General features: G+C 43.4%; 4 protein-coding genes and 1 pseudogene across 13 annotated transcripts; 4 read left to right on the forward strand and 1 right to left on the reverse strand.

Moving 5' to 3' along the window:
- The first annotated feature begins 2,056 nt into the window (after positions 1–2,056).
- On the forward strand, positions 2,057–30,014 carry LOC148120232 (ral guanine nucleotide dissociation stimulator-like). 3 transcript variants are annotated; one of them, XR_015739454.1, is made up of 12 exons: positions 2,057–2,296; positions 5,144–5,261; positions 5,984–6,157; positions 7,462–7,568; positions 10,770–10,831; positions 14,354–14,387; positions 16,230–16,291; positions 18,612–18,648; positions 20,335–24,393; positions 26,643–26,676; positions 28,444–28,510; positions 29,902–30,014. XR_015739454.1 is itself a non-coding variant. In XM_087912166.1 (9 exons), exons 1-9 carry the CDS (start codon positions 2,064–2,066, stop codon positions 23,732–23,734), a joined length of 4,227 nt encoding a protein of 1,408 aa, XP_087768292.1. In that variant the 5' UTR covers positions 2,057–2,063; the 3' UTR covers positions 23,735–24,439. The 3 variants fall into 3 exon arrangements, 1 of the variants encoding a protein (XP_087768292.1); XR_015739455.1 differs by lacking the exon at positions 29,902–30,014 and adding an exon at positions 29,089–29,121; XM_087912166.1 differs by lacking the exons at positions 26,643–26,676; positions 28,444–28,510; positions 29,902–30,014 and having other exon boundaries at positions 20,335–24,439.
- A 1,672-nt stretch (positions 30,015–31,686) lies between these two features.
- On the forward strand, positions 31,687–35,848 carry LOC148120233 (disks large homolog 5-like). Of its 2 annotated transcripts, none has more exons than XM_087912168.1 (5): positions 31,687–31,853; positions 32,492–32,675; positions 34,148–34,254; positions 34,986–35,079; positions 35,240–35,848. In XM_087912168.1, exons 1-4 carry the CDS (start codon positions 31,687–31,689, stop codon positions 35,068–35,070), a joined length of 543 nt encoding a protein of 180 aa, XP_087768294.1. In that variant the 3' UTR covers positions 35,071–35,079; positions 35,240–35,848. The 2 variants fall into 2 exon arrangements, with proteins under 2 accessions (XP_087768294.1, XP_087768293.1); XM_087912167.1 differs by having other exon boundaries at positions 35,243–35,848.
- Positions 35,849–37,029: 1,181 nt separating this feature from the next.
- Positions 37,030–64,159, reverse strand: LOC148120234 (actin-like protein 6A pseudogene; annotated as a pseudogene).
- Positions 43,790–96,962, forward strand: LOC148120235 (importin subunit alpha-4-like). 7 transcript variants are annotated; one of them, XR_015739459.1, is made up of 10 exons: positions 43,790–44,241; positions 45,499–45,672; positions 54,228–54,397; positions 76,442–76,601; positions 88,103–88,231; positions 90,816–90,919; positions 91,016–91,087; positions 91,239–91,401; positions 95,464–95,558; positions 95,968–96,962. XR_015739459.1 is itself a non-coding variant. In XM_087912169.1 (9 exons), the coding sequence occupies exons 7-9, from the start codon at positions 91,350–91,352 to the stop codon at positions 96,064–96,066; spliced, it is 246 nt and encodes an 81-aa protein (XP_087768295.1). In that variant the 5' UTR covers positions 43,842–44,241; positions 54,228–54,397; positions 76,442–76,601; positions 88,103–88,231; positions 90,816–90,919; positions 91,016–91,087; positions 91,239–91,349; the 3' UTR covers positions 96,067–96,962. The 7 variants fall into 7 exon arrangements, 1 of the variants encoding a protein (XP_087768295.1); XR_015739457.1 differs by lacking the exon at positions 45,499–45,672 and having other exon boundaries at positions 43,795–44,241; positions 76,548–76,601; XM_087912169.1 differs by lacking the exon at positions 45,499–45,672 and having other exon boundaries at positions 43,842–44,241.
- Positions 96,963–115,803: 18,841 nt separating this feature from the next.
- Positions 115,804–117,864, forward strand: Arl11 (ARF like GTPase 11). Its single transcript, XM_087912170.1, has 2 exons — positions 115,804–116,059; positions 116,686–117,864. Exon 2 carries the CDS (start codon positions 116,790–116,792, stop codon positions 117,318–117,320), a length of 531 nt encoding a protein of 176 aa, XP_087768296.1. The 5' UTR covers positions 115,804–116,059; positions 116,686–116,789; the 3' UTR covers positions 117,321–117,864.
- Positions 117,865–136,492: the final 18,628 nt, after the last annotated feature.

The following is a 136,492-nucleotide window of genomic DNA, read 5'->3' on the forward strand; positions in this document are numbered from 1 at the left end:
TTGATGTCATTAAGATGGTGAGAATACAAAAGATAAATCAATCCTGGTGGCACAGCTCTGCAATCCCAGCACTTGATAGAGGAGTGTGTGTGTGTGTGTGTGTGTGTGTGTGTGTGTGTGTGTGTGTGTGTGTGTATCACATATGAGGTTGAAGCTGGACAGCAAAATAGGGTCTAGCAATTGAAAAGTAGATGTTGCATGCTTTGGCTATAAGTCACAGGTAAAGCACTTGTCTAGCATGCACAGGTGCTGGGGCACATGTTGGGAGTGTAAAGATACCAGAGAACAGGAACCTGCTACATTACTGTTGGAATGTAGATTAAAATGATGAAGCCGCTAGCACCTGAGCATTTATACAAGAAAAAAGAGAGAAACCCCTATTACCTACTGCTTGATGTGTAGGTAAACAAAGGGTGGTGTGTTAATACAGTGGTCTAGTTTCTAGTCATGGAAAGAAGTAGAGAATTGATACATCGTATAACATGAATAAATATCACAAACATTAAGCTCAGTTGAAAGTAGCCAAAGGACTGAAGAATAGGACACTTCTTTATCAGATTATTTGATTTCTCTTAAATACTCAGAATGAGACACTTGAAACAGGAAAGTTAGATTGGTAACTAATAGGTGGTGGGGGTCTGGAGAAATGAAGAGTAACTACTAATGAATAAAGGGTTTTTTCTCGAATGTCAAAATTATTTTGCAAGTAAATAGAATTATGATTGCATAATTTTAAGAACATAGTTAAAAAAACTACTGAGTTATATACTTGAAAAGAGTGAACTTACTACATAAATGTATTACTTCTCAATATCTATAGATCACATTTCATGTCTATGTATGTTTTTGTCTGCATATGTGTGTGTACACTCTGTGCATATCTGGTGCCTGCAAAGAGACAAGAGGGTTTTGGATTCTCTAGATATAAATTTACAGGTATCTGTGAGCTTCCTTACATTTGGGTGTGATTGTAGGTTGAAGGGTTTGTGCTGAGAGGTGTTGAGGACTATTTTTCTCCTCCTGGAGCATGCAGAGTACCTTCCAGTACAGTGAACTGTGGTTAGTAGGTAAATAATGTAGTTAGACATCAGCTCAACTTCTCCATATTCAGTGACAGAAGTGTTACCTCCAGAAACAAGACCTTAACAGCAGGTTGTGTGAGCAACCAAGAGCCTTGGCAATAGCCTGTGCTATTTGGTAGTTTCCATGGGTCCCTTTGGTTAATGACTCAAGAGGCTGTAACCTGTTCCTGGCACTGGAGGTTTAATTTGGTGGCACATGATATCTAGTTGAAGTCTTCTCTCCCCTGTTGTTTTTTGTCTCCTTGTGGGTTCCTTTCACATATGTACAGGAAGCTTCTAAGGGTAGTCGCTGTCCATATAGTTTTTCAAAGGACCTTCAGTATTTGTTGTCCCTCTCCATTTCTCCTCCTTTACCTTTCTGTCCCATCTCCCTTTCATTAAATTCTAGTTTTTCTTTCATCCAATTCTAGTTTTTCTCTATAGCTACATAACACTATAGACTTTTTCCTTTCCTTGAGAGATACTCTCCTCCCTTCTGGTCCCTTACTAGGTTCCTTACCACTGTGGGTATTCAGAATTGAGATTCCCATATCAGAACCAAAACATCCTTAAAAGAGAAAACATAACAATATTTGTCTACATGTACTGAGCACTGTATGCTTTTGTCACTGGAGTCTGACAGGGGCAGGCATAGAACACACACATGGTGCTCAGCTGCTGAGTACCATTGTGAGCTCACAGCGCATCACTATGCCCATGGAATTGTGTTGCTAAGAATGAACCAAGCTCACACTGAACCAAGGATCTGCCCAAGCAGGACGCTTATTTGGTTCAGTGGGGAGATTTAACAGATTTAACCATTATTTTGAACATTTGGGTTTGGGAGGGTGTGGGTGGCTAAAGGGGAAGGCAGGGAGGGACAGTAGGGCCAGGAGGGCTGGGAGGGCCGGGAAGGGAGGGAGGGCCAGTTGGGTCGGGAGGGCCAGGAAGGCAGGGAGGGCAGGGAGGGCCGGGAGGGCCTGTGGAGCCTTGAGGCTCAACATGTGGGAGGATTTTGAATATGATGCTCTTACAGTTAGAGCTTCGCCTCGCTGGTACACCCGCCTGTGGCCTGCCTGCTTGGGTCAGAGAAGGCAGAGATTTCCCTTATTTTTAATTGGTTATGATCCAGTGGGGCGATTCCAAAGGGCGGCCAGTGTGGGTGATCTCGCTCTAGTGGAGAGATACATCAATGCCAGTGAACATCATGTCAATGAATGCGACCGCAGGGGCAGGTAATGGGGCCTGGGGAGGGCCGAGGGGCAGGAGGGGCAGAAACTGTTGGGGACAGTCAGGGTCTACCAGGGAGAAACATACCTTCCAGATCTGCAGCCTGAGGGAGGGCAGATGTCATGCTTAAGGCTCTTCTTTCATGGAGACCTCTGGGTTTTGTACCTACTTTAGGCTCCTAGGCACCTGAAACCTGCACACCTTGGAAGGGCAGCTCCTAGGCTTTCTTCAAGAGAAGCAATACAAAGAACTTCAGTTAATTTACAAATCCCTTTACATTGTCTCTTTTAGAGCACTTTATTGGGGGCTTTAAAGGAATTTAGCTTAGAAAACCACCTACATCTTTTTATGTGTACACTTACAATTTTTAGGTTTGAGTGTTTTGCCTGCATGTATTTTCAGTGTACTGCACAAGCATAGGAAGAGGGTGTTGGATCTCCAGGAACTGGAACCATGGACAGTTGTGATCTGCTTTGTGGGTGCTAGGAATCAAACCCAGGTCCTCTACAGGAAAAACTAGCGCTTGTAAATGCCAAGCCATCTCTCCAGCCGTTATGTATATGTTTTTAATGCTGTTATATGCAACACAGAAAATTGTATCATAAGATAAATTTTCACATATAAAGCCAACTCAAAGCCAAAGAAACCCACAAAGAATCACCAAGAAATCTTATGTCTGTTTCATGCTTGCTGAGGAATCTCAGAAGGAAAATTTCAACTTGAACTATAACTTTATTCCCCGGCCCCTTATATACATGTTGTATGTGTTTTGGTACATACGTGAAGGCTAGTGGTTGACATTCTCTTTGAAAATTTCTTTTCATCTCATTAAAAAAATCACATGTGTGTGTTCACTTGTGCCTCACACATGCCCACTACGTGTGTGAAGGTCAGAAGAGAACTGTTGACAGCTGTGTTCTGCCACCTTGTGGATTCTGGGCATTGAATGTAGGCCATTGGTTCTGCCCGTAGGTGGCCTCACCTGATGAACCACCCTGTGGTTCCTCCACCTCAGCTTTTTAGACAGATTCTCTCACCCAAATCCCCACTGTGTTGGACTGGTTGTCTTGGAGTATACTGATTGACCTAGACTTGCTGGCAAGCACGCTTTGGATATCCTCCTGTATCCACATCTCCAGCACCAGTTTCTCAAGGTGTTTGGGTTTCTGAAGTCGAGGTCTCAGGCTTGCAGAGCGAGTGATTTCCCAGCTGCGTTGTAACAATCACTGCAGCCCTCTTTCCTTGTCCTTGTTTCTTATTTCTCAGTAGATTATAGTCAGGAAACAATGACCCTCAACCGTAGATTCTCCATAAGAAGTTATTTAGTCTATCGTTATTCAGTCTTCCAAATTAGAGCTTCATACAAATAATAGAACAGTAAATTATTGTTTCAAAGTATTTTGGCTTACTAACTGTATTCTTTAAAAACACTGAATTTTCCAGCTGTATTTATCCATTCTGCCAGTCCACTTATTCCCTGCATGTAACTTAGATATCTACTGTACATCACACAAATCTACTAGCTCTCAAGACCCTCTCATTCTTAAAATATTACATTTGTCCAGTCAGCTTTCCTGACGTTCTATAAATTTAAATACGGAAAACAATGAACGATGCTCATTTGAATCCCTAGTATTTTTTGTCTTAAAGCTTTTTGAAAATCAAAGCAAGGGAGCTATGATACCATAGGTTATCTCCTTCTGGATAGATTTGCTCAGTTTTGGTGCTAATTCATGAAGGTATAAGGCAAAGCCATTTGCTACCACCTGGTGTCTATATTAACATGGACATTCTGTCTATTGTCTGAAGACTATGCTGTGTCCCTGTTGGCAGCAAATATAGAAACATTAATTCTGGGCATTGAGAAATGAAAAACATTAAAGTATTGATGACTGAAAATTTAGATTTTTGTTTGTTGTTATTGCTATTCTAAATATGTTTACATTTCATAGTCTTAAGAGCTGAAATTTTCATAGATACATGTGACCTTTAGAAGTGTCATGGGCCTGTGGATTGTGTCATAATTTCATTGGATGTAAGGCACAGTGGACTGCATGGTGACCTTTTATTTTGTATGGTAGCAAAGTAAAAAACATTGCCAATCATAGTCATAAAATATCATGAATTCTAAGTGTCAGACATCAGCGATGCTAAAGTGTGAAATAAAGAGTAAGGTGGGTGCAGTGGAACTGCCTGCATTCCTACCTACTGGAAGGATTACCAAGTTCAAGGCCTGCTTAGGGAATATAGTGTTAAAATATTGTAAAGTTATTTGAGTAAAGAATTTCACATCTGCAGTAGGTATAATTCTGTTATTTCTCTTCATTGAAATATTGTGTTTGTTACCATTAGGAAGACCAATCATAATTGTATCCAGCAAACACTGAGCTGTCAGGTGCTGGAAGCATTTGTACGTGCTCTTGAAGATGTGAGTTGAAGCATCACAGCATCACTGTGTAAGAGAGCTGCAGTGTTGAATCCCCATTCTCCAGATGGAGAGATTGATTTGTGGAGATCATAGGAAGTCTTCGTTGTAACTTGTAACACTCAGAGATTAGAGTTGGATTCAAATCCAATCAGAGTTCAATCTATTGGGCATTCTCCTGTTATCCAGAGAGGTTACTCTGAGGAAGGATGAAGCTTGTGATATAGCACTCGCCTTGAATGGTACAGCCATGCACTATATGCCTAGCACAGAAGATGAACACCTGAGTAGAGAAATAAGTAAATAATAAAATTTTAGTTTCTTCTCTTACATCAGAAGGAAATGCACATTGGTGTCTACTATTTACACTTGAGTGTGCCTTTACATAATAATCTGTAATTTCTTAAAATGTCCTCTCAATTTGTAGGAGTCCACTACATTACGCCTCTGCCCATAATCATCCAAACGTGGTAGAGTTGCTATCATCCAACGACTGTACCAATATTAATATGAAGGACGATGAAGGCCGCACTCCATTAATTAAGGTAGCTATCGGGAAACACTTTTGGTATAAAATGGATTAGAAATTATCCTTGTTTGGTTTTTGTTGCTGTGATGAAACACTGGCCCAAACCATCTCAAGACAGGAAAGGTTTATTTGGCTTACAATTCCACATCACAGTCAGTCATGAAGGGAAACCAGGTCAGGAGTTCAATCAGGACCTGAGGCAGGAAATGAAGCAGAGGTCATGGGGGAATGATGCTTTTCCATGGCTTGCTCAGATTTCTTATACTACTCAGGACAACCCTCCCAGTCATGCCACCACCCCTAGGAAGCTGTGCCCGCTCATATCAACCTCAATCAAGAAAATACTATACAGGCTTTCCAGAGTCCAGTCTGGTCAAGGCAGTTCTTCAAGTGAGGTTCCTTCTTTCAAGGTGTCTTCAACCTGTTTCATGGTATCAAAACAAGGAAATGAACAAGCAACCTCCCCCACTACAGCAATGGCCAAACAGTGCTAGTGAAATGCTTTAATATCTAGGTGTGATGGCACACCTCTGAAACTCTACCACTTGGAAAACTTTGGTGGGGAGGTTATGAATTTAGGAACGTCTGGGTAATTGAGGACCCTCTCTCAAAAAGAGAGGGATAATATGCATAACCTAAATAATTGGTCTCATCCAAGGGTAACTATTCAATGGAATTGTTGGAATGCTTATTCAGGTTCTTGATTTCAGTATCTCTTTCTTTATACAATACCCACAGGCCACCGAGAGGGACAACATTGAGTGCATCTGTATCCTACTCAGGCACGGTGCTGATCCCCACATTGTCGATGACAATGGACATGCTGCCCTACACCATGCCATTTGCAGGGGCAAAACCACAGTTGTCCGCAAGCTGTTAGAGTATAATGCAGATATTACAGCAAAAACAGGGGTAAGAATCATTCAACTTCATTCCTAATGTACTTCCAGCAATGACACTCAGATCACTTTCCACATTCTGAAGCTCAAGCAGTCTCACTGAATCTGTTCAGAGTCAAGCATTTTTTCCTAATCTGTTTTTCATAGTTTTGTAGGTAACTTAAAGGAACTCAGCACAGCACTTGGGCTTTACTTTAAAATTGAACAAGTAAAGGACTTGGGCCCATACACAAACAATAGAAAAAAATAATTTTAAGATAAATGTCTGTAGAAAATACAAATCTGTTGCAATTAAGAAGCTACTGATATGACTTGTCCCTCAGAGATTAGGCGAGGCTAGAGTGGGAAGGTCACAGGCACACAGGTAAATGTGGAAATTTGATCATTGAAGAAAACATACTGAGAAGACTTTTTCACTTAACTTTTTCAGATTTTATATGTACATAATGAAGGGGCCAAAATGTGACTCTGTCTTAGACAAGGAGCAACTCCATTGCAATTAATGACCTAAACCTGAATCCAGGAAGTTCCCCAGTCAAGTTTAGCCAATTGGCTAAACAGTTCCAAACCTGGCCTTATAAGGCTGGGAGACCAGAGTTTCAGGATCTGGCTGCTACTGACCATATGTGACACAAAATTTCCACAGTGGATGAAACTGTTACTAGTTCTGTCCAATCAACATGCCCCCCATGTAACTATTCCCTGACTGCCCAATTATTATAAAGATACTTAGAATTCCCCATGTCCTCTTTCAAAGGGCCTGCATGTCTTTGTCCCTGGTCCTCATTAACATTTTATATGGGTGATGGACTGTTGCATGCTGGCTATTGCTGAAGAATAAGCACTCTTTGAGTTTACATACCATTTGAGTCTGAGGTCTTCCTCTAGCATTTTTTGGACCACTACAACAGGAAATGATGTTTGGTTTGGGAGAAAATTTTTAGTTTAGGGAAAATAGTTTTGAAATACAGATTGAAAAACTGCTCCAGAGATGCCACTTGAGTTCACTCATTCAACAGATGCACACCAAATCTACCTCCACGTTTTAGGATTGGGGCAATGGAGGCCCATCTCCATGGAACTAAGAAACTTGGAACCAGCAAGCGTTTGTGGCAAGTTCTGGAAATAGTGGTGTTCATGGGCATTGTTGAACAGGGAAAAATGTTTCAAAGGAAAAGGAAGCCCTGTGTGTGTTAATCTGCAGCAAGGGCTGAAGGAAAATCTATCCTTTTGTGACTCGTTTTCTTTACAAAATCTGTGATACATTTTTCAGTTGATAAGCATGTCAGTTTATAAAATGAAAATTTTCCTTTGCAGTATGGATTAACACCTTACAAGCTTGCATTATTTGAAAATCAGCCTGAAATGGCGGAGTTCCTGATTCAGAATGGTGCGGATGCAGATGAGGAGCTTCCGCCAAATAGGTACCATTTCTTTTTTACAATCTTAGTGCCATTTTTGAGGGTGTCATTGCTTAAGTAATGAACACTAAAATGGTAGAGGGAATATTGCTTCAACTCATAAGCACCTATTGAGAAAGACTAGCTCACAGGGAGTGTGAGCTGGAAAAGAGACTGTTCCAACATAAACAAAGGAACAGTGTGTCCCAGGGCTCAGATTCCCATTTAAAAACAAGTTGTCATTTCTAATCTGATTTGATTGGCAATTTTCTAATTAAGGCAACTTCACATTAGTGTTGTTTACTTTGAAAAGTGTCAACTTTATTTTTAACACTGAAATGTATAATTTTATTACTTCTTATTCTGTTCCTTATATATTTTATTCTTATATATGTTCAATTTAAATATTTTTTCAAATATTTCTTTGATCACTCACTCTGCTTTAAGTGAATTTTGAATAAGCAAATAGATTCGGTTATCCATCAATTAGATGATATTACCAGATGCTATTATTCTTTCCTGTGTCCTGTCTGAAATATCTTGACTCTGTGTTGGTCAGATGTGAATCTGTGCACCCAAACTCTTGAAACAGATAATCTGGATAGGGACATTTGTCCAAAATAAGTACAAAGAACAAAGACTCCATTGAGAAAATACCTCCATACTATCTGGTTGTAAGGCATTTTCTTAATTAGTGATTGATGGATGTGGACCCAACACATCATGGGAAGTGCTGTTCCAGGGCTCATGGTCCTGAGTTGTATAAGAAAGCAGAATGAGCAAGCCGGTAAGCAGCTCCCATCTGTGGCCACTGTAAGCTCCTGCCTCCAGCTTCCTTCCCTGTTTGAGTTCCTGCCCTGACTTCCTTTAATGATGGACTATGATGTGGACATATAAGCCAAATGAATTCTTTGGTCCCAAGTTCATTTTGGTCATGGTGTTTTATCATAGAAATAACAGCTCTAAATAGGACACTTGGTATTTAAGAAGAGTTCAGCATTAAAAATCAAACGATTACCTTTTTTGTTCATACGTGTAAGTTTAAAGTCAGATGAATTAAAAAGTAAAGCCTGTGTGTTGTGTATTTTTTATTGAAAATACACTTTTGCATACCATATATTCTAAACATGTTTTATCATCCTTCATCTTCATGTACTTGTTTTTGTGTCCCATCCAAAATACAGTACAACACTGTGTGATGGATTTGCCTTCCATCTTATTTGAGGCATGTTTTCTATTTTTATTTGGCACTTGGCCACTTACTCCAGGTGAGCAGGCTGGGAAGCCTCTTTGGTATCTTACTACCTCCACCTCCTTTATACTATAAAAGTGCTGGGATTATAGACACATTACACAGTGTCTGACTTTTTGTTGAATTCCAGGTATTCAAATTCTGGGCTACTGTGACAGTTATGTATACCCACTGAGCCATATATCTGACTCTAGAACACTCAATTTTTAAAAGAAGACTTTGAGCCTAAATTAAAGAAGTAGTTATAAGTGTATTGCTATTAATTATGGAACTAAGGCTTCTGAGTGCAGAGCACTTTCAATTAAACCTCTAATCCAGTTAGAGGGCCTGTGTTTTTCTCTAATAAGAACCATTTGAGGTCATTTATTCTTCCTTTAATACAAGATAAACAGAAATTTATAAAGCTGGTACTTTTGAAGCAAATGGAAAAAGTATGCTTGTGACTTTGACATGGAATAGCACAGTTTTAGGAATTCATGACTAGTAACATGTCTCAGGAATAAAGTACTTATCATACAAACCCAAGATTTCAGAGTTCAACTCCTCAGAACACAGAAAGGGCCTCATGTGCTTGTGTGCATCTTTAACCTCAGGGAACCTCGAGGGCCATGGGAGATGAAGACAGGAGGCTGTCTGGAAAGTTATACTTTAGATAGTCTTGCTTTTACAGCTGTTAACAACAAGAAACTCTGCCTCAAAACTGAGTTAGAAGGTAAGGACTGGCAGTCAAAGATGTCCTCTGACCTAAAAAACATGCACTAGGATCAACAAACACAAATGCATACACACATGTGAACAGGAACGCATATCAAATATGAAGATGAAAAAGTTACGTTTAGATTGTTGATCTAATAAGACTGGGGATCATTATCTGCTCAAAAGACATTGAAAATAGTGGTCAAGGTTGAAGGTTTTCCTACAGTTTGCTGGAGATCACTTCAGCAGCGGTGCTATTTTGGACAAGGTTCACATCGCACGTGAAAAGTCCCATGACAAGCTCCAAGACCGTGATGACAGCCAAAGCATGTAAAAGGAACGGCGAAAGCAGAAACTAGGAAAATAAAGCTGCTGGTCCAGAGTATACTGGCAATAGGCCCCGAAGTCCAGCAGTCTTAGCTGTGACCTGGGAAGAATATAGCTGACAAAAGAATGTTGCTTTCCTTGAGTTTTGAAGCTGGTCGTGAGTTACAAAGACTCAGGATTACACAAAAAGTCACTAAATAAAGAAACAGCCAGGCGGTGGTTTCAGCTTTCACACATGAATGAACTGTTAAAACAATTTGAAGGTACCACAACTGTTACAGCTTCTAAGCAGAAGGATGCTTAGAAGCAAAAAAAAAAAAAATACTTTTTCAAATACTGACCATTGAGAGCATAGTACTCAACAGAATGCCTCCAAAGAGTTCTGACAGAGATAGGACTGTGGGGCCATAGGGACATGCAGGCAGATGAATGGAACAGGAGCACTGACACCACGAGCATATAATACAAGGTTACTGGATCATTCAAAGCAAATCGTATGGAAAAAGCACTGCTATCATTCATGTGTGTGTGTGTGTGTGTGTGTGTGTGTGTGTGAGTGTGAGTGTGTGAGTGTGTGTGTGTTTTAATCAAGAGCTAAATTTTCACCGTTTCTTCTCCATGAGGAAAGGTGGAAGGACAGCAGTTATTAATCATCATCAACTATTGAAGAATGAATTTAGAGTTATTAGGCCGGGCCTTGTTGCCTATACTTTTAATCCCAGAACTTGGAAGGCAGTAGGCACAGAGATCTCTTTGATTTCAAGACTAACATGATGCATATAGTGAGTTTAAAGTCAGCTGGACGCTTAATGAGATCCTGTTTCAAAAAATTATTTGTAAGTATCTAATGTAAGCTATATTAGGGACTCAAAAATAAAAAATTTAGAAAACATGCTAAGTGTTTTTATATGAATAGTTAAATGATGATCACTTTTAAACATATGTCACAGTGGAGAAACAGCTGCAGCAGAATCTGAACAAACCAAGAAACAGTGTGCTAACATCAGCAAAGGTAAGAATGACTCCAACTGCTCCCACCTCCCCTAAAGAAAATAAGGAAGAGTAAAGATTTTAGATCCCCTAAAGGAGTTAAGGAAATCAAGTATAAATGCAGTTCTCTGGTTTTCAAATATTCTGAAAAGTCAGAATTAATTAAGAAACTATTTCAAAGAATTTTCAATTGTGAAAATATATTGTCAAAACACTGCTTATTTTACATTAATGCTGATATCTGTACTGCCTTTGAATAAAGGAGAAATCAACTTCACGCGGCACCTGTCCTACATAGTCACATTGCAGCAAATAGGATAATTAGAAATACATATTCTTCTTTACTTTTATGACAAAAGCCTTGTATGTTGTACTGCATACCAATACACAGATAAGTGTCACTTATGTAATGTAATTATGTCTCAAACAAACCTCAGTAATCAATAACTATCATTAAATAATTTGTCTACCTTACAATATAATTAAAATCTTCTGACCTCTTTAATGTCTGTGCAATTTCTCAATTTGGACAGTTTTGTCCTCCTACTGTATAACTGTTTTCTTTAGAAATCTCCCATTTTAGGGTGAAAGCTTTGTTCTGTAGTGAATGTGTTGTTTTTATGAAGATTTATCAATTCTAACATTGTTTTCCTTTTCGCTTCCTTCCATTATCTCTTCTTTCCTTCCTTCTTTCCTTCTTTCCTTCTTTCCTTCCTTCATTCCTTCCTTCCTTCCTTCCTTCTCTTCTTTCCTTTTAAGTTTTTGTTTTATGAAGTGCTAGACATTGAACACAAGGCTTTGGGAGCATTCTACACAAGCACCCTACCCGTTATCTCTGCCTTCAGTACTTTTCTCTTTAGTTTTTCTTAAATAGAACGCGGTAGGTGTGTGTATCATTTCCATGCTTTAAAGCATGATTCAGAAATAAAAATTGGAACAAAAAGCAGAGTGAAGAAAATAACATCATTCTGTATTTCAAAGAATTAGCTGCCTCTCCATTGAGTCTGGAGAACCTTTGTGGCAGTGGAGGGAACACCACATAGTATTTACTTTCAGCAACTGTCATCACAGTGTCTTTTATACCTAACTTGCCAGTGGCAACCACCCTAGGTAGTGAATTCAAAACCCTCTTCCCACAAGAGTACGATGAAGAGAGTCAATATGATTGTAATGGAGACAGCTTTGTGTCACTTTGTTATGAAGTTAGTTGTTCATGGCATTTGTGGTGGTGAGAACTGACTGAGGCCTCCTGCATAATAAGCATAGGCTTTCCTACTGAGCCGCAATCCCAGTCCACTAGTTGGTGGCCCTACTGACCTTCCTGAGTCACCATAGTTGGTGAGTGAAAGCTTTGCGGAGTGTAGTAGTCTGGGCTTGCATCCATGGTTTCTTAGTGTCTGCAGCACATCTATCCGGGACCTTCTGGCTTTCATGGTTTCCATTGAGAAGTCAGGCGTAATTCTGATAGGTTTACCTTTATATGTTACTTGACCATTTTCCTTTGCATGTTTCAATATTCTTTCATTATTCTTATGTTTTTGTTTTGATTATTATAGGGCTAGGAAATGTTATTTCTTTGATCCAGTCTATTTGGTGTTCTGCAATCTTCTTGAACTTCATAGAGATATCCTTCTTTAGGTTGGAAAAGTTTCCTTCTATAATTTTGTTGAATATGTTTTTGTGCCTTTGAGATGAAGTTGTTCTTCTTCTTCTACCCCTATTATTCTTAGTTTTGGCCTTTTCATGGTGGCCCAGATTTCCTGAATGTTTTGTGTTAAGAATTTGTTGGATTTAATGTTTTCTTTGACCAGAGTCTATTTTCTTTATAGTAAGTCCAGTGCCTGAGATTCTTTCTTCTATCTCTTGTATTCTATTGGTTATATTTGTCTCTGTAGTTCCTGTTCATTTATCCAGATTTTCCATATCCAGAATTCCCTTGGTTTGTGTTTTCTTTATTACCTCTATTTCAGTCTTCAAGTCTTAAACTGTTTCTTTCACTTGTTTGCTTTTTTCATGGGTAGTTTTGGGTTTCTTTGTGGGATTTATTAATTTCTTCCAACTTTGTCTTCTCTTCAATTTCTTTAAGGGAGTTTTTCACTTCCTCTGTAAAGATATACATCATTTTCATAAAGTTACATTCAAAGTCATTTTCTTCTACTTCTGGGTTAGGATGATCAAGTCTACCTTTTCTGTGTCCACTGGATTCTGGTGATACCATGTTTTTTAGGATGTTGGAGGAATTCTTGCATAGGCACCTACCCATCTCTTTTATCCCCATCTCTTCCTTCAAATGGGGCCAGCAGTGTCTTGGCATGTTGGTACAATCCTTGCTGTGGCTGTCTCTTAGGTCTCCTCAGTATTGGAGCAAGCTGTGTTTCAGAGTTCCACAGAGCTCGCAGGCTCTTAGGTCCCCTCAGTATTGGAACAAGCTGTGTTTCAGGGTTCCACGGAGCTTGCAGGTGAACAGGCACCACCTTGGATTTTCTTTGTGGTGAAGAGGGTTGATGGAGGTCTCCCACATGCTAAGCCTCATTGCAACCCATTTGTTGGTGGGACCAACACTCTGCTTCAGCCATAGGCAATGCCAAGGAAGTTATATTACAGTTTATATACTGTGCATAAAATAAACAAGAATTTGCTTTATTCCTTTTCAGAGGGCGGGCTTTTAGCATGCAGGGGGAGCTTGATGCCTTGTCTGTGGGAACTCCAATGTTTCCTGGAAGGGACTACTACCATGCAGTTGCTGCTTGGTTCCCACATTTCTTCCATGCTTCTCACCCCAGAGATAGAGTTTAGGGTGCTTAATTACTGCAGGAGGCTTTCCAATAGCTCTTACCACGGTAGGTGATAGGTACTGGTGCTGAACTTCTTTGCACTGCCCATGAGCGAGGGACCAGAAGCTAGAACTGAGGGGCTACTGCAGCTTCCTCAGAAGCACTTGAGGAGAATGCATACCTTGCTCCCTCTCTGGAGCTTTGCCAACCTATCAGTTTGAAATTTTTTGCAGGGGCCTTTGTCCTTGGTCTGCTTGCTGCTTGTTGATTTTCATTTTGCTATGCTGCAAAGGGCAGTCACCGTAGACTTAGCTTCCTTGTGTCTGGAATTTTCATCTTCAATGGAATAACTCAAACCTTAGAGAAACTCCTTTAACTTCCATACAAGACGAGTACGCTCACTTACAATTCTCCTAACACCATTAGTCCAGAGACAAAAGCAGCAGCAGCAACACTGTGCTACCACTTTAACACTTCAGCTTGTGAAATTGATTCTGGTTAAGATGCCTTATTGTGTTCAAGATCTTAGGTGTTTTGTACACCAATTTATTATAAGTAGTAACTTTTCATAAATTTGTCTGTATTTGAAACATACAAAGAAGTCTCAATTAAGAGTTATCCATATATTTGTTGTCTGTAAGTCAATAGTCACTTTAAATTTTATCCACATTTGGGAACAAAGTATATGTATTAAAAAATATTGGGCTTGGCATTTAATGCTCTTATATTTTACAATTGATAATAACATATTTTGTTTTTCTACTTTATAGCTAGTCGAAGACTTAAAAACCAGATCTCACTCAGGTATGAATGTCTGGATTTCACCATAAACTGAATATGTAAAGAATATAAAGTTCAGAAGCTACCACCATGTTTTTCTGAGTAAGACAATTTCAGCTTCTTGATTAGTTGCTAATCAAAGCTGAATATTTATCTGTGGAGCTTATAGTTTTAAATACCTGATGATTCCTCTGATACAGCATGAAATGCTGTTAAGACCCCTGTCTGTGGAGGTGATTCAGCTGTAAAGTGCTGGCTGTGCATATGGGAGAATGGGAGATGGATGCCCAGGGTCCACATGAGGCCTGATGGTCTTGTGTGCTTCTAGAATCCTGGTGAGCTTTCATGAGATTGCAGGTGAAGACAGAGCATGCCCTGACATTTCTGGATTGCTTGCCTGAGGTTTGCATTCATGAATGAAAGACCCAGTCAGAAAACTAATGCTTAAGGTTAGGTTCAACTCCTGAGTCTATATTCCAATCACCACACCTACACACTGGCATGTATGTACCTTCAATCACACATACATAGAAATACACAGCACATAACGTATTTTGCACATGTATGTAAAAGGATCCATTTTCAAGTCATTAATCCTTTTCACTAATTTGTTTGGCTGAGTTATCTGTGGGAAGAGTGTGAGTAATATGGCAAGGTTCAAGACTCTCCAAGGCTTTGCTAAAGATCACCTCAGAATGGCCTTGTAGACATGCTTCTGTCCAGCAGGTTAATAGCTCCCTCAGTGAGCTCCCCAACTGTGGTGAATCCCAAGGTAGGTGAAGCTAGAAAAACAAACTGGTTGGTCCAGAGCTTAGCAACCAGAAGCCCTGAAATTTGGAGCTCTTAGCTGTATGGAGTAGAGCTGAGGGTCTGTATTGCTCTGCAGTGCCCTGTAAATACTCAAGCCTTGTGCAGGAAGGAATGGCCATTGAATATAAAGAGGATCATCATAGATCCTGGTGGTTTGGTGCATGCTTTTAATCCCAGCACTCAGGAAAGCAGAGGCATGTGGATCTGTGAGTTCAAGGCCAGCCTGGTTTACAAGAGCCAGTTCCAGGATAGGCTTCAAAACTACAGAAAAAGTCGGTCTCAAAAAACCAAAAAAAGGAAAAAAAATTTCATCATGTATTTGTGCACAGACTACCAATAAAGCAGCTTCAAATCACCAAAATATGCTGAATTCTGATATGGTTGGCAGCTTAATGTTTAGACATAGAGTTTGTTTCATGTTCTCCCAAAGCAGCTTCTTGGGAAAAAGTGTGTGACTAAATGAAATGCCTAAAAAGTTTCTTGACAGAAAATAGGCGAAGGTGCTTTAGGTTTAGGGATAGAAATGAAATAGGAGCACTAAGTACTTAGAGCACAAAACAATCAGTTCCTGCAACCATCAGAACAAAGTGTGTGGGAAAACTGCCATTCCCCTGTCTTCTGTGCTTGGAAATGTGTGTGTGTGTGTGTGTGTGTGTGTGTGTGTGTGTGTGTGTGTGTGTGTGTGTTGTTTTTATCAAGTGCTAAATTTTGTATGTTCTTCTCCATGAGGAAAGGTGGAAGGAGAGCAATCATTAATCTTCATCAACTGTTGAAGAATGAATTTAGAATTATTTGGCTGAGCCTCTTTGCCCATGCCTTTCATCCCAGAATGTGGGAGGCAGGAGGCTTAGATCTCTTTGATTTCAAGATATACATGAAACATATAGTGTGTTAAAAGTTAGCTGGAATACATAATGAGATCCTGTTTCAAAAAATGTTTTTGTAAATATCTAATGTAAGATGTATTAGGGACTCAAAAAATAAAGAATTTAGAAAACATGCTAAGTGTTTTGGTATGAATAGTTAAATGATGAACACTTTCAACATATATCACAGTGAAGGAACAATGACAAGAGAGCCAGAGCAGAGAAAGAAAAAACGTGTCACCTTCAAAACAGGTAAGAATGACTCCATCTGCTCCTACCTTCTCTGAAGAAAATAAGGAAGAGTAAAGATTTTAGAACCCAAAAAGGAATTAAGGAAAACAAGTATAAATCAAGCACTTTCAAGTGTGAAGTATTTTTATCAAAACATTGCTTATTTAATTTTAATGCTGACATCTGTACTGCCTTTGGATAAATGAGAAAACATCTTTACACAGCACATGTTCTCCATAGTCACATTGCAGTAAATAGGGTTGTCAGAAATACAGATTCTCCTTGAGTTTTATGACAAATGCCTGTGTGTTGTACTGCATATCACTACACATCTCACTGCCACAAAAATGTAATTATGTCTCAAAAAAACCTCAATAATCAATTATTTTCATTAACTAATTTCCTACCTTATGATATAATTAAATCATCAGGGTTCTTAAATGTCTGAGAAAGGTCTCAGTTTGTATAGTTTTGGCATACTGTATAATTGTTTTCTTTAGAAATCTCCTATTTTAGGGTGGAACTGTTTTTTCACAGTGAATATATTGATTTTAGGAAGACTTATCAATCCTTATATGTTTTCCTTTTCTTTATCTTCTTCCTATTTCTCAGTCCCTGCCTCCCCTTGTTCCCTCCACCCATCCCTAAATCCATCCCTTCCTCCCTTCCCTCCCTCCCTCCCTCTGTTCTTTCTCTCTCTCTCTCTCTCTCTTTTCTGAAGTGCTAGAGGTTGGACATAAGGCTTTGGGAGCATTTTAGGCAAGCACCCTACCCATTATCTCTGCCTTCTGTTTTTGTTAAATAGAACAGGGTAACAATTATATCATTTCCATGCTGCAAAACATGATTCAAGAATAAAAATTGAAACAAAAGGCAAAGTGAAGAAAATGACATCATTCTGTATTTCAAAGAATTAGCTGCTTTTCCATTGAGTCTGGAGAGCCTTTGTGGCAGTGGAGGGAACACCACATAGTATTTACTTTCAGCAACTGTCATCACAGTGTCTTTTATACCTAACTTGCCAGTGGCAACCACCCTAGGTAGTGAATTCAAAACCCTCTTCCCACAAGAGTACGATGAAGAGAGTCAATATGATTGTAATGGGGACAGCTTTGTGTCACTTTGTTATGAAGTTAGTTGTTCATGGCATTTGTGGTGGTGAGAACTGACTGAGGCCTCCTGCATGATAAGCATAGGCTTTCCTACTGAGCCGCAATCCCAGTCCACTAGTTGGTGGCTCCAATGGCCGTCCGGAGACACGGGGAATTCTAAAAAGGCACACTAAGTTTCCTTGACTTTAAACAAGACAAAAATGAATGAACATTTCATGTCTTGTTTGGTTTGTTTATGTTTATTTTAGTTTTTTGAGACAGGGTTTTTCTGTGTGTAGATTTGGAGCCTGCCCTTTAATGTATTCTCTACACCAAGCTTGCCTTGAACTCCCATAGAGCGTCCTGCCTCTGTTTCCAAGCACTGGGATTAAAGGTGTGAGCCACCACTGCCTGCCTCCAATGTTTCATTTCTAAAAGCAAACTGCAAGTGTCCAGGGAAGGATTGAGTGCGTTTATTGTTTACATATGTAAACATTGCATTGATTCTATGTCAGAAGGTAGCCCATGGAATTTCTGCCCCAGTCTCACAGCTGCTTCTCTGCTGGTCTCTCATCTGAGGTAGAGCTCGGGGTTATTACTACCAAGGGAGGGATCTTTCCAGTAATTCATTTCAGGGGAAGATGATGCCTGCTACCATGAGCATCCTTTAAGCTGCATATAAGTCTGGTAACACAGATGGAACTAAGGATATTCTTCCCTCAAAGGGGATGAGGAGAGGAAGCCTGTTGTCTGCCCTCCCTTGAGCTGTTATGTAAAGATCTTTGTTCCTCTTCTTTCTTTCTGCGAGGTTTCATCCTGATACAAAAGACAGAAGCCATACATATAGTCCCAGTGGTAGGAATTTTCATGATAAAATGAACAATTTTAACTAAAAGGCACAACAAGGTTCTTCGTTTCCTTGAAGAACAAAAATGTGTATAGGCCCATGAATTTTTTTTCCATTTTGAATCTGTTTTTTGTTTGTGAGACACAGTTTTATTGTTACATAGTTTTGGCTGTCTTCGGAATCACAGGGTGATTGTTTGTTTTTAGGTATTATGCTTGACAAGTTTAAGTCTTGTTTGATTTGAAATAAACAAAATGGATTAATTCTACATGAATAAATTTCCTACAAGAGAGTATTTACTCTAGAATAGTCTAGATTAGTCTCAAAAATGAATACTATGTATCTATTCATTTTATATGTTATATTTCTCTAGCATTGTAATAAATTTATTTTGATTTTTTAGAAGTCCATTATAACACGGATCAGAAGCCTTTTTGCAGGTAAGGTCTAAGAATACAATAATACTAAGGAAATTCAAAGATAACAAGCCAATTATTGGTTGTATTCTCAGATAGATACTGATTTATACACTCAATTTTTGCTTTGTTTTCCAATCCCCATAGTATTATCAATGTTTTTTAGCCTGAAATATTGTTGTTTTTAAATCATGGACATGAGGTGTATACTCAACCATCATTTCCCAAGTACCAATTCTGTGTTTTGGAAAATGAGCTTACTCATGATAACCACACTCACTATGTCCATCTGACACTCCTTGCCTTTTCAAAATTTTTCTGAAATCAGCTAGTGTACTAGACCTTCATCGCACTTATCTTTCTGAGAGCTGACAGAATTTGGGATCTCTCTGTGTTATCACACAGTATTACAAGAAGCCAACAAATTACTTTCTTCCTTTGACACCATCTCCACAGAGGCCCTTTGGTCCTGCGTAGCACCCTTTCATAGGTGGTGGAGGATCCCATGCCTTCCTCCTACCACAGTGCTCCATCCATCACTTGTCCATTTATGTGAGCTGTTTTCTACAGTAATGAAGTCTCTGGATCTCAGTAGATTATCTAAATGTAGAGAGCCAAACCATAGCATGACTATTCTGTCTGTGTCTGTGAAAGTGGGCTATGTCTTCCCCAGCAGTAGGACATGAACATGGAGTAGAAGGCCCTTTCCTTCAGTGATCTGCTCTCTCAGACACTGATTTGGCAGAAAATTAAAGGTGTTATGTCAAGCTAGTCCTGTGCTCATCTTAATTGATTACTTCCATAATAGAGGACAATTGTGTTATCATTTGTGGGGCCATGTACATTGGATGCACATTAATAAATTGCTTATTTACTCCATGTTAAAAGATCCAAAAGGCATCACAGTTAATGTCCAAAGTGCAGTTTCATAATTTACAGTAGTTACAACTGTTCCAAGAAATACCTTGCTAAAACCATGTTCCTTTCTACTTGGAATTCTAAACTGTCTCAAGCTAATAACCTGAAATTATCCACCGAGTTTTATTGCTATTTATGTTTTTATCTCATTAAGTTAATAGCAATGCTCATTTGGCATAGAAATAGGCCGATTGTGGTTTCAAGATTCACTCATGAATGGACTACTAAGGGACAGCTTGAGCGTCTCCTAGGCCATGGTATCTTGTAAGAGTGCTAGCAGAAGCAGGAACCTATTTTATGGTTCACAAACAAACCTTATGGGAGATAACATCACATGCATTGAGAGCCCACAAAGTACCATGACAGAGAGGGGTTCTGTGATGCTTTAAGAGCAAAGGATGATTTGACAAGTGAAGTCAGGGTACTAATTACATTGAGCACAAGAGTGACTATCAGTTATTACAGTATTAAAAAAATGCTGGAGAGAAATTAGTGTCTTTGTTATTCTCTCTCTCTCTCTCTCTCTCTCTCTCTCTCTCTCTCTCTCTATCTCTTTCATGTGTTCCTATGCTTTCGGTGGACTAATTTTTGTGGACTAAATTCTTTCCTTTTTCTCACATGGGAAAAAGTTTAAAAGAAAGTGTCACCAAACTTAATTAACTGATTGAAGGACAAGTTAATGCTTGACTGTAAATCTCTAATGTATGTTAGGAAATCAAACAAATAAAGCATTTGGTAAATGTTTTTATATGAATATTAAAATATTACTTTTTTAAAAATATGCCACAACAGCATACGACCACCTGCTGGAGAGCTGAAATCAATACTTAAGAAGTCTATTCAGGAGCTCCAGCCAAACCGAGCAGCGAGGCCTCAAAGGCCAGGACCCTGGCGAGGAGAGGCGCGGTGCAAACAATGGGAGCAGCATTGGCGAGGACCGCGGAGCCCCGGGCCTGGCGGGGACCGGAGGCCGCGCCATGAGCTCCGCAGCTGGAAGCCCCGCTGCGCTGTGCACAGGCCCAGGCGAGCGGCCTCTGCGAGCCCTGGGCCGCGCCCTGGGGCTGACGATGAGCTGCCGAGGCTGAGGATGATGGTAGATTGCCAGAGCTCTACGCAGGAGATTGGGGAGGAGCTGATCAACGGGGTCATCTACTCCATCTCCCTGCGCAAGGTTCAGCTACACCAGGGAGCCACTAAAGGCCAGCGCTGGCTAGGGTGTAAGAATAAGTGGGCCCTGAACCTCTACGAGACCTGCAAGGTGCGCACGGTGAAGGCTGGCACTCTGGAGAAGCTGGTGGAGCACCTGGTGCCTGCCTTCCAGGGCAGTGACCTTTCCTATGTCAACGTCTTTCTGTGCACCTACAGAGCCTTCACCACCACTCAGCAGGTGCTGGACCTGCTGTTTAAGAGGTACGGTAGATGTGACGCCCTCACGGCCTCCTCTAGATATGGTTGCATCCTCCCGTACTCCAGTGAGGATGGTGGACCGCAGGACCAACTCAAAAATGCCATCTCCGCCATTCTGGGCACCTGGCTGGACCAATACCCAGAGGATTTCTGTCAACCTCCGGACTTTCCCTGCCTCAAGCAGCTGGTGGCTTATGTGCAGCTCAACATGCCGGGCTCAGAGCTGGAGCGCCGTGCTCACCTTCTTCTGGCCCAGCTGGAGGACCTGGAGCCCAGCGAGGCTGAGCCTGAGGCCCTGTCCCCAGCTCCAGTGCTGTCTCTGAAGCCAACTTCACTGCTTGAGCCAGCTCCAACACTGCTTCTGGCATCCAGCCAGGATTTGGCGCCAGAGCCAGCGCCAGAGCCAGAGCCAGTACCAGCTTCTGAGCCAGATCCATCCCTAGGACCAGCACTGGCATCCAGACTGGTGGTGGCACCAGCTTCTGAGCCAGATCCATCCCTAGGACCAGCACTGGCATCCAGACTGGTGGTGGCACCAGCTTCTGAGCCAGATCCATCCCCAGGACCAGCACTGGCATCCAGACTGGTGGTGGCACCAGCTTCTGAGCCAGATCCATCCCCAGGACCAGCACTGGCATCCAGACTGGTGGTGGCACCAGCTTCTGAGCCAGATCCATCCCTAGGACCAGCACTGGCATCCAGACTGGTGGTGGCACCAGCTTCTGAGCCAGATCCATCCCTAGGACCAGCACTGGCATCCAGACTGGTGGTGGCACCAGCTTCTGAGCCAGATCCATCCCTAGGACCAGCACTGGCATCCAGACTGGTGGTGGCACCAGCTTCTGAGCCAGATCCATCCCTAGGACCAGCACTGGCATCCAGACTGGTGGTGGCACCAGCTTCTGAGCCAGATCCATCCCTAGGACCAGCACTGGCATCCAGACTGGTGGTGGCACCAGCTTCTGAGCCAGATCCATCCCTAGGACCAGCACTGGCATCCAGACTGGTGGTGGCACCAGCTTCTGAACTGGAGCCAGCTGTAGTGCCACCGCTAGAGCCTGAGCTGTCCCTCGCACCTGCTCTGGAGCGGCAGCCGGCTCTCTCACAGACCCTGGAGCTGGAGCCAGCTGCGGTGCCTGCTCCTGCACTACAGCCTTCCGGGTCTTTGCCTGGAGCCACAGAGAATGGACTAGATGAGAAGCCGCACCTCCTGCTGTTCCCTCCAGATCTGGTGGCCGAGCAGTTTACACTGATGGACGCTCAACTGTTCAGGAAAGTGGTGCCCTACCACTGCCTGGGCTCCGTCTGGTCACAGCGGGACAAGAAGGGCAAGGAGCACCTCGCACCTACCGTCCGTGCCACTGTCGCCCAATTCAACAACGTGGCCAACTGTGTCATTACTACCTGCCTCGGCGACCAGAGCATGAAGGCCCCAGACAGGGCCCGGGTGGTGGAATACTGGATCGAGGTGGCCAGGGAATGCAGAGTGCTCAAGAACTTCTCCTCCCTCTACGCCATCCTCTCTGCTCTACAGAGCAATGCCATCCACCGCCTAAAGAAGACATGGGAAGAGGTCCCCAGGGACAGTTTTCAAGAGTTCCAGAAGCTGGCAGAGATTTTCTCTGATGAGAACAACTTCGCCCTGAGCAGAGAGCTGCTCACCAAGGAGGGAACCTCCAAGTTTACCACGCTGGAAATGAACCCTAGGAGAGCCATCCGGGGCACTGTCCCCTACCTGGGCACATTCCTCACTGACCTGGTGATGCTGGACACTGCCATGAAGGACTATCTGTATGGGAGACTCATCAACTTTCAAAAGAGAAGGAAGGAGTTCGAAGTGATCGCCCAGATCAAGCTGCTGCAGTCCGCCTGCAACAATTACAGCATTACTCCTGAGGAGCTCTTCGGAGCCTGGTTCCGAGCCATGGAACGGCTCAGTGAGGCTGAGAGCTACAACCTTTCGTGTGAGCTGGAGCCTCCATCCGAGTCAGCCAGCAACACCCTCAGGAACAAGAAAAACACAGCCATTGTCAAGCGCTGGAGCGACCACCAGGCTCCCAGCACCGAGCTTAGTACCAGTAGCAGTGCCCACTCCAAGTCCTGTGACCAGCTCCGGTGCGGCCCCTACCTCGGCAGCAGGGGCATCACTGATGCCCTCAGCGTGCACTCAGCTGGTTCTTCCAGCTCTGACGTGGAGGAAATCAACATGAGCTTTGTCCCAGAGTCTCCTGATGGCCAGGAAAAGAAGTTCTGGAAGTCAGCCTCCCAGTCGTCCCCAGAGACCACTGGCATCACCTCAGCCTCCAGCAGCACTTCCTCTTCATCAGCCCCCACCACACCCGTGTCTACCACACGCACCCACAAGCGCTCCGTCTCAGGGGTCTGCAGCAACAGCTCCTCACTGCCACTCTATAACCAGCAGGTGGGCGACTGCTGCATCATCCGGGTCAGCCTGGATGTGGACAACGGCAACATATACAAGAGCATCCTGGTGACCAACCAGGATAAGGCCCCGACTGTCATCCGAAAAGCCATGGACAAACACAACCTGGATAAGGAAGAGACAGAGGACTATGAGCTAGTACAGATCATCTCAGAAGACCACAAGCTGAAGATTCCAGAAAACGCCAACGTGTTCTATGCCATGAACTCTACTGCCAACTATGACTTTATCCTTAAGAAGCGGACCTTCACCAAGGGGGCTAATAAGGTCAAGCGTGGAGCTAGCTCCACCCTCCCTCGCATGAAGCAGAAAGGACTCAAGATTGCCAAAGGCATCTTCTAAGGACGTCTCCCAGGGGCTGGCTGGCTGAGGACTAAGCACTTATAGACTAGAGTGGCCCAGGCCACACAAGTACCTCTGCCTACCTGCTAGCTCAGGCTACCCCCAGACTCCAATTTCACCCTAAACGTCTCCTGCTGCCGGGATTGACACCTGCCACTGACAGGCTGACCTGGCCTCCGGGGATCACTTGCCGCCTTAGGTGCCTTCTGCTCTCTAGAACCAGAGGACTAGCTGACTTTTGCTAAGGAGTGCTGCCAACTGGGCATGGTACCTTGCCTGCCCTGGACACTACCCTCCACACTTTCCTGACACCTCCCCAGTTGCAAATCACTGCCACCCATGCCCCCGGATGCCCCAAGGCACCCACACACCCAGCAGGACTGACCACTGCGTTCTCTCCTTGTGCCCACAGGCACTGGCCTGGAACCTTCATGGAAGTCCTGGCCTTTCCTCCCACACTTTAGCCTTTCTCAGGCTGCACCAAAGATTACACCTTCAGGGCCTACAAAGCGAGGGGGTCTCGCCCACAAGCCCCAGCCCTCCCTTGGATCAGAGAGAGAAGCCCTGTCATGGACCACCCAGATGGTATCGAATCCCATATCACTGAACGTGCCATGTAGCATCACTACAGCCCGGGTCGTAGGAGACTACTGATTGGGGTGCGGCAATATTTATTTGTTGTAAATAGAAAATGCTAGACTTGAATATTATATTAGAATCCCGTTTCTACTATGGCGTGGTCAAAAAAAAAAAAAAAGAAGTCTATCCAGATCAGTGGAGGTAAGAGTAATCATGAATACTTTGCTGCTACTTCCCTAATTTCAATAGCAACTTAATTCATTCAAAACAGGAACAAAGTAAATAAGATATAAACGTAATTTCATTTTAAAATTTGCCTCCTAATGTTCTTCACGTTCAAAATTATTTAAGAAATGGTTTTCTGAGAAATTTCAATATCAAACTATATTATCTGAACCATGTTTGTTTATTTAACGTGAGCCTCTGATGCACAAAGTATCTTTGTATAAATAAAAGAACCTCTAACTAGTCCACAGTATGGGCCCGCTAGAGTTATGTGACAGCAATTTTGCTTGTTATAAAATGAATTTTTCTTTCATTTTTGTAATAAATACATTGCATTTAGGCTACCTATATATCAGTGTCAATCAAACGTGATCATGTAAAAACAGAAGTACAGTATTCAATTACTTTCATTAAGGATGTTGAGAACTAAATTTAACTACATTTTTATGAGGTTTGTTCCTTTCTATAATTTTTCTATTTAGACATATTAGACAATTCACATACGGTTTTATGTTTATCTTTAATTATCTGCTATTTACTCTGACTATTTCTTGGCATAAAAAATAATAGGCTTGCTCAACTTTTTTAAAAAAATGGACTTTGAGTCCTGTAGGCAGTGCTGTGTATTGAACATTGCCATTATAAGCATTCTAGACAAGCGCTCGCCCTGTTGGCTATGCCGCCAGCACCTTTTTCCTTTGGTTTATTAGTGTAGGGTATACTTGGTTTATATGCTGATAGACATAACTTCCAGAACAATTTGCCACAGTAGGAGGAAGGCTGAGAAAAGAGCATCATTCTGCAGTGGACAGCACTGACTGGTCCATTGAGTCTGGAAAAGATTCTAAGAGTGGGAGGAACACTACAGAGTCTGGGCTTTCAGCAGCTGCCACCACAGTGTCTTTCACACCTACCTTGTCTATTGAGAGCATAGCATCAAGCGAATAGGAGTACATGGAGTGTAGAGGGTCTGAAAGAGTCAGTATTATTGTAATGTGGATGACTGTCCTTTACATTATTTCCACACTGGATTTCCTTTATGGTGAAGAGGGTTGTTTGATGGGGGTCTTCCACGTGCTAAGACTCATTGACAGTTCATTTGTTGATGGGACAAATGCTTTGCCTCAGCCATTGGCAATGCCGAGGAGGTTATACTGCAGTTTCCATACTGTGAATGAAATAAGTAAAAATTTGCTTTTTTCCTTTGTAGTGGGCGGGCTGTTAGCATGCAGTGAAAACTACTCACTTGAAGCTGTGTATGTGTAGACAAATGTTTCCTGTTAGGTACTACTCCCATGGAATTGCTGCCCTGTCCCCACATTTCTTCCATGCTTCTCGCCCTAGAGATACAGTTCAGGGTGCATAACTACTGCAGGGGGCTTTCCAATAGCTCTTACCATGGGAGGTGATAGCAGGTGCTGAACTTCTTTGCACTGCCTGTGGGTGAGGGACCAGAAGCTAGAACTGAGGGGCTTCTGCAGCTTCTTCAGAAGCACTTGAGGAGTGTGCACACAGTGCCCTCTCTCTCTGTAGCCTTACCACCCTGGCATCTGGAAATTCTTTGCCCTTGGTCTACCTCTGTTTTTTAAGTTTTGCTATGCTGCAAAGAGCGGTCCTCATAGACTTAGCTTCCTTGTGTCTGGAATTTTTATTTTCAATGAAATAAGTTCAACTTAATCTTAGAGAGGCTCTTTTCACGTCCATGCAAGGTGAGTGTGCTCACTTACAATTCTCCTAACACCACTATTCCAGAGACAAAAGCAACAGCAGCAACACTGTGCTACCATGTTAACACTTCAGCTTGTGATATTGATTCTGGTTAAGATGTCAGTTTCTCTGTTTGATAATGCTAATGCTCATGATCATAGGTGTTTTGTACACCAATTTATTATTAGTGTTGACTTTTGAGAAAATTGTCTCTGTATTTGAACCTTATATGAGGTGTAAATTAAGAGTTATCCTTGTATTTTTTGTCTGTAAATCAGTATTCACTTTAAAGGCTACGAAGATTCAAAGTATATGTAGTAACGAAGTATTAGCCTCAGCATTCAATGCTCTTTTTTCTACAGTTGCTTATAATATATTTTGTGTTTCTGCTCTGTAGATAATGGAGGAAATAAAGACCAGCTCTCACTCGGGTAAGAATGTCTGGATTTTAAATACAATGAGTATGTAGAGACTATAAAGTTCAGAAGCTGGCACCATGTTTTCCTCTGTGTAAGACAATTTTAGCTTCTTGATTATTTGCTAATCAAAGCTTAATTATGCCTCAGATACAGCATGAAATGCTGTTAAGACTCCTTGTCTGTGGAGGTGATTCAGCGCGTAAAGTGCTGGCTGTGCATATGGGAGAATGGGAGAAGGAAGCCCAAGGTCCACATGAGGCCTGTTGGTCTTGTGCGTTTCTAGAATCCTGGGGAGCTTATGGTGAGATTGCAGGCGGTGACAGAGCATCCCTCACATTTTTCTGGATGCCTTACCTGGATTGCTAGCCTGGGGCTTGCATTCATGAATGAGATTCAGTCATATAACTATGGCCGAGGGTGAGGGTCAACACCCAAGTCTGCACTCCAATCACCACACCTACACACTGGCATGCATGTATCTGAAATCACACATACTTACAAATACACTGCACATAACATACCATGTACATGTATGTAAAAATATTAGTTTTCAGGCAATTAATCCTGTTTACTAGTATGTTTAAGGCAAGTTGCTGGGAAGAGTGTAGGCAAAATGGCAAGGTTCAAAACTCTCCCAGACTTTGCTGAGAGGATCATCTCAGAATGGCCTTATAGACATGCTTCTGTTCAGCAGGTTTATTTCCCTCTTAATGAGTTCTACCTCTGTGGTGAATCCCAAGGTAGGTGTAAGTTAGAAAAACAAGTGTTTGGTCCAGAGTTTGCCAATCAGAAACCCTGAAATCTGGAACTTTTAGCTGTAGTTCAGATGAAGCAGAGCTGAGGGGACAATGTTGTTCTCCAGTGTCCTATAAAATGACTCAGAAATACCCTTGACTATAAAGAGTTTCAACATATGCATGTGGACACACTCTCAAAACATAGCTTCAAGGCACCAAAATATGGTGACATTAGAGATTGGTGGCAACTTAATGCTTAGACATAGAGTACTTTTCATGTTTTCCCAAAGCAAGCAACTCCTTGGGAGAGTGAGATGAAATGAAATGCCTAATTTTTTTTTTATTACAGAAAACAGGTCATGGTGCTTTAGGTTTAGGGGAACAAATGAAAAGGCAGCATTAAGTGCTCATAACAATCAGTTACTGCAACCATCAGAACAAGTGTGTGCAAAACCCGCCATTACCCCCTCTTATGTGTTCGTGTGTGTGTGTGTGTGTGTGTGTGTGTGTGTTGCATGTGTGCGTGTGCCTGTTGCATGCTTTGCATATTTCTCTGTGCAGACATGAAGGAAAAAGGAGGACATTGGTATCTTGTATCATTCTCTAACTTATACACTTGACATAAGATCTCTGACTGACCCTGGAGCTGGTCTGGCAGCCAACAAGCCCAAATGGTAGCCCGTCTCTTCCATCCACAATACTGGGGTTACATGCATGTGTCCATGCCCAGTTTTTTATGTGGATGCTGAGGATTCAAACTCAGGTTGATCTGTGTTGGCACCAAACTTTCTTACTGACTGAGCCATCTCCCAAACCACTGGCTTTTTAAATTTTTATTTTAAAATAGAACTATGAGTGAGTCTTCACTGAATGCTACATAGATTGAGACAAGTTGAAACTGAAAACAAAAACTTTTTAAAACGGGGGTCAATGTTGAATTACATAAATGCAAAAATGTCACTTAGTACACAGATAATAAATCTTTCAACAGAGATGCTCTAAGGACCAAACTCAACCCTCACTGCATGTTTTTATTCTACAGGCTCTCTGGAAAGCCTCAGGTTCCAGAATCTACAACAGAGGACAAGGCCAATACCTCTGATATTAAGGTAAAATTCTTTGTGAAATTTGTTTTCTTATGAATTTTGTTAAAATGCAGCAGTAGTCTACCTATCACAGTTTTATATGGCAATTTGGTCAGAGAAAAGTGTTTGGTATCAGTGAGCCATCCTTTCTATAAATTCCAGTGAGCAGTAAGTCCTTGCAGATAGCAATGACCCAATAAGAGAATGAACTGGAAACACAGAAAGTGGAAAATTGCAAGCAGTTCTCATATAATAGAAGGTGCCTGATGCTTGACCAAGGATGGTTTGCAGAAATAAATACACATTAGACTGATTTTGAAAACAACTGTGGTAATGCATCTGAATACATTTTAAAGGGTTCAGTTATTGAAGTGGTCCAGGCATCACCCAGGTACCTTTTCTCTCAGCATAATTGCAGTAGGTTTTCTCTTCCCTTGGATATTCTTATTTCAGGATCACATAGAAGAGCATCTCCTCTGTTTGTCTCTTTGCTTCTGTATTAACACTAGCAAGAAATTGTGAAAATTAAGCTATTTGTAATCTGTTCAACCAAGTTTACATTATAAAGAGATTACAGTGTGTTTTCTATTTGATTCCACTAGGAGGATATTAAAAACTCTTCCTCCAGGTACACAGTAAGTATTTTTCCCCAATTAGCCAGCAGTTGTAGATGTTAAGATTCAATTACCATATAGTAACACTTTGCTTTCTGGATATTTGCTCTGTATTTGACAATAATATACACTCTGATTCTTTGTATCACGTTCACACATTTAAAATATTTTAGGGTTATAATTAGACGTCAATGTGTTCATAGTAACACATCAGTTCACCTCATCACCGTGAGCTGCTGGAGATTAGGGATCCTGTTTGTAACCTGGAGCCTTAGAGTTGTGTGAATCAGAAGTTGATATTAATGACTTTTGAATGGGACTCAGCAGAAAAAATGGGTTTCTATAAAGCAGTTTCACAGATACTATGGTATGGAGGACACTAGTAAGTGAGAGTTTGTTTATAAGTGGAAAACAATATGCATTTTGCCTCCCAAACATAGAAGAGAAGTACTGATGAAAGGGGGCTATTAAAATTAATAATCATCTTATATAAGATTCACAACTTTTAAAACATAGTGAGTTCAGTTTAGTCTCAGTCACAGGGAAAGGCCAAATTTCTCAGTTCATGATTTTTTCAATCTAGCTTGCAAAAATATTTTTTAATTAAGATGATATCTTAGTAATTTGTAAATAGCTAAGCATAGTAGAAGATATTTCACTTTTAAGTAATATTTTCTACTTTTCATGTTTCAACACCCTGTCCTGATAAGGAACAAAATAGTTTTGAAATTGTGCACCCCAAATCAAGAGTTCATTTCCCAATCAAACCAGGAAAGTTGATCTTCTGTCTTTTTATTGCAGATGATACAGAAACAAATGTTGTATTCCAAGAAGATCGCCGCAAGGAAAAAGAGGGAGCAAGAAGAGCTAAGTATATCAGTGATGGACTTAAGTTCTTCAGGAGAAGCACTGCCTGAGTTCTCTCAAAGAAATTCATGTTTGATGGTAATTCCTGTTGATTTGAAAAGTAACATATTTGCTTGTGAGGAGAATGATGACTTTGTATTTCCAAGTTGCAAATCATGTCAGAGAAGACAAACAAATCCTTGAACATATCTTTCACCTCCTTCAACTCTCATTCCTGGGAATACCCATGCTAGCCTGTCACCTTCTAAGGCAGTAGTTCTCAATATTTCTAATGCTGTGACCATTTGACACAGTTCTTCATGCATTGATCCTGACCATAATACAATTTTTGCTGCTCTTTCATAACTGTAATTTTTCTAATGTGACAAATCGTAATGTCGGTATCTGTGTTTTCAGAAGGCCTTAGATGACCTCTGTAAAAAGGTCCTGTGATCCCCAAATGGGTTCACAGGTTGAGAATCCCTGTTCTAAGGGGTAAGTGATAACAAATTAGACCATGGAAACAAAAATCAGAAAGTGAGTAACTTTTATCACAGTTGTGGAGGACTCATAGAATACAGAGAATAAATAATAAAGACTCCTGGAGCCATAACTGTTAACATGAGTGAACCTAACATACATATGATGTTTTAAACTGATTTATTTTATGTGCATAAATATTTTGCATGCATTCTCTCCGTTCACCTTGTGTGTGTGTGCTGCCCACAGACACCCAAGACAACATTCAATCCCCTGGAATTGGTGTTCCAATGTGTGGGTGCTGTAATCAAGTCCAGGTCTCTGCAAGAGGAACAAGTGTCATAAACTACTGAGCCATCTTTCCTATCCCCAGAATGAATATGTTTATACACAAATAGTTAAGAGTATATCATAAGTGGAAATGAGTGTCAGTCTCAGGATGTTTGCTAACTTCCAGCCCTAGGCCTCATCAGTCTGCCAGTTTGACACATTGAAATCCGGAGAACACAGAGGCAGGACAAACAGCAATAGGAGGCTGGGCATGTTGGTGCACACCTTTAATACCTGCACTCATGAAGCAGAGTCTGACTGTTTTCTGTCAGTTCAGGGACACCCTGGTCTCTCTTTATTTGAAGGATGGGGGTTGGGGGTAGAGGAATATGTGGGGAGTGTGTTCTTCTGGGAGCCTGAGGTCTTTGGCAGAGACTGAGGTTTTGCCATCCTCACAGTTTCTAGGGGATGCCAGTGCTGAAGCCAGGGAGCCACACTTTGAACAGCACAGCTCTTGGCCACTGTGCTCTACTTGGTGCAGCATTGGAACCCCCTGTGGAGTTTATAAAGCCATCCTGAAATTGGGTCTCCTCCCTGGAAGTACTGATCCTGTGCTCTGGCATTCTGTGTAGCAATAAGAACCTAGGAAGGAGAATCCATGTTCTGAACTCAGGAGAAATGCCATTATAGGTTCTGGCAGGCCCAGATATGTGGCACAGATTCATGGAAAATTCTTAGAGAGCTAATCTAAAGCTCCAAGCCTGCTGAGGGTGCTCATGTAGCCCTGGATAATTCCCTTTGGACACCTTCCCTCTTCTGGCCTGGGGACAGGATAGTAAGTTAAATAAGATTGCGTTACAAGAGATCTGCGAGGAGGTGAAGAGGCTCTTGAAGGAGGCCCCAGTGTATAGGTGCCAGGCCATGGCATCCACTGAGCAGGGGTAGTCCAGGGCACAGCCTGATTTCTTACGATTCTTGAGTTCTGTGTTCATGGGGTTCTTTTCTCCCAGGGCCATGCCCTACCACAGGATGAATTCTCTTGAGATGTGGGAAAAGGAGCATAAGCAGGTGATGTTGGACCTGCAGAAATGGCCCATGGAGATCAGCGATGCCTTAAAGAAGTGCAAGCGGCTAAGAAAGGAGAACAAAACCTACAGGTAAGGACCTGATATAGCTTTGGAGAGACTGATTCTGCCCTCTTTGTCTTTGACCCAAAGGGAGGGTTCTGGTTCTAGCCTGACTGCCTCTTACCAAGAAACCTGACTTGGAGCACTTGAACTTGTGCCTCTGGGACTCAGTTTTGCTGAGTGTGAAAGACAGTGAGCCTCTCCCAGTGATGTCCTAGATAGGAGCCCCCCTGGATAGGAAAATGATTTGCACCATGAAGGGGGTGTCATGAAGCCCCGGGTCTCTGGGGTTTTGGAAGTGGTTTCGCAGATCTGGTTTCCATGGGACCTGTAGACAGAATGTTGGGACTTCTGCCCTCCTTCAGAGAGTGTTTGCTCTCTACCTGCTGATGCTTTCCCCATACCATGAAGAGTTAAGAAAAGGTGTGGGCTGCACCCTGCTCTCAGGCACACAGTAACAGTTTTGGTGTTAGGGTTTCCAGAAAGTTTGAATCTTTCTGGAATTTGTTTTTTCTCTGGATTTGGCCTGCCTCTGAGTGATCTTAGGTCCTGTGAGCTCTAGTCTTGGGTTGTCTGGGGTGTGCAACATTTCTGGGCTGGTGGTGCTTGGAGGTTGGGATGGCAAATGGAGGGTGGATGGGGCTCATCATTTTTGGGTGGTGGTTCAGTTGCCTTCACAGTCAGATGGCACAAGAATTGCCTGAGCTGAAGAACAGCACACATGTATTGAGAGCCGAGAAGAGAAAGCTGAGGGAGGAGCAGATTGCATTGCAAGAGACCTGCGAGGAGGTGAAGAGGCTCTTGAAGGAGGTCCGTGAGACGGTCTGTGACCCCTGTGCTGAGCAGCAGCAGGTAGGCTGAGGCAGCGGAGTCACATTGTCCACTAGTCCAACCATAAACAGCCAGCCAGCCATGTAGCCATCCACCCACCCATCCAGACGACCACCTACTACCACCCAATTGTTGATTTCTGTGATCATTCACAAGTCTCTCTGGAGAGTTATTCTCTTGCAAGACACTGGAGATTGGAAGGCAAACCTCCTGCTTTGCTGGATGCTGGAGTCCACTGAGGGAGATGGATCAGTCACATATCACACACCTACATGTCATTATGGTCAGAGGGAGTTACTTGGAATAGAACAGAGCTTTCATTGATGAGTTCAGCAGCCGGTGGCTCATTTCCTTTGCAGGGGTCACATAAGATCACAGGTAGAATACAGCTTGCAAGGACTAGAGCCCAGTGCCAATGCAAGTGGGTGGTTCTCATTGTCATATTTGGGGGGGGCATGAATGTGGTATTCTCTTTTCTTCTGTATCCCAATGTCTTCTCTTCCCTTTGCTCAGCTCTTGGTTCACACAGACAGAAGCCTGAGTAGCAGCTTGTCAACCCTGTTTTCTGTGGGGGGGGAACAGTTCCCTGTGCTGGAGCTTCCAGTCTGGAGCTGACTGGATGCTCATAGATGCAGGAGGACGTTTAGAGGCTGAGGACTGGGGTGACAGAGGGGAGGCTGCAAGAGAACTTTCTCTAACCACCTCAGCACAGTTTAAGCAAGCTGTGTGTGCCCCTAGGGATTTTTAATCCCCAAGGAATGGACAGCAGTGCTGTGGGTCTCAGTAGAGAAGCCTGGTGTGCATGGTCTGAATTCAACTGTTCATTCAGTGTGATATCTTCATTTTTTCCTGTTCACTCATGTTTTATATGGTCCTTGTGTGATGTATACATGCATGTGTAGATGTGTAGAATGGTGGGTGTTGTACATATAATAACATATACATATAACATGTACATATAACAGATCATGACCTCTGTTGTTGTCCTCTGCTGTTCTTTCCCTTATTCCCTTGAGCCCAGACCTCTCAGGGATCATGAAAATTTCTGTTTTACTTACTTAATCTGGCTGGCCAGTACTCTTGGGATCTCTTCTACTCTCCAAGGTGGATCTTCTGTCTTGTTTTGTTTCCTCTAATTGTTACAACATTCCTATACTCCACAGCCTGGGAAACTTTCTAAGCACAGTTGGCTAAGGAGCCAGGACTCCAGAGCTCCACCTGTCTGTGAATTAGATTGACAGGATGGACATTTCAATGACTGAGTTGCCTATCTCTCATGCCCATGTGTTTCTCTCATTCAGCAAAGGTTAACCTTCTTCTCAACAGTATCCCTGGTGATTTTCTTTATATTATCACTAACTGGTAAATCAAACACATTACTGTATTACAGTGTGCTTCTATGTGTACATACATGTATTTGTTTGTGTTCATGAATTCATGTACATACATGAGTGAGCAGCCCTCCTATGAGAATTCAATCTCCTAATGAACAGGAGCAAAAAAGCCTGGATGAAGGACTGAAGAACCTGCTGAAGCAGAAGGAGATGGTGACCCAGCAAAGGGAAAAGCTGCAGCATCAAATCAGTGTCCCCGAGATGAGGTAGGAGCCCAGCTGGGAGGAGCAGTTAGAACCATGTAGGTCTCCTGTACCTAGATCTCTGTCCTTTTGGGGATTCTCACTTTCTGGATGTCTCTCAGCCACAGTCAAGGAAAGAACACCTTAGGGTATTGTGCTGGTCCAGTCAACAAGAACTTCACCAGGAAACACTGTTTTTTAGTTTTTCTGGGCACTGTTTACGCCTTATTCCCTTCCGAGCTCTCTGGTATCTTCTCAGTATCTGTTTGTTTCTCCCCATAATTCTCCCTTTGGTAGTTCTAAACCTAGCAGGAGGAGGGTTAGTGGTGGAGGATAGGGTGTGCTCCTGCCACTTTACTTTCCTTCCAGAACTTAACCTTTAGAGGGTCTACACTGAGTTTACCCGGTTGCTCAACTCACCTGGTATCTAACCAAGGCCATGCATATCTGTCTTGAACCGTTATGCCGACATTTCTACACTGTTATTTTTTTCCAAAATCTATACCACTGGAGAAATGTGCTGTATGTTCTTGCTCAGTGCAGTGTAGTTCTCAGTTCATCTTCTAGAAGATTCTAAAAACTGAGAAAAAATCCAGGCTCAGGTGCACTCTGACCCTTCTCCCTTGGGAAATGCAGGGAATGCCCTCAGCTGAAAAGTCATGTTGGATTGTCCAGCTGAATAGAACGGATTCAGATCACTAGATGACAGAGCAGGTCCTCACCAGGTTTTCCCCCTAACCACCTTCCTCCTCTAGGTCAGAAAATCTCCAGTCTGAGTCGGAACAGGTCACAGTCCAGAATGAGAGCCTGCTGCAATCAGAGCTGCCACAGCAGGTCTAAGTCTTACAGGCAAGTGAGCCACCATTTCATCCCATCCCCAGCAAAGTTGGCATTGGGGGGACTGGGAGTTCTTGACCTTGGCTTCCAGTATGAATGGATCCTGATTGTTTTCTAGCTGGTGGCCCAGCCAGACTGCTTATTGGTCTGATTTCTTTTTCTTCTCACATAGCAGATCTTGAGAAATCTGAGGAGGCCCAAGAAGTCTAAGATGCCTTGAACCTATGACATTCTACACCCATGGATCAAGGCCTCCTCCTCAAAAGACACCCCCTTATATCTGTGAACTTACCAATGAGGCAAATACCAGCTGACCTCCACGTGATCCATTTCCAAGTATATCCATCAAAAACTGCCCAAAAGGGCCACAAAGAATGCTCTTGAAACAGGTCTCAAACTTACTGATGGTGAGGCCTTGACTCACAAATCTTCAAGGAAACCTGGCTATTCTAGCTTTGAAAATGCTTTTTACAATTGGTGACAGCCTTCTTACCATGTTTCCAAACATGTCCAGTGACAATGTAGGTCTGTGTGGCTAAATCTGCAGAAAGAGAAGGCTGCTTGTTTAAATTTTTCTTTCGTTTTTGGTTGAATTTTGTTTGCTTTGCTTTTGTTAATTTTCTTTGTTACGGTTTGAGGTTCTGATATTTGTTTGTTCTTTGGATTTTTTTGTGTTTTGGTATTTTTAAAGGATATTCACTATTTATATTGACTGCTTCATTTAAGTCCTTATTGAATAAAATGATTATTTTTATTAATACAAAAGTGATTTCCAACTCTACTCTCTTCGAACCAATTTCTTTGTTCGGGTGTGGTGTCTCACTCCAGTGGCCCCAGAACCTCCTGCAAGACCATAACTCTTGAGTACCCAACTTGGGCTGCATAGTGAATTCACAGTCAGCCAGGGCTACACCGGGATGTGAATGTGGATGGTGTTGCCAACTTGGATATGCATTGCATGATGGAAAAAGTATTCATGCTGTATCCTTGTAGTCATATACTTAACCATCCCTAAAATATAACATTCTGTTTACACATTTCATGAAATAATCATGTATGCCAAATTAATGAGAAACACAATAGTATTTCTGTAAAGCCTCTCTGGAAATGAAAACATTTACTAAGGAAATATTAAAGAAATTCATGGCCCGCTTGCCACCAGGGACCATGATAATGTTCTTGCTTGGGCTGCTACCAAGGGCCGTATCCAGTCCATGGCCCTGACACAGATGTGGGGGTCTGTTTTGGTATCGGTGATTCCTCTTACCAGCGAGGTCCTTGCAATCACCTGAAGACTGGGCCACCACCTGTGACCATGTTGGTGTTAAAGGGATGTGCTCACATTGGGGGCATGTGTGTCTTAGAGTGTTGTGCTGATATTCAGGCCCAGAGTGACATCTGGGCAGAAACTGATACTGAGGGCCTTGGCTGGTATAAACGGTGGCCGCTCTTTCATTCCTGGCTGTCCAGACCCGAACAATCACACAGAAACTATATTGATTGCAACATTGTTCAGCCAATAGCTCAGGCACATTTCTCTTAGCTCTTTTCTATTGATCTGTATATTGCCATGAGTCTGTGGCTTACCAATGTTCGGTCCACTTCAGCAGCTATATGGTTTCTCCTTGACTCTGCCTACTCTCTCTCTATATCTCTGTTTGGATTTCCAACTTGGCTTTATTCTGCCCTGCCATAGGCCAAAGCAGATTCTTTATTAGTCAATGGTAATAAAACATATTCACAACATACAGAGGGGAATCTCACATCCGTCTGGGTCCATGTCTCTGCTTCAGTCAGAGTCTGCGTTAATGTCTCATGCTCCTGTTGTCATCAAATCAGGGCAGATTTCTGGAATAGGACCACATCCTGGGGACATGGTGCTCCTGGGTCCATACCAATCTGATTGACCTGCACTGTCAACCAGGGCCCTGGTGACATCCAGACCTAGACTGCTGCCAAAAGCTATGTCTGGATCCAGTGTGCTGCCACAGCCTTGGCCGTGTTGATATCAATGTCTCCTGTTACCACTGAAAGAGGAGAAGTTAACAAAGAGTTACCGGGAGCTGCCCCTCACCAACTGTGGCACTCGGGAGAGTGGGTCCTACACCTGAACTGAGTAGCACAATAGAGTATTGTAGAGTGGTGGTGAAGGTGAGCTGGCCCCGAGGGGGTGAGAGCAGAAGAACTGAGTCCACCCTACTTTGTCCACCTTGTGTCAGCAAAGGTGAGGGAAAGATGTCTGCCTGACCTGAGCATATGCACCTGTAGCTGTGGGAGAGTTGGCCTCTGGACCATGGGAAAAGAGATCTCACCCATGGCAGAAATTGGGGTTGTAATTCCAGTACCTCCCCAGGACAAAACATTAGAGCTCTCCCCTTGTGGTCTGAGTGAAGATAAGTGAGATGTGAGGGCATGGGACGAGGAGAATTGACTTTTCTCCACTCTGCCTGCTGCATTGGAAGAACTAGCTGGGGCAGTGCTGGAGAGCTGGCCTGGGTGGTGAGATGAGAAAAGGTGGTGAGCTAGCCAATCTGCTACCACCTAAGCACAGACCAGGGCTATGAGTTATCCCACCTTATCATCCTCTTCATCTAAGAACTGTTGGAGCATGTGAAGGACCCAGATCTGCAGATCTAAAGCTGAGGATATCAATGACACAAGACATGAACAGGATATTCAAGAAGGGTGTAAATGAACGTCCATTATCTATAGTGTAGAGAAACCAGGGGCATAGAAGTCTTATCAGACCACATGTGTGGACTAAATGGTATACTGTGTGATTACTGGGCCACACAACAGCTTCCTTGACAAGAATTTTGTTTGCTTTTAATTTTGTGTAATGGATATTCTACTGAAAACAATCTAAAGATTTAATAATGTCAATATTAAAATCCCAGTACTTTATATAATTTACAAGGATATAAAAGCATTAAAAATATATGAAATTGCAAAATACTCAGAATAGTCAAACCTAAGTAGAAATAGTAAGGTAGGAGATATCACAATTTCTAATATCTATTTATAGGACAGCATCATGGGAGCAAAACAACATTTTACATTAATGAAAGAGACACACAGACCAATGGAATTACTCTTGAGGACGCATAAAGCAATATAACTACAGCAATGCAATGGTGAAAGACACCTTCAGTTGTTGTGATCCAGCTGCCCTCACTCCCCCTGACCGGCAGCGGAACGTCCTTGTGGTTTGTAATTGACAAGGATGTTTGTGTTCTTTCTGGCCGGTGGGGCTCCACAGAAGGGGTAGAGGTGTAAAAAGTTGCTGAGCAAACTAAAGGTCGCTGTTCTTCCACCTGAAAAGAAGCCTCTGTGTCTCAATCCCAACCCCCCCGCCTGTCTCGGCTATCCAGGCTGCGCTGGCTGCAGCATTCAGTAAATGGTGCTGGGAAAAATAAGTAGTAGAATAAGTTATGTCTTTGCTACCCTAAAGAATATTAGTTAAAATTGATCAAATAGCTCAATGAAAGACCTTAAGAACTAATACTGTTGGAGTAGGAAAGGGAAACCAGATTACCAGGACTTCTTATTGTGATTGCATCATATCTACACACTGCTTTTGGTAGAATAGCCATTTTTACAACATTAATTCATGTGACCCATGAATAAAATGTAAAGACTTTTTCACATACATAGAAAGAAAAGCAACCCACTTAAATGATCTCTTTTATAAGTCATCTTGGTCATGATGTCTCTTTACAGCAATAGAAAAATAACTGAGGCCAGAAGTTAGGTTGAGCCATTTGTAACATGGACCAAAGAAAGGAAGAAACTAAATATCTTCTGGACTGAGAATGAAACAGATGTTTAAAGACTGGAGTCTATATTTGTCACGTGGACATAAATTTTCAGAGACATAACAGAAGATTGCTGGGGAATATCAATCACTAAATTTTGTAAGATATCTTGGTAGAGATAAATCCTGTCAGAATTTTCCTGGAGATGTTTTCTGTGAGAGGTCCTCCACTTAGGGAGAGAACAGCATTGTTGTTCTGTTCAAAGCCTGGGTTGTCTCTGGCAATGACTTCCATCCTGTCCTGTCAGAGTATCCACAAATTCCAAGTTTTCTAGGGCTTTGATCTGAAATTTGTTGCTGCATTTTAGGAGGCTGAGTAAACCCCACTTAGGGAAGGCACACAGCTCTCCCTCACAGGGCCACTCCCGTCAGCCCTCCTGCACCCTTGGGTTGTGTGCAGCTTCCCCTGCAGTCTCCCTCCCTGTGTCACTCAGAGCACAGAAGTACAGAGCTGAGTCCCACAGCTGCACTGAGGACCTCTGCCTGGGGAAGGCGCTGTTGCTCTTCTGGAGAGTGGCGTGGAAAACTTGGTGCTCTTTCCTCTTGTTGTCTGTGGAGCTCCTCAGCAGTAGCTGAGGGGCTTTGACATATTGCACATACCAGAAAAGGAAAAGGGCTGAATCAGTACTCTGATAGGTACAGTTCAGCTTCACAGACAGCCCCTCTGTGACAGTAACCAGGCCTTCTTGCTGGAACTCTGTCTGCCCTGATCCTTGCAAGTCTTATCTGTGCGCTCAACCTCTGTGAGTTCATGTGTGCAGCTGCCCTGGTGTGTCCAGAAAACACTATCTCCTTGTAGTCATCCCCATATATGTCTCTGACATTCTTTTCACCCCTCCTTCCTCGGTCACCTCTGTCCTTGGGAGGAAAGTCTGTAATGTAGATGTCCCATCTGTGGGTGAATGTGTTACAATCTGTTTTTCTCTGCAGCACAGTGTATTCTGGTTCTCTGTGACAATCACCATGTGCTGAAACCACAGAAAGGGGATGACAAAATTGTATTTCAATTTCTAAAAACAGAATATGATGGAGGAGGGTTATCTGTCTATTGTGTTATTTTCACTGGTCAATAAAGAGACTGCCTTGGCCCCTTGATAGGACAGAAAATTAGGTAGGCGGAGAAAACAGAACAGAATGCTGGGAAGAGGGCTATGAGCCAGACGCCATGGAGCCAGCTACCAGGTCAGACATGCTGAATCTTTCCCGGTAAGCCAACACCTCGTGGTGCTATACAGATTATTAGAAATGGGTTAATCAAGATGTGAGAGTTAGCCAGTAACTAACTCTCTAGAGATAATGGGCCAGGCAGTATTTAAATGAATACAACTTATGTGTTATTATTTCTGGGGCTAAGCTAGCCAGCCGTGTGGGAGCTGGGCAGGATGAAAAGCAGGCCTGCCCGCAGCCCCTCACTACAAGAATAAATCATCCTAAATTGTATTGAGTGACTTGAAGCTGACTTTATTATTTTGCGTTTTTAATGTCTACACTATAGTTGGCACTAACCAACCAACAACTGACATGTGTTGTACCGGAACATGTGATTCAGGATGTTAATGGGGCTCCAGGCCCTGTGACAGGTTTGAGGAGAGGCTGTAGGTGCCTGGGGAGCAGTGTGCCCTTGCAACATAGAAGTAGAAAATTCTCCAGGCTTGGTGTCTGTGATGTGCATGGCGAAGTGGTTGGCTTTTGTATCCAATAAAATTATCAGTCTTTCATCCTGCTTTATTTCCATATTTGAAAGACCCCAAAAGAATAGATGGAAAGAAGTAAACTGAGGGCTTAAATCACTGAACTAGAAACAACAAAAATAATTACAAAAAAAATCAACAATAAACAGAGATGGTTCTTGAAACCTGAAGAAAATAAGATTGAAGAATTACAAAGCCTTTTCAAAATCATCTAAGACAAAGACAGAAAATTTGGGATAACTCTAACCAAGAAAGTGAAAGACTTGTATAATAAAAACTAGCAATTAAGGGCAAAATTAAAGAGGAAATCAGAAGATGCAATAATCTCCCATGCTCGTTGATCAGTAGGATTAATGTTGCAAAATGGCTACTCTACCAATAGCAATTATTAATAAAAAGAACAAATCAATAATGTATATATTCTGAATTTTTTTGTGTGTTTTCATACAAAGTTGGAGATTTTTATTTCAATTTCGTATTAGAATTTTGATGGCGATTGTGTTGAATATATAGTATACACTGGAGAAAAGACAGCATCTTCAACAAATGGTGCCAGTACAACTGGATGACTGCATAGATCAAGGACATAAATACAAGATCTGATATCCTAAATCTGACAGAAGAGAAAGTGGAGAAATAGTCTTGAACTCATTGGCACAGAGGAAGACTTTCTGAACAGAACACTGATAGCAGAGGCGTTAAGACCAATGATTAATAAATGGAACCTCATGAAGCTGAGAAACTTCTATATGGTAAAGGACATTATCATTTGGGCAAAGCAGCAGCCTATAGAGTGGGGGAAATCTCTCTATCAATTAGTCATCTGATGGATGATTAATATCTAAAATATATACATTAAAATCTGAACATCAAGAAAACAAAAAACTCAACTCAATCTTGGGATAGAGAACTAAGCACAGAACCCTCAAGAAAACGAAACAAAAATGGCTGAGAAGCCTTTAAAGACATGTTCAACATCTTTAGCCACCAGGGAAATGCAAATTAAAAGTACTTTGAGATTTCATCTTATACCAGCCAGAATGGCCAATATCAATAAAATAAAGCAAGGGCTGTCAATGATGTAGAGAAGGGTGACACTTCTTTATTGCTGGTGGGAATAAACCTTCTCTAGGCACTCTAGTTTCCAAGGAAGCTAGAAACCAATCTACTTCAAGACCTAGCTAAGCCATTCTTGTGTATATATCCCAAATATGAAAATACTTGCTGAGTTATGTTCACTGCTGCTCTATTCATCATAGCTAGAAACTGGTAACAGCCTAGATGTCCACCAACTGATGAATGGATAATGAAAAAGTGATACATTTAGACAATGGAATATTATTCAGCTATTAAAAATCATAAAATTCTCAGGTAAATGAATAGAGTTAGAAAGCATCATCTCAACCGAGGTAACATAGATCCTAAAAGATACTGTATGCCTCCTCTCATATGTAGATGTTAGCTTTTAAGCTTTCTATATATGTGTTATTTTCCAAATTACCACAGAAGTTGGATACCCAGTAAGGGAGTGGGGGAAGGAGAGACTCCCCGAAGGAATAAATGATAGAATATGTTGTTGTGGAGAGACAAGGATACTAGGAGAATTAAAATGGTGCTGCAGCCAGTGCAGCCTGAATAGCCAAGACTGGCTGGGGGTGCCTGGATTGAGACACAGAGGCTTCTTTTCAGGTGGAAGAACAGCAACCTTTACTTTGCCCAGCAACCTTTTATACCTCTACCCCTTCTGTGGAGTCCCACCAGCCAGAAAGAACACAAACATCCTTGTCAATTACAGACCACAAGGAAGTTCCCCTGCCGGTCAGGGGGAGTGAGGGCAGCTGGATCACAGCAAAATGGGAGGAGATGAGTGAAGAGGGTAAAGGAGGGCTGTGGGGAGGACAACTGATTCTAAAGGACGTCTGAGAAACCAATGTGGAAACCGACTACTGTAGAAGATTCCTAAAACACACATATGTTTAAAAGGGATCTAAATGGAGTTACCAAATAACAGTGGAGACAACTAGACATTTTATGCCACCAAGTAAAACCTCCAGTGCCAGGAATGGGTGATACCTTACTGAGCTTTTGACCAAGGAGACCCCATGGAAACCCCCAAATGTATTAGGTTATTTCCAATGCCAGTGATTACTTTCCATAAACTGATAGTAAGGCTCTATTGCTGAAAATAACATTCACTTCTATCATTAAATATGAAATAGCTGAGTTAGTGCCTAATTAGAAATTTTGCCTTTATTGAGTAGCCCTCATGGTAGTAGAAGCTATTCTGCTTGATGCCAAAAGATCAAGGTAATCGGCAATATTACCAAACTACAAACCTGTGACTTACAACAGTAAGACATTCTAGTTTAATAGAGGCACAAATGTTATGGGAGCAACCAGCCACTTTGTGATTCCATGAGATAAAGCTCAGACCTACACTGACAAGGTGGCTTAGAACCCCAAACTGATAGATCACGGTCTTTGGGATGCCTACTACTATTACTCTGATAAAGGAACATAGCAATAAAACATCTCTTGATGGCTGCTGGCTATACCCATAGATCAGCGCCTTGCCTAATCCACACCAGAGAAGCTTCTTCTAGTAGATGGGAAACCCCCAAGTGCACAATGTGTAGAAAGTGACAGACATTGGAGCATTCTGTCCTAAATGGGATGTTTTGATTGAACCCCTCCCCACAAGGCTCAGGGAGGTATGAGGAGAGGAGGCAGAAAACCTCTAAGAGCCAGAGGTGATGCATGACTCCAAGGAAACAGTGACTTCCGGGCACGAGAGGACTGATGTATATATGAACTCATGTAGACTGTGGCAGCAAACAGAAGATTTGCACAGGTTCAATCCTGTAGTCCCAGCACTGAGAGGGGGAAGTGTTTATTTAATTCTTTGAAACTTTCATATATGCATATAACATGCATATTCTGGACATATTCACCAACGCCATCCTTCTCAACTTTCTTTTTTTAAAATATATATTATAATTCAGTGGGTTCAATTTGTGTTGCCAGTATAGGGACTGGAGTTGGGCCTCCACTGAGACATGGTTGACCAAAAGGGTTCCAATTCTTAAACTGACTCTCTTTCCCCAGAAGAGATCAACTGTCAACAGCTCCTCAGAAGCCCCGCCCCCAGAAGGGGAGTTTGCTGGCTGGGGGGGGGGGGGCGAAGCTGTCTACTCAAGGTCCACGGGCTGCGCATGCGTGGGTGGGCGAGGTTGCTGCAGGGGGTGAAGTAGGCCCCTGTTAAGCTTCTGAGCTCCACCAGTGATAGAGTCCCCTCTTCTCCCCAGCCGCCGCCAAGGAGCTGCTGCCTATCCTCCTTCGCCACCTAGGCGCGGAGGTGCTCGGACTTGGCCGCGGGTGAGCCCTTGGAGCCGACCGGTGAGGGCTCAACTTAGTTGAGGGAAGTCTGAGCATGAGGAGCGGTTGCGCGCGTCGGCCTCTCAGCCTCGGTTGCCCTCGGCCATGCGCGAGATCCTAGACCCGGGTAAGGCGAGAGCATCCGTAGCCAGGGTTTGGCGTGGCCACCTATCCCAGCCTCCGTGGATCCGCGGTCTCCTGCCTCAGTGACTCCTGCTGGGACTTTCCTCTGAAGGACAGGTTCTCGGCGGGGACATCGCAGGAAAGAGCACTCTGGTACAGTGGATCAGTCAGGTAAGCACTGCATGCCCTGGCAGTCTTAGGGCATTTTCCCACGCTTTCTCTGGGGATGTGGTGTGGCCAATGCTCAGAAAACTGCATTCAGATCCTCAGCTGGGGCCCTAGTGCATACCCAACTCGAGGGATGTACGAGACAATGTAGAAAACCCTGTTTTCTTCTAGTTGAGAAACTGTCTACCCCCATTCCCACCCCATCTTGCCTCTGAAAGATTGGGTCACATTAAGTTTCTAGACTCTACTGTGAATTCAGGAATTCCCAATGAAAATTGGATTTTAGTGTTCGGTCTTTGCTTTTCTACTCCGTAATGAAGCTATTTTGAGAGTTCATTGCCAAAGTGATGTATCTTTTTTTTTTGCTTACTACCGTCACTCCCTTATCACCCCCATTTATTTCCAGAAGTCGCTCATTCATGTTTTTAAACCATTCCGTTTTCCAGGTCTGGAGAAGTGCTCCAGCTTTTGAAAGTGCATTGTCTGTAGAGGCGTTCCCATGAGCTGAGATGACCTGAGATAAATCGGTGTCATTTTGTACACTTTCATTTCTTGGGGATTTACAGACTGCATTAAACACGTGCCTTCTAAAGTTTTGAGTGCATTCAATTCCCCTGCATTTCGTAGACTGGAGTTATGATGTGATGATGATTCTGTTTTAATTCCCGAAGTGGATCTAGCTTAAGTATCCTTTCATTCATATTGAAACACAATGGTCATGTCATTTCATGTTAATTTCAGATGCATCTCTTTGGCATCTGTTAAAGTTTTCTTTGAAAAATACTGCAAATGATATTTTGATTTCTTTTTTTATTTTTCCATTCAAAAATTTCCACTTCCTCCCCTCTTCCTATTTCCCTCCCACTCCCCCACTCATCCTCCTCCCTCCCCATCCAGTCTTAAGAGAGGGCAGGGAACCCTGCCCTGTGGGAAGTCCAAGACCCTCCCCCCTCCATCCAGGCCCAGGAAAGTGTGCATGCAGTAGAAACAAGTCCCAGTGCCATTATCAATGGCTTCTCAGTCAGCCCCCACTGTCAGCCTCATTCATAGAGTCGGGTTTGATCACATGCTCATTCAGACCCGGTCCAGCTGGATTTGGTGAGCTCCCATTAGATCAGGTACACTGCCTCAGTTGGTGGGTCAACCCCTCGCAGTCCTGACTTCCTTGCTTGTCTTCTCCCTCCTGCCTTTCAACTGGACCTTGGGAGCTCAGTCCGTTGCTCTGATGAAGGTCTCTGTCTGTACCTCCCTCCGTGGCAGGACGAAGATTCTATGGTGATATTCGAAATAATCATCAGTGTGATAGTAGGGCAAGGCCAGTTCAGGTAACCCTCTCTTCTGCCGTCCAAGGACCTAGCTGGGGACATCCCCGTGGACACCTAGGATCTCCTCTAGAGCCAAGTCTCTTGCCAACCCTAAAATGGATCCCTTAATGTAGGTATCTTCTTCCCTGCTCCTATATCCACCCTTCCTCCATCTCCTCCCTCCCACTCCCCCAAGCTCTTGCCAGTCCTTCCCTTCTCCTTTCCCTCTCCCCCTCTCCCCTTCCCCCAACCTCAACCCTATCCCTTCCCCCACCACTATGCTTAAATCTTTTGCCCTGCAATCTTGTTTGCTTCCAATTTCCAGGGGAATCTATATATGTTTTTCGTTGGGTTCACCTTGTTATTTGGCTTCTCTGGGCTTGTGAACTAGAGGTTTAATGACCTTGGTTTATGGCTAGAGTCCACAAATGAGTGAGTACATACCATATTGATCTTTTTGGGTCTTGGTTATCTTACTCAGAATAGTGTTTTCTATTTCCACCCATTAGCATGCAAAATTCAAGATGTCATTGTTTTTTTTTTACTGCTGAGTAGTACTCTAATACGTATACTTAATATATACATATTTTCATATATATATATATATATATTCTTTCTTTATCCATTCTTCCATTGAGGGGCATTGTTTCCAGGTTCTGGCTATTACAAATAATGCTGCTATGAACATAGTTGAACAAGTGCTTTTGTAGTATGATTGGGTATCTCTTGGGTATATTCCCAAGAGTGGTATTGCTGGATCCTGAGGTAGGATGATTCCGAACTCCCTGAGAAGCCGTCACACTGATTTCCAAAGTGGTTGCACAAGTATACATTCCCACCAACAATGGATGAGTGTCCTCCTAACTCCACATCCTCTCCAGCATAGGCTATCATTAGTGTTTTTGATTTTAGACATTCTGACGGGTGTAAGATGGTATCTCAAAATTGTTTTGATTTGCATTTTCTGATAGATAAGGAAGTTGAACATGACCTTAAGTGTCTCTTGGCCATTTGAACTTCTGTAGAGAATTCTCTGTTCAGTTCAGTACTCGATTTTTTAATTGGGTTAATTAGAAATTTAAAGTTAATCAAATTTTATTGATTTTTTTCCATTTATTTATTTTTTATTTATTAAAAATTTCTACCTCCTCCCCACCTCCCATTTTCCTACCTCTCCCCCCACTGCCCATCCCCCTCCCTCTCCAGTCCTAAGAGAGGGCAGGGTTCCCTACCCTGTGGGAAGTCCAAGGTTCTCCCCCATCCAAACAGGTCTAGGAAGGTGAGATTCCAAACAAACCAGGCTACCACAAAACCAGTCCATGCAGTAGAATCAAAACCCAGTGCTATTGTCCTTGGCTTCTCAGTCAGCACTCATTGACAGCCACATTCAGAGGGTCCAGTTTGATCACATGCTCCATCACTCCCAGTCCAGCTAGCCTTGGTGAGCTCCCATTAGATCAGTCCCACCGTCTCAGTGGGTGGACGCACCCCTCACGGTCCTGATTTCCTTGCTCATGTTCTCTCTCCTCCTGCTCATCATTTGGACCTTGGGAACTAAGTCCAGTGCTCCAACGTGGGTCTCTGTCTCTAGCTCCATCCATTGCCAGATGAAAAGGTTCTGTGGTGATATGCAAGATATTCATCAGTGTGGATATAAGACAAGGCCAGTTCAGGCACCCTCTCATCTGCTGCCCAAGGAACAAGCTGGGGACATGTCCTTGGACACCTTGGAACCCCTCTAGAGTCAAGTCTCTTGCCCACCCTAAAATGGCTCCCTTAATTAAGGTATCTACTTCTCTGCTCCCATATGCATTCTTCTTCCATCCTAACCATCCCTTTCCCCCAAGCTCTCCCAAATCCTCCCCTTCTCCCTCCAATCTCCTCTTACACCCACCGCACCCCCGTGCACCCAACTTTTACCTGGTATCTTGTCTACTTCCAATATCCAGGAGGATAACTATATGATTTTCTTTGGGTTCACCTTCTTATTTAGCTTCTCTAGGATCACGAATTACAGGTTCAATGTCCTTTAATTATGGCTGGAATCCACTTATGAGTGAGTACATACCATATTCCTCTTTTGGGGTCTGGGTTATCTCACTCAGTAAAGCGTTTTCTATTTCCATCCATTTGCATGCAAAATTCAAGATGTCATTGTTTTTTACCACTGAGTAAAACTCCAATATGTATATGTTCCACACCTTCTTTAACCATTTTTCTATTGAGGGGCACCTAGGTTGTTTCCAGGTTCTGGCTATTACAGATAGTGCTGCCTTGAACATAGTTGAACAAATGCTTTTGTAGTATGATAGGGTATCTCTTGGGTTTATTCCCAAGAATGGAATTGCTGGGTCCTGAGGTAGGTTGACTCCCAGTTTCCCGAGAAACTGCCACACTGATTTCCAAAGTGGTTGCACAAGTTTGCATTCCCACCAACAGTGGATGAGTGTTCCCCTCTCTCCACATCCTCTCCAGCATAGGCTATCATTGGTGTTTTTGATTTTAGCTATTCTGACAGGTGTAAGATGGTATCTCAAAGTTGTTTTGATTTGCATTTCCCTGATTGCTAAGGAGGTTGAGCATGACCTCAAGTGTCTTTTGGCCATTTGAAGTTCTGTTGAGAATTCTCTGTTCAGTTCAGTACCCTATGTTTTAATTGGGTTAATTAGAGTTTTAATGTCTAGTTTCTTGAGTTCTTTGTATGTTTTGGAGATCAGATCTTTGTCTGATGAGGGGTTGTTGAAGATCTTCTTCCAATCAGTAGGGTGCCTTTTTGTCTTAATGACAGTGTCCTTTGCTTTACAGAAACTTCTCAGTTTCAGTAGGTCCCATTTATTCATTGTTGCTCTTATTGCCTGTGCTAATAGGCTTCTACCTAGGAAGTGGTCTCCTGTGCCCATGTCTTGTAGACTACTTCCCACTTTCTCTTCTATCAGGTTCAATGTGGTCAGATTAATATTGAGGTCTTTAATCCATTTGGACTTGAGTTTTGTGCATGGTGATAGATATGGATCTATTTTCATTCTTCTACAGGTTGACATCCAGTTATGCCAGCACCATTTGTTAAAGATTCTTTATTTCTTCCATTTTATACTTTTAGAACCCTTGTTGAAAATCAGGTGTTCATAAGTTTGTGGGTTAATATCTGGGTCTTCTATTCGATTCCATAGGTCGACTTCTCTGTTTTTATGCCAATACCAAGCTGTTTTCAATATGTAGCTCTGTAATAGAGTTTGAAGTCAGGGATGGTAATGCCTCCAGAAGTTCCTTTATTGTATAAGATTGTTTTGGCTATCCTGGGTGGGGTTTTTTTTTGCCATATAAACTTGATTATTGTTCCCCGAAGGTCTGTGAAGAATTTTGATGGTATTTTGATGGGGATTACATTGAATCTATAGATTGCTTTGGGTAGAATTGCCATTTTTACCATGTTGATCCTCCCGATCCAAGAGCAAGGGAGATCCTTCCATTTTCTGGTATCCTCTTCAATTTCTTTCTTCAAAGACTTAAAGTTCTTGTCAAATAGGTCTTTCACTTTCTAGGTTATAGTTACCCCAAGATATTTTATGCTATTTGTGGCCATCGTGAAAGGTGATGCTTCTCTGATTTCCCTCTCTGCTTCTTTATCCTTTGTCTATAGGAGGGCAACTGATTTTTTGGAGTTGATCTTGTATCCTGCCACAGTACTAAAGGTGTTTATCAGCTTTAGGAATTCTCTGGTAGAGTTTTTGGGGACGTTTATGTACACTATCATATCATCTGCAAATAATGAAAGTTTAAATTCTTCCTTTCCAATTTGAATCTCCTTGATCCCCTTATGTTGTCTTATTGCTATTGCTAGAACTTCAAGTACTATATTAAAGAGGCATGGAGAGAGTGGACAGCCTTGTCGTGTTCCTGATTTTAGAGGAATGGCTTTGATTTTCTCCCCATTTAATTTGATGTTAACTGTCGGCTTGCTGTTAATAGCTTTTATTATATTTAGGAATGAACCTTGTATCCCAAATCTCTCCAACACCTTTATCATAAAGGGGTGTTGAATTTTGTCAAATGTTTTTTCAGCATCTAATGAAATAATCATATGTTTTTTTTCTTTCAGTTTATTTATATGATGGATTACATTGAAAGATTTTCGTATGTTGAACCAGCCCTGCATCTCTGGGATGAAGCCTACTTGATCATAATGGATAATTTTTCTAATGTGTTCTTGGATTCGGTTTGCAAGTATTTTATTGAGAATTTTTGCATCGATATTCATGAGTGAGATTGGCCTGTAATTCTCCTTCTTGGTTGTGTCTTTGTGTGGTTTTGGTATCAGGGTAACTGTAGCTTCATAAAAAGAATTTGACAATGACTCTTCTGTTTCTATATTGTGAAATACTTTAAGGAGTATAGGTATTAGCTCTTCTTGGAAGTTGTGATAGAATTCTGCATTGAAACCATCTGGCCCTGGGCTTTTTTTGATAGGGAGGTTTTTGATAACACCGTCTAATTCTTCGTGTCTAACAGGTCTATTTAAAGTGTTCACCTGATCTTGGTTCAACTTTGGTATATGGTACTTATCTAAATATATGTCCATTTATTTTACATTTTCCAATTTTGTGTCATACAGGCTTTTGAGTAAGATCTAATGATTCTCTGAATTTCCTCTGTGTCTGTGGTTATGTCCCCCTTTTCATTTCTGATCTTATTAATTTGCGTATTCCCTCTCTGCCTTTTGATTAGTTTGGAGAGGGGTTTGTCAATCTTGTTGATTTTCTCCAGGAACCAGCTTTTTGTTTCATTGATTCTTTGGATTGTTTTTTGTGTTTCTGTTTTGTTGATTTCAGTCCTCAGTTTGATTATTTCCAGTCTTATACTCCTCCTGGGTGAGTCTGCTTCTTTTTTTTCTAGAGCTTTCGTTTGGGAAAGTTTTCTTCTATAATTTTGTTGATATATTTTCTGGGCCTTTGATCTGCAATTCTTCTTCTTCTACTCCTATTATTCTTAGGTTTGGTCTTTTTATTATGTCCCAGATTTCTTGAATGTTTTGTGATGAGAATTTGTTGTATTTGCTGTTTTCTTTGATCAGAGCGTTTATTTTCTCTATGCCATCTTCAGAATCTGAGATTCTTTCTTCTATCTCTTGTATTCTATTAGTTATGCTTGATTCTGTAGTCTCTGTTCGTTTACCTAGATTTTCCATATCCAGCTGGCCCTCAGTTTGTGTTTTCTTCATTGCCTCCTTTTCAGTTTTCATTTCTTGAACTGTTTCCATTACCTGTTTGATTGTTTTTTCTTGGTTTCCCAGGGTATCATTTACGGATTTACTCATTTCTTCAAACTTTTTGTTATACTTCTTTTCCATTTCTTTAAAGCAGGTTTCATGACTCTTAATTTAAAAAGAATCACATCCAATTTTATTCTAATTCTCCAAAATGTATACCAAACATATTAATTGCTTCTAAAATATATGTCACCCTTCATATAACGGTCATTACATCTTCCATTTATTCCCCCCCCCCCGCCACTTTTCTTTAGAGTTCTTTAATATTGGTTTGCCCAGTTAAGAGTCTGTGACATAATCATCTGGTTAAATTTCTTTTCAGTATTTTTCTTTTCAATATTTATGACCAACACTGGCTTCTAAAAGAAAGACGTTTGATCTTCCCAGCCACTTTTTAGGGTGAGAGTGACTGTTAACCCATTACCACGTGAGCTAGTGTAGAATCAATCTCAGCATCTGGTCTTGAATCTCTAATCAAACTGTTACAACTGTTCATCTTTCAGCTTCGTCTGGGGCCATGTTCAACTTATTGGCAAACACATTAATGCTGACACGCTGGTAGATACAATAAAACTCTCAAATATGATGAGATGGACATTTTCCATGATGTCCTCACAACATAAAGAAGTGATTCTTTTTCTCTCAAAGCATGAGGAATAGAATATAAAGTAGTGATACTCAGCCTTCCTAATGCCGTAACCATCACCTACCTACATGTAGCCCTCTGTAGCTCTGACCTAGAGTGTCCTAACCTCAGTCATCTGTAGCCACCACCTATGGTGCCGTCTAATCACAATCCTCTGTAGCCATTAACTACACTGTTCCATCTTACAACCCTCTGTAGACATCACCTACAGTGTTCTGTCTAACCACAGCCATCTGTAGACATCACCTACAGTGTCCTGTCTAACCACAGCCATCTGTAGCCATTACCTACAGGGCTCTATCTAATTACAGGCATCTCTAGTTATCAACTATAGTGCTTGTTACATCCCCTGAAATAATCTCTATTTGCAGACTCAGGAAATGGAAGGAAGTTTTCTAACTCCCCCTTGCTAGTGGATTAACAGTCAGACTACAGCCAGCTGGTGCCAAGCTTTTCGGCCAAATATGTGGTGCTTTTTATTCAAGACAAAGGAGCCTTTCTAGTACTCTGAATATTTATGTTTCCCTTACAAGCAAGAAGTACTCGGAATTCCTATTTATGCAAAGTCTCACTAAGGTTGGGTTTTGTGGTGCTGTCCTGAAACCCTGCTGCCGAGACAGGGGATTGCTTTGAATTCCAAAAACTCTGAAGTACAAATTGAGACCCTATCTTAAAAAAATAAAAAGGAGCCGGGCAGTTGGTGGTGCGTAGCTTTAATTCTAGCACTCAGGGGCAGGGGCAGGGGCAGGCAGATCTCTATGAGTTCCAGACCAGCCTGGTCTACAGAGAAAATTCCAGGGCAGCCAGGGCTACACAGAGAAATCCTGTCTCAAAAAAAACCATAATAAATAAATAAATAAGTGCCAATCTGTAGTTGATGAACATTTTCAACTTTCTGCATCTTAAACAATTTTTATGGTGAAAACTTAGAAGTTTTATTTAATCTTGCTCTTTTTATTCTTTCTATTGAGAGCTCATCCAGTTTTATAGCAAATCAAATTAAACCGTTGCAGAAAGGATGACCTAAGGTCTCTTAGCCCATTACACACCCATCCCCATTGAGCCAAGGCAACCCTAGACGAATGTCAGTCAGTCAAGGATCTGAATCGTAGAAATCCCTCACCCAACCTGTGCTATGATAAAACCCCCACCTCAACTGAGCTTGGGGCTTTCTGATCCTGCCAATGTGTTGAACACATGGAGATTCCAAGTTCGAACTTAAATAGAGGCTCTTTGCTTTTACATATGGGACTAGGTCTCCTTGTTGGTTTCTGGGAGACTCTGGAATCTGGCCATAACAAGACAAGGTCAACTTGAACTTCATTTTAATACTTGAAAAGTAATATTGGTCCTTTTATTGCTAGCGTTTACATTGTACTAGGCATCATAAGTCACCCAGAGCTGTACTAAAGTGTGGGAAAGGCTGTGTTTAGGTTCTTTGCAAATACATCATCATTTGACACAAAGGACATCACCATCTATGTTGAGGGATCTGAATTCTACAAGGGTTTTCTTGCTGAGTCAGCTCCCTGCGGGTGGGACTAAGACAGGGTGAGCTGTGTGGAAATGCACCTTTTACCCAATGTCATGTCCACGATAGTGAACTCTTCCCACAAAACATCTTAAGTCCACTCATACGCACCCATCACCTATTGAAGGTTCCTACTTCTCAACACATGAACTTTGGGGGCACAGTTAAACCACATTAGGCCCTATCCTTTGTGACTTTGTTTAAGCTTTATAATCTCTTCAAAGTATCCAATTCCAAAGTTACATGGGTATTCAAGACTCCTTCAACACATGGAGTTGGGAGGAACACAAACTGATCAAGTCATTGAAGGGCTTTGTCTCACTCAGCCCACACCACTACACCCATGCTTCCTCCTGGCATTAAGGGTGAACAAACTGGCTCTCTTGCTGGCTTTAGAACCCCAAGGATTCTTCTATAGACCACTAATAGTTTCCCCCTCACTTTTACACAGCCCTTGGATTCTTAGTCACAAACTACTTCTCCATGACACCTCACTCCCTGCTTGACCATTAAGACTCCCAGCCCCAACCTGTTCAACACCCCCACTTCCCATTGTCACCATCATTTTAAATGTTGGACCACACATCTTACCTACTCTCCATCTGTGCCTGGGCTTCGTGCTGGCTGAGGTTATTTGTTTCATTCAGGGTTGGTCTTCATCATCTCAATGCACGCTTTTCCAGTGAGGTGACAGAAACTCACGGCTGTCTTCAAAGGTGAGCTGCCAATGGGACATTAACTGGCACACTGTATCTGGTCTGAACCAACAAGTGACTTCTACTTTCTCCACTAGGAAACTAACTTGCTGTCCTCACCCGTCTTTCTGACTGCTGACTTTGCACTGCTCCTCAGAATCCATTATTATTTCTTATCTCTTTCTTGTGTGCTTAGAACACGCTGAAGTCAGCGCATTCAAATTCATAAATTTAGACCTCAAGGGCATTTTCTGTGAAAGACCAAGGTTTATTGAAATAGCAGAATAATAACAATATTGCACATGGTTTGAAACTTTGCTTTAAAGAGAAACTGATGGAGTGTCTGCCATGAGGACACTTCAGGACTTCAGAACTCTTACCACAACCCACATGACACTGGTAGTCTAAGTAAGTCTTAAGTCTTCTGATGATGTCCTTACACTCAGAAACCCACACTTAAACAAAAATCTACATGTTTGTTTTCCATATACATTGCTGATGTACAACTGTTAAGAATTTTACATGACAACATGCTTATCTTCTCCAGGGTGCTACTGTGTTCTGTCTGGACACACCTCAGACCTCTCATTCTTGTCTACTTGAACACAGTCTTGGGCCTGGCAGAGACCAGGAAGGGACAGACCTGTATGTGATATGATCTAACGGTCTCTGCAGCAAAAATCTGTAGATGGCATTCCTCAAGAGGACGACTCAAAGGTAATTCTCGAAAATGAGTATAATAGTGTTATTGAGCATATGAATTCCCGTGTTCAAACTCCAGCACTCTCCTTTAGTGGCTACAAATAAATGACCCTGTGTTTCTCTGCCAAATGCGATGACAATTGTGTTGATTAGTTTTTATCAACCCAACACACCAGAGAGCCATCTAAGAACAGAAAATCTCAGTTGAGGAAATACTGTAGGCAGGTCTGTGGGGCCTTTTCTTGATTGGTAGCCTGCATGTAATAGACATTCCTACTCCGTCCTGATGTGTGAACCCTGTTCCCATAGGACTTTGTTTACTGTCCTGGGAGAAGTACCTCCCCAGTCAAGGGATGCTATGGGCAGATAGTTCATGCCAAACAATGCGGCTTAGTGAACTTAAGGGCATTATGTGAGCATCCCCATTTGGTCATGAGACCTTCTGTATCCTGAGCACACCAGATGATAATGATGAGAACTGTTTTGAATGTTTTTCACTGTTTCTCTGTTCCCGCTTTGAACTCTTGAGTTATCCAGAAATAATCTCCCCAGAATGTCCGTAAAGGCATCCTTAAACAGTATAACCTCAAGTTTGACTTCAATTCCTCAACAATGGGTCACTAATAGTAATACTGATTGATACAGGAGGACTTATACCACCATGGGAAGTTCTATTCCTAGGCTCACAGTCTTGAGAAAAAAAAAGCTGAGCAAACTATGGAAAGCAAGTCAGTAAGTAGCCTTCCTTGAAGGGTTCTGACTCAGTTCCTGCCTCCAGATTCCCACCTTAAGCTTCTGCCCTGACTTCCTTCAGTGATGGGGTGTGACCTGAGACAGAGTTCCGAAAGGAAATAAACACTTTCCAAGTTGCTTTTGGTCATGATGTTTTATCACAGCAACAGACACTCCTAAATAAGACAACAAGAATGATGTTCATGATGATGAACAATAATGATGATGTTGCTTAGCGAGGTTCTATGCACATTAAGATGAATTAATACACAGAACAACTTAGAACTGGACCCTAACTCTATAAGAACCCATCCAGCACAGCTCATTAAGCCACACGTTGTTGTTGTTGTTTTTTTTTCATTTGAACAGAAGTGTCGCACATCCTTCCCATTGGGTGACAGATAAATTTTTAGGTGATCTCCACTCTCTCAACCTAAGGAACATTGTAACATGAGGGCCTGCTTGTTGGGGTTTCTGTCCTGCCTGGTTTCTGCAGTCATTTAGGTCCCAAGGAAAATCACACAGAGGTCTACATAAGTTATAAACTGGTTGGCCCATTAGCTCAGGCTTTGTATTAGCTCTTATAACTTATATTAATCCATTATTATATATGTTAGCCACATGGCTCAGTACCTTTTCAGTGGGGCAGGTTACATCCTGCTTCTTCAGTGTCTGGACAGGAGTGCAGGAAAAGCTTCCTTCTTCCCAGAATACTCCTGTTCTCATTGCCCCACCTCTACTTCCTGTCTGGTTTTTCCACCTATACTTCCTGCCTGGTTATCAGCCAATCAGCATTTATTTAAAATATAATTGACAGAATATGGAATTGCTTTAACTCTGAGAGTGAGCGTGCAGCACATAAACTCTTTTTATCTGAGTTATGGCTAAATCTGTCAGGCAGAGCACTGTGCAGCCTGGAAACATCTCTGTGTATGGCGGCAGAAATCCGGCGTGCTCTCCTGCTTGTGCACACCTAGTAAACCAGATCCCACCGCCTGCCCTGGTAGGGAGCACTGAGTCACAGGCATGATCTCAGCCAGTTTCCTCCCAACCCTAGTGAGCACAGAAACACCCGGGTCCCACAAATGTCATTGAAATGCTTTATAGCCAGAGATCACACTGGCGGCACAGCCCAGGAAGCTGCATTTTAAAAGGGCGCGGATTTTTTTTTTTTTGGTATAGCTGCAGAGTCAGGAAATTCTCTCTGAAGCGTGCCACCAGCAAACAGCAAAAAAGCTGTGTTAAATTCTCTCTCTCTCTCCTTTTCAAGCCCTCTCAGGTTTTTAAGTGGATTTAGTCCATCACGTGGGGTGCCCAAGCATTATCAAACTGACCATGAACATTCTTAAGCAAGATTATCCTAGACAGTGTTTCTCAAACTCCCTAATGCTATAACTGCAGTGCTGTAGTGCTGGTGTGGGAGAATTTTCTGTATTCTGTCAATCATGTATTTTAATAAAATGCTGATTGGCCAGGCAGGAAGTATAGGCGGGTCAACCAGACAGGAAGTAGAGGCGGGGCAATGAGAACAGGAGAAAGCTAGAAAGGAGGAAGCGCATTCCTCCATTCCTGCCCAGACCACCGAAGAAGCAACATGTGAAATGCCCAGCTAGAAAAGGTACTGAGCCATGTAGCTTACGTAGATAAGAATAATGGGGCAATATGTGTTATAAGAGTTAATAAGTAGTCAGAGCTAAGGGCCAATCAGTTTATAATCTTATAGAATCCTGTGTGTGATTTTCTTTGGGACTTGTCGGCTGTGGGGTACCAAGCAGGACAGAAACCCCAACAAGCTGGCCACTCATGTTACATAGTGCCATTTTATTTTGTATTTTATTTGATTTGTAATTTGTAATATAAATTGTATATTGTAATATATATTGTATTTATATGATTTATATACAATTTATATTAAATTGTATCCTAGTAGATAAAGCTTGCCTGAGGATCTAAGAGTAAAACAGCCTCACTGGTTAGTCTTAGAGACCAGGAAGTGGTAACACACATTATTTCAGTAGCCACACTAGTTTGCCATAGAAACTGGGTGGTGATTGCCTTTAATTCCAGCCCTAGAGAGGAATATAAGACAGGAGGAGACAGTTCTCACATACAGTCTCAATCTGAGATTCCTGGAGGCAGGGGTCGCTATTTCAGACTGAGGTCAGGGTAAGAGCCAGTGACTGGCTGTTTTGCTTTTTGGATCTTCAGATTGAACCCCAATTTCAGTCTCTGAGTTTTTATAAATCAGGCTGAGTTTTTATAAATCAGGCATCATGTGACCCTTTAATATAGTTCCTCATGTAGTTATGGTGACCCCTAACCATAAAATTATTTTCATTGCTACTTCATAACTGTATTTTTTTTATTTGTTTGCTTTTTGAGACAGGGTTTCTCTGTGTATCAGTCCTGGCTGTCCTGGAACTATCTTACTCTGTAGACCAGGTTGGCCTCAAATCCACAGAGATCTGCCTGCCTCTGCCTCTCAAGAGCTGGGATGTGCCAGCACCAAGTATGTGCCTCCACCACCGGGCTATAACTGTAATTTTATAGAGGAATGGTCTCTCAGTTTCTAAAGCCATTGGAGATATGTGTTTTCTAATTGTCTTAATGCACAGATTGAGAACCACCACTCTACAGTGTTTATAGACCAGGATTTTCTTTTGTACTTTATTTATTTTTGAGATTATTATGTAATTGTATTTTTCCCTTTTTCTTCCTTCTTTCAAACCTTCCCATATACCTCTCTTTTAAATTTGTGCCCTCTTTTTTCATTGTTATTGCATGCATATAGTGTATGGATATACATATATATTCCTAAATATAACCTGCTCAATTTGTATAATGCTGCTTGTGTGTATGATTTCAGAATTGATCATTTGATATTAGATAAGCAATTGGTGTCTCTTCCCCTGGGAGACTCTATTTCTCCTGCTTCCAGCAATTCCTCAGTTGTCTGTAGTTCTTTGCATAGGGTAGAGACCTTGGGGTTTTTTTCCTGTCCACTTTGGCAGGTCCATGTGTGTCATCCTTGTTTAGCTCACACTTGGGCAGTCATATTGGTGAGAATTTATGGGTGTAAATTCTGACCTTACTAGGTGACCCAGTCTCACATCAAACTCTCTGCTCCTATTGCTCTTACAATCTTTCCATCCCCCTTTTCACAATGTTCTCTGAGCCCTAGGTGCAGAAGTGTTTTTGTAGATGTATTCATGGGGACTGGGCTCCACAACTCCGTATTTTGATTGATTATAGTATTCTGTAGTGGTCTCTGTGTGTTGCAAAGTTTACTTGGTGATGGTATAAGACTGCACTTATCTGTAGGTATAAGGACAAATACTGAGGTTGTTGTTTAAAATTATGCTGGTTTAATGAAGTAGTGGATATAGATTCTTCTCCAACATACACGACTTCACTAGCACTTAGTAGTTCACTGTGTTTCCAGGACCAGGCATGACTCCCTCTTATTGAGAGGATCTCAAGTCCATTGAGGGAGCTGTTGGTTACCAGTAAGATATACATGCCACTAATGCACCCGAGGTTATTGTGCCATGCTAGTAGTTAACATGGTTCATAGGCATCATAGCTGGGTAGGACTGTTGGTTGCCTCCCTGTTTTGGAAGCTTGCATGGTGCCTTTTAGTACCATGAAAGATACTCATCAGGGAGGAGGAATTAAAGACAATTTCCAGCTCAGCAGGTCTCTGGGCCATGTTTCTGAAGGGTATGGTGTCTTCAGCAAAAGGACTTACCATTCAGTTCTAGAGGGCAACCTAGGGCAACAGCAATAGACTGTATGTCTTAGGAATCTCTTGGACAGCCTTGACCAACAAAAGAGGGATTCTCATGTCTGGTGTTGGGTTTTTGCTATGTGAGCTTTGACTCTTGGAGAGGGCATTGTCAGTACAGATGACAAAAGTTCATCAAACCTAGCCTGGTGGTGGTGGCACACGCCTTTTATCCCAGCACTCGGAGGTAGAGACAGGCGGATCTCTGTTAGTTGGAGGCCAACTTGATCTACAAGAGCTAGTTCCAGGACAGGCTCCAAAGCTACACAGTGAAACCCTGTCTCAAAAAACCAAAAAAAAAAGTTCATCAAAACAATATATGTATATTATAAACAGAATTATGCATATTATAAGCTTGTTTTTAAGAGAATAGTTAATACCATGATGCCTTGCTGGGTGGCGGTGGGGCACGCCTTTACTCCCAGCACTTGGGAGGCAGAGGCAGGCTGATTTCTCTGAGTTCGAGGCCAGCCTGGTCTACAAGAGCTAGTTCCATGACAGGCACCAAAAGCTACAGAAAAACCTTGTCTCAGAAATCAAAAAAAAATATCATGATGCCTTATGGAATTTTCAGAATCCTTATTGTTAGTTTACGCTTCTCCCTTCTTCCATATTTGCCTCTTTCCCTAAAGAGCATTTCCTTCCCATCTCCCCATCAGATCATTCACTTGTACCCTGCTATTCCCCTTTACTCTCTCCTACCTTCTGCCATATTTACCTTCCTCCCCTACTTCCCTAAGATCCCCCCTTTCCCATTTCCTTGATGTGCTCACTCATACTCTCCTATTTCCCTCTTTATCACTTTAAAACCCTCCTATCCTGACAATGGTCTCATTTATCTCTCCTTGTTTCCCTAGTTAACTACAGGTTATATGCTCACATCTGATGATTTGGAGTTAGGGACCTCAGTGAGGGAGAACACGCAATGTTTGTATTTCTGGGCCTGAATTACCTTGTCCAATATAATCTTTTCAAGTTCCACCATTTTACCTCAAAGTTCATAATTTCATTTTTCTTTACAGCTGAATAATAGTATTCCATGGTGTACATGTACCACATTTTCATTCTCCATTCACAGGTTGAAGGACATTTAGGTTGTGTCTGTGTCCTGGCTATTGCGTTAAGAGCAACAATGAACATGACTGAATAAGTATCTATGGAGTAGGGTGTTTGGTCCTTTGCACACATACCAAGGAGTGATATAGCTGGGTCATATCGAAGATTTATTTTTAGCTTTTATAGAATTCTCCACTGATATCTACTGTGGCTGCACCAGTTTACAGTCCCTTCAATGGTGAATGAGTGTTGCCTCCCATCCTCTCCAGCTTTGTTATTGGTCCTTTTGTCCATCTTTTTTAATATTTTGTCTTGAGTAAGATGAAATCTTCAAGTTTTTCTGATTTGCATTTCTCTAATTGCCAGGGATGATGGACATTTTTTTGAGATATTTCTTGGCCAATATTTCTTTTGAGAACTCTCTATTCAGGTCCCAGACTCATTTTTGAATGAGTGATTTGCTTTTGTCTGTTTTTTTCAGTTATTTAAATATTATGGATATTAATATTCTGTCAGCTGTACACCTATCAGATTCCTTCCCATTCTGTGGCTCCCTCCTCACTTGGTCGATTGCTCCTTTTTCCTATAATCTTTCGCTGCTTGTATGTATTCTGCTGGAAAGTATTGTGAATATATCCTTATCAGGAATGTTGGCTGTAGTTTTCTTTCCTGTTGATGCTGTGTCTTTACCTGGTTTGAGTTCTAGAGTGATACTATCTGCATTGAAGGAGGTTGAGAGTGCTCCTGTTTCTGATTTTTGGAACACTTTAAGAGGACTGGCTGTAGATCTTCTTTGAATGCATGGCAAAACCCTGCTGTGGCTCCATCTGGATCCAGACTTGTTTTAGCTGAAAGGCTGTCTGATACTACTTCAATCTCTCATTTGTTATAGGGTTGTTCAGGTTGCTGACTTCTTTTTGGTTTAATTTTGGTGATTTGCCTAAATCTAGAAATTCATACACTTCTTTTAGATTTTCAAGCTCAATGGAAAACAGATTTTAAAATATTTTCTTAGAATATACTGAAATTCTTTGGTGTCCAATATAATATTTCCCCATTCATTTCCAATTCTGTTAATTTGGATATTCCCTTTCTTTAGGTTACTTGGTGCAGGGTTCTCTGTTACTACTTCAGCCGGCGGAATAATGCTCCAGGGGAAGTAAAAAGTAAATTTGGTTCAGCACAACTCAGTGGGTGGTATTGGTTCAAACTCCAAGAGTCTGATGCTGGGCCGTTTATTTTAGGCATATTAGTATAGTACAGTTTGTAATCCAATCCTGTGTGCACACAATTCTTAAGACATGACCACATCGGAACCCTGTTAAAATACAAGTGACATCTTCCATAAAGATGGGTTCTACAGATTAACTGAGGAACAGGCAGGCTCAAGGCACACAAGCATGGACAGTAACTTTTATTGGTTGATAATAAGTAATCCACCAACGCACAAGAACTAGAGAGCACTTATTGAAAGCAAAATATTTAGAGAAAACAGACATTCAGATAAAAATCATAAAAGACCTGTAATAAGAGTAAGTGCATTTCAAGGAAAACACAGACTCGTTTTAACTTATAGAACCAGCTAAAGCCTTAAAAAAAAACTTTAAGTGGAAATTGAAACATAAACATTCTGTAAAAGACGGTTGTCTTTTCCTGAGCAGACTAAAGCTGCAGATGTGAGGGGGGATGAGAGTGGGAGCCCTAACGGGCGTTTGCTCCCTTTCTACACACTGCTTCCCCTGCTTCCCCATCTTCATGCTCCTGTTGGAAGATACCCAGAGATGCCAGACCGGAGCCACGGATACAGGAACTGAACCTCCGCTTCACCTGCTGTTTGCCATCAGTATCAACCGCATGCTTGGGGAAGCTTTCTGAGAACGCCCTCTCTTTAGCCTGTCAGAGAAACTCTGTATTGGCGTGTTCCCTCCTGATACAATCACACTGCCCTGAGACCTGGCCTGATGTCAATGTCACACAATCCCACACTTGTAGTGAAGACAGGACTGACTCCCAGCATTGTGTTCCCAGATAACACCTTTACATTTGAAGGGTCAAATGTTCCTTCGGGAATTTTTAGCCGCTCTGCACCAAAATCATAGTTGTGACGACAGAGGAGTTCATAGTGAACAGTTGGCATCTGTGCGACCATTTGTTCTTCGCTGGTGGAGTCTGACACCAGAGGACCTGAAGCTTGAAAACCTTGGAGGACACAATTGCACGTGTAATTGTGCCAAGACCTTGGAACCGGGGCTCTTTTCTTTCCCAGTTCGCTGGAGAGCCTTCCCGCACAGCCTCCTTGATGCAGCCATGCATGGAGAAAGAGTTCTAATTTCCTGGAAGAATTCTCTGCATTGCGTGGTAATAGAACTGGGACTCCACTTCAGAGAGTTGGTCCCCTGCACTGCCCTCCTCCTCCCGCGAGAACGCAGTGGCCGCCCACCCAGCTACACAGCCACTCCTGTCATCGTTCTGATTTTTTTTTTAGTGTAGGCATTTAGAGATATAAATTTCCCTTGCAGGACAGATTGTGCTTCAGAGGTTTGTTGCGTTGTGGGTTTTTTTTCTTTTACATTTTCATATAATTACATTTTTATTTCTTTCTCAATGTCTTCTTTGCCCCGTTCATCATTAAGTAATGAAGTGTTTAATCTTTATGAATTTGTGTATCAAATAATCTTTTTTGCTACTTATTTTAAGTTTTATTGTATTGTGGTCAGAGAGGCTATAGGGACTGATCTCAATTTGTCTGATTTGTTTAGATTTGTTTGTGTCCAAAGATTTGGTATGTTTCAGAAAAACTTTCATGTGCTGTTGAGTAGAATATGTATTCTTTGATGTTTGGTGGAATATTGTGTAGATATCTGTTAAGTCCATTTGATGGATGATGTCAATTAATTCTGATGTTTCTCAGTTAATTTTTTTTTTGTCCAGATGATATACCTATTGAAAAAACTGGGGTATTTGAATCAGCTACTATTAATGAATTGGCAATAATTGTTATCTTTAAATTCAGTGGTACATTTTTTGTGACATTAGGCATTCTACAGTTTGGTGAGTATATGTTTAGGATTATAATGTATTCTTAGTTAACTGTCCTCTTGATTAAAATGAAGTCCCTCTTTATCCTTTCTGAAATGGGTGTTACATGGTCACCATGTTGTTGATTTTGGGTCATATCGTTTCTGTTCTTAATGGCATTTGTGTTTTAATAACTATGGGTCTGCCCTTCTTTCTGCAGTCTCTCTGCTCTATTCTTCCTTCTCTTCAGCCCCAAATATTGCTTCCAGAATTTTCTTTAAGTTAATTTACTGAACAATAGTACTTTATGGCTATGTATGTCAAGGAAAGCTTTTCTTTCTCCTCCAATCATGCTAGATAGGTTTTGCTGGGTATATTGGTCTAGCCTGGCTGTCATAGTCCGTTAGGGCTGTAACACATTGCTGCAGGCTCCTCTGACCTTCAGAGTTTCCATGGAGAGATCAGCTGTTATTCTCACAGGATTTCCTTTGTATGTGACTTGGGTCTTGTTTTGTTTTTATCCTCTTTCAACTCTCAATACACTTTCCTTGTTCTGTTTACTTGGTGTTTTAATTCTGACATCCCATGTGGATTTTCTTTTTTGGTCTTGTATTTTTAGTATTTTCTGTGCTTCTAACTGTACGGGTATGTCTTTAGCTTTGAGAAATTTTCTTCTGTGATCTTGTTGAAAGGACTGTGTCATTGACTTGGGGCTTCTGTTCCTTTTTCTATGTCTATGGTCAGAAGGTTTGGGCTTTTTCATGCTTTTCCACATTCCCCATGTATTTCTTTCCTGTGTGTTTTGGATTTTTTCATATACCTTGATTATTTGGTCTAGATTCTTTGCTTTTTCTTTGAGTCATGATATTCTACCTTCTGCTTGATTCATTCTCCTTAAAATGCTTTCCCTTGAGGTGTCTAGTTGCATTATTGGGCTTTTCAATTAAATCTTCATTTCGGCTTGAGTCCTCTTCAATGTTTCTATCTCCTGATTGAATTCCTTCCTCAAGTCTTAGATTGTTGTTGTCATTTTTCATCAACCATTTGTTTGTGTTTTTTGGGGTGTTTATTTTCCTTATGCTCTTCTCATTAATTTCATTGAGCTGTTTCTTTGTGTTTTCTTTAAACTCCTTGAATTCTTTGATGCACTTTCTAATTGTTCTTCTAACCTCTGTGTCCTGTGTCATATACGTAATTCTCATTGGGAAGTATTTCTACAGGACTGTAGGTTTTGGAGAGGAGATTCTTGTTGTTTTGTCATATTGTTTATGTTTTTACAATGATATTTATTTAGGTGGACTTCTCTTGTTCTGAGTCTGTTATAGACAGAGCAGGTTGGTGAAGAAGAGAGCAGTGTGGGAGGTCTATTTCTAGAAGTTGGAAACTTCTTGGGTGGAATGAAATCAGGTAGACAGAGGCACTAGACTGGTGTGCAGGGTGTGCTTCCTGTTCCAAGCCTGGAGTGTGGGAGCAAATGCAGTGTGGTGGAAAGATTAGATGTGGCTTGGAGAGTCCTGTGGTTTGTAGGAGAGGAGAGGATCTTGGCCCAAGCCTCGGGATCCTCTGAAGGGCAGGCAGAGAAGATTAGACTAGCTTTTGCACTGACTGTAGGACCCATTTCAGCTCTGTGGGGGTTGACAAAAAAATGCATTGATGAGGTCAGGGGAACTCAACCACTTAGAAGGACATGGGAAGTCTGGGTACCAAGTGGGGTGGTTGGAAGCTGCACAGATGGGAACTTTTAGTGGTTGTAGGTGGGGCAGGTACTGGTGGAAGGCTAACGGTTGGCTGAGCATCCAAAGGTGGTCAGACTATACTTGGGTGTATGATGTGGAACCCTGGTTAAACCCTGAGGGAGGACATGGAGAGTCTGGTTACTCAGTGAGGTGATGGAGGCAGCACAGAAGGGACCTCTGGGTAGTTGTAGGTAGTGTGGGTCTTGGCAGAAGCTTAGAGAGCTTGACTGTGGCACAGGTGTGGTGTTGGAAAAGGAGCAGCGGGCTGTGTCCCACCACCTGGCTCCCGGCTAGCTTTACCAGAAATAATGACATGGAAACTGTATTCTTTTAAACACTGCCTGGCCCATTACCTCCAGACTCTTATTGGCTAACTCTCACATATTGATTCAACCCATTTCTAATAATCTGTATGTCACCACGAGGTCGCGGATCACCAGGAAAGATTCAGTATGTCTGACCTGGCAGCTTCACGGCAAGTGGCTCTCTCTGACCCTGCTTTCTTCCTCCCAGAATTCAGTTCTGTCTACCCCGCCTACCTATGTTCTAACCTATCAGGCCAAGCAGTTTCTTTATTAATTAACCAATGAAAGCAACAAATAGACAGATGACCCTCCTACATCAATGTGGGAGGTTGCATTGAGCTGGGGAATTAATTGTAGGACCCAAGCTAGATCTGGCAAAATAAAGAAAAGGTATGTTTGGGACAGTCAGGGTTACTCACTAGACTTAACCGTGGAGGAAGTATTGGGAAGTTTGAGCAGTTAATGTGTTGCTATAGGTGGCACAGAAGCCTGAGATTTAATTTTCATTTGAAAAAATACACCTTGAGTTTGTTTGGCTATTTGAAACTTATTCTCTAATGTGTTTGTGTCAAGTTTTATTGACCCCAGAAGTGTTTGACACTGTCTTCATTGCGGGGATAACATCAGACTATTTATGGCTCTATCTAATGTGGGTGACTGTGTCTCACTGGGGTCCTATTTTCACTCCATTGATTATCTATTATCTTAAGCAACCTCCTATCTTATGGTCCTTCCAGATTTCTTTTCAGCCAATTGCTTATTCACCAGCATTTTTGCTGTGTCTCATTAGTGAAAACATTTCATTAAACCAGTTAGGGCGTAAGGAGAGGGTAAACAGATTTCGGTCTGAAATGGGCAGAGCAGCGTGCAGATGCGGAGGGCAGGCGGGCACTGGGGGCAGCCATCACCAATCAGTCCACAGGCCCGTTTCTTACTGTAACGGTTTTTCTTGTTATTATGTTAAATTGTACCACCGTATCTTCCAAATGATAATCCTTTACAATTTATGTTAAACAACTATTATTTCCTAGCATGAAACCTCATTACATTTTATGTCTTTTGATTCAGAGATATTTTCAGTGTTAATTTATTCACAATTACTGCTATTGTCTCTTATGAACTAACTTTGTGTCTCATTTAAGCATATCTTTGCTAATTTAAGTTATGAAATTCATCTTTTTCTTATGAATGCTTTACATTTTGAATGCATATTAAATAAGCACATAATTAAAAACTATTTTAGCTTGTTTTTACACAGCAAGTCAGTTGTCCCAACACAATCTGGTGATGAATCAAAAGTCCATCATTGATTTGTAAAGTCCTTTTGTTGAAGATTCCATGTATTTATGGATTCTTGTTGTCTCTCTAGCTATAAGTAAACAGTGTTTTATTAACCATGGATTTAAAATAAGTTGTATATGTGTTGGGAGGAGAATATAGTACCTATGTGTGCATGTGTGGGGCTGTGAATGTCAGAGTGTGAGCATGTGGAGTCCAGAGATCAGTGTCGGGTTCTTCCTTGTTAGCTATCTACCTTACTTTTTGAGTCAGGGTCTCCTGTGAGCAGAAGCACACTGACTGACTGAGCCCCAGTATCTCCCCATCTCTCCTTCCCAGCACGGGAGTCAAGTATGCTCTGAAACACCTGCTTTACAGGGTCCTGGGGACCTGAACTTGGGAGCTCAAGCTTCATAAGCAAACATTTTACCTACTGAACCATCACCCGGGCCCCAGAGAAGTCTTAATATTTTACTGGAGAGCCCCGCCCCCTTTTCTTGATTTTCTGTGGTACTTTACCATTCTAATTAGAATCTGCTTGTCAGATTTCAATGATTGATATTTTTGGTGCTATTGTATAAAAGTGAAAACATCTAAATTATTGGGTGTAGTGCCAGTAAAAACTCTACCAAATATTTCTCTCCCATCTTCCCCCTCTCTCTCCCTTCCTCTCTCCCTCCTTCCCTTCCTCTTGACCCTTCCTTTTTCCCCTCCCCTTCTTGCTAAAATTGATGAGTAGATTCTAAACTGAAAATGAAACTGAGTTGGGAGGGGTAGACATGGAAAATCGAGGAAAATGCCAGCTAAGGCGTGTGCCACCACTGCCAGGCTAAAGAAATTGATAACTGGTTATGATCAATTAGTTGTAAACATTACTACTCTTGGACCAAACAATAATTTAATTCTTAACACAATCCTGAAGTTAATATTTAGAAAGGATAAATGGGCAAAATTCTGGTAAAATCTGCTTGGTTAAGACATTACAGACTGAAGTGTCAATTTCAATGAGAGATAAATTTGAGTTGAAACTCAGACTTAATTCCCAGATTATCAGTAAATGACAAACTCTATCTTCACAACTAGGGATTACATCAGAGTGAAAAGTATTTAAGACATTACAGACTGAAATGTCAATTTTAATGAGAGTTAAATTTGAGTTGGAACTGAGACTAAATTCCCAGGTTATCAGTAAATGACAAGCTCCATCCTCACAACTAGGGATTACGTCAGAGTGAAAAGTACCGCTCTGTAAGTTTTTAGTTTATCACAAAGGTGGGAATGAGGCCACCCAGCCAGCTTTTTGAGTAAAGTAACCAAGTCTAGGGTGGAGATTTTTAAATAAAAACGTAGAGATTTGGAGTTTGAATGCAGTCATTTAAATCCTTCACCTAAAGAACAAGAGACCAGAAGCAAGTCTTCAGATGTCACCAAATAATCTAACCTCAGACTCCTGTTTGCTCACACTGAGCTCTGACTATGAAATCAAAACCCACTGTCTTTGAGCCGAATGTTTTAATGTGACAGTCCCTGGCACATTCCTTGGTCACTCAGACCAGGCCACCTCTTCTTTCCCAGGCCTGGCCCACTCCCGACTACCTTCTTGTAGAGTCATTCCTTAACCTAAGCTACCGTTGGCTGGTTACCCCTGTGACAGCTGTGTCTCCATTGCACTAAGGAGCATGCCTTGCCTGGCAGATTGATGCTCTAGGTCATAACAGGCTTAAACCATCAATACCTTTATCCCACAGAAGCTTGCATATTATCTGGCACCAGGAGAGTCAGCCCGCAGGGAGGAATCTTCCCACCTACTTCCAGCTTGATTTACCTGCATCTTTCATGTGAAGTGTGTGGTGACCACAGCAGTAGGGTCTTGCCAACTAGTTCCGGTGTAACCAGTAGGACCAACAAGACCCTGTTTTGTCTGAGGGACTCTGTGGCCTCCCAGACCAGTGACTCCCACAGGTGGCACTGTGGCTTTCATTTAGTAATCCAATGCTGTTGTAGAGAGGCCATTTGTTTGTTTACTGGCTTCTCAGTCCTGAAATAACCACACCGAAACTGTATTAATTAAATCACTGCTTGGCCCATTAGCTCTAACTTCTTATTGACTAACTCTTGCATCTTAATTTAACCCATTTCTAGTAATCTGTGTATCACCATGAGGCTGTGGTTCACCGGGTGAAGTTTCAGCATCTGTCTCTGACAGGGCTACATGGCTTCTCTCTAACTCTGTACTTCTTTCTCCCAGCATCCAGTTTAGTTTTCCCAGCCTAGCTCTGTTCTACCCTATGAGGCCAAGCCAGTTTCTTTATTGAACAAAGGTATTCACAGCATACAGACAAGAATCCCACATCACAATGCTTCTAAGATTGCCATTGCCTAATCGTACAAGGGTATCTGCCTTCAGACTTTCTCTAATGTTTTTAATTGGTGACCTCCAAGACAGTAGATTACTGAGTGGTTTTCTTATACCAGCTTCACTTTGTTCAGCACCAGCCCTGTTCCCTCATCTCTCTAGCATCCCAGTTTTATTACATGTGCTGCTCAAGGAGCACCCGACATATAACTGAGCATCTCTGGACAGTTTCCCATTTTTGTTACTGTACATATCAGTGGCAGAACTTCCGCTTGACTGTGTTTTGTCTTTCCTACTGCTCTGCTGTTTGGTAAGACAGAGCTGCCAAACTTCCCTGGTGGCTTCCTTCTTTAATTTTTTAAACATATTTGCAGTGGCAACTTAGACGGTCTCAGGTACTCAGTCCACATTCTAACAGGGTTGCTATCGCATGCTTTTCCTCCTGACACATAGATAGGAGAGAGTCCTCTTGGTTTGGTTTTATTTTGTTTTTTGTTTAGATAGTTCATAATTTTTGTTGCAAACTAGATATTTTAAACAATTACAGCATCTCTGAATTATTGTCCCCCTAATCAGTTTCAAAACTAGTCTGTTCATTTATTTACTCAGCTGTGTGTATGTATTTCTGTGCATGTATGTGGTATATGTATATAGTGTTTACACGTGTGTGTTTGTGTATTTCATATACAATCTCATATATTACAGGCTAGCCTCATACATGGTATGTAGCTGAAGGTGGCCTTTAGGTTCTGATTTTTCTGCTTCCATTACTCAAGTCTTAGGTACAGGTATGTACCAGCATGTCTGGTTTCATGTAGAACTGGGGATGGAACTCTGTGCCTCGGGCATACCAGGCAAGCACTACACCAACTCAGCTACATCCCTACACTGTGCACTTGTTTCGTGGCCTATTTGTTAAGTGATTTGCTGGTCACAGTGAGGACAGACTATTTCCTCCCCTGTGTAGCCCCCAATGTGCACACCTCTTACAGTGCAGCCTGGGCACGCCTACTTTCTCCCTTAATGCCTGCTCCTCAGATGACTGTGCTTTGCTAAGGTCCCCTTGGCTCTTACCTAATCACCATGTGCCTGGTTCTGCCTCTTTTATGCTCACAACCAGTTCTGAGTTGGGAGGGGATGGGGAGATAGGCACGGTCTGGCCACACCCACTCAGCACAGCTTCTAGCACATTGAGCTGGGCATTGGAGGAATCAGTGGGTCTCAGTTCAAATATCACAGACTCGCTGCTCATACTGAGACTTAGAATATTTTCATGAATAACTGTTTTCCCGTCTGCTGTGCCCCAGACACTCTACGTGGGTTTTCATCAGCTCTCCCAGGTGCAGCTGTCCCTGTACAGCAGCTCTGCAGGGCCTCCCACTGCCTTGCCAGTCCTTCCCGGTCACATGTGCTTCTCTCTTCCATTTAGAAACCTCTCTGCTTCACAATATAAACAACAGCCTCACAGTATAGACACATCGTGCTCATGTATTCACGTCACCTAGTATACAAGGACTGGGTTGCTCTGAATCCCTTTTACTGGTGAAGGATTCCTTCCCAGCATGGGCGAGCTCACATTTGCACACCCACCTGCTTCTCAGGATACTTGGTTTGCTGGACCTCGGGCTTTCATCATCTGAAGTGAAAAAGCTGTTACCATACTTTTTTTTCTGAGACAACAAAAGAATAACTTTGTGTCCCAGACTACGCTGCTTATGATATACATTAATAATTAGTAAATTAGATAACAGAATTCATTAGCTACAACCTTTCCAGATGTGCAGGTTAGTGTGTGTCACACTGGCACAAGTTAGAGTTGCCGGGAAGAGAGGATCTCACAGAGAGAATGTCTCCAAGAGATTGGCCTGTGGGCAAATCCATAGGGCTTTTTTGTGATCGATGACTGATGTGGGAGGGAGGTGGGAGCGCCCCGGGTCCACCCACTGTGGGCCATGCCATCCTCGGGCAGGCAGCACTGAGTTGTGTATCTAAGATGACAAGCTGAGCTAGACGTGCTCAGTAAGTCAGAAAACCATGCTTCTCCACGGCCTCTGCCTCAGTTCCTGCCTCAGTCCCTGGCCTGGAGCCCCTGCCCTGACCCGATGGACTGTAAGCTGTAAGATGACAGGAACTCTTTCCTCCCCAAGCTTCCTGTCACAGTGCTCATCACAGCGAGAGAAAGCAAACCAGACAGCAGATTCGTGTGGACATCTTCGGAGTGTTAGTTCACACTGTTGTCTCTCTGCTCCTGTGAACGATGGAGAGCATCGTTAATAGCCCTCAATAGTACATCTGTGTCCTGCCCTTTGTGAGAACAATAGTTTATATATTTCTAAGGTTTTTATTTTAAGGTGTTTTTCTTATGTGTATGTCTGTGAATCACTAACGTGCCCGGCACCCTAGAAGTCTAGAGAGAGCATCAGATTTCCAGGAACTGGAAGGAGATAGTTGTGAACAACCATGTGGGATCTGGGACTCAAACCTGGGTCCTCTGGAACTGCAGTCAGCGCTCTAAGTCGCTGAGCCATTGCTCCGGCTGCAAGAAGGATTATTTAAAAGAACCCAATGGTCTGGAGGCAGAGACAGGCAGATCTCTGTGAGTTTGAGGCCCGCCTGGTCTACGAGAGCTAGTTCCAAAGACAGACTTCAAAGCTACAGAGAAACCCTGTCTCGGTAAACCAAAAAGAAAAAAAAATCAATCGTTGCGACCATGTATTTGGTGCAGTTGCAAAGGTGGAGCGGTCCGCTGGACTCTTCCAGCAAACTGACTGGATTTCTTAAACTGTTATCTAAAAATTGTAAAACATTTGGGCTGCAAACCATAGATGTTTCCAGTTTATTACAAGAGAAACATTTCACAAACCTCCAGAAGCTTTATTTCCTGTTTGCTCTAGACAGCATTTTTCCTTATTTGAAATCATAAAGCTCACTAGCCGCCCCTATCAGGAACTGTGATGATCAGTATCTGCAGCACATCCGGGGAACATCTTCCCACACCCAGGCTAGTTACAGTAAACAGGTAACAGCAAGAGGCTCTCCCGAGGTGCCCCCAAACATGTGTGTCCTGGGTAAATACACAACACACTCAGCACCAATCACCGCTCACAGCGTCCCACCCTGCCTTGGAAAAATTACAATAAAACAACTTCTTCCAGCTACTGGATGAGCAGCCAAGCCTTTGCCACTGTCGCCTCTCAAGCCCGAGGGCGTCCCCTGGTGGACGGTCACCCGACATCGCGGAAGTCTGACCTTGCTGAAGGAGTTTATAGTGCCCTGTGCTGATGAGGACTGTAGAGTTCTGGGGAGACCTGCTTAGTGAAAATTGCAGAAGAAGATGTTCAGGCACCTAGGCCTCTAAAGATCTAGATAACCTGAGGGTTCGTGCAGCCGGTCGTTGCACCGGGCCGAGATGGGATCACCGATGGCTCTGCAAGTCCTCAAATTGAGCCGCCAAGGAGATCGAAACTAATAGCCAGGTCCCCCTTTTTCCACCCTAGGAGCTGAGGAGCCAGGCAGCGCGACTCAAGAGAGTCAGGGCACAGCCTGGGAACCGACGAGGGGCATGGGGCGGGGCGGTAGTCCGCGGTCCAAGTAGGAGTGCAAAGTTGTTGGGAAGAAGGGCAGTGGTGGAGCTTGGGGTGGCACTTGAACTTTAGGGTAGGGAGAGTGCTGGGGACTTCTGCTCCTGCCATGTGCAGCATTGGTGCATAGGAGTGCAGAGGTAGAGGAGTTGTCATGGGTGGACACAGGCAGAGTCTTGTTTAATGCGGGGATTTATAAGAACTTGGAGATTAGGGAAGGAACAATGGGTCACAGCACCTTCTCTTGAAACGGGCTGGGATTCCAAGCTGGGCAGTGAGTGACCCCGGGCTCCCCTGCCCCGGGGCAGCTGCTCCTAGAACCCTCCCGCACGCCTATGCGTGCGTGGGGGCCCTCCCTGCCTGTAGCAGAGTTGTCCACGCCTGTGTTGGATAAGGACGAGTCAGCCAAGATCCGGGTTGTTCCGGAGTAAGAAAGAGACTGCGTCTGGAATGTAGGAGAACCCGGGACTGTTCGCACCCCAGACCCCCAAAGCAAATCAGCAATGCCACCATCCACCACTCAGCATAAGCAGCCCTCTCTCCTCCAGTCTTCTAACCGAGGCCACTAAGGTAAGGGTCCCAGCCTGACTTTAGCCTTCCCCCAAAACCTCCCACCACTTCTGGTTCAGCTCCCCACCCCCACCTCTGCTGAGCAGCCTACTCTGCTGAGACCTCAGAGGGCTGGGCACAGTCCCGCAGAGAGGTTTAGACTGGCTTGCTTTGCCTATAAGACTGCTGTCTGACATGCGCTCTGAGACAAGAGTTAGCTCCTCGGAGTGCTGTGTCCTGTGACAGAATGGGGGTGAATCTGTTCTCTGTGTGTGGATTTTACCCAGGAGCCAGCAGGGAACTTTGGGGAAGCAGAGAGTCTGTGCTAAGCGCAAAGGTCCAAGAGGTTTGCTTTGGGGTCTTGGAAAGAAACCAAAGTCCCCGGAGCCCTGGTGGCCACTGTCATCTCAGGCTCAACATCGTCTCCCAGTCATGTTCGGTTACTTCTGAAGTTTGGAGTTTATTTGCAGGAAGGAACAGAACGATGCTGCTTTTAAAATCCCATTGTATAGACAAGCTCTTAGTTACAAACATTAGTGTGATCTCAGTTTATCAGAGAAACACCACTGTTCAAGTAATAGCGTTAGGTAGATTCCATAGTTAGGACTGTGCACGCAGGCTCAGTGCCCTCTCTTGATGTTTCTCAAAGAAGATAAACCTGTGTGTTTGCAGCAGGCTGTGAGGATGACTCTTCCCAACCTGCAGTATGAACTGTCAGCAGTGCTGCACCCTGTTACTCCAAAGAGGCACACTCATGCTGAAATCATGAGACAGGAGAGTTTACCAAGATGCGCAGTCAGGCTTGGGAGTTTCCTTTATACAACAATGGACCTCTAAATCAGTGGTTCTCAACCTGAAGGTTGAATGACCCTTTCATAGAGGTCACCTAAGAACACTGGAAAACACAGATTATTTACATTACAAGTAATAACAGTAACAAAATTACATTTATGAAGTAGCAATGAAAACAAATTAATGGTTGGGGGTCACCCCAACATGAGCTGTATTAAGGGGTCTCATCATTAGGAAAGTTGAGAACCATTGCTCTAAATGGTGTGTCTGGCTGAGAGACACGCCCTCCACAGGGGTAAGAACACCTGTGAACTTTGAAAATCCCACAGTTGACTGCAGGTATTTTGAACTCCCTGAACCTGCATTCCTGTTACTTTTAATGACTGTGCTGCAGAATAAGACACCAGACTCGATGGTTAGCAGATGCTACACACAAATTCTAACCTGTGTGGCACGCACTTATACACACAGAGGGGGTTCTGACCATTGTCATCTATGAGATCAACTCTCTCCTCAGGAAAAAAAAAAAAGTGGTGATCCACTGAGAAAAGGCTCAGAACTCCGCAGCTGACTTTAGGAGAGAGAAGCAAACTCTTGGGTTTACCAAAAGCTTCGCCTCTGTGAAACTATCAGATTACCACTCAGAGAGCAAGAGGGTGGTAAACTAATTCTTTTTTGTTTAAAGAAGCATCTAGATAATTAGATTATAAAAATATTTAAAACCAACCAGTTCACACATGAATGCAGACTATACATACAAACACTTATACATTTGAATCAGCAGCATTTTGTTACCTTGGGGATTTCTCTAATTTACCAGAGCACCACTGAGATATCAACCATGTCAGGTTGTCCCACAGGGGTTGCTGTCCTGCACTATAGGTAAGGGAAATGGATATGGTTTTAGTGAAATGGAAAAGGTAAATATAATTCTGTTGCTTTTTCTGGAATTGTATTGGTAGAATGTGACCTGCATAGACATAGTAATGTTGACACAGAGATCTAAGCAGTCTGATCTGATGGCGGATGCAAAAGCTGTGTCTTAAAATGCCCATTTTTATCCCAGTATTCAGAAGGCAGAGGCAGGTGGATCTCTGTGAGTTCAAGGCCATCCTGGTCAACAGAGAGAGGGAGTTCAAGGGCAGTCAGGACTATGATATCACTACCAAAACTTCTTATTTTGCTAGGGCTATTCACATGGAGAAAACTTGAAAGAGAGGTACCAGGACGGAGGCAGTAGCCCTCTAGGCACTGCAGTGTAGGGCAAGAATGTGGAAAATGAGATGACACCAGCCTGGATCCCAGAAGTATGATGACCATGCATGGAAGACATGGTGTACTGAATAGACATGGAAGCCCAGCAGGCTTTCTAGTCCTTTCTACTCATGCCCCTTTAGCCATGGAACCGTGAACACATTAGTTGGCCTTGGAATAGAGTTACTTTAAGGTCTCCTTTATATTTAAAATGTTATAATTCCATTGAAAACATATCACGTGTGAGTTTCAGACTTAAGGTAGACCGACATTAGAAACATAAAATTCTTGTTACAATAATCTCAATTACTCTATAAAATCAGACCCACCTCTGAGTCATTCTCACCTGGAGGACTGGATGTAGACAATTGATAACATGAAATTATGTTAAGTGTGAGTGGAAAACACACAAGATACTGGGCATGAAAGCCATTCCCAATGTCAAAGGCATGATTACAAACCAACCTACTGACCAATGAAAAGGACGATGGTGACCTTCAGCAGTCGCAGTCAATCAGAACACAGAGTGAGGACTTCAGACCTGTGTTTTCCCATCTGTGTCTGTCTGAAAGGTGAAGGCGGCATCCTTGGCACATAGGTTAAATATTTTGACTAAGAATTGATTGCTGTGCTCTGGTTTTCAGTTTGAATTGTCACAACAGACAATTGTGTGTGGAGGATCCCTGAAAGAGCTCCAAGTGCCCTAGAAATATAAGATTAGCTGATACTGTCCTGGTTTAATTTAAGGCCTGCAGCTGTTCCTGTAGGGAAGCATCGAGTTTCAAACAGTTACGAAGACACAATGAAAATAAATAGAAAGGGAGTCTCCCCAGGACAAAGTAGAAATTAACCACGTGTCCGTGTGGTGCTGCCCGTCTATGCCATGTTTGCTGCTAAGACATCGATCTCAAAACATGTAATTTAGTCTGCCTTAATTCATGCTGCTCGGCAGCATACCAATGACTCAAAGATTAGGATGATTCAGAGGTTGATATATGTGTACCTGATAAAAATTAAATGAACTAATTATTTTTTAAATGAAGACAATTTAGCACCAGATGGTTACATCCACATAATTTGTTAAACAGATGTATTATCTTCCTTGAAAAACATCATTTGTTACATCCACATAATTTGTTAAATAGATGTATTATCTTCCTTGAAAAACGCTATCATTTTAATATGTGAAGTTTATTTACCTTCTGTTTCTTATGGTAAACATGATATGAATTTCTTCTCAAATAATAAAGTTTTTTAGTTTTGATTTTGTTTTTTACTTACAATGGACTTAAGGAAAGTGTTTTTCTTAAAAAAAATAAAGCAGGGAAGCCCAAGTTCTGAGCGCCGCGAGCTCCTCTGCAGTGGCTGAGGTGAGGGTCGGCATTAGAGCTCACCAAAGAAGCCCACTGACTCTTCTTCCTCAAGACAAAGATGCTTTTCAGGAAATGGGGCAGGGTTTACCTGTTGGGGTGCTGACTTTGCAGGAATGGTTGGGATTCTGTGTGCTGGCTCTTGGGTTTGACACACCCAAGGGTGCAGACCGAAACTGGTTTCCAGTTTTAAGAGAGTTCAAGCTATTGAGTTCACCAGGTAAAATTAGATTCGCCTGTTGCTACAGGAGGGGCAGAAACCTGAGCTGAGGGAGTCCTTTCTCAGGGCAGAGCCAGAAGTCAGTGTCCCGTCACCCTACACAAATGGGAGTTTAATTCTTTCCGTTCCCGCAGAGCTCGGATCCTCATCTGGAACCAGTTCGTCAGTGTGGTTTCTGAGTCACTAAGGTAAGTAGTCAGTTTCCACTTGGGTTTTATAAATTAAATAGTTACAAGGTTTCTTGTGTTTTTTCTACTCCAGTGGCATAACGTTTAATAATCTAAAATAAAGTTGAATAAATTCTCTCGATTTTATTTTCATTATTAACAAAATCCGGTTCCCCTCTCATTTCGCCTGTGTTGGTCCCAGCAACTCCAGGGACGACCTGTGCTGTGCCCTTAGCGTGGCCGCATTGCTGACATTCGCAGACGTGTCCTAACAATGTGGCTGTGTCGTGGGATGTTGACTCTGACAGTGGAACAGAGAAGTGTGCTCTTTAAAGTCACCTTCAGCTCCACCCGAGCCTTTCTGGTAAACTGAGTCTTGTCAACGTCTAGTGCATTGGGTCCCTGGGTGAGGGTCTCACGCAATCGGGACACGGGATGCAGAGTGTGAACAACTGCATAACAAGCTTTATTTTTCGTGGCTTTTTATACAGACTAAAAAGCATTACCTCAGCTCTGAATGCCCCCCCTTTACCCACGCACATGATCATGAGAAACTCTTACCCCACCTTGCAAGAAATAATGCCTCAGTAAAAAGCAGTAATAAATACAAGAAAGAAGTATAAAGAAACAAAGCAAAAAGTATACAGAAGCAAAGCGCTTCCTTAATCTATACATGGTGATGCTTTCGTCTGTGTTTGGTTTGCCAAGCAGTCGTTTCTGAACTTCATCTCATCTGTCCCAGGAGGAGCCCGCACTCTAAGCCAGTTCTGTGTCTCCACAAGTCTGACGCTTCAGACCTTCTGGGTGCTTTTCTTAGAGACACTAATAGGTGAAAATGGGAACAAAAGTCAAGGTGTTTTATAAACTGAGAATCAACAGCACAAGAGCCTAGTGTCAAGCTGGCTCCAGAACTGTTCTTGGACTGTTTTCCCTCACAAGATTTGGTAAAAAAAACATAGTGATATGCAGAGACAAGCCATCCTGTGGGGTGACTCTAAAGAGGACCGGCACTTTCGACTGCTCAGATTAGGGTTGTGTCTTTGTTCCTAAGTTACTATGTGGAGGTTGGAAACTATGAGTTACTTTTAAAGGAAGGAAGAAGGCCAGGAAAAGCACAACAGGACCAGGAGAAAGCTCAGCCCCAGGATGGGGTGAGTCTGGGTTCACAGGAACTACAAAAGCCTGGCCTGTTTGCTTTTTGCTTCTCTTCTTGGAAATATCTAGATACAAGAAGATCTGCTTTGGGAATTTCAAAACTAGTGATTCAAGAAGAGTTAATTTTGTGGGTTCTAGAATGGATCGAGATTTTTCTTTCAAAGTCAAAAGGGCAGCAATATCTCAAACTAGCCAGGTCTGTGATTCTGAAGACTGCCAAGTCCATGTTGTCAACTGACCTTGACAAAACTTGGGAGTTGAATACTGAAAATCACACTTTTCCATCTTGTCCTATAAAATCATACTTCATGGGGCTCGAGGTATAGTTCTGTGATACAGTGATTGCCCTAGTATGTGTGTTCACAAGTAGGTAGATGATGGTAGATGTTAAGTAGATAGATGAAAGATAGATGGAGAGAGAGAGAGAGAGAGAAAAGTAGATATAGGGGAACACCAGATATTCTAGTCATTAAGCTAAACTGCTTTTGTATGCACTATGGAAACTAAACCTGATTGTAAACTACAGCAGGTCAGCTCCTTTCCATGCTGTGTTCTATCTAGGTGGTCTGTTTCAGCCCCTCCCTTCACTCTGGCCAACCAAGACCCCTCCCTGACTTGACTGCCTTTGATAATGGAGTGTGAATAGGTGATCCACTGGTTTCTCTTTGGGCATCTGCATCGATTTTGTTTTATTTGAGACATAGTGGCTTGTCTGGATATTATGCCTTCCTGGTTATAGGGGTTTTTTTTTAGTAAATTTTATTAAATTATAAAAGTTTCCATTTCCGCCCCCCCTCCCAACACCCTCCCACTCCCCCCAATCCCCCCACTCCCCCCCCTCCTTCCTCTCCGTCCCCCAGGGCAGTCAGGGTTTCCTGCCCTGTGGGAAGCTCCAGCTCCCTCCCCCTCCCTCCAGGTCCAGGAAGGCGAGCGTCCAAACAGACTGGATCCCCAAAATCCAGCATATGCAGAGGAAACAGGTCCCAGTGTCATAGTCAATGGCTTTTCAGAAAGACCCCGGGCCAGCCACAGTCAGAGAATCCGGCCAAATTCCGAGAATCTGGCTAGATCACCTCCTCGTTCAGTCCCAGTCCGACTGGCCCTGGTAAATTCTCATCAGATCCGTTCCCTTGTATCAGTGGGTGATAGCATCCCTCGCAGTACTGATTTCGTCTTTCATGTTCCTCCTCCTTCCGCTTCCCCTCCGGACCTCGGGGGGTTCAATCCGTTGCTCCAATGTGGGCCTCCGACTGCATAGCCGTCCTTCGCCAGACGAAGGATCTATGGTGATAAGCAAAATATACATCAGTATGGTCATGGGCCACGGCCGATTCAGGCACCCTCTCCTCTGTCCAGAGAGCAATCTGGGGGATTTCTCCTTGGACCTGGGATCCCATATATAATCAAGTCTCCTGTAAACCCTAAAATGGCTCCCTTAGTTGAAATATATTGTTCCCTGATCCCATATTCATCCTACCTCCCTCCCCGCCCCATCCCCGGCCACCAAGCTTTCCCCGTTCCTCCCCTACTCCCTTCTCTCTAGCCCTCTCCCCCTCCATCGACCCTCCCACCCCCCCCCATGCACCCGAGGTTACCTGGGACTCTTGTCTATTTCCTACCTCCTGGCGGATAGCTAAATAATCTTCATCAGGTTCGTCTTCTTATTTAGCTTCTCTAGGATCACGAATAATAGGCTCAAAGACCTTTAATTATGGTTAGAATCCACTTATGAGTGAATACATACCGTGTTCCTCTTTTTGGGTCTGGCTTACCTCACTCAGTAAAGCGTTTTCTATTTCCATCCATTTGCATGCAAAATTCAAGATGTCATTGTTTTTTACCGCCGATTAAAACTCTAATGTATATATGTTCCACACCTTTTTTAACCATTCTTCTATTGAGGGGCACCTAGGTTGTTTCCATGATCTGGCTATTACAAATAGTGCAGCTATGAACATAGTTGAACAAATGCTTTTGTAGTATGTTAGGGAATCTCTAGGGTATATTCCCAAGAGTGGTATTGCTGGGTCCTGAGGGAGGTTGACTCCCAGTTTCCTGAGAAACCGCCACACTGATTTCCACAGTGGCTGCACGAGTTTGCATTCCCACCAACAATGGATGAGTGTTCCCCTCACCCCACATCCTCTCCAGCATAGGCTATCGTTGGTGTTTTTGACTTTAGCTATTCTGACAGGTGTAAGATGGTATCTCAAAGTGGTTTTGATTTGCATTTCCCTGATCGCTAGGGAGGTTGAGCATGACCTTAAGTGTCTTCTGGCCATTCGAAGTTCATCTGTTGTGAATTCTCTGTTAAGTTCAGTACCCCATTTTTTAATTGGGTTAATTAGAGTTTTAGTGCCTAGTTTCTTGAGTTCTTTGTATATTTTGGAGATCAGACCTTTGTCTGATGAGGGGTTGGTGAAGATCTTCTCCCAGTCAGAAGGCAGCCTTTTTGTCCTACTGACAGTGTCCTTTGCTTTACAGAAGCTTCCCAGTTTCAGTAGATCCCATTTATTCATTGTTTCTCTTATTGTCTGTGCTGCTGGGGTCCTACTTAGGAAGAGGCCTCCTGTGCCTAAATCTTGTAGACTACTTCCCACTTTCTCTTCTATCAGGTTCAAAGTGGACGGATTAATGTTGATGTCTTTAATCCATTTGGACTTGATTTTTGTGCATGGTGATAGATATGGCTCTACTTTCATTTTTTTACAGGTTGACATCCAGTTATGCCAGCACCATTTGTTAAAGATGCTTTCCTTCTTCCATTGTATACCTTTAGCTCCCTTGTCGAAAATTAGGTGTTCATAAGTTTGTGGGTTAATATCTGGGTCTTCTATTCGATTCCATAAGTCGACTTCTCTGTTCTTATGCCAATACCAAGCTGTTTTCAATACTGTAGCTCTATAATAGAGTTTGAAGTCAGGGATGGTAATGCCTCCAGAAGTTCTTTTATTGTATAAGATTGTTTTGGCTATCCTGGGTTTTTTGTTTTGCCATATAAACTTGATTATTGTTCTCTCAAGGTCTGTGAAGAAGTTTGATGGGATTTTGATGGGGATTGCATTGAATCTATAGATTGCTTTTGGTAGAATTGCCATTTTTACTATGTTGATTCTCCCAATCCAAGAGCAGGGGAGGTCTTTCCATTTTCTGGTATCCTCCTCAATTTCTTTCTTCAAAGACTTAAAGTTTTTGTCAAATAGGTCTTTCACTTCCTTGGTTAGAGTAACCCCAAGATATTTTATGCTATTTGTGGCTATCATGAAGGGTGATGCTTCTCTGATTTCCCTCTCTGCTTCTTTATCCTTTGTGTATAGGAGGGCCACTGATTTTTTGGAGTTGATCTTGTATCCTGCCACGTTACTAAAGGTGTTTATCAGCTGTAGGAGTTCTTTGGTAGAGTTTTTGGGGTCGCTTATGTACACTATCATATCGTCAGCAAATAACGAAAGTTTAACTTCATCCTTTCCAATTCGAATCCCCTTGATCCCCTTATGTTGTCTTATTGCTATTGCTAGAACTTCAAGCACTATATTGAAGAGGTATGGAGAGAGTGGACATCCTTGTCGTGTTCCTGATTTTAGTGGAAAGGCTTTGAGTTTCTCTCCATTCAGTTTGATGTTAGCTGTCGGCTTGCTGTATATTGCTTTTATTATATTTAGGTATGATCCTTGTATCCCCAGTCTCTCCAACACCTTTATCATAAATGGGTGTTGAATTTTGTCAAATGCTTTTTCAGCATCTAGTGAGATGATCATATGGTTTTTTTCTTTCAGTTTATTTATATGATGGATTACATTGATAGATTTGCGTATGTTGAACCAGCCCTGCATCTCTGGGATGAAGCCTACTTGATCATAATGGATAATTTTTCTAATGTGCTCTTGTATTCGGTTTGCCAGTATTTTATTGAGAATTTTCGCGTCGATGTTCATGAGTGAGATTGGCCTGTAATTCTCTTTCTTGGTTGTGTCTTTGTGTGGTTTTGGTATTAGGGTAACTGTAGCTTCATAAAAGGAGTTAGGCAGTGACTCTTCTGTTTCTATATTGTGGAATACATTAAGGAGTATAGGTATTAGCTCTTCCTGAAAGTTCTGGTAGAATTCTGCATTGAAACCATCTGGTCCTGGGCTTTTTTTGGTAGGAAGATTTTTGATAACAGCTTCTAGTTCTTCACGACTAACAGGTCTATTTAGATTGTTCACCTGGTCTTGGTTCAACTTTGGTATATGGTACTTATCTAAAAAAATGTCCATTGCTTTTACATTTTCCAACTTTGTGGCATATAAACTTTCGTAGTAAGATCTAATGATTCTCTGAATTTCCTCTGTGTCTGTGGTTATGTCCCCCTTTTCATTTCTGATCCTATTAATTTGCGTGTTCTCTCTCTGCCGTTTGATTAGTTTGGATAGGGGTTTGTCAATCTTGTTAATTTTCTCCAAGAACCAGCTTTTTGCTTCATTGATTCTTTGGATTGTTTTCTGTGTTTCTATTTTGTTGATTTCAGCCCTCAGTTTGATTATTTCCAGTCTTCTACTCCTCCTGGGTAAATCAGCTTCTTTTTTTTCTAGAGCTTTCAAGTGTGTTGTTAAGTCTCCAATGTGTGCTTTCTCTGTTTTCTTTAGGTGGGCACTTAGTGCTATGAACTTTCCTCTTAGCACTGCTTTCATAGTGTCCCATAGGTTTGAATACGTTGTGTCTTTGTTTTCATTATATTCAAGGAAGACTTTAATTTCTTTCTTTATTTCTTCCTTGACCCAGGGGTGATTTAGTAGTTGACTGTTCAACTTCCATGAGTTTGTTGGCTTCCTGGGGGTACCATTGTTGTTGAATTCTAATTTTAATCCATGGTGATCTGACAAGACACAGGTGGTCACTAATATTTTTTTGTATCTGTGGAAATTTGCTTTGTTACCAAGTATGTGGTCAATTTTCGAGAAGGTTCCATGAGCTGCAGAGAAGAAGGTATACTCTTTCCTATTTGGGTGGAGTGTTCTATAGATGTCTGTTAAGTCCATTTGATTCAATACCTCCAGTAAATCTCTTATTTCTCTGTTAGGTTTCTGTCTGTTTGACCTGTCCAATGGTGAGAGAGGAGTGTTGAAGTCTCCTACTATTAGTGTGTGTGGCTTGATGACTGCCTTGAGTTCTAGAAGTGTTTCTTTTACATATGTGGGTGCCTTTATATTAGGGGCATAGATATTCAAGATTGAGACTTCTTCCTGATGAATTGTTCCTGTTATGAGTATGAAATGTCCATCTCCATCTCTTCTGATTGATTTTAGTTTGAAGTCGATTTTGTTAGATATTAGAATGGCCACACCCGCTTGTTTCTTAGGTCCATTTGCTTGGAAAACCTTTTCCCAACCCTTTACTCTGAGTAGGTGTCTGTCTTTGTGGTTGAGGTGTGTTTCTTGTAGACAGCAGAATGTTGGATCCTGTTTTCGTATCCAATCTCTAAGTCTGTGCCTCTTTATAGGTGAGTTGAGACCATTGATATTAAGTGATATTAATGACCAGTGATCGATGACTCCGGTCATTTTTTTGGGTAGTAGCGTGTATGTGTTTTCCTTCTTTGAGTTGTGCTTGTGGAGGGTCGCTAGATGTCTGAGTTAATGTAGGCAGTGTTGGGAATGTTGGATTCCTTGGGTTGTGATTTTCCTTCTAGTATTCTCTGTAAGGCTGGATTAGTAGCTACGTATTGTTTAAATTTGTTTTTATCCTGGAATATTTTGTTTTCTCCGTTGATAGTGAACAATAGCTTGGCTGGGTAAAGTAGTCTGGGTTTGCATCCATTGTCTCTTAGTTTCTGCAGTACCTCTATCCAGGACCTTCTGGCTTTCATGGTTTCCATCGAGAAGTCTGGTGTAAGTCTGATAGGTTTACCTTTATAAGTTACTTGACCTTTTTCCTTTGCAGCTCTCAATATCCTTTCTTTAGTCTGAATGCTTTGTGTTTTGATTATTATATGACGAGGGGATGTTTTTTTCTGATCCAGTCTATTCAGTGTTCTGTATGCTTCTTGAACCTTCATAGGAATATCGTTCTTTAGGATGGGAAAGTTTTCTTCTATAATTTTGTTGAGTATATTTTCTGGACCTTTGAAATGCAATTCTTCTCCTTCTTCTACTCCTATTATTCTTAGATTTGGTTTTTTTATTGTGTCCCACAGTTCCTGAATGTTTTGTGATGAGAATTTGTTGGATTTGCTGTTTTCTTTGGACAGAGTGTTTAATTTCTCTATGGTGTCCTCAGAGTCTGAGATTCTCTCTTCTATCTCTTGTATTCTATTGGTTAAGCTTGTTTCTGAAGTCTCTGTTCGTTTACCCAGATTTTCCATAGCCAGCCGGCCCTCGGTTTGTGATTTCTTCATTGACTCCATTTCAGTTTTCAAATCTTGGACTGTTTCTATTACCTGTTTGATTGTTTTTTCTTGGTTTCCCAGAATTTCATTTACGGATTTACTCATTTCTTCAAACTTTTTGGTATATTTCTCTTCCAATTCTTTACTCATTTCCTCAATTTTTTTGTTATACTTATCTTCCATTTCTTTACGGCAGATTTTCACCTCCTGTTTAAGTTCCTCTATTATTTTCATAAAGAAGCGCTTAGAGTCGATTTCTTCTATTTCTTCTGGAGTAGGGTGTTCAATTCTTCTAGTTTCGAGCTCCCTGGATTCTGGCGATGTCATGTTGCCTTTCAGGTTGTTGGAGGAATTCTTGCATTGGCGCCTGCCCATCTCCCCCACTCTGGATGAAACTCCTCAGCACTTTCTGGATAGAACTCCTCAGCACTCTCTGGGTAGGACTTCACAGCACTCTCTGGATAGAGCTCCTCAGCCCTCTCTGGGAAGAACTCCTCAGCAGGGCAACAGGGCTAGCTGGTCTTCCCAGGACCCAGGAGACAAAGGGCCCGCAGCAGTGGGGGGAGGGGAGGGGTCCCTTGGAACACCGAAGACCCTGCCGCAGAAGCTGAGGGGGGAAGGGCTGTGCTCCCTTCCCGGAGAGGCAGGCAGGCTGCCCAGGCTAGCACCCACTCACCTCTCTGGGAAGAACTGCTCAGCAGGGCAACAGGGCTAGCTGGTCTTCCCAGGACTCAGGAGACAAAGGGCCCGCAGCAGTGGGGGGAGGGGAGGGGTCCCTTGGAACACCGAAGACCCTGCCGCAGAAGCTGAGGGGGGCCCTGGTTATAGTTTTTATATCTTGACTGACAATATATCTCAATTGATCACCCTGTGCTATACAACCCTGATATTGGAAATGGGCTCACACAACTGATAGCAGGACCATAACCACAAGAAGGTGAAGTAAAGTCTTCCTAGTTCAGACAGGAGAACAAGAGGTGCCCAAGCATCATATATGGAAGTAGACATTCACAGAATATAGTAGGCCTTGAGTATAATATGATGAAGAAAGCATTAGGAATCCCCTGTGTCACACAAGGAAACAGTAGGTGCTTACTATAATACCACTCAGAAGAAAACCGTAGGCATCTACCTTGCATTCACAGAAAGAACTGTGAAAGTGTCAAACCTTTCAACCACCACCCTAGATTCCTGTTTTCAAATACATTTTGCATAATACTAACCCAAAAATTACTAGGCACCCACAAAAACACAAAGAAAACTGAGGGCAGCCACTGTCGTGTGATCCAGGAAAATGAGACACCCTCTGCAATGACGCAGAAAAACAAAACAAAACAAGAAAACAGCAGGTGTTCACAATCACATGAGAAGGAAGCACTCAGGAGTAGGCGCCCACTATGGCCTGATGCAGAAGTGCTGTGTCTAAGCCTCAGCAGTTGCCCATAGCATTCTGTGACCACCCGTGGGGCCAGTTACAACTTTCCTGCCCCTGTGTGATGTATGTGCAGTCACTCAGGGGCCTTATGTTTGCTAAGAATGGAAACCACGTTGATACCAAGTAACACTTCGTTGTGTTTAAGGTTAAGAAGGCCGAGTGATGCCGTTTTCACCACGACCCTTTAACACCAAGCGCTCTGAGGTGACTTGCATATTGCTCTTACTCAGTGGCTGTGCCAAACAGAAATGTGGGTCATTCCCACCAGTTCAGCCTCTTGTTGCTGATGACTCCCTGAGTCAAGCACTATGAGCTTACACAGTAAACCCTCAGGTTTCTGGGTGCACTGGATAAAAATCAGGACAGAACACTGAGGGAAGGCGAGAACTAGAATTTACTTTTGTAAACATAGCCCTGTGTTTGAAATGAGCCTGTAGCTGAAGTGAACCGAGACAGGCCACAGCATTATAGCCTAAAACCGTAGGGCGGTCAGCTGGGCCTTTGGCTCCTCCCTTCTAAAGTGACTTCCAGTTTGCCAGGGTCGAAGTGCTGTGTCCTGGTGGCTTGGTATATTTCTCAAGGACCTTTTTAAAAAACTGCCATATTAAAAGTCAACCCCACTATAAAAAGCAAGAATAATTTTATGACCTTTTAATATGGATGTGTTTGTGAGCATGTGTGCACGGTGCCTGTGTCACTCATGTGCATGTTTAATAGCACTCACTACATGCTATTTTGGTAATCACACTGCTTGGATGGAGTCCAGAATTATGGCCCAGCAGCTTCTCTGTATTTAGGTTTACCAGGTAGAGTGGCTTAGGCAAAAATGAAGCAGAACTATCCCAAAACTGTTTGGCCATTGAATTGTGGACACGTGTTTGGGACAGTGATGAAAACAGAGTCGTATATTCATTTTACTATGAAAATGACTACATGTATGTACCTGTGCATACATATGTACAACTCAGTCATGTAAATCCATGCAGAGAGGATGGCAACTTCCCCAAGGCAGGAGTCACACTTGGGGTACACATTCACACTTCCGTCCTGTGTGGATGGAGCAATAGGGGTCAGGGAGAAGTGATACTTTTAGACAAGCTCACTGGCTAACTTCAAAACCACCATCCTCCTGCCCCGGCTGTCACGCTCTGCTTCTGGGATATCGTCTAAGTTCCACCTTTCAATATACACATTTTATTTCCAGCTTGTCCTGTTTGCTGTCTGTGGTTGTCTGAATGAGTGAGACTGGCCGCACAGGCTCATACAATTGGATGTGTGATCAGCAGCTGATGAACTGTTTGGGAAGGACTAGGAGGTGTGGCCTTGTTAGAGGAAGTGTGCCACTGGGGGTAGATTTTGAGGTTTCAAAAGCCCATGCCACTGCCCTTCCCCCAGCCCTGTCCAGTGCTTGTGTCTCAAAATATAAGCTCTCAGTTCCTACCTTAGTGCCACGGCTGCATGCCTTCTGCCATGCTCCCAGCCATCATGGACCCCAATCCCCTGAAACTTTAAACCTCAAATAAATTCCTTCTGTACGTCGCCTCGGTCATGGTGTGTTCTCAGAGCAATAGAAAAGTGGCGAGACAGGTTTCTTTGCTGTGGTACAATACAAAAACTGTTTATTTGGCATTCTATTGTCATTTCAACCGGACAAAAATGAAACCTCTGGTCTCCACAAATCGCATGGTGCTTGTCTGATGCCCCCGTTCTCCTTCACCTCCTTGGGTGGATTTCTGGGTTCTCGTCTCCTGGTGGATGCTCAGGCTCTTCCTTCACCCCCTTCTGTCACGGCTCCTTTTCCTTCTTACCTAAACTTTCGTTCTGCCTCTCTTAGCTCTCCGTCTCTGGGATAGTTTCCAGAGCCTTCCACCTGCAAACCCCCTGACTCTGCTCTGGTTAGGGTCGGCATTTAGTTCTGCCCGTCCTGCTTCTCTGCCAAAGTGTTTTTCTCCCTACAAATGCATGCTGGCCCAGGGTAGCATTGAGTATATTAAATACAGGACAGCATTAAATGAGAAACACAAATGTGTGCTCACTCGGGACCATATTAAAATCTGTGGTGCTGCTTTGGTCATAAATGAGAACACCTGTGTTTAAAGAAAGGACTTGATGATTTTTAGTTTCCATCTCTTAAAACCTTTATTTATTATTTATTATTTTATTTTGTGTGGTTTTGGGGGGGTATTTTTTTGTTTTGGTGGGCTTTTTTGAGACAAGGTTTCCTCTGTATAGCCCGGGCTATCCTTGGAACTCACTCTGTAGAACTTACTGACCTCAAACTCACAGAGATTCTCCTGCCTCTACCTCCCAAGTGCCTAGATTAAAGGTGTGCACCATAACTGCCTAAAACAACTTTTCTAACAAGTTTTCACATAATTTTTCTGTGGGATTCTATAATTTTCCATAGGAGATGGTTGTTTAAAAGTCCTCGTTTAGTTTGGTTCTGGCTTTGCTGTAGGGATGAAATAAATGTTCATCATTTGCTCCTCACACTCCTCAGAGTTATGAAAACTAAAGAGATGACAATTTCATTATAAACATACTTAAAACATTTTCTCCCCACTCCAGACTGCATCACTCAGAGCAGTTGGAAACATAGTGACCGGCACTGACGAGCAGACCCAGGTGGTTCTTAACTGCGATGTCCTGTCCCACTTCCCAAACCTCTTATCACACCCGAAAGAGAAAATAAATAAGGTAAAGGCACACACTGCCCCTTCTTTTGTCTGTGGCTGTTTCCTTGTTGCAGTTACAATGTGTTTTCTCACTCGGGATCATGGCACTCAGGATGAGGATGGCTGTAAGTGAATCGTTTATAATTGCTTTAGTTTCTGTTTCCTTTCGTCCTACTATCATCACAGTAAAATATTTCAGACTGTTTATGTGTTTATAGATTGAGCAGTATCATTAAATTAGTAACCAGCATGCAAAAACATATAAACTCTTGGTGTAGAAGGTTCTTCTGTTCATGTGTTGCTTTCATTGGTTAATAAATAAAGAAACTGCCTTGGCCTTTTGAAAGGACAGAACTTAGGTAGGCGGGGAAGACAAAACTGAATTCTGGGAGGAAGAAAGCAGAATCAGGAGAAGCCATAAATTCTCTGCCTCAGATGGATGCCGGTTAGAATCTTGCCAATAAGCCACAGCCACGTAGTGATACATAGATTAATTGAAATGGGCTAAATCAAGATGTAAAAGTTAGCCAATAAGAAGTTAGAGCTAATTGGCCAGGCAATGTTTAAATTAATACAGTTTGTATGTGGTTATTTTGGGTGTAAGCTAGCCAGGTAGCCAGGACAAGCAAGCAGCCTGCTCCTCCTACAATCTCTCACTAACTGGTATTAAAAAAAAAAAAAACAGCTAAGTTATTCCCCTACAAAATTAGAATAGACCTAATTCTAAAGGTGTCATGCCTTCTTTCAAAGATGATAGAAATTTACTTTTAAAAGTTTCAAATTTATTTAAAAATATATTTTTAATTGTATAGTAGTAGATACTTAGATATTTAAAGTCATTTCATAGCTTGTTTAACACATCATGCTTTTAAAGTTCATTTAATAGAATGTACTAGAGCTCTATGTGTGTGTTTGTGTGTAGAACCAAAGTTAACATCAGGTATCTTCCTTAGTTGCTTTCTACGTGTATTTTTTTATAATTACTTTTATTATTAATTCTGTGTCTTTGTCTGTTCGGGCGGATGGGTGTGTGCATCTGGCATCAGCTCTCGGGACTGGAGGCACAGGCGGTTGTCAGCCACCCAGTGTGGTTCCGAGGAGCTGAGCTCTGGTTCTGGAGAAGAGCAGTCCGTGTTCTTTACCATGGAGCCATCTCTCCAGCTCCTCCACCTCGGATTTTGAGTCAGGGTCTCTCATTGGACATGAGCGCCACAGACCCTTTCTCTCTGCCTCGGTTGTGCTCCAGGTAGAGATGCCACTGGCCCAACTTCTACTGGATGCTGGAGATCCATCAAATGTTCATGCTTGCATGGCAAGCCCTTCCCCAGCTCAGCCACCTCCCAGAGCCCTGACTTGATTCGCTTTTATGGCTGAATAAGTCATTCTGTTCGTATGAATGCGCCACATTTTCCTCATTTGCCTGTTGGTTGACACTGGGGTTGTTTATACCTCGTGTCTGTTGTGATTAATGCTGCAGAAAACACTGACCCCTCAGGGACTGTTTCAGTCCTTGGTTTAATTTCCTTTCTGACATACTGGAAGTTGCTGAGTCATGGCCATTGTGTGGTAGCTTTTTGAGGAACCTTCAGACTTTCACTGATGGCTGTCCTTGACTGTATATTAGGGTTTTGCTTTCTCTGCAGCTGTGTGTACAGACGCTTGTCACCATGCATCTCAAGGCAGGTGCTGAGCATCAGGACCTCGGCCCCTTACCCAGGGATCCTTCTCCCCCACCTCATGCTTTCCAATAAACTAAAGCTCTTTAATGCAAGCAGTGTTGGCAAGTATTTGGAAACCCCATTCTTCTGTCCTGTAGAATGAATATCAAAACCCAGAGACAGATATTGGTGTTTAAGTTGAAGATCAGAAAAGCAAAGCGGCCAATCACTGACTCCTCTACCTCAGGCGGAGATGGGTGATCCTGCCTCCATGCATCCTCAGACTGATATTGAGATGTCTGTCTCCTCTCCTCTTGTATTAGTTACTCTCTAGTGCTGGGATTAAAGGTGTGCACCACCACTTCCTGGCCTGTATGACTGACTAGTGTGGCTACTTTGCACTCCGATCTTCAGGCAAACTTTGCTTATTAAAACACAAATAATATACCCACCTTTCACAAGAAGCCAATGTAACATATCCCAGAGATAAAGATACATGTCTGTTTTATTTTCTGCTATATCACCACGGCTTAGAACAACGCCTATTATTAAATAAATACTGGGTTGGATGGACACACAAGTATTAGGGAAGGAGGCTTCTTTAATTAAATGGGAGGTCTGAACTGGCTAAATCATAGGTAAAAATGCCAGCCATGTAAACCTGTCAAACTGAGTTTGATCTCTGGAACCGCATGATGGAGGGAAGTACCGACTTGCACATGTGCACCATGACATGCACGGGCACATCCGTCTACTCGTTTACAAACACTAGACTCACATTAAATGATAGTAAGTCAAATAAAATGGAGGTCTTAACCAGTCACATTTTAGACACGGTCACTTTAACCCTACTCAGGAGATTTTATTATCAAATATTTAAAACATTAAAAAGAAAAATATTAAGGGTAATTTTTCCAATAAAACTGACCCGTATTTTGTTCACTACAGGAAGTAGAATGGTTCCTTTCCAATATAACAGCAGGCAATCAGCAGCAAGTTCAAGCCTTGCTAGAAGCTGAGTTAATCCCCATGATTTTCCCCGGCTTGCTAAGGTCAGTCATATCATGAATTCATTATTTGCCTTAATTTATTACAACCAAGACTTTTGGATAAAAAGTCTATTTCATGTCTTTGTTTTTGCTTTCCAGGGGGACTGCGAATCACAGAACGAAGCTGCTTGGGCCATTAGCAACTTAACAATAAGTGACAGAAAAGACCAAGTGAGTTTGAAAAAATGTAACTGGTCACTGTTACTAACTGCAGCAAGGACACTTCTTTCTTCTTATTCTTAGAAGTTACTGAACGTTTTCATCTCTACTGCAGTTTCTAGAGGGAAAGAGAATTCGTAAAATCTTCTTTTGTATTGTCTAGGTGGAGTACCTTGTACAACAAAATGTAATACCACCATTCTGTAACTTACTGTCAGTGAAAGACTCTCAGGTGGTTCAGGTGGTTCTGGATGGTCTTAAAAACATCCTGATAATGGCTGGTGATGAAGCAAGCACAATAGCCGAGATAATAGAAGAATGCGGAGGTGAGTAGGTGAACACTGGCGTTTTAAACACTAGTTCCTCTCAGCTCAGCTTACTAGAAAATTACTATAGGCTCATTGTTATTAAGTGACCAGAGTATTTTCCTGGTCTTATTCAGCATATTAGCATTGCTGAAGGATTTTCAGAAAAGAATACAACAGTTCATACTTAGAAATACTGGTCATGAAGTCAATTTTTCTGGAGGTTGATGAATTTTAGGAAATATTATTATACTGGTTCATTTTCATTGCCTTACCAAAAATATCTGAGGATAAGTGCTTATAAAAATAAGATTTCTTTAGTTGGGAATTTTGAAAAGTGAAAGCATAAGACGGAATGGTTGTTCCAATTTGTGTACAATGTATGGATACGCATGCCTCTAGGAAAGTCCTCGTGGCTGGGAGCAGCAGGGCAGAACACATAAGAGAGAATACAAGAGAGACCCAGGGACAGACTCAGTGTTTTGTAATAACGTACAATGTAAGGTAATGCTAAGGATGGTTCTGCAAAAGCTTTACTAACTCTTCTAAGGCCAGATCCCCAGCATCAAACCTTCAGTAGGTCCTGTTACTTAATGGTCCTTATAGTCCTCCCAGCAACTCAGTTCTGAGGACCATAACACAGTGTTCATTTTGAAGTCACAGTGTACAATGTTAAAAGCCTGGTGTAGGTTTTTACTCGAGTAGGTAAAAGCTTTCTTTAATCCATTCTCAAAATCTAGGCAAAGCAAACACATTATTTTTATGTTATAATACTGCCATGTGTCTGAATGGACCCTTCTTTGGGTAGTGGTTGCCCAATTGTGTGTGTCTTGTTTGAATTACAAAAGCTGGAGAGGCTTTTAGGATTGTTACAAAAACGTGTTGAAGTTAATAGGACTGAAGTCATTTAGTATTATTATCTCTGGTAAGGACATAATGAAATACATACTTAAAAATTCTGTTCTTAAAATGTACCTGTTCTGTATGTACTAAAGTGTCCAGATATTTGCTATAGTTTAATGATTATTTTGTTTGCAATTTTGCTAAATATGTACATAGCTTGCCCAACTTATGCTTTATAGAAAATAAATACAATAGCATCACAGATCAGTAGAAACAGAAAGGTACGTGAGAGTTTTGTCCAAGATCATATAAATAGTATCAGCACAAGCAAAGCAAACATGGAGGTCATCTTACCATTTATGCTCATGCTTGTATTAAGATAAAGGTTATCTTCATAGTCAAATTCATAACCCAGTAGTTTGAATAACTTAGAGAATTCTTTCTTTAATGTTAAAGCTGTATTTGTTCTTATTGGAGTAATAACCACCATATGTAATAAAATCTTACAAAACAATTTTCATTTATTAGTGTTGACACACATTTCTCCATTTTTCTGATCTTTATATTATGTTTTAAAAGCCAACTATTTCAATATGCTAAAAAAACCTCCAGAATTAATAATAAGGTTTTAAATTTATAAACTTGATACGTGAAATCATTGGTACAATGGAAATATAAAAGATATTCTCAATTGAGCACAGGTGCAAACACCTGTCTGCAGCACTTGAAGAAGTTTAAGTTCAGAGTTGACTACACAGAATTTTTCTGTGTGGCATTAGAGCCTGTCCTGGATCTCACTCTGTAGACCAGGCTGGCCTAGAACTCACAGAGATCCACCTGCCTCTGCCTTCCCAGTGCTGGGATTAAAGATGTGCGCCACCACTGCTCCTATTCACCTTTTTAAATACAGTATTTTTGATGTAAAGTTTCCACCAATTAAGTTCAAAGAACTTACATTCAGAAAACAGTAAAAGGCAAAAGATAACTATAAGCAATATCAGGATTTCTATTGAAACATTTTGGGAGGTTGTCCGATCTTATACTGGCATTAACTTGCCATACAACCAAAAACAAACCCCATTATATATCTTTCAAATGGAATGTCTTGGTTGTTGATTTTTTTTAACTCTTTACTCAGAGACCAAGGGGATATCAAATATTTTTAAGGAGAAAGGAATTAATGGGTTGATGGTTAGGTGTTTTTTAATTGATTTTTATTGAGCTCTCCATTTTCCTCTGCTCCCCTCCTTGTCTCTTCCCTCCCCTTCAACCCTCTCCCAAGGTCCCCATTCTCCCCATTTACTCAGGAGATCTTGTTTTTTCCTACTTCCCATGTAGATTAGATCTATGTATGTCTCTCTTAGGTTCCTCATTGTTGTCTAGGTTCTCTGAGATTATGATTTGTAGGCCAGTTTTCTTTGCTTTGTGTTTAAACACCACTTATGAGTGGGTACATATAATTGTCTTCCTGGGTCTGGGTTACCTCACTCAAAATGATGTTTTCCAGCTCCATCCATTTGCCTGCAAATTTCAAGATGTTATTTTTTTTTCTGCTGTGTAGTACTCCATTGTGTAAATGTACCACATTTTCCTTATCCATTCTTCGACTGAGGGACATATAGGTTGTTTCCAGGTTCTGACTATGATGAACAATGCTGCTATGAACATAGTTGAGCACATGTCCATGTGGCACAATTGAGCATCTTTTAGACATATACGCAAAAGTGGTATTGCTGGGTCATGAGGAAGGTTGTTTCCTACTTTTCTGAGAAATCACCATACTGATATCCAAGCTGGCTGTACCAGCTTGTGCTCCCACTAGCAATCCAGGAGTGTTCCCTACAACCTCTCCAACATAAGTTGACATCAGTATTTTTTATCTTGGCCATTCTGAGTTGTTTTGATTTGCAATTCTCTGATGACTAAGGATGTTGCACATTTCCTTAAGTGTCTTCCAGCCATTTTATATTCCTCTGTTGAGAGTTCTCTGTTTGGGTCTGTACTCCATTTTTTATTGGACTTTTTGTTCTTTTGATGAGCAGTTTCTTGAGTTCTTTGTATATTTTGGAAATCAGCCCTATGTCTGATGTGGGGTTGGTGAAGGTCTTCTCCCATTCTGTAGGCCGTCATTTTGTCTTGTTGACCATGTCCTTTGTTTTACAGAAGCTTTTCAGTTTCAGGAGGTCCCATTTATTATTTGTTTCTCTCAGTGTCTGTACTGCTGGGGTTATGTTTAGGAAGTGGTTCCCTGTGCCAGTGTGTTCAAGTGTACTTCCCACTTTCTCTTCTATAAGGTTCAGTGTGGCTGACTTTACGTTGAGGTCTTTGATCTATTGGACTTGAGTTTTGTGCATGGTGGTAGATATGGATCTATTTTCATTCTTCTACATGTTGATATCCAGTTATGCCAGTATCATTTGTTAAATTTGCTTTCTTTTTTCCATTTGATATTTTTTGCTTCTTTATCAAAACTCAGGTATTTGAAGGTGTGTGGATTAATATCCAGGTCTTCGATTTGGTTCCATTGGTCCTCCTGTCTGTTTTTATGCCAATACCAGGCTGTTTTCAGTACTGTATCTCTGTAGTAGAGTTTGAAGTGAAGAATTGTGATGCCTCCAGAAGTTCTTTATTGTACGGGATTGTTTTGGCTATCCTGGGTTTTTGTTCTTCCATATGAAGTTGAGTTTCTTTCTTTTGAGGTCTGTGAGGAATTTTGCTGGGATTTTGATGGTTATTGTGTTGAATCTGTAGATTGCTTTAGATAGGATTGCCATTTTTATTATGTTAATTCTACCTACCCAATAGCATAGGAGATCATTCCACTTTCTGGTGTCTTCTTCAATTTCTTTCTTCAAAGATTAAAGTTCTTGTCATACAAGTCTTCCACATGTTTGGTTATAGCTACTCCGAGATATTTTCTGCTATTTGTGTCTATTGTGAAGGGTGACATGATGGTTAGGTTTTTATGCATTATATTAGACAGCCATTTTTTAAATTTATTTCGTTTATAATAAAGGTGCATGCACACCTTTATTCCAGAAGAGGGCACCAGATCTCATTAAAGATGATTGTGTGCCAACATGTGGTTAATAGGTTCTCTTAACTGCTGAGCCATTTCTCCAGCCCCTAGATTTGTCATCTTTGAGTGAAGATAAGACATATTCTGAGGTTCATAGAGCTTTTCTATAATTAGATTATGCAGATTAGCATCACCTTAATTATTTTTATATTCTTTGTCAGGTTTGGAGAAAATTGAAGTTTTGCAGCAACATGAAAATGAATACATTTATAAGTTAGCACTTGAAATATTAGCTCAATATTTCTCTGGTGATGATGTAAGTAAATATTAAAATACAGATGTCTGCATGCAGACTGAAACCTTTATACATAATGGGCATTGGCTTAGAATTTTTCTCTTATTGTTAATGTGCATGAAATTTGTATTGTTTTCTGTTAGATACTTCACTAATCACTTTCTTAAACATTTTATCCACAACTTCACTATAATGAAAAATTATAAAAGCATTTCTTGTTGCAGTTTTAATCTATTAACTGGAAAGAAATAATTCTGGAAATGACACTCACATGAAGTGCATCCGCAGATATGGGAACTTATTAAGCCAAGCACCTTTTAAAAATTATTCAATTGTGTTTGTTTGATATCTCATGAAATTGTTGCTAATTTACCTGGGTAGTTTTAGGCAGTTAAAATATTCATTTGGAGTTTTCTCTTTGTTTTTATAGATTGATGAAGATCCCAGCCTCATTCCTGAAGCAACACAAGGAGGTACTTACAACTTTGACCCAACAGCCAACCTCCAGACAAAGGAATTTAATTTCTAAGGTCCATTAAGTGCAGCATCGTTCATTCAATACAAACACCACCAGATGGCCACCAAGCGATAAGACAGCAAGCAGCAGAAGGCTCCCAGCACTCTTGCCTCTTCGTTTTGATGCTTCTAAAGCAAGCCATGTCTCAGTCACTTTGCAGTTGCCAAAAGTCACTCTCACATGGACTGTAAATGCATATGCATGATTTCCTGAACTGTTTTAGAATTCTCCTTAACAATCTCAACTACCCTATTTTTCCATGTTCCCTGGTGCCACATGCTGAGAGCTGCAGTCTCCAGTTAGAATACTCCATAGTGGTGGCGTATCAGCTGCCCGCTGGTACTCCTTTGGAAAAAGGTGCACTGTGGATCAAGACACTGTGGTATGATGTATATCCGTGTTGGAAGACTACAGAGGTGCAGTGTGATCTGAGCCTCCATCATTGTCCTCCACAAACATATTTTCATATTCTTATGTGGAAGAATTAAAGTACAAGCCAAATGATTTTCATTGGTGGAACTGACACAAAAAAGTAATAACTTAAAAACAAGAAACTTGGTTATTGATTTAAAAAGATAAGTTTTTAAAACTGTACTTCACCTACCATTAATTGATGTGTTTATTATCCGCCTCAGAAGCCAGGGTTGGGGCAAGAGCTTTAGATATCAGTGGTAATGCTTTCACCATTTTACCTAATTTTTGAGAACAGCAAACTGCCGTAGGAAATCCTTCAGCCAGTAGCCTTTATTTACTTGCCCACTTGGACGTGGCCTCTTATACTATAAATGCTGCTCTAAAGCGCATTCCCTCTCTTTTCTGGCTGCTGGATTTGGTTCCTGTTTTCCTGATCGAGCAGAGGACTGTGATCTGAGTCTACCCCTAAATAATTAATCCTTTATTGTACTCAATTCTGAGCTAGTGTGGGATTTCTTTTTAGTGTGTGAATTCATCTGGCTCCCCGCATAGATCCCAACTCCACACCTACAGGGTACACCATCCAAAGGTCTCCCACCCCTGCCCACCTGGCTTGTTTTCACCTACTAAGTGGTGTTTGTTTGTTTGTTTGTTTGTTTGTTTGTTTTGTTTGTTTTTTAAAGCTTGCCACAGTGGAGCTAAGTGCGACTTGGAAATTTTCCAATCTCACGCACATTTCCCCCATCACTGCCATGTTCCCTGCCACATAGCGACTTGTGCAGCTTCCGGTTTGTGCACCCTGCTCGTGAGTTCTGGGCTCCTTGCTCCGTGTGCTTTTGGTTTGTCAAGCAAAGCATATTTGTCAATATTTGACCTGCACCAAGGCAAGAAGCCGAAGCTGCGCAGAACTGTTCGTGCTGCCACTGATTGCACCGCCAGTTGTGGCTCTGCAACTATGACACCTGCTGGACAATAAGTATTATTACACCTAAGACCATTTACAGAACTCATAGCACAGGTTTAATAAATAAATCAATAAACTTAAAAGTTATATAATGGCAGACAATATTACCATGAGAAATTTTAATAACCTTTTTGCTGATACTTTGGAATGTAGTCTGCAAGGCTTATATGGTTATTGTGATACATCCATTTGTTAGATGTTGGGACTCAGTTTTTTTCTTCATTTTATATCCTTAAGAAAATGGTTTGATAACAGAGCCAAGAATGAGGCAATTTTAGAAATGATACAGTCTTTACAGATTAATAATGAACATCTAGGCACAGGATTAATACCATCAAAAATAAAATGTCACCTGAAAAAAATTAATACTATTGAAAAGCATAACACCAATTTGACAGACAAAATTCAATCCATGTCAAAGGGTACTGAGAAATTATCTGAAAGAATTCATGCTGTTGAATTTGACAATCAAAATCTTTTAAAAAGTTTTGTATATAACTTATGTATGTATAGTGTATCTCTCCAGGAAGGCAATCTGCATGCTATCCAAATAATGTCCAAGGATGAGATGTTATCTTTAAAGGGAAAACTTCAGATCTTGGAATCACATGTGCGGAATGAGGATCAGAGGCTAGGTGCCTCAGTGAAATCACTAGAACTATATTGAGGCCAGGAGATTCAAACTTTACAAAAGATAGTGGTAAAAAGATTTGAAATGGAAGAAATTATTGAAGCGGATATGCAGGGAAAGGAGGTACAAGGAAAGGATTTAAAATCACCAGTAGCTGTCATAGATGACTTTACACAGGGTTTTAGCTTCCTACCCTGTAATCTACTCTGACAAAGCATCAAGTTCTAAAGGCCTTAAAAGGATCCCAAGAAGGTAGATGGATATCTATAGATGATCTAAAAGAAATTAAGCAAGCAGTAGTATCTTATGGTTTGCATTCAGCATTTGCTAGGGAAATGGCAAAGACATGGGCTTCTAGCATTAAAGCCATCTCACATGACTGGCTTCAATTAGTTTCAGCAATCCCGGATGATGGGCCTCAACTGCTGTGAAAATGTTATTTGCAAGAAGAGGCAAAAATTTTAGAACAACATGGAAAAGCAAAAGAACTTGAGACTTCCCAAGATCAAATTCTTGGTGAAGGTGCTTATGCTGAATCACAGGTTCAAGCTCTTTATGATGAACAAATCTTGTCCCTATGCCACAAAGCAGCCTTAAATGCTTGGGACAAGATTCAAGAACTAGACAGGGTTTCTCTGTAGCCTTGGGGCCTGTCCTGGAACTCACTCTGTAGGCCAGGCTGGCCTCAAACTCACAAAGATCTGCCTGCCTCTGTCTCTCTTGTGCTGGGATTAAAGGCCTGGGCCACCACCACCACACTGTATTCTCCACGCTTAATGCTGAGTGCTACATTGTTTTCTCAGCCTCCATTCAAATACTTTTCAAGTAAAAAATTCCAAAATGCATTTACATACAAATTAGCCTTCGTTTATGTTTTTAAATTTCTGTAAAGCCATTTTTTCTTCTGCTAAATGTCTCTTTGAGGACTGAAATGAGGGCACATGCCATTTCTGATAAAACTATTGTTTAATCCTAGATCACAGAAGCTTCAAGGCAAGACACTGGCTTCTTTTGAGCATTGACTCCCAGTTTCTAGAAATCTATGAAATACATTGTTACAAGCCACAAGTGGAATACCTGAGGAGAAAAATAGGCAGGAATTTGTTACCTTCATCTGCCATGGAACAAAGTCCTTTTTAAAGTGACTTTGCTAGCTACTCAGTTAGGTGGTGATAACTCACTCCTGTTTTAACCTGGCAATAGAAAATATCTCATTTTTTTAGGCCAAATATCTTGATGTCCATAACCCTAGTTCTTTAGTTTGTTTGTTTGTTTTAAATAAGCAAACTTGGAATAAATGCCTTGGTAGCCTTCTGCAGACTTCATTAGTCAGCTAGAGAAAACCTGCCCAGCGTATGCCATCCAGACCCTAAGACAGGGATGAGCAGTTCAATATCTGGCCATTTCCCATACGGGCATGTGCAGGGAGCAGAGGAAGCCCTGAGTGAATGTGGATTAGTGACACGGCCATGTCAAGGACCGCAGTACACCAGACCCATGGAAACAGCAAAGCCTTCCCCTGGGTCAGGCTCAGGGAATTAACATAGCCTCCCTGTGGTCCACGTGTGGATGTTGGCAGAGTATACAGAATACAGTGACTACACTCCCAGGTGTGTGTGTCTGTGTGTCTGTGTGTCTGTGTGTCTGTGTGTCTGTGTCTTGACTTTCTTCATTCCCTCATCACCCAAGTCCAGCTAACAGGACCAAGCTATGCAAGAAGTGGTTGGCAAGGGTAATATGTTTTGGTTTGGTTGTTTCTATTTTCCCCCTTTGGGAATTTCATACATTGTATTTTTATAATGTTCTTTCATTCCCTCCAACTCCTCCCATCTCCTCCAGCCTCCATCCCTACCCACCCAACTTCTTGTTCTTTCTCACTGGTTTCATACCTGGATAACACTGATAATGACTTTTCTCACTTGGTTGTGTACACAGCACCTTCTAACACTGTGGACAGTAGCCAGTAGTGGTGAAGCTTCCAGTTGAACGCCAACTTGACTTCTCCATGTTCTGTGCCAAAAATATGTAGTGTCTCCCTTCAATATGGCCTTACTGTAAGGTTGCGGATGGTAATCAACAGCACTGGCAATGGTCTCTACAGTATGGTGGGCCTTTAAGTCCTCTTTGGCCAGTGAATCAAAAGATGCCAATTCCTATAACTGAGGTCTTTACATGATAGCATTTGATGTCTAGTTAGAGTATTGTCTTCTCCATTACATGTTGACTCCATTTAAATTTCTTTCATATATGTGTGTGTTTTAGGAAGCTTCTACAGTAGTAGGTTTCTGTGTGGGTTTTTTTTTAGTATTATTACCATGTGTGTATATATGTATGTACCATGGCGCTTCTGTGGAAATCTGAGGACAACTTTGTGGCCTTGGTTCTCTTTCCATCTCTATGTGGGTTCTAGGCTCAAACCGGTCTCCCAGCTTGTACAGGAAGTGCCTTGACCTGATAAATCATTTTGTCAGCCTGATTTCTGAGACAGGGTCTCATTATGTAGCTCAGGCTAGCCTGGAATTGGAAATCCTCCTGCTTCAGACTGGCTCTGAGATTAAAGGTGTGTACCACCATCATGCCTGGCTAGTTCTCTTTTTAAAAATAACATATTTTACATACATGGGTACTCTTTCTGTATTTGGAAGAGGGCAACAGATCTCATTATAGATGGCTGTGGGCTGCCATGTGGTTGTTGGGACTTGAACTCAGGACCTCTGGAAGAGCAGCCAGTTTGGAAACCACTCTGAATGTCTCTCTAGCGCCCATTTCTTGTGTGCTAGGTATCCCAACTGGTGTAAGACAGAATCTCAGTGTAGTTCAGATTTACTTGTCCCTGATGGCTAACGGCATTGAAGAGTTCTGCACATGCCTGTAGCCCTTTGTACTTTATTTGAGAAATGTTTGCTTCCTTTGTTCATTTGTTTACTGATTCATTAAACTTCTTCTTTTAGTGTTAAAATTGTCGTTAAGCTTTTGGTTATTTTTAAGTTCTTCATATACTCTGACTGTTAACCTGAAATACTAAATAGGGAGTCTATGTCGTGGTGAAAGACTTCTGAAGCTAGTAACTCTGGGTACTGCTTATGAAAAGGTCCATGCATATTTGAAGCTTCAGAGTCTAAAGTAACATTAAGGGGTAGAAAAAAGCAACTTTGCAGTTCATTGACACAAAGTGGATTCATGTCAGGAACCCTGTAGGTCTCCTTTAACAATGTTGGCCCCTGGGAAATCACACTAGATAGTTTTTGGCGTAGTTCCTGTGTGGTAAGAGTAGACTTGATCGGGGGTCCTCAGGAATCTTTAGATCCCAGGTCACCGGTCTCCTTCTGTGTCTAGGTTCTGCCTCCAGTGTCTTGCTGAGTGTGTTGTTGGGGAGTCTGTGGACATTAGGGTAGCTGCTGCAGTGGCCCTATGCCTACCTATTTGTGTTTCTCCCAAATTCTTTCAGTGTAAGAACAGGCCAGGCTGAAGTCACAGAACCTTCCAGAGATACCATCTGAAAGAAGTGACATCTAATGGGAAGGTCATTGAGGGATATGGTAGTCCTCATGGGACCCGCTGACAGTTCACACCAGAGGATTGCTGTAAAAGGACCAAGCCTGGTTTGAGATGTGGTTTCTTCTCCACATAGACTCTACCACTCTCCGTCCACCCCAGGCTGGGCCATCCAGATCCTCACGCCCTGAGATGCTGAACTGAGGGATTCTTTCCTCTGAAGTCAGCCCTTCTCGGAGGTGCTGTTGTGGCAATGGATGCCTGGCTAGTGTGGTTGCTGGGAAGGTTTACCAGCCTTAGGGTTGCTCTGAGGGAAAGGAGGGAGTTTCTCAAGCCAAGGCTTGATTGTATCTTTATGTAAGTAATAAAAAACACTTGCATTTGAAATGTCTGAGAAGATTAATTGCAAGAATGGCTGCAATGAACCGAATGTCTGTATCACATATTGGACGATCCCATTGACATGTCCTGACCAGAACAGGTGAATCTATAGAGACAGACAACAAATTAGCGGTTGCCCGGGGCTGGGGATGAGAGTCAGATTGTGGGCGGGAAGGTGGGCGACTGCTAATGGGTGAGGGTTCTCATTTGCAACGTTCTCAGTTAGACTGTGTCCATTCAGATCTGTGACGTACCAAAGCATTATGGAATTTATGCCATGTGAATTACATCTCAGCAAGCTATTAGTGAACGGATTGTATACAGCTGGGGTGTGGCTCAGTGGTGGAACACTCGCCTAATGTGTGAGCCCCTACACAACACCGTAAATCAAAGAAGACACCAAAAGGCCTGCAGTTCTTGAACTGGGTGCTTCCCCATATGTTTTATGTAAATTTACTTTAAAACTTTATTTTTAATTCTGTGCATTGTATGTCTGTGTGGGTTTGTGCATGTGAACAGTGTCCCCAGAGGCCAGAAGAGGGCACCAGCTCTCCTGGAGCTCAAGTCAGGCAATTGTGAGTGCCCAGTGTGGATGCTGGTAACTGAACTCAGGTCTTCTGGAAAAGCATACATACTCTTAACTGCTGAGCCACCTCTCCAGCCCCCAACCTGCTCTTGTCTATACCTGTCTTCTTAATAATTCTCCAAATCCCTCCTACTCTATAGAGCTATCAAGTAGTTTTGCCATCTTCTTTACACTCAGTGTAAATTGACCAGCACTTAGTCAACTGATGTTGGCTTCCCAGTGTGTTCTATACCAGTGTGGTTAAGTCAGAGAATCAGGCGCCAGCATCTCTTACTGGCTTCCAGGTTTGGTGTCTGTAATTCTGCATTTTCTACTGTGTATTTTTTCTTTTTTTCTTTATTTTATTATTTTGCTCTGCTTTTATTTTATCTTCGTTTATTTATTAAGCATCTGTGTGTATGATTTAAGCAACTACATGTTGGTGTGGGTTTCAAGTTCTTATTCTTTTATGATTTTTATTTTTAATTAATTAATTTAATGTGTGTGTATGTGGAGGGCAGAGGAACGTTTTCAGGAAGTAGTCCGCCCCTTCCACCTTGTGGCTTCCTAGTAATCAAATCCAGGTTGTCAGGGGTTGGAAGGATGGCTCAGTGGTTAAGAGCACTTGCTGGTCTTACCGAGGACCTGAGTTCAGTTCCCAGCACTGATACTGGGCAGTTCACAGCTGCCTACAACTCCAGTTGCAGGGTACACAGCACCCTCTTTTGGGCATCCATATACACGTGTATACATACACACACACACACACACACACACACATTTTCTCTCATTTTCGAAATCTTTTTTTAAAAATACTAGTAACAATTAAAGTGGGAATAAAAATGGTCTCAAAAGTGGAAGACCCTCTTCGCAAACTGGGGAAAGACTTCCTGACTCATGGTGCATTCTAGAAGAAACATTCTGACCACGGGTCTGGAAAGATTCTTGAATACACTGCTTTCCAGTTACTGCCTGGCAGGGTGGGGAGGTTGTTGCTGCTGGGCACTGTCCATCTGGGGTTCCCTCTGGAGTTCAGGCTGTGCCATCCGAGGCCTTCAGCACTCAGCTGTCTCCAGCTGGCAGGTTTGTCCGGTGTTCTCAGGAGGCGGAGGTGAGCTATCTCAAGCTCAAGGCTGGGTGGGATGACAGAAACTTCTCTCCAGTAAAACTAAGTAAACATTCAAAAATCACAAAATGGGATTTTGAAGACAGGGTCTCACAGAGGTCTACCCACTTCTGCCTCCTAAGTCCTGGGATTAAAGGCATGGGCCACTATGTCCAGGCACGAATATGTTTTGTTATGTAAGATCTATTTGCTTTTATGTGCACGAATGTTTCTCCTGAATGTACATGTATATATGTGCACCACATGCATTCCTGCTCCCCACAGACCCCAGAAGCTGGAGGGCATCAGATCACCTAGAACTGGAGTTACAGGGATTGGCAGCGTCCTTGCAAACAAGAGGTTTATTATAGTTGGTTGAATGTCAGCTTGACACAAAATAGAATTGCGTGTAGGGAGCCTCCCCTGAAGGACTGTCCTGGTTGCCTCATTGATGTAGGAAGGTCACCCCTGAGTGTAGGCAGCATTTTCTGGCAGAGACACAATCACTGGCCTTTTGGCTTGGCTTTCTGTCTGTGCTGGCTGGTTTACACATTTCTGCTGCTGATTCTTCACTATTGAACCAGCAGTTCCAGGCTTCCATCATTGACTAAGCACCAGTGGCTCTCCAGGAATCTTTTAGGCTTGCAGGGCTAGATTGGGGCTGCTGAGGTACCCAACCTCAAGGATCAAGTGTTGTTACTGTTCTAACACTAGCTGGTTTGCTAAATTATTTCATATGGATGATAGATAGATAGATAGATAGATAGATAGATAGATAGATAGATAGATAGATAATAGATTAAAAGATTCATTGATTGGTTCACCCTCTTGGTTCTTTTCCTCTAGGGAACCTGGCCTAATACCAAGCATGGAAAAGAACCCTGTGCTTTTCTTTATAACTTATAAATTTTAACTGTGGTTTGGTGGTGTAACCTCAGATCTCTGGAAGCAGGCAGGAGTATCTCTGGAAGTTTGGGGTCAGCTTGTGCTACAGTGTGCAACACAGTTTCAAAAACAACAACAAAATTATCATTAAAACACATGAGCCTGCTTTAGATTTGTTATAAGGGCTCTAATATGGTCCTAAAGAGAAATAATCTATAAAGAGGAGATCAGAGGGCCATGTGAGACAGCCCTGCCCTTTGCTGGTCCTGGGCAAGTTGGCCCTGCCTCTCGCTGGACACTGAAGTAAGAGAGCTGTCAGTGGCCCTCATGGGAGAACTGATCCCTGCTCTCCAGAGAGATGGCCCCATCCCTCACCACAGGCTAGGGTGAACCGACCCTGAGGGCATAGGCATAGGGGAGCTGATTCAACCCCCTTGCCTGAGGCAGGTGGCCCTAGTGGCCCAGAATGACCAGTTCAGCTCCGAACCAGGCCCAACCTAACTTCTACCCTAACGAGGACCTGGTGGAAGGATCTCCTTAAAGGGACTAGTCCTGTGGAACATACCACGATTTGGGAAGTCGTCAGATATCCCAGAGGAGTTCTGGTGAGGATCCAGTGAAGACGGTGTACCTGAAACCAAAGCCCTTGATCCAGACCAACAACTCATTGCTATGAACATTTGCTTCTAAAGCTGATTGGACAAAAGGGTGTATTATGTGACATACTGCTCCAGATGCCACCAGGACAAATGAGACGTTGGAGAGGAGGGAAAGAAGGAAAAGCGAAGAGGTTTTGTTTTGTTTTTTGTTTATGTTTTTGTTCGTTTGCTTACTTTGTTTTATTTTGGTTTGATTTTTTTTTTAATTTTCCTTTTGGAGGGCGCTCCAGGGGTGGGAAGAGGTTATGGTGAGACTGGAAGGTGAGAAGAATTAGGGTGCATGAAATTATCAAAAAGATCAGTAAAGAAATTATGTTAACATAAAAAAATCTGTAAAGAGATTAATTGGGCAAAGTCTCAAATAAGCAGCTTAGCTGCCATACTTCCCTGGCTTCCCATGCCCTAAAGTACCAGGCAGTGCATGCCAGGTGTAGGTGGACAAGGGCAGCAGCCTCCTCCCCCCACTCTTTAATTGGAGACTGCACCTTCTTCATGAAGCACATCGGGACATCCCTGCAGATCGCATATTTAATTCATCTCCATCATCTGCTTCCCTGTAGGAAATAATCACACCCAATAGTTAATCCTAAGAAGTTAATAGTTGAGGCAACCCAATATATTATGCTTCCTGGATGAACTTTCTTCAAGACTTGCTTTATTACAAGGGCTTGGCTGTGGTGGCAGAGGGCTGACACCCTGAGTTCCAATAAAAAAAAACTCCCAAACTAAAATTAGTAGATGTGCATTGCTGAGAATACAAAACTGGAAGAGCAAAAAGAAACAGCAATCGGGGTATTGGGGATGCAAATCTGTGGGTTAAGCTACTCCAGAGGCTGGGGCAGAAGGATCTTTAGAACCCAGTAATTTGAGACCAGTTTGGTGACATAAGTTTGGTGACTGTCTCAGTGAAGAACGAAGGAGAGGGGTGGAGAGAGAAAGAGAGCATGACTCTGACCAGAGAGTATCAGTACCACAAACTTGGGTTCAGTCTCCTAATGATTTTCCTGGGTATGTATCAACATTTGGGACATTACCATCCTCTGGCCTTTGTCACCCGTTTCCCACTGTGCACGCTGCAGCTCCCCGTGTTATATGAAATCTGTCTGTGGATGGTGTGAAGGAGCCTTCCCTTCTGAGAAATGTGTGCACGCAGCAGGGGCTGGGTGGTATCGATGATCCTTGACTTGTGAAGCCAGTTTCCTCGAATGTTTATGTGATGTGGAGCAAGCAGACTGAGCTGTAGAGTATTTAGAGGGCCTCTTTCCGACTCTGAGAGAGTCCCCAGTGTGCCCATCATGCTGCAGAGTTAGGTCCTGGTTTCATCCCTTCTCCTTACCTTGTCCCCTTGTCCATGTCTCCAAGCCTTGTCTCTGTGACTTAAGTGGCCCTGGGTAGCATTCAGTAGTAATTCCTATACACCCACTGTTCCAGTGACACAGAAGCCTTCTGAGGTCACACACGGAATCTGAGATTTGTGCTGTTTAAAGGGTTTTTTTTAAAAAAAAAAAAAATCCTGCTTACAAACAGGGACACTGAGGCACACAAGGGTTAGAAGACCAATGGACTAGGTCAAATTTCACTTAATGGCTCCTTTCAGCAAGGTGTGATAGAATGTAGTTAATTAGATCCTTCCTGCAGGCATGGTAGAACTTAGGTAATTAGATCATCAGAAGGCTGAGGTGGGAAAGTTCCAGTTCAGAGCCAGCTGGGCTACAGGGCAGGGCTGCGCCTCCAAGACAGCAGCAGCAGCAGCAGCAGCATGGTCTTTCTACTCCAACAGTGAGCCTCACACAGAACACTAGAGACACGCCCAAGGACATGAAGGGTCTGAAAATCTCTCAGAACGGAGGCATTGTGCACTAAAAATAACCTGTGTGTCTTCTTTAATTTTCTATTGCCGTGAGAAAACACTGTGACCAAGGTAACACATAGAAGGAAGCATTTAATTGGGGCTCTTGGTCCATGGCCAGCATGTGCTGTCAGGCGTGGTGCTGGAGCAGGAGCTGAGAGCTTGTATGATCCACACGAGACAGAGAGAAGACAGCATATTGGGAATGGCCTTTACTCCTGAAACCTTGAAGCCAGCCCCAGTGACACATCTCCAGCAAGGTCACACCTCCTAATCCTTCCCAAACAGTTCTACCATCGGGGACCAGGCATTCAAATGTACAGGCCCATGGGGTCGTTCTCTCTCAGACCACCACTCTGAGTAATTTCTGATCACGTGGGTCCTCTCGTTACACATGAATAGCCCCTAATTCCATCACTGAGCTTGTTGCTTAAATACTGTTCTGTTTTTTATATTTTACTGATTGGACCATGCAGTTGAGTGACAGCAGTTACTTGTACTTTTGTTGTTGTTGTTGTTTGGAACAGGGTTTCTCTGTGTAGCCAACTCTCTCTGTAGACCAGGCTAGACTCAAACTGAAGGAAGGATCTGCCTGTCTCTGTTTCTGGAATGCTGGGATCAAAGGCAGGCTCTATAACATCTGGCCCGACAGCAGTTAACTGTAATACAATGCTTTTCTAGAACACTCTCAGGGATCCTCGCATTTTCAGATATAATCTGCACTTTCTGTGTCACGCCCCCACAAGTGTCTTTGTTGATGAAGCCTTTTGCTGAGAAGTCCATTAAAGTTTCTTCCTTTGCTCCTCATTTCTTGTCTGTGGACCTGTGTTAAGACTGCAAGTGAATTGACCTTTGACACCTCTTGGTTGTGTTTCTGTTGAGTGGGATTTAATTAGAACTGGAAGCAGTTAGCAGTTTTCTCCCATGTGCCCCTGAGTGCCCAGGGCAAGCCAGAGCTGTCTCCATGAATTCACTTCCAGCCCAGGGGTCTCCCCAACAAGATACTTGTGTTCCTGGTTCATAGTGACATCTGCTGGCTGCAGGCTAACAAGACAGTATGGTGGCAACCTGTGGTTGTGCTGACTTTATTTTAATACAGAACAACAGTTGCCTCTTGTGGCCTCACCACTACTTTCCTTGGAGGCTTCTTCCCCAGTAGCCCTCTCCCCAGATTGCCCCACACCCAGCTGGCACCTTGACTCCAGAAAGTTTAAGCTGGTCCTGCTGGCTGTGGGCATTGCCCTCCTGCCCTTAGCCCCCTGCTAGGTGGTAGGGAAAGCGTGGCTCGAAAGAAGTGAATTTAAACCACTGTGTTTGTACCCTCAGTCACATTGAGCCAGATCTGGCTGAGATTCTGGAGTCAAAAGGTCAGTGTCTCCCTGGGCAGCAGGTGGTAGGATATTTTTAGTATCTGAAGTCTTTAAGGCAAGGCTGGGGGGACGGGGGGGATAGAAGGGCAATGAGAGACAATGGTTCGTCCAAGACCTGAGTTCAAAAATCTGTAGAGACTAAGCTTTCTCCCAACACCCTGTGGGCTCTTGGGTTCTGGGTGTAGGGTTCCCACTGTGAAAGCCACACGCTCATCTGTTCATTGGCCGTTTTCATGTCTTAGGCAGTTAGTAAATGGGGGAAGGAATGTGGGATGCCACTTTGGGGTGCCAGATGACAGACATCCAAGGGAAGACTGAATAGTTAGTGACCAGGCACAGATCTGTTGCTCTTCAGAGCGCTTCTGTTCATGGTACTGTCCAGCCCTCGGTATCTCATGAACCCCAAGGATGATGATCTATCCTATCTTCCAAAGAACTAGACAGTGAAGGAGAGACCCCCCTGATGCCATGGGTATAGGAGGTGGGAACTGAAGCATCACAAACACAGAGCCTAGCTGTGTGCTCAGTCAGACGAGGTTGGAATCGCTCTGCCTATGAGACCCTGCAAGAGTTGTGCATCCCTGGCTCTCAGCTTTCTCCAGAATGGTTGGTCCAGTGCTTAGCATGTGCTTCTGGGAGGATGGGCACAGCAAAACCCCTCACTGCACTGGGCTTTCCCATTGCAGCTCATGCGGTTATTTGACCTTCACTCAGCCCATAGAATAGGCCCTGAACTCCATCATCACTGTCTTCCTGTGAGGGAGAAACTCAGAACAGCTGTAAGGGGAGGGGGTCCGTGGCTCTCTGATCCAGCCAGCAGGAGACCAGGGGACAACCCTAAGTCTGGAGGAGAGAATCCCTAGCTGGGAGAGCCTTCTTCCCTGGCCCTGGCTCCTCTGAGTGCCCCCAACTGGGGAGCCCCCAACATAACCTTGTCTGAAGATCCGCAGGCCATACTGTTTCTGAAAGCTGGCAATGAGGGAACCAAGAGGGCGACCCATCTCCCAGAGACTATAATGCTCTGGCCCAAGGGAGTTACCTTCATCATCACTTCCATGGGCACCAAGAGACATGCTGTGCCCAGGCAGCAGGCTCCCATTTCTGCTGTGCAGTCCTGAAGTGCAGACACCAGCAAGACTGAGGAGTTCCTGGTGCCCTACCAGGAACTGACAGCTGGCTCAGAAGCCCAGTGTGCAACACAGGCAGGTGAGAGTTATTTGTCAAGAATTGAAACCCAACACTCAAAGATACTCTGGAGAGGCTCCTGAGGACCTTGAAGTTTTCAGGCACTGACTTCACACCCTCCCTCTCAGAAGTGGATGAGGCCACTCTGAAGGTGAAGGTGAAGGCAGCTCTCAAGGGAATTCTGGGTGACAGTCAGCTTATCCTGGCAGACTGCAACCTGTTGCCAAAATGTCACATGGTGTAGGTAGTGCTTCCAGAACACAGGGCCTTATGCTGGAAGAGGTTCATCTTGTTATTCAGATATCAGAATCTGCCCATGATCAAGAGGTGAAGGACCAGACCCCGAAGGGTTTCAGTGACTCCCTTACCTACTTTGTGTTTCCCAGAAAGTACCTAGGTGGCTTCTCTATTTCTACTCAATGAATAAACCCCCAAAACAACCAATGGGCAAGGATCGTGTGCTCTTGTGAAGGACTAGGAATCTGAGATTGGGGGAAATATAGCGGATGAGGATAAGATTTTTACCATGGATTAAGGTCAGTGTGGGAAACCTACTGCTTCCTGGAGCAGTTTCACCCATCGTGTTGCCCTTGGCTCTTCCTGCTGCTCTGCTCTGTCAAATACTAACCCTGTGAGGAGTTATTGCTCCATTGTTCCTGTGTTCTGAACATTCTGACTTTTCTGCATGCTGCAGTTAGGGACTTTCTGCCTGACCATTAGACCATGGTTAAGTTGCCTAGTAAGTTGCCTAGTTACCCGTTTACACAAGAAGAACTTCCTCATTTCCCTTACCCTATATTTACCTTGCTTATTCCCTTGAATAAATGGGACTTGATCAGAATCCTATCTGGTCTCCATCTCTTGTGTCTCTTGTCTCTTTGCATTCTCACTCCCCCACTAGGGTCTCCGTTGACTTACCCGTGGGTCAATAGATAATGCATTTCAATAAAATGGAATGAAAGCATGCTGGGTTTGCAGAGCAAGGACAGAAGTTGCTTCTGTTAGAACTATGTGTAGAAAGCCAGCATTTCAGAGAAGGGAACATTAGACAGCAGAAAATAAGGATGGGAAGGTCCCTGTGTCGGACTGCTGAGATGCTCGGCTGTTCAGACAGCGTGCAGCTTCAGTTAAGCATGGTTGCTTTTCTCTATGTGTCCTGGGGATCATGCTTAGGACCTCACTCTTCTGGAACAGACTTTACCCACTGAGCCATCTTGCCAGACTTCCGTGTTAGCGTCTTAAGGAGTTCGTCCTTGATTTGGGTGAGTGGTACTTCCTCAGCTGGATAGGGAAGTGTCCAGTCCAGGAAACCCCACTAGAAGCCCTTGAACCTGGAAACTGAAGTGTAAGCCCCTGAGGAGAGCGAGTGCAAGACAGACAGTCAACCCTGCATTTCACACAGTGCCTTCTACAGCTGTCCCCACCATTCCCAGGCTGGCCAAGGGCTAGTGTAGTTGTGAACTTGATTTTGTGTCGGCCTGTGAGCACCATAGTTCTCTGAGGTCCCTGGATGCTACCTCCCTGCTGGATATCTATAGATTTCCCAAGTGCTACTGTTTTTCATTCTATATTCTTTCCCTCATCTTGTCTCAAACCCCAAATCATTTATCTCTTGGCCTCGAAGCCTGAATTAGACCCAACCAGTTGGATAGAGCATTGGTGATTGGTGGTGAAGGCATCAAAATACAAGAGCCAGGTCCAGATGAGGGATGTAACTCAATGGTTGGCAAAGTGCTTGCATAGCAACAAAGCAAAGCAAAACAAAACCCAGATCCTGTTCCTGCCAACGCCAGCCCCTTGTGCTGCTTCCCTCATCTAGAAAGTGCTGTCAGTTCTCTGGTCCGGTGTTCTGTTCCCATGGAGTCTCATGGTCATGACCAACACCGCATCATCTCCCCTAACTATCTTACCATGACCGTGACCATCCTCATATGGAACGCTCTGATATGTCCTGCACTGGAGAAATCTGGTTTGTGTCAGTCAACCCAGCATCTCCCAAGCTTTTGGGAGCCTGAAACCTGCTTCCCAAGTCACTTCACGTCTGTCAGCACTGCTATGTCAGGGTTTCACGGAACCAGGCCATGCCACCTCAGGATGGTGTCAGCTGCTCTGACTTGGGGATGCACTCTGCCCCAGATGGCATGGAGTTGGGCTGACCCCTGCTGGCATGGAACTTGAGCCCATCTCCTCCCGAGCCAGTCCAGTCTGGCCCATGTACTCAGCCTGTGCCCCCTCCACAGTGGCTGACATTCAGTCCCCACTCGTTTGCTATGACTGCAGGGAAACCGAGTCCCTCAGGTGTTCCCATTACAGCCATCCTCACTGTTGTTCCAGAACAACATGATGAAGCCATGCTCACCTTCCAGCCGAGACCCTCAGGATGGTGACTCCTCGCTCCCTGCTTTCCCTCCTGGAAAGACAAGAGTTAACTTTCCTTCCTCCTCTACCACATGCTTCCCTCCTTTCCTTCTCCCCAAATGGGCATTTGGTTAAATGAATACTTAGTGTTTAAGTTCTTAGACTACGCAAATTTTGTTTACAACCAAGCTATTTAAGGTAGTAGAGTTATAATTCTTTTTAGTGCAATTCTCTCCCCGCAGGTTATCTCTCTCTCTCTCTCTCTCTTTCTCTCTCTCTCTCTCTCTCTCTCTCTCTCTCTCTCTCTCTCTTTCTTTCTCTCTGCCTGCCACCACCCCACAGTGGTCTGGGACAGTACCCTCAGCCACTGCCTCCTGTCAGCGCTGAAGACCTCAGTCACGGGTGTCACTAAGAGGTCTGACCTATAACAAAGAGAGAGGGGGAAACAATAAGCTTCATGGAAAGCCAAAGCAGACTCGGTACCGCAGCATCCTATATGTCAGAGCTCTAAGCAACGGGGTGTTCGTTTCTTCTGTCCCAGAATCCACAACCCTGTAGTCTATCTGATGAAATAACTCACTAATTTAACACTTTACTTTGGGGGGCAGGGGGACATTTTGGTTTGGTTTGGTTTTTGCTCTTTGTAGATTTCAATAATAAATCACAATGTTGCATGGACTTTTCCTCTGGAAATGAACAAATGTCTATCCATCTCGGGGTACCAACACAGACCAAGTAATAATTCCATCCAAGTATGGCTCAGTGAACCAAGGAGTTGTTGGGTTTTATTTTTTTTTCTTTCAGTAACATTCATAAGGAATTACCACAGGACGGTGAGCAACCCCAAAAGAACAGCATCACCAACTCTTACCTCAGCTGATGTGAAGACCTCCCCATGGTGGCATTGATGAGTGCCCCTTTTAGCCAGCCCTCTATACTCGGTATACTCTATCTTTGCCCCAGCTGAGGAAAGGGACGGTAGAAATCAGGAGACTCTGGACACAGTGGGTAGTTAGACATTAACTAATGTCTAACGGTTCTCCCCACCACCTAGCATGAAGGACTGTCAACAGATCCCATTTTGAGAACAGCCTGTAGGTGACCACAACTGTTTGGACTTAGAATGCAACCCCTACTGTGCTCAGAGGACAGTAGTTCACATACTCCTTGACAGTATAATTATGAAGACATTACACTATTTCTGCTGGAGACTGGAGTAAGATCATGTAATTTTCAATACAATCTTAAATGAAAACAATCTTAAATTACAACCACTGGGAACATAGCTATAATTAGCCTGGGCTGTCATTTGGCAAACGTTGTTAAATATGCACCGAGCTGAACGCAGGGAAGGAAAGTGTTGTGGATTCATGAAGCTGCTTAGACAGGAAGTGAGAGAAATAAAGACCGTGTAAGTTATACAGAGCTTCACCAAGATCATCAAAATGGCCCAGGCAGCCAAGAGCAGAGCTGAATGTGCCCGGAGCTGCGGACGGATAAGCAACCATCCTATCCACACAGCACCCGGAGCAGTGGTGTGAGATCCCGGACCAGGACAGGTCCAGCAATTCGAGAAGCACTGGAGAGCTGGCCCTGACGGAACGCAGCGCAGCGTCCAGGTGCCGCAGCCAGGATAAATATTTCTTCCAGTATGTTCGCTACAGATACGCCGCTTCAGTGAAAGCTGTACTTGTGGCCAGTACTAGAAAGCAGGGACAGCTAGATCTCTGCCTTTCTACGGAGGGGAGGCTGTGGAGAACAACAAAGCAGCCACTTCCGGTGAGAATAGCCAGCTAGGAACCTGCAAGAGGGCGCTCACAAATACACGGATAAGCCTGTGAAGAAGGGGCCTTTGAGATGGGGCAACAGAACCCTTATGCCCCTATAAATAGATGATTACTTTTTAAAAAGCATGTGAAAATAAATACATAGGTATTATTACATTCTATAAACAGAAGAAAAATTTCTTTCCATTTTCTGTCTACCATGCCCTGTGACTGACATACACCTTTCTACATTCATACATCAGTGTTCTTTACTTTTGAAACAAAGTCTCCAGCTCAGTAACCCAGCACATACTCATTAAGGAGCCAAGGAAAGACCCTGAACTTTTTTCTAATTTTCCTGCCTCCACCTCCTAAACACTGAGTAACGATTTGTTATCCGTCAGGTTATAAATGACATTTTTGTCATGAACGTCGCATTATCTGGCTTCTCTGCTACCATGTTCACACAGACACCCATGTCCCCACCGGCCTACAGGATATGGGCACAAAGAAGCGTGCTCCACACAGGAATAAGTCCACATTCTGGGTTGAAGAAACAGCCCACTCGCCCAGTACAGGTCCTCTCAGAGGACTTCTGACTCAGGGCCTCCTCCTGCCCCCCACCTCTTCAGACCACTTACTCATGGGTGTCTCCCTCCAGCTGTGTTCCTTGCTACAGCTGGACCCTAAAACAAAGGAAGGCGCCTCGTTTTTCTGTCGCACATTTCCAAAGGCCATTTTGAAGATGTAGGAACGAAATTGTAAATAGCAGTGTGTTGCCCAAACCCTTTCCTTGGGAGAGACAAAAATAACATGTCCCCTCCCCCTCAGGTCCCAGGGATAGACCACAAAGCGATTCCTCCAGAGTTCACTGGGAACCAGTCGGTGTATCAGGCCAATGCGGGTGGCTTACAGGCAGGATCATAGGTAACCTTAACCAGACACGTTAGAAGGTTCGCACCTTCTCCATGGTTGTGTAGTTGGGGTCTCCTCCCTTTATCCTTCCCCACCTACATCCTCTAGTACCTCCCCCAAGATCCCTTAGGGAAGAATTGTGCACCCTTAGTTAGGGTAGCTTTACCCTCCTGCCCCCTCCTCCCATGAGGAAAGGTATACAGCCAACAGCCCCAACTACAAAGAGTTTTTGACCCAGGCTCCGCCCAACTCCTCTCCTACACAGGACTACCCACCCATATGACCTTGAGACAAAATCAACATAAGGACTAAATAAAATTAAAATAGCAAGACAAAATGGTAGACAAGTCCACATATAAAGTGCTCAGGCGTGAGTACATGGAACCTACACGTAGGCAAGGACACCTGACAAAGGTGGACCACAGAGAGGTGGAGCCCAGGGAGAGGGAAAGCATCCGCTGCAGCATCACCCTCACCAGTGGCTAATGCTGCTTTTCTGTAGTTCCGGTCCTCAGGGGACTAGATCAAGAGCAGCTTGCTATATCGTGAGACCACCACCGTCCTTCCTCCCATCGCGTCACTGTATAAACAGTTATTTAGATTTTCCTTGACATATATATGTGTATAACACACACATGTACACATGAGCACACACGCACACACCCAATATAAGAGACTTACAAAACTATTTTGAAACCACTTAGGCTACAAAGAAAAATCAAAAGGGTAGTGCTATTCCAAGATAAAACAGGTGTTGGGCAGGCATCTTTGTATAACCACTGTGTGCATGTGAGTGTGCGTGTATGTGTGTGCGTATGTGTGTGTATGTGTGTGTGCGTGTGCGTGCATGTTTGTGTAAGGTTGTAGTTCTAGCAGTCTTTATGAATATTCTTATCAGTCATGCATGCATAAGACCCCCTCCTTTATTTACCCATTTATTATATGTTAATTCATTTTCCTCCTTTTTTGTTAGGGCATGACAAGTGACTCCACTTTGATTGCTTACAAGCTTCACCGTTTTGCAAATCAAAGACTCCCGGCACCAGAAAATTACCGATGAATGTGTGCCTGTGTTTCAGAATTCCCAGGGAGGTCCGTCACAGGAGTCAAGGAAAAGAGCCACAGAAAGCAGCTAAAAAGCGGCGTGCCTTTACGCCTGCGCAATCCCCCACAGACCTTGGGACTCAGCTGCTCTAAGTGAGAACTGGTGCTGGTCTGGGCTCCACCAACCCCTGGAGAGCTACCAGGCCTCTGAGGCACATCCCCAGTATGGGAGGATGTCCACCCTAACCACTTGAGAGAGGAAGCAGAAGAGGGACAAATTGCAACAGTTACGACACTTCCTTCAGGCCTCACTCGTGGGACTGGCGACCCGCAGAGAGCAGCTTCATGGCGGAGGAGTGCCTTGGCGGAGGAGTGCCTTGGCGGAGGGACACCTGCCACAGTCCAGGCTCCCCACAGAGGTAACCCCACTGCCTGCTCTCCTGCCCGAGCCAGGAGTGAAAAGGCCCCTCGATGCGGACTCCCAGGAGTGCTGTGTCCTCCCTCTTGCCTTCCCAAGTTCTTCCTAAACTGTAGACAGTCCGTAGGCCTTAAAGACTAGGGTTTCTTAAAAACCACGTGGGATGTTCTAGAGACCTTTTAGATGATGTAGAAAACGTCCTGTCTCGGACTCATATTCGCCTGAGTCAGCAGAGGTTGTCAGCAGATATTGGAGAGGCCAGTGTGCTAGGCCTGGGAGGAGTTCTAAGAAGTTAGCACTCGGTGACCCAGCTTCTCTACTCAGTCTGGAATGCAGTGTGCTGCACTTCTGGGTTTAGGGAGGAACACAGAAGGGCCAGAGGCCACAGACGGTGCAAACTGGAAACAGTTTCTGCCTACTCCCCTGACCAGGCTCTAACGGCAGCTTCCTCTGGCCTCTGCTCTAACTACCTAGGAAGGACACCTGAGTTCTGTATCTTCAGACAGTCCTTCAGCCGCGTCAGAGATCAGTCAGCTGCTGGTGACTCACACTTCCTCACTTCCTGGACCTTTCAAAGGTTCAGCCTGGGTCTGAAAACCTTCCCTGAACCGACTTCTTTCGTTCTAGGGTAGACGCTCAGCGTGTCTGCATGGGTTTACCTTTCTTCAGGAAGAAAGAATAGTCGAGGTGCGCCCCCAGGCTTTCTGCAGTTGGATTTATTAGAGGCCACCATGGGTTCTGTGAATTCCAGAGGTCACAAGGCAGAAGCCCGGGTGGTAATGATGGGCCTCGACTCGGCTGGCAAGACCATGATCCTGTACAAACTGAAGGGCCATCCTCTGGTGGAGACCTCACCCACTGTTGGCTTCAATGTGGAGCCTCTTGAATCTCCTGGACGTGTGTCGCTGATTCTCTGGGATGTCGGGGGACAGCCGCAGCTGAGGGCTACCTGGAAGGACTACCTGGAAGGCACTGACATCCTTGTGTATGTGCTGGACAGCACAGATGAAGCCCGCTTGCCTGAGGCAGTGGCTGAGCTCCAGGAAGTCCTGGAGGACACCAACATGGCCGGCGTCCCTTTCTTGGTACTGGCCAACAAGCAGGAGGCGCCTGATGCTCTTCCATTGCTTGAAATCAGAAACAGGCTGGGCCTGGAAAGGTTCCAAGACCATTGCTGGGAGCTCCGGGCCTGCAGTGCTCTCACGGGTCAGGGGCTGGAGGAAGCCCTGCAGAGCCTGCGGCATTTGCTGAGATCCTGCTGAAATGCAGTAGCCTGGGACTCCAGGCTGGAGCAGGACAGGGGTCAGGGCCAGCCCGACCCCCTGAGCAGGCAGAACAGCTTATCCTTGCTTCTATGAGCAGGAAAGGCCTGTTGATCCTTGAGAAACTACAGCTCAGTTTACCACACGCGAAATCCTTCTACTCCTGGGCAGGCTGTTTTCTTCTCAGGACTTACTCCTGTTGGCACTACACTGAAAATCAACCGGTGCTTTTTTTCGAATAATCATAGCCAGCGGGAACATAAAAAGCCTCAAAATGCCTCATGTAACAGCTCAGTACCAAGTGCGAAGGCAACAGTTGGTGACAATACCTGAGAACCAAGCTCACATGAAAAGAGGTTTCAAAAGTGCATCTGAGTGCCACCTGGACCTACCCCTGTCACCAGGAGGGGCTTCAGCTCCCACAGTGCTGCAGAGGTCCCCAGGGCCCTGGAGCCTTCCAGAACTCACCCTCCTCTCCAACTCTGACGAGCCCTTCTCTGCCCTACAACCTGTATTGTAAAAAAATAAAATGACTCCAATGGTACTCCCTTTTTCTTCTCTGTAGCATATGTCTTTCCTTAAAGCTGAGACAATGGGGGTTGGAAGATGGCTTAGCAGGCAATGGCACCTGCTGCTGAGCTAATGGCCTGGGCTTGGTCCCCAAAGCCCACAGGGTGGAAAGAGAAAACAGATTCCTACACATTGTCCTTTGTCCTCCACACAGGTGTTGTGGCACATGGATGGATATATATACATATGTGTGTGTGTATACATATATATACACATGTGTATGTATGTATATGTGTATATATATGCATTGGCAAGCATGTGTCTCCCACCCTCCAAATAAGTAAATATTTTTTAATTAATTTATTTTTTAAAAACTATCTTTTCTCATTTTACATACCAATCCCAATTCCCACTCCCTCCCCGCTTCCTGCTCCCTCCACCTTGCTCCCCACCCTACCCCACTCCCATCACTCCTCAGAGAAGATAAGGTTTTCCATGGGAAGCCATCAAAGTCTAGCACATTGATGAGCAAATATTTTTAACAATATTTTCAATCATATCAAACTTGGGATGCAGCTCAGTGCCTCGAATGCATGCGCAATGTTTTGGGCTCAGTCTCTAGCACTGGATGGGAGTGCAGCAAACGTAGAGATCATGGGTGGATCAGAGGTGCAGGAAGACAGTGGGGCCTCTCTGTAGCCCGAGTGTTTGGGAGTCAGGCATGTGAGGAGAATTGTGAGCTGCAGGGTAGCAGGGGCTGCCATGAGAATCAAGAATAGCAGCAGAAGAGATCAGATAGTCGGTTCTCATGAAACGCACATAGAGAGAGAGCAAGAACGCTTTGTTTGTGGCAAAAACAAAAATTAATAATCCCCTTGCCTGGTGGCCACACAGCACTGGGAAGGGGGATGTCTACAGAGAAAGACCCTGAGAAAAGAGGGGCAGGGTAAATAAATCAAGAAAGAGAGAAGGAAAGATCAAAGGAATGTAGGAAGGAAGGAAGGGAAAGAGAGAAAGGGGGGAAAGAAGGCAGAGGAAGGAGGGAAAGGAGTCAAGAAACAAAACTCAACCAGCGAACCACTGCTACCTGTGGACCAGGAGCTCTGGGAGCTCAATCTGAAGATCCTGGTGACAGCAACAATTCTCTCCAACTCTCTCTCTACAGCCCAGGGATGGGGGGGACAGATGTGCTGTGGTATGTATTACAGACACGTTTGTAGAGCATACTATGAGACGGAACCTGACGATTAAGTAATATCTTAATGAAAAGGTAGCATAAAGAGGCAGTGGCCCAGCATTTTTCTGTGAATCACCTGCCCTCCACCTTGTAACTCTCTAGAACCCAACTTGTTTTAGAAGAAAGATGACGGGCTGGTGTGCAGCAGGTGAGGAGGGAAAGCCAAGCCCACGACTTCTCATGAGTGCTGGAATGTGCTGGACGCTGCCCTCCAGCTCCCTTACCAGTCAAAGCCTCTCCCTAATCCTAGACCAACTCCCTGACCTGGAGCCCAGCACTTGCGTCTTCTCTCTGAGCTCTGAATGCAGCTCCTCTTGTGAAGCCAGGAGATTAGAAAGAAAGGGTTCCAGGAAAGGGGAACTGACCCCTAGCTCCTCTCTGAAGTTACACAGTTACAATTTGCCCTGCACGTTTCAGGGGTTTTTTCTTGTTTTGTTTTTAAGAAAAAACATCCCTGAAATAGGTGGTGTGACTGGGCAGTCACATATGCTTCCCTTTCTTCTGTTTTTGAAATAGCATCTCATGATATAGCCCAGGCTATCCTCCAAATCATGTTCTTCAAATCCCAGCCTCCTGATTACTGGGATTACAGACCTGGACCCCGTGTTTGGAAAGTCATTTATATTTGAATGTCTATGAATTCTTTAGATTTGTGGGGGAGGGACTGTAGATAGGCCAAGCTGGAATTTGACAAGAGACCAAGGAAGTGTGGATGCAAGGTACCAGGAGGAGGAGGGGAAGCTCACAGGTGACAAGGAATCTGGGTTATCCTGCCTTTAACGGGCACCTGTGGGGCACGGAGCTGCCACTTCCCTGGGTGTGTAGACAGCAAAAAACCAACTGAAGGAGACACACAGAACTGACAGGCCGGCCCTGAGCATCCCTTCAGCCTAACCCTTCTCCAGCTCACAATTTTGATGAGTCTCTCCACTAGTGACTGGCCTCCTGGGATACAAAACCAGGAAAAATACACCTTTAGAGAAAAATCAGGCTGGGGTGGGATAAGTCAGTACAACTGTGAAGTTAATTGGGGCATGCTGGTGCATGCCTGAGCAGCCAGAAGGAGCTGTGGCCTTCAATGGGGAAGCCACATGTCCCTGACTGCATCCATTTCCTTGGCTACAATCCACCCCTTCCTTACTCCAGACTTCCCTCCTGAGCAGACTGTTGGCAAACACAGATTTTTCTTTTCTAATTTCATGGTGTTTGTGTGTTTGTGTTTTGTTTGTTTGGAGTTGAGGAGTGAACCCAGGGTCTTGTACTTGCTAGGTTCTACCCCTGGGCTCACACACCACACATGAATTATTCTCTATATGTTTATAGGTTTCAGAGTGACTGCAGAGAAAGTCAGGGTTTCAAAGATGCCTAACTGGAGACAGAGGCCGCTACAGCAACCCAGCTGGAGAGTTCCTGAAAGTGCAGAGTGGGGCTGTAGGGTCACAGGGTCACAGGGTCATGGGGTTGAGTGCAGATACAGATGCAGGGGCAGGACTTCAGCTCTGCAGAGGGAGGTGAGGGTCTGGGTGAGTGGGCAGATGGACAGACAGTGAGCAGCAGAGACAAGCTGAGCTAGAGCCCCAGAGACAGTGGGGGGTTTCTACCCTTCAGTCCCTTGATGCACACAGCAAGAGATCCTATGACAGGTCCAAGGGACCATCACCACCACCCTGTAGCACGCCCTCACGGTGGGATGCTGCACCCTTGCTTGGTCAGATGTGTTCCGGAAATCCTTGGTTCTGGTATTTCTGATATGCCGTATGCTCCTATGTTCTTAAATGAGTTTGGTAAATTTACAGACATTCTTTTTTAACTCCTAGCCTGTGCCTCACCAGTGGTACCTATGCACATGGTACAACACAGAGTCGTCCTTCATCCACATTGTCTCTCTACATGGAGTCAGGAACTGTGGCAAAAAGGAGTCGCTCAGGGCAAAGCTGAACATGAAAGCCACTGTTACATGCAATACGCAGTCACTTTGTGTAGGATGCAAACCGGTCTTTCTAGAAGGTTTAAAACATTCAGGAAAGTTATATAAGTCACTTTCCCTTTGTTCTTTTCTGGTTAATGAATGCCGGTGTGAAAAATACTGATCTCACTCAAAAGGGATACAAGATGATTTTTTTTCTGAAGCCAAAAATGAGTGACGATGGCCCAAGAACACAGATTTAGGCCACCACAAAGTCCATGGTCCAGTGTGGTGGCAGTTTGACGTTTTCATAAGAGCAGTCGCAAGTCAAGGCACTTTTTAAACATACCGGTGGGCCCGTCAGGAAGTTGGGTCGCAGCACAGCAGAGAGAGCTCTGCCGTGGGCTTTAGATGTTGACGGTGTTCCTATCCCTTTGACTTGTAGAAAGAAGCTGTCTCCCCAGGTTAGCTTTCTGTCCAACTTGACACAAGCTAACACAAGTCAACTGGGAAGAGGAGCCTCAAGTGAGAAGATGTCCCCACCAGATTGTCTGGAGGCAAGACTGTGGGCCTTTTCTTCATTAGTGACTGATGTGGGAGGAGCCAGCCCACTGAGGGCGGCTCTACCAGGGCAGGTTAACCTGAGCTGTATAAGAAAGCAGGCTGAGCAAACTACAGGAAACAAGGCAGTAAGTGGTCTTTCTTCATGGCCTCTGCCTCAGTCCCTGCCTCAAATTCCTGCTTTGGCTCAACGGACTTGTGACCCATAAACTCTTTCCTCCCGAAGTTGCTTTTGGTCATGGTTTTTTTTTTTGTTTTTTTTTTTTTGTTTTTTATCACAGTAACAGCAAACTAAGGCAAGGTTTGTTTGTACATCCCAAAGGATTCACCGCAGCAGATACTGGAGCATATTCAGAGGAGGGCAATGAATGGCTCTTTAGGGGGGTAAAGACACCCCAAGATCACCAGGCCCTGGAACTACAACATTCCAAGGTCTCCAAATGACAACAGGTTCTACTCAGCCAATTAGTCTTTGTAGACACAGCCTCTTTTTTGAGCGGGGGGGGGGGGAAGGGGGGGTTGAGGAGTTGGTTTTTTCGAGGCAGGGTTCTCTGTAGCTTTGGAGCCTGTCCTGGAACTAGCTCTTGTAGACCAGGCTGGCCTTGAATTCACAGAGATCCGCCTGCCTCTGCCTCCCGAGTGCTGGGATTAAAGGCGTGCACCAGCACCACCCGGCAACACAGCTTCTTTCAATGAGTCTTGGTCACAGCGCCCCTGCTGGCTTGGCATTGTGACATTATGAGGCACATCAAAAGGTTACAAACACTTTAGCCCTGTGGAAACAGAGGGTTTGTTTTGTTTTGTCTTGTTTGTTTTAAACAAAGTCTCATGTAGCTCAGGCTGGTCTCAAACTTGATGTGCAGCCGACATTTTTCATTGTCAGCATCTTTGTCTGGGGTATCCTTAGGGAACGGCACATTGTCTCTGAAGAAAATTTTTGATTTATCAGTTGAGTCGAAGTTTTTAGACTCTCCATCAGCCTGAAAGGCAAACCAGATCTTCTCCTTCTCAGACCCTCTTAGTTCTCCTGTTCTTTCTGTCTTCCTTCCATGACCCGGGCACAAGAACAGGCACACCACAACCCCCTCCTGTTAGACAGGGTGGGGTCAAATTCTCCAGAGCAGTCAGATGATGTTTGCTGGAGAAAGTCTGTTGGCTGTTTGCTCAGCTTGGTCACAAGGCTCTTACACAAGTGTGTGGCCTCAACCTGGGCTTGGTTTCCTTTGAGGCAGGGATGACTAAGCAGCTTTGGGAAGACCTCAGGGTCACTCCGCTGCAGGTCCACGTCTGGCCCTTTGTGAGGGGCATATAGATAACACCAGATCTGATTCTGATCTGTCCTGCATCTGGCAGGACAAACTCATGGTTACTAATGCCGAAACTAATTTGGGGAAGGGGTGAGGCGTTCTTCAGGGAAGCCAAAGAGAGAAGGCTATTGAGTTATTAGCCTAAGTAGTGACATGTATACACACATTTGATTGTATGGTCTCCCCAAACCTCATCAGGCAGGCAATAGGGGAATTGAAAAGAAAAATGGGAGAAAAAGAAAAGAAACAAAATTTCATAAAGCTAAAAAGCAGAAGAGAGACCCACAGGTTTGAGATGAACATTGAAACCATGGCATGTGGAAACAGTTCACAGGGCAAAGAGTCAACACTGTGTCTGTCTGTGCAGCTTGGCAGGTTTCCTCTCCAGCACTCCCTTGTCTGAGGGAGGCAGCATCAACCCCTGTAATGTGCCCAGACTTAAGAAGTTTCTACCTTGGTTTAGAGACAGGGCACAGAGACGTTCAGTAACTTGTGTGAGTCACACACATCATTTGCGCTTCAGAGGCCTGTCTCCAGAGTCCACACTTTCACATGAGATAGGACTTAGGCCCTAAAATCAGGAGGTCTCAGGACTTGCCACAGAAGGACCAAGGTGCGGTCAAAACCAGAGGCAGCAGAGAGTCTAGGAGGAGAATGACCTCAGCCCGCCCTCTCATCTCACCCCAGCAGCAGCTGCCCCTGTGCTGAGCAGAATGTTGTTATTTCTTCTCTGGTGGCCTTGCCCGATGAGCACGGGGAGACACATAAGGAACTGGAGCTTGAGAGGAAGTTCGTGAGCTGAGTGGAGGCTGTGGGGACCTCTCTGACCTAACTCTCACGTGTGACAGAAAGCACGTGTGCCCTGCACCAGGACTGAGATGCTGAGCAGCAGAAGGACAGTACTGGCACTGCAGGTCCTCAGAGGACAAGCCCTGGCCACATCCACAGAGCTCACACAGTGCTTTCCCCTTTCCCGCTTTCATTCTTCATACAGAGAGATATGTAAATATCAAAATGATAGCAAGGTTCTCTATACCAACAACACTGGACTCCAGAGGATGGTATAGAAGGCCTGCGAAATTCTAGGAACAATGTAAGCTGTAAGTCTATATTGTAAGCCGTAAAATAAAATGCAGGTCGATTCTGAGCCAATGCTTGTCAATAGTTGAATGACTAAGTCCATAAAGGGAAGGGAGAACCTTACAAGAGAATTCTAATTCGTAAGTGTAAAAGGAAGGAGAGGAACAGAAAATCGCCCTAGAATATTCTAGCAATCACTGCTGCAGGTAAGCTTAATCAATGGATGCTTAAATTGTATGGTGAAAATTTGAGACTAGCCTGGGCTACATTAGGCCTATGTCAAAAACAAACAAACAAATAAAAAAAAAACAAATGTTCAAGGGGAGCCCACCAGACATGACCACTCAGACACAGTTTATAGCCAATTGGAAATCTTTATTCCAACTGACTGGAACTACACTCAGGTATTCAGGACCCAAGTATAATGTCAAGTGTTTAGGGTAAAAGATTTTAAAAGGCAAGACCATACCCTGGTATCTCGCCCTGTAGCTGCAATAGTTGAACAGACACTAAGATAAACAGTTACTTGAAGGGGCAGTCTGGACAAGCAAGCAGTCTAACAGAAGCTAAGTTAGCTGGGGCATCTTGACCTCAGGTTCCTAGAATAGAGGTGGGTAGTTTTCCATGGGTTTCTCCATCAAGGAGATAAAATTTTGGAACCTAAGTGGTCTCAGCAAGAACACAAGATGGGGAAACCTGTGCACTATTTTGCCCTGTAACAATATTATAGCGGGAAAATGCAGGCATCACTTAACCATGTGGACAGGTCAGCATCACCAGCATCAATTAAAAAAAAACAGGAAAAAAGGAATGAAAGATAAAAGGAAAAGAAAAAAAGAAGAAACAGCTCTCACCTCAAAGGAATAAAAGACATGGTTTATTTTGGAGCTAATATGAATGACCAGGGGCAAAGACATAGATTTCAATCTCCCAAAACACTATGCTCCAGGAAGGTAGCAATTTCATGAACTTTTTATGATAAAGGAACACAGCCATAAATCAGGGCAGTTTTCAAACATATTGATGGGTACATCGAGTTGGTGGGTTATAGCCAGCTACGGAAACTGCTATAGGTCTTGGATTGTGTCCAACAACACTCTAAGTCTTTCCGTTGGTGGGATACAATGGTTTTGCTAGTATGTGCTAAAGGTCTTTATCTGTCAGGTATTAGGTCTGGCTATGTCTGTTAGTCATGGGATACTAAATCTGATACAGGGCAGGGTAAGGAATGGCTATTTAGTCAATTACAGGTGTCCCAAGAGAAACTGCGGCTAGGCTGTGGGCCTACAACATGCCAGGCTCTCCCAACACTCAAGTTTTCATCAGCCATTTGACTTTGCAGACACAGCTTCTATCCAGGAGTTCTCATGCTCTCCAGTAACAAGTCCGACGAGATTCATGCTCCCTGACTTGATGCCCAGAAAAAGGCATGCTCTTTGGAGTGTCCTTGCACCAAGTCTAAAACTCACCATAACCACGAGGAAAGCCTCAGAGAAGTCCAAACTCCATGACATTCTAGGGGATGTCAAGGTTGTGAGAAACAGAAAGACTGAAGACTTGGCCCAGAATAGAGGACTCAACAGGTACACGCAACATAGAATCCTGGAAGAACAGGATGACGTTTGTGGAGACCCTGGTGGAATGTAGCTGGTGGAGTAGGAAACCATGGGGCATGAAGTTAATTTCCTACTGCAGACAACTCTTCTGTGTCTGTGTGAGACGCCAGCATGAAGGAGATCTGGGGAAAGCCATAGGGCAGAACTCCACACAACTCGATGCTTCTCTGTGAGATAAAACCACTTTAAGATAAGAACACACACACACCACAGTGAGCTTATGGAGAATTATTTTTGTCTTACAATTTTATACCCAATCAAACTATGCATTCACTGTGAGGACAGAACAATACAGTTCTCAGACATGGAGGTCACATGTAATGACAGAACAATGGCAGTTCTCAAACATGGAAGTCACATGTGATGACAGACAATACAGTTCTCAGACATGGAAGTCACATGCTCCCTCACTTCAAGTAACACTGCAGTCACCACTAGACAAAGTCAATGTGTTTCCAGAACAATGCTATGGAGAAACCCCAAGGCAACCAGTGTGGATGGGAACCTAGGAACTAATATTTCCTCGGAGGTTTCTAACCTACCAAACACCTATTCATTTAATTATACCAGTAAATTTTCAGTTTGATTTTTAATAATTATTTTAAAATGTGTGTTTGCTCACATGTATGGATGTGTACCACATGGCACATAGCCACAGAGACTAGAAGAGGGCATCGGGACCCCCGGAACTGGAGTTATATATGGTTGTGAGCTGCCATGTGTGTGCTGGGAACCGAATTTGGATCCTAAGCATCATGCTTAGCCAGTACTCTTAACCATCGAGCCATCTCTCTAACTTTACTTTGATTTTTGAGATAGAGTCTCATTCTATAGACCACCCTGTCTCAGTATCCAAAGAGCTGGGATTGTGACTATGATTATAAAGCCACCAACTTAGGTGATTTCTTTTTTTCCAATCCTGGGAATGAACCTTATACATGCCTCCTCACTGAGCACAAGTGTTCAGTATTGAGAGTTTGGAGCTGTATTATAGAGATGAATGTAGAAAACTGAGGTGGGGGAGGAGGGAGGGCGGGAAAGAGAGAGAAAAAAAGAGAAAGGGTGAGAGAGAGAGAGAGAGAGAGAGAGAGAGAGAGAGAGAGAGAGAGAGAGAGAAAGAAAGAATGAATGAGAATTGTAACCTGCAACCTATGGGGAGAGAATTTCACTAAAAAGAATTATAACCCCAGTACCTAAATAGCTTGGTTGTAAACAAAATTTGTGTAGTCTAAGAATGTAAACACTAAGTACTCATTTAACCAAATGCCCATTTGGGGAGAAGGGAAGGAGAGAAGCTTCTGGTAGAGGAGGAAGGAAAGTTAACTCTTGTCTTTCCAGGAGGGAAAGCAGGGAGCGAGGAGTCACCATCCTGAGGGTCTCGGCTGAAAGGTGAGCATGGCTTCATCATGTCGTTCTGGAACAACAGTGAGGATGGCTGTAATGGGAACACCTGAGCGACTCGGATTCCCTGCAGTCATAGCAAACGAGTGGGGACTGAATGACAGCCGCTGTGAAGGGGGCACAGGCTGAGTACATGGCCCAGACTGGGCTGGCTCAGGAGGAGACGGGCTCAAGTTCCATGCCAGCAGGGGTCAGCCCAACTCCATGCCATCTGGGGCAGAGTGCAGCCCCAAGTCAAAGCAGCTGACACCATCCTGAGGTGGCATGGCCTGGTTCCGTGAAACCCGTGACATAGCAGTGCTGACAGACGTGAAGTGACTTGGGAAGCAGGTTTCAGGCTCCCAGAAGCTTGGGAGATGCTGGGTTGACTGACATAAACCAGATTTCTCCAGTGCAGGACGTATCAGAGCGTTCCATATGAGGATGGTCACGGTCATGGTAAGATAGTTAGGGGAGATGATGCGGTGTTGGTCATGACCATGAGACTCCATGGGAACAGAACACTGGACCAGAGAACTGACAGCACTTTCTAGATGAGGGATGCAGCACAAGGGGCTGGCGTTGGCAGGAAACGGGTCTGGGTTTTGTTTTGCTTTGCTTTGTTGCTAAGCAAGCACTTTGAGCTGCATCCCTGGACCTGGCTCTTGTATTTTGATGCCTTCACCACCAATCACCAATGCTCTATCCAACTGGTTGGGGGTGACAGCCTGTCTTGTCTGTCTTGCACTCGCTCTCCTCAGGGGCTTCCACTTCAGTTTCCAGGTTCTATGGCCTCTTGGGTTTCCTGGACTGGACACTTCCCCATCCAGCTGAGGAAGTGCCACTCGCCTGAATTAAGGACGGACTCCTTAAGATGCTCACACGGAAGGCTGGCAAGATGGCTCAGTGGGTAAAGTCTGTCCCCGAAGAATGAGGTCCTAAGCATGAATCCCCAGCACACATAGAGAAAAGCAGCCATGCTTACCTGAAGCTGCACGTTCTCTGAACAGTCGAGCATCTCAGCAGCCCGACACAGGGACTTTCGCATTCTTATCTTCTGCTCTCTAACGTGCCCTTCTCTGAGGCGCTGGTTTTCCACCTGTAGTTCTAGTAACTTCCGTCCTTGCCCTGCAAACACAGCATGCTTTCATTCCATGGTACTGAAATGCATTGTCTACTAATCATATCCCATGGTAAAAAATCTTCTCATCCCCTATATATTTTACACCAATATCAGCTTCCTAGCCTGGTCCAAGAGCCCAAGATCCTTGCCCATTGGCCACGTCAGAGTATATCAATCAGTTAGAAATGGAGAAGCCACCCAGGTACTTTGTGGAGAACCCAAAGTAAGCAAGGTAGTCACTGAGGCCATGCAGGGTTGGGACCTTCAACCCTTGATCATGGGTCACCTCTATCCCCCTGTTATCTGAACAGGAAGAGGAACCTCTTTCAGCATAAGGCCCCGTGCTTTGGAAGCACTACTTACACCATGTGGCATTTTGGCAATAGGTGGCAGTCTGCCAGGATAAGCTGACCGTCACCCAGAATTCCCTTGAGAACTGCCTTCACCTTCACTTCATCGCTGGCTTCATCTGCTTCTTCTGAGAGGGAGGGAGTCAATCAGTGTCTGAAACCTTCAAGGACTTCATGAGCCTCTCCAGATTATCTTTGAGTGTTGGGTTTCAATTTTTGAAGTAGACACATAATTTGACAAATAGCTCCCGTCCTCGTGTGTTGTACACTGGCTTCTGAGCCAACTGTGAGCACCTGGTAGGGCACCAGGAACTCCTCAGTCTTGCTGGTGTCTGTACTTCAGGGATGCATGGCAGGAATGAGAGCCTCCTGCCTGGGCACAGCATGTCTCTTGGTGCCCACGGAAGTGATGATGAAGGTGACTCCCTTGGGCCAGAACACCGTAAAGTCTCTTCAGATACGGGTAAGTTGGGGGCACTCAGAGGAGCCAGGGCCAGGGAAGAAGGCTCTCCCAGTTAGGGATTCTCTCCTCCAGACTTAGGGCTGTCCCCTGGTCCCCTGCTGGCTGGATCAGGGAGCCATGCCCCCCCTCCCCTTACAGCTGTTCTGAGTTTCTCCCTCACAGGAAGACAGTGATGATGGAGTTCAGGGCCTATTCTGTGGGCTGAGTGAAGGTCAAATAACCGCATGAGCTGCAATGGGAAAGCCCAGTGCAGTGAGGGGTTTTGCTGTGCCCATTCTCCCAGGAGCACATGCTAAGCACTGGACCAACCATTCTGAAGGCTAAGAACCACGAACCAGGCCTCCTGCAGGGTCTCACTGGCAGACAGTTCCAAACTGGTCCCACTGAGCACACAGCCAGGCCCTGTGACTGTGGTGTCTCAGATCCACCTCCCATACCCATAGCATCAGGCAGGCCTCTCGGTTTCCATTTTCTCGTTCTTTGATAGCTAGAATAAGATCATCGTCCTCGGGGTTCATGGGATTACTGAAGGCTGGACAGTACCGTGAACAGAAGCGCTCTGAAGAGGAGCAGGTCTGTACCTGGGCACTAACCACGGTCAGTCTTTCCTTGGATGCCTGCCAACTTGCTATCCCAAAGCGGCCACTTTCCCTCCCCCATTTACTAACTGCCTAAGACATGGAAACGGCCAATGAATGGATGAGCATGTGGCTTTCACAGTGGGTACCCTACACCCAGACCCAAGAGCCTGTGAGGTGTTGGGAAAAGGCCCAGTCTCTGGAGATTTTTGAACTCAGGTCTTGGGAGAACCAGTGTCCTTGGATCTCACTGCCCTTCTACCCTCCCCCTGGCCTTGCCCTAAAGACTCCAAATGCTAAAAATACCCTGCCACCTGTTGCCCAGGGAGACAGTCAATCACCTGCCTTCTAACCCCAGAAACCCAGCCAGATCAGGCTCACTGTGGCCGAGGGCACAAACCCAGGGGGGTCAAATTCACTTCTTCCCACCAGGCTGCTATCAGCAGCCTTCCCTGCTGCCAATGAAGAAGCAAGGGGCAGGAGGGCAATGCCCACAGCCAGCAGGACCAGCTTAAACTTTCTGGAGTCAAGGTGCCAGCTGGGTGTGGGGCAATCTGGGAGAGGGCTACTGGGGAAGAAGCCTCCAAGGAAAGTAGTGGTGAGGCCACAAGAGGCAACTGTTGTTCTGTATTAAAATAAAGTCAGCACAACCACAGGTTGCCACCATACTGTCTTGTTAGCCTGCAGCCAGCAGATGTCACTATGAACCAGGAACACAAGTATCTGTGGGGAGCTCCCTGGGCTGGAAGTGAATTAGTGGAGACAGCTCTGGCTTGCCCTGGGCACTCAGGGGCACATGGGAGAAAACTGCTAACTGCTTCCAGTTCTAATTAAATCCCACTCAACAGAAACACAACCAAGAGGTGTCAAAGGTCAATTCACTTGCAGTCTTAACACAGGACCACAGACAAGAAATGAGGAGCAAAGGAAGAAACTTTAAATGGACTTCTCAGCAAAAGGCTTCATCAACAAAGACACTTGTGGGGGCATGATACAGAAAGTGCAGATTATATTTGAAAATGCGAGGATCCCTGAGAATGTTCTAGAAAAGCAAAGTATTATAACTAACTGCTGTCAGGCAGTGACATTCTGGCACATCCTTTGATCCCAGCATTCCAGAAGCAGAGACGGGCAGATCCCTTAGTCTGAGTCTAACCTGGTCTACAGAGAGAGTTCCAGGACAATCAGTACACAGAGAAACCCTGTCTCAAACAACAACAAAAGTACAAGTAACTGCTGTCACTCAACTGCATGGTCCAATCAGTAAAATATAAAAAACAGAACAGTATGTAAGCAACAAGCTCAGTGATGAAATTAAGGGCTATTCATGTATAATGAGAGGACCCACGTGATCAGAATTTCTGGTGGTCTGAGTGAGAACGACCCCCTGGGCCTGTACGTTTGAAAGCCTGGTCCCCGATGGTAGAACTGTTTGGGAAGGATTAGGAGATGTGTCACTGGGGGCTGGCTTTAAGGTTTCAGGAGTAAAGGCCATTCCCAATATGCTGTCTTCTCTCTGTCTCATGTGGATCATACAAGCTCTCAGCTCCTGCTCCAGCACCACGCCTGACAGCACATGCTGGCCATGGACCAAGAGCCCCAATTAAATGCTACCTTCTATGTGTAACCTTGATCACAGTGTTTTCTCGTGGCAATAGAAAATTAAAGAAGACACACAGGTAATTTTTAGTGCACAATGCCTCTGCTCTGAGAGATTTTCAGACCTTTCATGTCCTTGGGCGCGTCTCTAGTGTTCTGTGTAGGGCTCACTGTTGGAGTAGAAAGACCATGCTGCTGCTGCTGCTGCTGCTGTCTTGGAGGCGCAGCCCTGCCCTGTAGCCCAGCTGGCTCTGAACTGGAACTTTCCCACCTCAGCCTTCTGATGATCTAATTACCTAAGTTCTACCATGCCTGCAGGAAGGATCTAATTAACTACGTTCTATCACACCTTGCTGGAAGGAGCCATTTTAAGTGAAATTTGATATAGTCCATTGTATGCCTCAGTGTCCCTGTTCATAAACAGGATTAAAAAAAAAAACCCTTTAAGTAACACAAATCTCGGATTCCGTGTGTGACCTCAGAAGGCTTCTGTGTCTCTGGAAAAAATGGGTGTATAAGAATTGCTATTGAATGCTACCCGGGGCCACTTAAGTGACAGAGACAAGGCTTGGAGACATGGACAAGGTAAGGAGAAGGGATGAAACCAGGACCTAACTCTACAGCATGATGGGCACACTGGAGACTCTCTCAGAGTCGGAAAGAGGCCCTCTAAATACTTTACAGCTCAGTCTGCTTGCTCCACATCACATAAACATTCGAGGAAACTGGTTTCACAAGTCAAGGATCATCGATACCACTTGGCCCCTGCTGCGTGCACACATTTCTCAGAAGGGAAGGCTCCTTCACACCATCCACAGACAGATTTCATATAACACGGGAGCTGCAGCTTGCACAGTGGGAAATGGGTGACAAGGCCAGAGGATGGTAACATCCCAAATGTTAATGCACACCCAGGAAAATCTTTACGAGATTGAACCCAAGTTTGTTGTCCATATTTTCTCTGGTCAGAGTAATGCTCTCTCTCCACCCTTCCCCTTTTTTCTCCAGTGAGACAGGGTCTTACTATGTCATCCAACTGGTCTCAGCTGGGCTCAAAAGATCCTTCTGTCCCAGCCTCTGAAGTAGCTGAACCCACAGATACACACTCTCAATACCCAGACTGATTTTTTTTTTCCTTTTTACTCTTCTAACTTTCCATTCTCAGCATTGCACATCTACCAATGTTAGTTCTGGGGTTTTTCATTGCAGGATTGGAACTCAGGGTGTCAGGCACACTACACTTTACCACCACAGCCAAGCCCTTGTAATAAAACAAGTCTTGAAGGAAGTCAGGAAGCATAATAGATTGGGTTGCCTCAACTATTAACTTCTTAGGGTTTAACTCTGGGTGTGATTATTTCCTACAGGGAAGCAGATGTTGGAGATGGATTAAATATGCGATCCGCATGGATGTCCAGATGTGCTTCATGAAGAAGATGCCGTCTCCAATTAAAGAGTGGGGGGAGTAGCCGGTGCCCTTGTCCACCTATGTTGGGCATGCACTGCATGGAACTTAGGATATGCAAAGTTGGGGAAGTATGGTAGCTAAGCTGCTTGAGACTTTGCCCAATTAATCTCTTTATAGATTTTTCTGTTAACACAATTCATGCACCATAATTCCACTTACCTTCCAGTCCCCCTATTACCTCCCCTTACTCCTGCAGTGCCCCCCAAAGGAAAATTGAAAAAAATCAAACCAAAATAAAATAAGCAGACAAAAAAAAATAAGCTCAAAAAAATCCCAAGAAATTAAAACAAAACAACAAGAAAAACTCTTGGATTCTCCTTCTTTCCCGCCTATCCAATACCTCCTCATTTGTCCTGGTGGCATTTGGAGGAGTATGTCACATAATACACCCTTTTGTCCAATCAGCTTTAGAAGCAAATGTCCATCGCAATAAGTGGTTGCTCTGGATCAAGGGCTCTGGTTTCTGGTACACATCACCACTGGAACCTCACCAGAACTCCCCTGGGCTACCCAAGGACTGCCCAATCGTGCAGAGACTTTGGGTATTGTTTATACCTCCACATCATAGTCCATCACTGAAGTAAGTCAGAGCAGGAGCTCAAACAGGGCAGGAGCCTGGAGGCAGGCGCTGAAGCAGAGGCCACGGAGGGGTGCTGTTTCCCAGCTTGCTCATCATGGCTTGCTCAGCCTGCTTTCTTACAGAACCCAGGACCACAGCCCAGGGGTGGCACCACACACAATGGGCTGGGCTCTTCCACATGAATCACCAATTAAGAAAATGCCCTACAGGCCTGTTTACTGCCCTATCTTATTTTCTCAATTGGGGGTCCCCCCTCTCAGATGACTTTAGTTTGTGCCAAGTTAACATAAAGTTAGGCAGCATGCTAAGCAAGCCCTTGACCAACTGAGCTACATCTCCAGCCTAGGATTTATTTTTTAATGAAAAAAAATGTACCAAGCAATGGGTTTTATTTTGACACCTATAAACATACTTTGTCCTTATTTGTCTTCTTCCCCACGGTTCCTCTTTCCTCCTTCAGCCTTCATATCCCACATGCTCTAATTACCCCTCCCTCTCCCACAACCTCAAGACTGCTTCTTACACTCCCATGGTTCCTAGTTTCTTTGGCCTCCACACAACAGATATGATGAGAAGTCAAGCACAGGGCAATCGATTCCTATGGCTCCTGTAAAATGGGGAGTGGGCTGCGTCCAGCCACCTGGCTAGCTTCACACCCAAAATAATTACACAGAAACTGTATTCTTTTAAACACTGCCTGGCCCATTAGTTCTAGCCTCTTATTAGCTAACTCTCACATCTTGACTCAACCCATTTCTAATAATCTGTGTAGTACCACAAGGTCGTGGCTTACCGGGAAAGATTCAGCATGTCTGACCTGGCAGCTTCATGATGGGCAGCTCTCTGCCTCTGCCTGACTCTGCTTCTTTCTCCCAGCATTCTGTTTTGTCTACTCCAGCTATCTAAGCTGCTGTCCTATCAAAGACCAAGGCAGTTTCTTTATTAACCAATGAAAGTAACACATAGACAGATGATCCTCCTACATCAGGCTCCAAGCAAAATTAAATGTTTTATTTATTCATTGTATGTGTCTGAATGATTAAACCATGCATGCATGTCTATGCATCTTGTGTGCCTGGCACCTGAAGAAGGCACTGCGTTTTACTGGGACTGGAGTTACAGACAGTTGTGTGGATGCTGGGAATCAAACCCTGGTCCTCTTCAAGAGCAAGTAATCTTATCCACTGAGTCAACTCTCCAGCCTTTAGATTTTATTTTTATGTCTGTGTGTGCAACATGTCTATACTTGTGTGTACATTTGTCTGTACACATATGTGTGGAGGCCAAAAGCTGATGTTTAATGTCTTCAACTGCTTTCCACCATGTCTCTTGCTAAACACACAGCTCACCAACTCTACAAGACTGGCTGCTTAGCAAGTCCTAAGATTCACCTGTTTCTGGCTCTCCAGGGTTACAACTCCAGAAGTGTTCTGCCATGCCTGGTTTTTACATAGTTGCTGGGAATTGAGAACCCAGGCCCTCATGTGATGTGGGATTCCCCTTTGTGTGCTGTGATTACCACTGGTTAATAAAGAAATTGTCTTGGAACTATAGCAGGGCATAACAGAGCTAGGTGTGGAAAACTAAACTGAATGCTGGGAGAAATAAGGCAGAGTCAAGAAGACACCATGGAGCTGCCAGAGGAGAAAGATACAAGCTGTCAGCTGGAAACTTGGTGGTAGGCCACAAGTCTCAAGGTAAAATATAAAATAATAGAAATGGGTTAACTTGAGAGATAAGAGTGAGCTAGAAATATGCATAAGCTAATAGGCCAAGCAGTGACGTAATTAATACAGTATCTGTGTGGTTATTTCGGCGCTGAGCAGCTGGGAATGAACTAACATTTATGCTTATGTGACAGACAATCTACCAACTGAGCCAACTCTGAGCCCAGTCTAGACTCCTGAGATGATGGGGCTGCAGAAGAGCAGCCTGTGAAGGTATTGCCTTACACCGATGCTAAAAGGCCAGCAGAGTAGGTGCTGACTTTTCAATGGAAAAAAAAAAAAACTCCACACTAACAGAATGGCAGTGCATCAGCTGGAAAAGCAACCCAAGCTTTACTGTCAAATGTGGGGGCAAATCCACCTTGGATTCGGTGACTTACAGCACGTTCTCCCTCAGTTCGCTCTCCTCTGTGTGTCAGTGATCTGTTAGGCCAAGACACCAAGTCTTTCTTGTAAAAATTAGATCTGCCCACACGTGTCCTCCAATCCTTGTGGGAGCCCCAGACTGCGAACTCCCAGGAGAGATGACGCCCAGCTACACAGAACCTGCAGCTGTCCTGTGTGCTACAGTTCGGTCACAGCTACACAGAGACCCTGTCTTAAAAGACAAATTAGAAGATTAAATCAACTTTTCTAACTTTCCTATGACACATGTACCAAGAAATGTATAATTCCCAAGTGCACGTCCTAATGGACTATCACATTGTAATTACTACTCAAGAGGGAATAGCTGTTGTCTGTGTCTCAGATGCCCTTGTGACTCTCCCTAAAGGCAGCCTCCACCGGATTCTATCACCCCCATCTGTAGGGAGATTTTTTTGTTAGGATGATCAGCCCCCCAATAATGACACAGAGATTTACCATTAATTACGAAACCTTGACTTATATCTTAGGCTTGTTTCTAAGTAGCTCTTATAACTTAAATTAACTCATTTACTTTCTGCCTCAGGGAAGGCATTATTACCTCATCTCTGTATTGTGCATCCTGCTTGCCTTGCTTCTCCTGGTGTCTCTATCATTCTTCCGAGCATCCTCTGTGTGTGGATATCCTGCCTAGCTATTGGCCATTCAGCTTTTTATTAAATCAATTAGAGGGACACATCTTTACTGTGTACAAAAAGATTGTTGCACAACAGCCATCAGTTGGTCTGAGTATCCTTAATCTAACAGCCCCAAGGTGGTTCGTTTTAGATCTTCAGACCAGGAGGTTTCACTGTGCAGCCCCATGCAGTTCACACACATAGTCCCACAGCTAGCGAACAGCTCTGCCCCTAAGCATTTCTGGTACAGGTTACTCAACTTATGTGTAATTTATGAAATTTACATACATGAAATTGCACACTCTGCATCTCTTGGCATGGTCTTCCCACCTTGTGATGTCATTAGCATCAGTTTCCTCTTTTTTGTTTTCAGTGCACTTGGTTCACTGTGTACCCATCATAGAGTGAACATCTGGATCACTGTGTACCCATCATAGAGTGAACATCTGGTTCACTGTGTACCCATCATAGAGTGAACATCTGCTTCACTGTGTACCCATCATAGAGTGAACATCTGCTTCACTGTGTGCTCATCATAGAGTGAACATTTGGTTCACTATGTGCACCCACCACAGAGTGAACATCTGGTTCACTATGTACCCATCATAGAGTGAACATCTGGTTCACTGTGTACCAATCACAGAGTG

This window comes from Myodes glareolus, chromosome 12, assembly GCF_982192425.1.
Source record: "Myodes glareolus chromosome 12, mMyoGla1.1, whole genome shotgun sequence".
NCBI classification, from domain to species: Eukaryota; Metazoa; Chordata; class Mammalia; order Rodentia; family Cricetidae; genus Myodes; species Myodes glareolus.

Excerpts from the sequence above, each read along its gene's own strand:
- Arl11 (XM_087912170.1), top strand. The coding sequence starts at position 116,790 with ATGGGTTCTGTGAATTCCAGAGGTCACAAGGCAGAAGCCCGGGTGGTA.
- LOC148120233 (XM_087912168.1), top strand. The coding sequence starts at position 31,687 with ATGGGGTTCTTTTCTCCCAGGGCCATGCCCTACCACAGGATGAATTCT. Across the intron at positions 31,854-32,491 it reads AAGGAGAACAAAACCTACAG|TTGCCTTCACAGTCAGATGG; the intron begins GTAAGGACCTGA and ends GTGGTGGTTCAG. Across the intron at positions 34,255-34,985 it reads ATCAGTGTCCCCGAGATGAG|GTCAGAAAATCTCCAGTCTG; the intron begins GTAGGAGCCCAG and ends TTCCTCCTCTAG.
- LOC148120232 (XM_087912166.1), top strand. The coding sequence starts at position 2,064 with ATGTGGGAGGATTTTGAATATGATGCTCTTACAGTTAGAGCTTCGCCT. Across the intron at positions 14,388-16,229 it reads AAAAACCAGATCTCACTCAG|TGAAGGAACAATGACAAGAG; the intron begins GTATGAATGTCT and ends CATATATCACAG. Across the intron at positions 18,649-20,334 it reads GATCAGAAGCCTTTTTGCAG|CATACGACCACCTGCTGGAG; the intron begins GTAAGGTCTAAG and ends ATGCCACAACAG.
- LOC148120235 (XM_087912169.1), top strand. The coding sequence starts at position 91,350 with ATGGCTGGTGATGAAGCAAGCACAATAGCCGAGATAATAGAAGAATGC. Across the intron at positions 91,402-95,463 it reads GATAATAGAAGAATGCGGAG|GTTTGGAGAAAATTGAAGTT; the intron begins GTGAGTAGGTGA and ends ATTCTTTGTCAG. Across the intron at positions 95,559-95,967 it reads AATATTTCTCTGGTGATGAT|ATTGATGAAGATCCCAGCCT; the intron begins GTAAGTAAATAT and ends TTGTTTTTATAG.